This window comes from Cibotium barometz, chromosome 12, assembly GCF_041138505.1.
Source record: "Cibotium barometz isolate CiBa-2024 chromosome 12, ASM4113850v1, whole genome shotgun sequence".
NCBI lineage: Eukaryota > Viridiplantae > Streptophyta > Polypodiopsida > Cyatheales > Cibotiaceae > Cibotium > Cibotium barometz.
Window position 1 is genome coordinate 60864933 of NC_141057.1, and position 144179 is coordinate 61009111.

The window sequence follows — 144179 nt, forward strand, 5'->3', positions numbered from 1 at the left end:
GGTGAACACTTGGAATGAATAAATGAGGGGTTAACAACTCTAAAGTGAATTAGGACTCACAAAAGTAAAGGAGGTTAAGAGGCAGCTTAAGAAGATGTAGAATCTTAAATGGCTTTTTCATGAAGGATCTTATAATCTTCAATGAGAATGAGGTCTTAGCCATCTAACTTTAGGGATAAGGAATGGATCTTTGCTAAATCATCTATGGGTCCACATGTTTCCTCAAAGGTATAACCCGTAAATCTTTATATCAACCTTGCTTTATGATTTAGCTTCATTTGTGTTGGCCTTGGTGCATGTGATGTCCTAGCCTCCTCCCTTCATATTTGAGTAGCCACCATTCTCAATAGATAGGATGGGGCCATTGGCAAGGTGGTTAGTACTGGAAGACAACTTGTATTAGGTGTTTGACTAGCTCTTAGTGTATTAAACACCCCCTTTCCTCATCCTCTATGCTCCTTCTTGGGTCAGGCATGTGTGTGCCAATAGGTTATTGATGTCTTCCTTTGTGTACATTTGGTCACAATTTGTCTCTATAATGTCATGTTGCGTGTTCTCCCAAACCTCCCTAGAGTCTTCTAAAATTGGCTCTACGGTGGAAAATTCCATAACACACTCTAGTTCAATCTTTCATCAACCTTCTGCTTTCCACATAAATAAGTTAGAAAACCTAGAATTTTTTAAATGGTGAAAAATCTATTTTGCAACTTTTGTTTTTTAGTGTAGAGAGTATGCAATGTGCTCCAATGTGTTTCTTCGAGAATCTCTTCTTATATAGACCTCAACCTTGCCCTCGGCCTGTTGCCTGCATTATATCTAGCTTATCATGTCAAGTTTAAGATATGTTTAAACTTCACTTGGGCTTCTGCGAGCTCTTTTTCCTATAGTTACCCTTGCATATATTGCTCAAATCTATGCTCTCTAAGTATCAACATCCTTTTTCCTAGAATCAAACTTGGCACTTGTTGTCCTCTTTCTCTCTCACTCTTTAATCTTACTTTTGAGGGCTTGGACCTCTTTTGCCCCTTCTCTAACTCTTTAATCTTACTTTTGAAGGCTTGGACCTCTTTTGCTTATGCTTGTGCTATAGTCTTTTTTTTAATCGCCTTTTGAAGCTCCAAATATTTCTCTTTCAAGGAGTCTATTAGTATTCTTATCATTTACTTGTGTAGAATTTAGTTTATGTCCATGAGATATAATACTGAAAAAATATTGTATTCTACTCTATCCAATTCTCATGGCACATATTGTGCATGATAGGCATCAATGTTCTCATAAGACAAAGCCAAGCCGTGCTCTATACCTTCGAGCATGGATGTCAACACTTCTTGTGTCATCTCAACATGTAGTTTGTCCACTTGATGCATTAAAGAGACCTTGGGCATCCTTAGGATTTCATGCTACATTTTATAAAGCTTTATATGCTCCTCCTTGCCCGAGCTAGCAACAATAGCTTAGTCTAGTAGTGTTCTCTAAGGTCAACAAAATAAATAAATGTGTAATCCATTACAAAGTAGAGAAAATAAATAAGTGATGGGTGTTTCACACTTGTCCTAGGTCCATGCCTCACTTATACCTTAGTCTATTTCTGTACTCTAAGGTCTACAAAATAAATAAATGTGTTGTCCATTAAAAGTAGAGAAATTAACTTATATAGGAATGGATAAGATAAGTGATGGTTGTTTCACACTTGTCCGAGTTCAATGACTCACTTATACCTCAATCTAGTTCTCTACTCTAAGGCCTACAAAAATAAGCCTACGGCCATTATCAAGCAATCCTAGTGCTTTCACTCGCTTCTATGAGCAGAATTATCTGTCATTTAATGGAGCAAGCCAAATAACTTTCTATCGAGTTTCGGACATTTGTTATTGGAAATCCATCCTTAGTTGATGTAGATACATGATCACCTTAGTTGTAGAATCTTTAATTTGTACCCACCTCAACCCCCAACCCTTTTGTGCCAAGATGCCCCTAAGCTGAAATTACACACATTTGACTTTAGGATCGACCCCAACTTTGCCCATGTACTACCCTTAAAATTCTGGACACTTGTGTAACCTCTCTTGGATCCACTTAATATTTGTGGAAACTTTTCTTTGCTAAGTGGTACAAATCTAATAAAATTTGGTGGGTGGATATATGCATCCTTGCTTTTCCATAAACCAATGTCCATCTCAAGCTATGTGCCAAAATCTTCAATTTTAAAGCAGCATGCACTTTGACCCCAAACTGTGTTATCGTTATGGGGTATTTGAGATCTCCTTTGGGTCCTCTAAGAATTTCTATGTATGATGCATTTTCTATTATACAAAGGTGCCCAAGCTACATAAGTGCATTATGATAAGTGTTATCATGCTTACTTTCTCACATTTATTTCTCTTATCTCAAGACCTCGAAACAAATTTTATAGTGAAGAATCTAGATCTTGAATTAAATTCTCTAAGATTACTTTATGAAACTTTTTTAAATTTATACTCAAGAATTAAGATCTTCTCGATGTGCCATATCTTCTCAAGAGTTAAGATCTTCTAGTAGCATCATATTTTGAAATTGAAATTCAGTTACACATATTTCGTAACATCTTCTGGTCCATTTTCTTTTTTACGTGTTAATAATAATAAATTTTTAAATGAACTAGATTACTATTTTGAACTTTCTTGAATCATCTTCTTCTAAAAGAAATCATCATCTTCACATCTCATTAGAGGAAGAGTATGCTGAAAAAATGTCAAGTGATGAATTGGGTGAAGAAGCTTAGACAAGTGGGAATACAAACTATGATCTTTGAATCAAGAGAAGCTTAAGGATTACGAGATTTGGAAGCAGGTGCATCATGCTTCCATAATGGGCAATATTTTTATTACATGTGATATTCTCAACATACAATTTTTAACATTTAATCTTTTTAAGCATTTGGATAATGTTTTAATGTTTTTAAATCTTTTGTAAACAAATTAATATATAGCCATGTACCCTAATTCCTGCCCAAAGAAGATAACTTTTCAATAACAAAAAAAAACCATAATAAAGAAAAATAAGTCTCTTAAGGAGAAAAAAGATCTATAATTCTAATGTTCTAAAAAAGTTTAAAAAGCACAATTATAACTCTAATGATAAAAAAGAAAGTAGGTTCAATTTTAGTGTAAGATTAAAAAAAATTTACAATTCACAGACCCTTTCTTTCTCGTCATCTTCAATCATGCACTTCCTCTTTTGTAAAACCTCTCATGTAGAGATTCTCATCTTTCTCCTACTCACTTCTTCTCACGTATGTGACCCAAAGCTTTCTTTGACTCAACAAAGCTACTAAAGTACATGTCTCTTCATATCATCATCATTACCATTTGTGAAGCTCCTCCTATATATCTTTAGCCTTTTCCAAGTTTTAAATGAGATATCTCCTCTCACACACATGAAAGACATCTATCTATTACATGACAACCAAGGCACAAGAAGAGAGAGAAGAAATCTTGGTATTTCTAAAAAATAAGAGAAGAAAATCCCTTAGATTAACCCTTTGTATTCCGGCTTTCCATTCCTGCGTTTCACTTCTTAATGTCTTTTACATACCGCAACAACGCGTGAGTTGAGTAGTAGTGCCATGAAAGAAGAATCCAAGATATTCCTTCTATATTAAAATAAAGTAAAACAGGCATAAATATTTCACTTTCATTAACCTTCTCAAGAGCAAAAGGAAGTAAACGATCAAGTTTATTACCCATAAGTTCCTCATCTTCTCTAGCAAATGGCTCTTTTTCACTTTTGTCTACTACTCAAATTTTGTTTCTTCATCTACCATCTCCTCTTAGTCTTCATTTTCCTTCGCTTCATGTGTTTCTTTCATAATGTACATAACGCACATGAAATGAGTATCCTCTTGAAGACATCTACATAGTCTAGAATGTAGACTTAGAGTTGTGCACAAAAAAAAATTGCTCAAATTAAGCTTTATTAGCACTTGACATCATACTAAAAGTTGTCTTTAGTGGATGATAGCTTTTCTCTAAGATATAGTATCCTCTTGAAAACGTCTACATACTCTAGAATGTATATGACTGAGTTATGCACAAAAAAGCATTTGCTCAAATGAAGCTTATTAGCACTTGACATCATACCAAAAGTTGTCTTTAGTGGGTGATAGCTTTTCTCTAAGATATTCTTGAAAATTGAAAATTGCTCGTATTGTGAGAATCAAAGTCCTTTTGTGTCTCCTCCAAAAAATTCCATAAGCTATCTTGAAACGTTGGAGACATTACGCAAAATTTAGATTTGAATAGTTATAAAATACAATAAAATAAAATAAAAAACCTGTGTGCCTTTGAATAAAAAGTTTTTGATATTAGTGTAAAGAACATATGTAGTGTGGTTAGTGCAAACTATATGAAAAGAGGGGAGGGGAGGAGGACTAGATGAATTTCTTGAGCTCCCATTTTTTTTAATGACACGCATGGGCACATGCATGGATGGATAAGTAGCACTCGCAGCATGTTTTGCCTCTTTTTCTTTGACAAAGTGTCTCATGTAAATCTAGCGGGAGCATGACTTGCCTTGGTATCCATGATTTTGAATTTTTTTTAATAAATGGTGAGCCAACGATTGCAGGCTTAGAAGGATAGCTTGCTAAGGTCTTCATGTGAAATAAAGCGCTTGTAAAAGAGCCCGTCCGTCCTCGTAAAGCATATTTATCACGGCTGGGATTACAAAAACCGGCTGTTTACGTGGGAGATTTTGACAGGGGCCAAGCGGTCACTACTCTACTCACTGCCGTGGAAGAATAAGAGCAAGTTTCACAATTCGTTCCTGGCAAAGCTTTGAAGGGTCGGGTAGCCACAGAAACCTGGCAGTACCTGACGATCCAACAAGGAAAACTCTGATAATGATAAACCTCTCACCTGCCTGACATGCCAGCTCCCACTCGTTATTGGTAATCTCAAACCAGTCCTTGTTCTCTGACCAAGTTGTTTTGACCTCCACAAGTTTCTGCTGCCCATCTATCCCCTCCACCACAATATCATAAGGCAAGCCACTTTCAGTTTCTGCATTTATCCATCTCACATGGTCTGGCCCATGCTTCTCTAACAAGTAGTTAAACACAACTGCCTCCCCTAAACGGCCAGTCAATACTTGTTGTTGCTCATTGGGCTGCCCGACAGAAAGCTGTTCCCTGTCTGAAAAGGAGACTTGATTACTAGGAAGGACATCTCTTGAAGAGAAGAGTGCCAAATTTTCATCTCCACCCACACTCGCGGTGCCGGTGCCATTATAAGCATCACCCCTACTATCTGCATTAGGATCCATAACCTGTTGGAAAATTTCATGCAGAGTTTCAGAATTAGATTCAGTGTCATGAGAGTGCAGGCTTCCATCCCCAACTCGTCTTCGGGAATTAATCTTTTTCTTTGCTTCAATCTCCTTCATGACTGTATCGAGGGATCTCTGACATGCTGCAAGTCTATCTACATGAGGTGATTTGTGGTTCACACTTCTGACTGTTTGCTGCAAAGATCGTGGAGGCCATGTATTAACTGCAAATCCTCTCCCCACTTTTCTAGGTAAAGAATCTACAACGAGGAAGGGTTCTATGAAGTCCCTTTCAGACACAGGCATTTCATCATCAGAGGAATTGAACACCCACTTTTTCTCATGTTCTGGAAAGGGATCGATTCCTTGTGAAGTAAGTATAGCTTCAAGTTCAGTCTCCTGAGAGCCAGACTGTACTGACAGAGTGATCAGGTGCAAGAAGTTTGCAAGCTGGAGGTCAGATATCCTATTGAAAAAAAGCTTTGAAAACTCCAGAAATAGATTGTTAAGGTTATCTAGCTGAGTAGCATAGAAAACATCACCCTGCAACCAAAATCCATGGAATAGTTAAGTCACCAAGATCATTTAAGCCCTTCGCACACAAATAGCATATTTGATAGAACATGCATAACAATGAAGGAGAGTCACTTACACAATGTTTTGTCTACATCAGTTCCTGAAATTCATTTCATGGGCAACCAAACAAGTAGAACAACCACAAAACAAAGAGAGTTCAAATAGTATTTCCATCTACAAACTGCCTGCGTATGCTTTTCCAAAAACAACTCTGATCATTGAGAAGCATGATAATTCTTTCCAGAAGTTTAATAGAACCTTTATACAACCACCATGCAAAAATACCCAAGTGTGCGCCATTGCAAGAAAATGCTATGGATCATCTTGTGTTGCAAATTGTCTTCTTTAATGCAATCAACGCAAAAAAAACCCAAAGGTTCCTTATAATTATCGCTGCTTAACAAAACAATATTAGCTCTGAGTTGACGTATTTCTCCCTTCCAAATATGCTCTCGTGTTGCCAACAGACTTGCTATCTGCAACTTTTTTTTTCCAAGTTGAGACCCCGCTAATCAGTCCAAGTTGTTGCCACTCTACACTCTCAACCCTTATTTTGGAGGGTTGAGTCCTACGCCTGCCCATAGGCGGAAAACAACCCTCATGTGAGGTGTCCATCAGCTGGGATCGAACCCGAGACCTCTTGCTTTAGAGTTTGCTTCTACTTGAATGAGGTTCGGAGCTGAACTGTTTCCTGCTTGTAAAATACTTCCAAAACAGCCCTTTTGAGATTAGCTATGAATGTCTAGAAAGAGCACTCTGGCACCTGAGTAGCAGCCAAGAACACATCCTAGGCATCACCTCGGCCATCCCTAAAGCGATTGATTCCACCTCTGTAGATAACGATTTCCTCCATCTGTGACATTCCTGTTGAAGTCATCTACCTATGAGATGACATTCTTGAAACGTTATGAGGGCCGCCTGCTCTTATCCTAGAGTGCCAATGAGGGAACCCCTACCATGTATTTGGGTGGTTGGCTTTCACGGTCGCACCTGGCGATACTAACCGCTATCAGCAGATGCTTCTAAGTGACTTTGTAATTGGGAGAACAGTTTGGACAGGACCCGATACTGGCTGGGTTTTAGACTACACTCAGGAATCCCATTGGGCGCTACAGACTGGGGCCTCTACGCCGCAAGATCATTGGGAAGACCCCTCCCTACCACAAAGCTCATCGGTGCAATCTGGACAGACCTTATTCATACTACAAGCACCTTTTTGTAGGCCTCCACAGCAGTTTTTATTTTTAAAAAACAGCTTAATCTACGTTTTGTGACAACACCAAAATTTCCATATCAAGAGTCGTGTGCGCGCTTCCTGAGCTCCCCTCCGTCATCTGTGTTTCCTGCACCCTTCCCCTTCGTGAGCTCCGCCTCCCCCTTCTCCGCATCTCTGCGCCCCCCTCCCACCCCCGCATTGCTGCTCTCTGTGTCGCCCTTCAGCCTCTGCCTGCCTGCCTTCCTCTGCTGTGAAGTCCCCCCTCGGGCCACCCTCTCCTTCGCCCCCCCCCCCTCACCTGCCCCACCAGTCCCTCTCCCGCCCTTTGCGCCCTTAAGTGACCTGCAAACAAATGGGTCACTTAGCTAGGGCTGGCCCTCGACGGCAGTTCAGGAGACCGCCTCCAGTGGTTCCTCCCTCCATTTCTCATGTTGAGTCGCCTCACTAGAGAGAGGGGAAGACCCTCAGTCAGCAGAGCACTAGGCCCCGACTTCACGTGACCCAGCAGATGGTGAGTTGCGGACGATAGGACGGCGCTCGGGCCGCCAGATGACCACCAGAGCCGAGCGCCGCCGCCGAGCCATAGTCACAGGGGACGGAAGGGAGGTCTGCTTGGAACGCGGGGACGCAGAATTGGGAACAGCGACGGGGACGGACGGACGTCCCCCACGACGTGTCACTCACAGGGGACGGGGACGCCGGTGGGGGGCGGCTCTGTGGGGTGACGGCAGAGAGCCGTGCATTTTTTTCTGGCTGTTTTTTTGCCGTTGCGCTCGCCGTTTTTGGCCGTTGCGCTTGCCGTTTATGGCTGTTGGCTTGGCCTTGGGCCTTGGCCCTTGAGCCTTTGAGGCTTGGCCCTCTCTCTCTCTCTTGCCCTTGAGGCTTTCCTCTCTCTCTCTCTTGCCTATCTATATAAGAACAAGCCTCTACAAGGCTACAAGCACACACAACTCTCAAGGCTCAAGCTTTCAAGCTTCTTCTAGCTTCCAACTTCCGAGTTCCAAGCCTCTAGGCTCTCACACAAGGCCCGCAGGGGCCGCCGCCCTACTATCTAGATTCTAGACTCTCTCTCTCTCTCCCTCTCTCTCTCTCTCTCTCACCTCTCCCTCAAGCCTCTAGGCTCTAGGCCTCTCTCTCTCTCTCTCTCTCTCTCTCTCTCTCTCAACTTTCAAGCCTCTTGAGTCTTCCAACTTCCAAGCCTCTAGGCTCTAGCCTCTTGGTACCAGCGAACGGGTGGCGCCGACAAAGTGCGAGCCCACCTCTTGCATGAGAGTGGGCATGAGGTGAGGTTTTGCACGAATGTCACGCCCGAGAAGAGACGGGAACTTCTTGACAAGCTTAGCGTCTACGAAGCGGTCGAAGCGACAAGGACACCACGAGTGGCCGTGGATCCCGCGACGATGGGGAGAGAAACTCAAGCCTCTACAATGGAGTCATGTGGTGGATCGGGATCATGCACACCATCACCTTCACCATCAAGTCAGAATGTTACTCCATCCACGACGCCGGTACCCTCCATCTCCACGGCCTCTCAACCATTACGTGACCCACGGCGACAATCTACACTTGGGGAGACTTGGAACCCCAAGTTGAAGGAGGAGGTGGATACGGCGGTGGCCCGCTTCTTCTTCCACGACCACATTACCTTTCAAGCGGCTAGGTAAGTGCAATCAATCATTGCCAATTCATCATTCATGTTTTCATCATCCTAGTCCCCTTCTCATTAGTAAATTACTTTCTTGAATAGGTCGGAATACTTCAAGGTCATGGTTAAGAAGATTGGGGAGTATGGCTCAACCTATACCCCTCCCTCATCCGAGAGCTTGCGCACTACATTGCTCGAGAAGGAGAAGCGCATTGTAGAGCAAGCGGCCGACAACACAAAAAGCGGCAATGGGAGAGGAACGGAGTCTCTCTCATTGTGGATGGATGGAGTGACAGCCGCAAGAGGAGTATTCACGGCATGGTTGCATATTCCCACGGAGAGATGTACTTCATCTCATCTCATGATGCATCCGGCACTGGGAAGAGCGCGGATGTGCTTGCGGCGGAGTGGGCTACCACCATGGAGATCGTTGGCCCTGAGCATGTAGTGGGCTTTGTTGCGGATGGGGAGCCTTCCAATAGGGCGGCGGGAGCTATTCTCCAAGGTATGTATGGACATGTCACGGTGTCCTTTTGTATGGCTCATTGCCTAAACAACCTCCTCAAGGACATCGGGGCATTACCATGGATCAGCCCGCTCATTGAGAAGGCCAACACCATGGTCAACTTTCTCATGTTGGGCCGGTTGAAGGATTGTAGCGGTGCTTTGAGGGGGCTTTTCCTTAGCGACAAGTTTGTCGCCATGCAAGAGTCCCATACAAACACTGGCCAAGAGTGTAGGCTACGGGTGGATGACGCCTCTTGGTGGGAGCGTGTGAAGACCACATATGCTATGGTGAGGCCCATAGTCCACCTACTGAGGATTGTAGACGCTATGCAACCATGCATAGGCAAGGTCTACGAGGCCATGGACCGCATGATAGAGAAGTTGAAAGACTTCGTGCCTGACGAAGATAGATACGCCTTGTGTCTAGGAAGGTGGAATTCCTACTACTCTCCATTGCATGCAGCAACTTATGTGGTGGACCCAGAATTTCAAGGCAACAAGCAGGAGAGCGACCGGGAGGTGAGCGCTGGATGGAGGATCATCTTGGATCGTCTTGTGCCTGATGCATCGGTTAGGCGCAAGATCAGTGACCAGCTTTCGATGTACAGGTCATTTCATGGCTCCTATGGCTGTCATGATGCACAGGTTGACCGCTCCAAAGTTGGTGCTGCTCTATGGTGGGAGGACTTTGGTTCAAATGGACCGGAGTTGCAGCAGCTTGCAATCCGCATACTTAGCCAGGCCGTCAGCTCCTCTTGCTTGGAGCAACTTTGGAGTACCTACAACCACATTGCCTCTAGGAAGAGGAACCGACTCGGGGTAGAGCGTGCCAATGACCTTGTCTTCGTTAGCGCGAACTTGCGAATGCTTTGCAAGAGCGTGACCAAGAAGGCAGATTCCTTCACCGAGTGGGAGATGAGTCAACAAGAAGAGCAACAAGACGATGAGATGCAGGAGCAGCATGCCAGTGAGGATGAGACTGAGGATGAGCTTGATGCTTCTTTGACACAAGCTACCCATGACCATGAGGCGAGCACTTCACGTGGATGATCATTCATGGATCATGATTCATGGGCCTTACTACTTAGCTCTAGCCTCTAGCCTAGCCTCTAGTCTCCAGCACTTTTTTGTCATTGACTCATTTGAGTCCATCCATGTATTCTGCCTCCTTAAGGCTTAGTCCTGACTCCTGACTCCTGACTCTTGAGTCATGACTCATTTTGTATCTACTTGATTATTAATATGACTCAAAAGCTTACCATTTTAGTGTAAATTTGTGCTCATTTTGATGTACTTCCAAAGTAGAATAAGTGTAGAGTAGAGAAATTTAATAAAAAAGTATTTTTTGAATGCTGTTCCCTCCTCCGTCCCCGTTCCCTACTTATGGCCATCCCCCGTCCCTTGTGACTATGCGCCGAGCGCACCAAGCTGGTAGATCTCAGGAGGATTCGGTTCTATCAGAGAACCGTTACGAGCATTTATCCTAGCATGTTCTTGTTGGTGACGCGCCCTCCCCTATCCCAGAGCGGGCCCCTCTGGCCCCACTAGTATGGTGGCCGATCCCTCATCAAGATCCCCCCCCCCCCCCCCCCCGGCGGGACCCTCAGTGTTCGGAGAGGCCGGCTGGCCTCTCTGAGCCCCCAGCAGGCCCCTCCCCTCCACCTTTCCTCTCCGATGGATCCCCTTCAACAACACCCCTCCCTGGCCTCTCCGCCCCTCCGCCCTCTCTCGCCGCCGCCTCACATCGACTTTACGCACTCTGCTCCGTCTTTATCATCTGAGGCCTCCCCACCCCCCCCATCCCCCTTTTCGGCCTCTCCAGAGCACTCTCGTTGCCCCCCAGCAACCCTTGACCTGGTGGGGAGGCCGCCAACGGGACTAGTCCGTCGCTTGATTCACAAATTCTCTGATCTGGTAGAGATGACAATCGCTGCCCCCCGGTGAGGGCTCTCCCGCCAGAGTCCCCAAGCGGGGCCCCCAGGATCCTGGGACAGTCTGTGGACTACAGTTTCTTCCGGTGTCTTCCCACGGAAGGGACTGACATGTTTGAGGAGATAGTAGCCCCTATTCAGGTATGTGTGGTTTTTCACCACTCCAGGCCCTCTACACCAGATAATGGCGCGATGATCTTCTCTTCTTCCTTTAGTGCCCTCCCGGGGACAGAGTGGGATCCTGAGTTAGTGGTAGCTGCCATTCAAGGTTAGGCAGTCGAGCTCTCCCACCATCTCCACGATCTTCGCATCAGCGACATTCTCACCCATTTTTTGTCTCTGGCTTGAATGGAGCTTGGTGGTTCAGCCCATTGAGACCAGGACAGAGAGATGGTAGTATCCAGTCTGCAGGTGCTGCTCTTTGTGTTTATGCATACCTGTGCTGCGGTACCGCTTCCCCCCTCTTACAGATACCTATATTGTGATCGATGGATTCCGGAGCATGCATATGCACGTGCTCGTACAGAGTGGCGTCACATGGAGAGTAGGATTATCGCCCACATGGCGCGCCTTACCCCCGCATGGATTGTGATTATTCCCCGTCTAAACCCTCGCCCAAGGCTCTTCGAGTGGAGGGCAGTTCTTCTAGTACCGCATCACATCGAGATTGATATGTGGATTGCTTCTTGGAACATTCACGGTTTAGGGGAGCCTCAGTGCTTTCAACGATGAGGCGTCCTACGAGGCGAGCTTCAGAGGGCCATAGTGGAGGGACCCATAGACATTCTTTTCCTCCAGGGGCATCATCTCTCAGCGGGGCGTGCCCGCCACAGATGCGGTAAGATTCTTCCAAGGAGGAGCCATACTTTCTGGTCCCCATCCTTCAGCCCCTCAGGGACACAAGAAGGGGGGTGTATTTCTGTCAGTGAGTAGCTGTTGCCAACCATGACTAGCTCTACAGTCATTGTCCCGGGGCAGGCACCGTGGATTACCATTACTATTGGTTTCCTCAACATCTATTGCTTAATAGATTGGGCATACCTCTTGCCTAATTGATTGAGCATACCTCTTGCCTAATAACTTGGGCATACTTTGGAGATTCTACATGAAGCAAGTGGAGTACATGACAACCTTGAAGAATCATTGAAACAAATATAAACAAGGAGGAATCAATAGAATTGTTCTTCACATCATTAGAGACAATTTATAATTACCCAACCAAGTAAGGTCATTGTGTTGCATCTTTTTCGCTTTATAAGAAATTTTCCATTTTGTTTATTGTTAGATTAAATGGTTTCTCAAGGTGGGAAGGATGAAAATGGGGAGAAGGGGAAAAACCCAATGTCCTCTTTCCACATGGAAGAAGATATTACAAAAACAAATGAAATAGATATGCAAGAATTAGATGTTAATGAGTATAAAGATACAGAGATGAAGAAAATGAAAGAAAAAATCCCTAATATAGAGAGTAAACATGAGAAAATGATGGGTCTTCTTAGCTCCTTGATGGGAGGAGGAAGAGTATTGAGAATAAAAAATCACGTATGTTTCATGTATAACATACTTATATTTTACTTATATGTTTCGTGTATAACATACTTATATTTAACATATGTTTGCTTGGGCAACTATAACTTGGTTAAACACAATGCTAATCAATACACTTAAATACGGTTTGATGGACACTTGCTCAAATACAAGAAGTAAATTGCTGAATTGACAAAAGACACACAATGAGTCGGAACGGCCGACCCCTCCAACAAATAAAGTATATTGATCTTGGGAGAATCAAGTACATAGTGTCATCGGCATTTCTGACCATATTTCCATACCAATGCATATGAATACAGTATTGCAAACAAGTGGTTGTCGATGTAGACTTGCAATCTACACTACCCTCTCAAGTGCCCATGTTTCCTACCATCTGCTCTCTATTGTTCCACCAACACATGGTAGCAACACGTAGGATAAGAGAACACTACACAGGGTATGTGATCTTGTAATCCAGTTCCTCCCTCCTGCTACTTGCTTCCATATTTAAGCATAAAAGCTTACCAATTGCAAGTAGAGTCGATAACAGCGGAAGTCTTCGCGATGGAAGTCCTTGGAGTGTTGAGATCTTCGATTTGTCGCATTTCTTCACGACAAAAGTCTTCAAGAGGATGAAGGGAGCCTTAGGAAAGCTTCCCCTACGGTTCAACTTGAGAAAAGATCGCTGAAATTAGGGTTTTCAGCAAAAAGACCAGAAATTACAGCAATAAAGAGAACTGTTTTGCTGAATTTCAATCTTTGGGAGTGTGTAGGAGAGCATCCGGAAACACTCTCGGAAGCTTGAAAACACCTTAGTAAGCTTGGTAATGGAGTTGGGAAGGAGAATGTGCAGAAAATGCAGCCCAACAGCCCTCATGAAGGAGGCGCTCATCTCTAGAGAGAGGAGGAAGAGTGAGGTGGTGAGTTGTCCAGTGTAGGTGGTAGGCAGGTGCTTTGTGGAGCAAGCTAGAGTGGACACGTGGCTAGTTACTCCCTTTGTACAAAGGGGATAAGGTCTAGGCGGTGGACATTGGGTTATGTCCACCTCGGGACATCAGTGTGTGTGAACGCCGGGCTAGTCATAATTTATAAGTGAGTTTTGGTCACCCAAAACTTAATGAAGTGTGTACACACTCACTTATAAATTAGTGCTAACTCCTAAGGCCAGGTTTATAACCAATACTTACCACCTGTCACATGCCACATAACCATGCCAACAAACAGTTTCACACGCACGGTTCGTGGGCGGGCGTCCCCTTAGACGGAACTACACATTGGTCAAGCAAGCATGAAAACAGCATGCAATTTCAATTGCAAGCAGGCACATAAAGATGCTATGCAATGCAGCATTGGTATGGACAATCCCCGTTCATGAGACTATACCAAAATAGACGTGCTCCAGGCAAGTACACGAGGTACCAGACCCAATGGAACACCAATCCACCAAGCATTTCTGGGCATGTGCACGGAGGCACAAGTCCCAACGGAAAGCCAAGTCCACAATATCACACGAGTGGCATCAATCCCCGGCATATACAACACAATGTACATACATGATAAGAAAGCATGTGTGGACCAATTGGGTGGCCAAATGGTGACATCCCCCCCGGCAACCAAATATGTCTGAAGCACATGCGGGCAATCTCTGAAGAACTCTTCATCTACCCATTTAGCATCAATGGGAAGATAGTTCTTAAACTTCACAAGGTAACGCCTCACAACTTTGCCTGCAGCAGCAAGCTTGTGTTCCTTGTGATACACAATATGCTCTGGCTGCAAGATCTCCTCAAGCTTATCCACTTCTCATGGATCCTCAATGACCGTCTCACTGGGCTCCGGCCTTTTATACTTGCGAAGGAGACTCACATGAAAAGCATTGTGTATGTGTCAACAATCTGAAAGCCACTTCATTGATCTTCTCAATCACTCGAAAAGGCCCATAGTACGGTTGCAAGCTTAGGATATGCACCCTCTTTGCCAAGCCTCTTTGCAAGTCTTGCTTTCTCAAATTTCAGCAATACCCAATCGTTCTCTTTAACATCCAATTGCCTTCTATGCTTGTCGGCAGCCTTTTTATGCTCGTCTTGTGACCTTGCAATGGCTGTCCGCACCTGAGCAAAAGCATTATCCAAGTCTCTTACATACTCATCAACTGCAAATATCTCATCCTTTGTGCAAAGGATGGGTGGCTAAACCACCTTATCATAAACAATCTCAAACGGGGCCTTTCCCGTAGATGCATGCACCGTGTTGTTGTATGCAAATTCCACAAGCGGTAAGTACTTCTCCCAAGAAGACTTCTGAACCGCCACATAACATTTCAAGAGATCCAACACAGCTGAATTTGCAGCCTCACTTTGCCCATCTGTTTGAGGGTGATAAGCTGATGAGAAGTCCAATTTGGTGCCCATATTATCAAATAAGGCCCGCCAAAAGAGACTTGTAGTCTTGGGATCTCTATCCCCCGCAATGGACTTCGGCATTCCATGATGCTTAAACACTTGTGCAAGATATATTTTAACCATATGCTCAGCTTTGATGGTCTTTTTGACCGGCAAGAAATGAGCTTGCTTGCTAAACCTGTCCACAATTGTCCAAATTGCATCATTATCCTGTTGGGTGCGTGGCAAGTCCATAATGAAATCCATTGTAATACTTCTATAAATTTCCTGTACCCACGGAATATACGATCCATCATTCTATTGAATCTAGCGGAGGCATTTGTAAGACCAAAAGGCATAACAAGATACTCATAAAGCCCAAATGCTATCCTGAAAGCAGTTTTGTGTACATCCTTAGGCACTACACGCTCTAGGAGCATGGTAACAAAAAACAATGTTTCTAGTTTTCGAAACCTCGAAACTTCGAAACGGTTTTTAAAAACCTCGAAACCTCTCCAGTACTGCAGTTTCACCCAAATTTCAGGTTTCCTTTTTTTTCCCCTCCTGATTTTTCTGGCATTTTTCTATTTTTGTTTTTCTTCCATATTCTCGTCATCACCTTCCTTCCCTCTTCGTCTCATGCGTCCCTCCTTCCCTTTTCCATCTTCTGCTACTTCTTTCACCTCTACTCCTTCATTCTCTTCTTCTCTCCTCTTCTTCTTTCTTTCTCTTCATCTCTTCTCTTCTTCTCCCTTTCTCTTCTTCTCCCTTCCTCTTCTTCTCCTTTTCTCTTTTTAGGTGGCTGTCCACCCTTTTGCTGATTTGGGACAGCCTTGTCCTTTCCCTTGGAACCTCCTTGATCCTGCTTAATCTTGAGCACCAATTGCTCCGTAGCAAGAGCGGAAGCTGTGAGCTGTTGCAACGTATGTTTCGGGTGCAATTCAATACCCGATCTATATGCTGGTTGCAGTCCAGAACGAAACTTCCTCTTTCTTTCATCTTCAGTGATTTGCATGAAGGGAGTCACTTCCAGCAACACTTTCCAAAATTTGTTAACATACTGTTGCACACTTTCATTGTCTCTTTGTTCCAGCCTGTCCCACTTTTGAGTGAGAGTTTGCTCTGCATTGGGTGGCAAGAACTGAGCATAAAATCTATCCTTGAATTCCTTCCAAGTAGAAATGGGATCCTTGGTGATCTTTTCAGTGATCCACCAATGAGCAGCAGTCCCTTTCAAAAACATGCTAGCATGGCGCACCTTTAACTTTTCTGTAAAGTTCTCATCGCTAAAAGCAATGTCGAACTGTGCCACAAATGCTAACACCTTAGAAGCATCATGTTCACCATGAAAGACATCAAATTTGACATATTTATCACCTGCTTTGAATTCCTTGAGCTTCCTGGCATGAGGCTCATGGTCTTCTCTTTTTCTTTTCCCCTTATCCAACGGGGTAGCCCTATCTGCATAGGCTCCATGGGCCGTCATAGAAGCTTCATGGAGCATGGTGGCATATGCTCCACGAACTCGAAACTCAGATGCATGTGACTTACCTGCATATGGCATTGTCTCTCCATGAGACAACTCAGAAGGCAAAATTTTTCTGGAAGTAGACCTGTCACCATGAGATACATGTCTGGCATGCATGTGACTTTCATGCCCTCCATGAGCACTGGCATACATATTTCTATCAGGCTTTGTGCCTTGTGGAGAGGATGCATGTCGAGAGGTGACAGTCACCTCTTCCTTTTGCATAAAAGATTTCAACCTTTGGGATGCGGGATCTCCATGCTTCAAACGAGGTGGATTTCTGAATTTCAGCTCTCCGTCATCCCCCTCTTTGATATCACCTTTGCGAAGGAGATAGGCAAGTGCCAACTCCCTTGGTTTCTTGCCCACTTCACGAGCCATTGATTCAAAAGTTACATCAACCATAGCATCAGCCTTCCTGGCTTCAATAGCACTTTGCAGATGTGGATCTTCATGCAAAAACTTTAACTCTTGCTCTTGAGACTCCAAAAGTTTTCTCATATGTTCCATTTCAGCCCTCATAGCATTAGGCTCTTGTTCAAGCATAACTGTCTTTCCTGGAGACAGTTGACCCTTTGATTCACTATCAAGAACCCTTTCAAGGGGCTTGTGTCTTCCTCGCAGGGCATCAGACCCACGAGAGGCACTAGATGGACCCCTCGAATTTGGCACTTCCAAAGGGTTGCCTTGGCTGTCCATTGTGTTTTAAGTTTGCTAAAAGCGGGATGTCCAGTACACAAGTTCGTTTCCCCACTAGGAAGAGGGAAACAACCGTGCTCTGATACCAATGAAACCGATCCCGTCAAGTGGGAAAGACTCCGTTGGACACCCACACGCTTAATAGCACAACTTTAAAACCACAAATTTGAAATGGACAACTTAAAACAACTTGAAATTTAAATGAAATGAAATGGAAAGATGGACACCAGCACTGGGGCCGGAACGGGCCAACCCCCCCCTCAATATATGATATATTTATTGGGAGTATTTAATAAATACAATGCTCCATGGGTTCCAAGAACCAGATAATGTCCATGTACATATGAAAACAGTACCAAACAAATATGCTCGAAGTCGAAACTTGATGTAGAAGCTCGAAGCGGAACGACCACTAGTGTGGTCCAATCTCTACGGGCCTGTGCTTTCACTGGACTCCGCGGAGAGCGCTCCACTGGTGTTCCGAGACCACGCACAAACAAGCGCTCTCGTACTAACGCCTGGCTCTCCCGATCTCAGCACCTTTGGACCGAGGTTCGCCAATATAGCTTGGACATCCCTTATCAGTTTTAAACATAAAATACTTTACTGGAATCTGAAATTCACTTACTTGTAGATGGTTGATAGAAAATCAATACTCGTGGTGTTTGTGTAGAATTTGAAGCCACCCAGGAGATATGAAGTCTTCTTGTAGCCGCCAATGGAAAAGAAGTACAACCTCGAGCAAATAGGCGATAGAAAAACTGCCTTGGGAGAAGTAAAGTCTCGCTGCAGGAACACAGCCACCCGTTGTATAGGAGAAGGTGGCTCAGCCTCAAGAGGTGTGGAAAAACAACCAGTATAAAGTTGCCTGGCTGCAGATGAACGCTCTGACTGCAAAGAGGAGATGGAGGTAGTGTAGGTGCCTGCAGTGGAAAAAGGTAACCTGCTGGAAGAGATGCGCAGGAGAGCACACAGGCGCCTACAAAGGCAGCTCCGTCTGCTGGCGGCAGTCTACTGGGGGCACCAAACGGCCTGCTGGTCCAGGAGGAATCGCCGGCTGCAGTACAGCCTGTAAGAACAAGAGGCGGTTGACTGCAGTTTGTATCGCCTGTAGCGCAGGGAGAAGAGCCGCCAATTCAAGGTGGGAGAGGCAGCCGCGTGAGCGAATACAACCGCCCGCCGTTTTCGTGAAGATGGCGCCGTCTGTAAAACAACAAAAATTACAAAGAGATGATCGCCGGCATACCTTTGATGGAGGTGATGGCTTTCTTTTATTAAGGTTGGAGGAGGAGTAAAACTAGAGATTTCCCACGCATGCATGTGGGGGGACTAGTGTGGGTAGGTGACCATGCCCACCTCCACACTCACTTAAAAGTGGGGCTCCCCACCTTGGCCCCTAAGTGGGTGCCCAAAGGGGGTGCCCACTTTTAAATAAATGTGAACACCTAACCTTATAAGATATGCCTGAAACAATTGCGGATAATCTGCAAAATAATCCTCATTTACCCATTTGGTATCAATAGGCAAATAATTCTTAAACTTCACAAGGTATCTCCTGGAAAGCTTTCCTGCAAGTAGCTTTCTCTCCTTGTGAAAAAACAATCTGTTATGGCTGGAGAATCTCCTCAAGCTCTTCAATTTCTGGGGGATCTTCTGTGTGACAGGCTCATCAGGATCTGGCCCCACATATTTACGAAATAGACTCACATGAAAAGCATTGTGAATCTTCCAATGACTAGGTTGTTGGGTGTTGGACTCACACACTCACACACACAAACCTGCACATTAGGGTTATGTGCAAGGTTGAGAAGCTCACACACAGAAATGAGAGAGAGAGAGAGAGAGAGAGAGCCAAAAGTGTGGTATCCACAAAATGCAAGTCAACCCTTGCATGTGTGCCACATCCATATAATATAGAAGTACAAAATATTATATGTTTGAGTGTCCTTTCACACTTGATGTCCAAGGGGAAAAACCACATGGGAAAAAGTGCCCTTGGTTAAGCCCTAATCACACATAGCACTACCATAAGTGAGCATATGCCTGCACATTAGGGTTATGTGCAAGGTTGAGAAGCTCACACACAGAAATGAGAGAGAGAGAGAGAGAGAGAGAGAGCCAAAAGTGTGGTATCCACAAAATGCAAGTCAACCCTTGCATGTGTGCCACATCCATATAATATAGAAGTACAAAATATTATATGTTTGAGTGTCCTTTCACACTTGATGTCCAAGGGGAAAAACCACATGGGAAAAAGTGCCCTTGGTTAAGCCCTGTTCACACATAGCACTACCATAAGTGAGCATATGCCTACAAATCCCCCCTGTAGTGGAAGTGTGAACCTGTACAAGGTAGCAGATCACTCTCTGTATGAGAGTAAGCCCAAAGCTTTGCGGAAAGCTTCAAACTTTTCTCGAGGTAAAGCCTTTGTGAATAGATCTGCAACATTATCCTGTGTAGGGCAATAAGATAAACTGATCTCCCCTGCATGTAGCCTCTCTCTGACATAGTAATAATGAATCTCTATGTGCTTGGTACGTGCATGAAATACTGGATTTCGTGCCACGGCCATAGCACTCTGGCTATCAGTGAGAATGGTGGTGGGTGTCTGCTGACACTCACGAAGATCAGCCAATAGTCTCCTCAACCATACACAATCTACTGTAGCTGTAAAGACTGCCCTGTACTCAGCCTCACAAGTAGATGTAGCAACAGTGGGTTGCTTTTTACTCAACCAAGATATGCATGAGCTGCCAAGAAAAAAACAATTCCCACTGGTGGATTGCCTGGTATCGTAATCACCAGCCCAATCTGAATCACTGTATGCATAAAGCTGCAAGCTGCCCCCCTTGGGATAGAACAAACCAAGATCCAGGGTACCCTTAAGATATCGAAAAATGCGTTTGACTGCTTGCCAATGCTTTGTGCCTGGGCTGTGCATGAATTTGCTCAACAAAGACACCCCAAAAGATATGTCTGGCCTCGTGTTACACAAGTAAATGAGGCATCCCACTGCCTGGCTATAAAGGCCGGCCTCAAAAGGCTCTCCAATATCATGCATAGTACGCCTTACACCTGGTTCTACCGGAGTAGAAATGGGCTTACATTCATCCATGTGAAACCTTTTTAGCAAACTTTTTATGTACTTAGTTTGCTGCATAACAATGCCATCATCTGTATGCATAAACTGTATGCCGAGATAGTAGTGTAAAGGCCCCAAATCTGACATATCAAATTCAGCTTTCAAATCAGCTTTGAAATCTGAAATTTGTGCTTTGCTTGTACCTGTAATGAGCATGTCATCTACATACAAGATGACTATGAGAATATCGGCATCGGTTTTCTTCACATACAATGTGCTTTCAGCTGAACTATTCTCAAAACCTTGGCTGGTTAGATGAGCATGTATCTTATCATACCAAGCTCTTGGAGCTTGTTTTAACCCATACAATGCTTTGTGCAACCTGCATACTTTATGTTCCTCACCAGGAACTACAAAACCAATGGGCTGATTTACATATACTTCCTCCTGTAAATCCCCATTCAAGAATGCAGTTTTGATATCCAACTGATGCACTTTCCATCCTTTATGGGCAGCCAATGCAATCACTGATCTTATTGTGGTCATTCTCGAAGTAGGAGCAAAAGTCTCTTCATAATCTACTCCCTTTTTCTGGGAGTAGCCTTTAGCCACAAGTCTTGCTTTGTACCTGTCAATAGTACCGTCAGACTTTCTTTTGACTTTGTACACCCACTTTGTGCCAATTACATGCTTGCCTTTAGGCAATTCCACAAGATCCCATGTATTATTCTTCATGATAGAAGAAATTTCAGCTTGCATAGCTTGCAACCAATGCTCATTCTCATGTGCTTCTTCATAAGAAGAAGGCTCTTCTGAATCAAAGAGACCACCCATTGCGAATGCAGACTCCCCACGATGTACATTCAAGGCATGGCTGGAACTAGCCCTTGTTCTACCTGTGAGTGGAGCTGCAAGTTTGCTTTCTTGCAAAGTTTTCAGCAACCATCTTGGCACTGACTTGGCTGTGTCTATGGCTGTTTGCTCTTCCCTGACAAGATCTTCCACTTCTTCCACAGAAGGGGGCTGAATGGCTGGCTGGTCCACATGTTCTGCATGTGGATTTTCTTGTGTAGGGGCTGGCTGATCTGAATCCCCCCTAATTGCAATGGGTAAAAGTCCATCAAACATGTCCTGTATGCCTGTATCATTGCTTTTATACAAGCTGGCCATGGGCTGTTCTGAATTTTCAGCAAATACCACATCTCTACTTACAAAAATCCTTCGTGTAGTTGGATTATAAAGACGTTATCCTTTTCTTTCATTGCTGTAGCCCACAAAAATGCATTTAATTGCTTTGTCATCAAGCTTTGTTCGGAGTTGTTCTGGCACATGTGCATATGCCAAACACCCAAATGTACGCATATAATCCACTGTTGGCTTTCTGCTATACCAAGCCTCAAATGGTGTTATGGTTTTCAAAGCTTTTGTTGGACACCTGTTCAACACATGAGTTGCACACATTATAGCTTCCATCCAAAATTTGTGAGGCAACTTTTGTGCTTTCACCATGCATCTTGCCATCTCCATGAGAGATCTATTTTTCCTCTCAGCTACACCATTCTGCTGCGGTGTATAAGGCACAGTACATTGGTGTTTGATGCCCTTTTGAAGCATATAGTCCTTGAATGCATTTGACATGTATTCTCCACCTCTATCTGAGCGAAGTGTTTGGACTTTACATGCACACATATTTTCAGCCATTGCTACAAAGTGTCGAAAGCATGTAAACACATCTTCTTTTGCTTTCAAAGGGTAAGCCCAAGCAAACCTGGAGTAGTCATCAATGAATGTGACGAAGTAAAGATGCCCCCCTATGGATGGTGTCCGCATTGGACCACATACATCACTATGTATGAGCTATAATTTACTTTCAGCTCTAACAGCTCCATCTTTGGGGAATGGTTTCCGATGCATCTTTCCCAAAATACACCCCTCACATACATGTCTCGGTGGAGACTCAAGAGGCGGCATATTATCAACCATATGATGCTTCTGCAAAAGCATTAAACTCTGAAAATTTACATGCCCAAAACGAGCATGCCATAGCTCTGCATCATGCATAGCAGGAGTGTGGGCAGCCACTGTATTTGCATCATAACTGCGCTTGTCATAGCTGTCCAGCTTATACAAGCCTTTGTATCGTGTTCCAGAAGTGACTATTTCATAACCCTTTGATGGGTCTTTTACCAAACACTTCCCATCTTCAAATTCAACCTTTAAACCTTGGTCGTTTATGGCTGAGACGGAGAGCAGATTTTTCTTTATCCCTGGAACATACAATACATTTTTCATACATATATTGGCACCATTGGCTGCAATAAGTATGACATTACCAATTCCCTTTACTGGATATGTGGTATGACCTGCACATGATACAATGCGGCCATTTGAATCATAAACCAAGTGCTGAAATACATCTTTGCATGAAGTGATGTGGCTCGAAGCACCACTATCAAAATACCATGATGCATTCTGTCTGTCAGATGCAATGCAAGACATATCAGTGTCTGAAGCACCTGGTGTGTCACTAGTGCATGTGACCAAAAAAGTGTACTCTTCCTGGATTACATTAGCTGATTGCTTTGCTTTGTCATCCGAAGAGTCTGCTACTGCATTGCCTGCTTCTTTCTTTTTCTCTTTTGCAATCCTTTTCCTACATTCACTAATGTAGTGTCCAGGCTTATGGCAGTAGTGACATTTGCCCTTCTTTTTGGGCTTGTTTGCATCCCCTTTGTCAGACTTTTCACCACTAGAAGAGGGCTGTCCATGACCAGCCTTGTTAGACTGTTGTCCCCCATGCTTAAAGCTCTTTGCTTTACCCTTTTCCTTGGCTGTAAATGCCTTTTCTCCACCACGGTTGCTGGATATGTTTGCTCTTGTTTGCTCTTCCTGCAAGAGTAAACCCACGAGCTCTTCAAAAGTGACGGGATCACCACCTCCTCTCATCGAGAGGTTGAGAGAGGTGTGAAAGCCCAAGTAGGAAGGCGGTAAAGAATGAAGAGTGTTGGTGACCATCTGTCTGTCTGGGATAACCTCATCAATGTTGAGCAATTGTTCCTGCAAATCTTTCACTTTGGTGAGATGATCTGCCATGGAGTCACCCTCATCCATAGAAAGAAGATCCAATTGCCTCTTCAAGTAGGCAACTCTTGCCTCGTTGCGTACCTGATACATTGCTTCCAATGTGTCCCATGCAAGCTTCGATGTCTTGCATGAACGAATGTGCGGAATAATAGTCCTTTTCACTGAAAGGGCTATCAATGACATGGCCTGTGCATCTCTAGAGTCCCATCTTTTCTGCTCTTGTGTGGGAGCAGGATCTACATCAGGAGCTCTTTGAGCACCTCCCCTTTGAGGCGTGGCTGGCTGAATGGTATGTGGGCGTGTGTCATCACCACACACGATGCCCCAAAGCCCTTTGGCTACCAGCAAATTACGGATCATAAAACTCCAGAGGGAGTAGTTAGATCCATCCAGTTTGTCCTCCTGGGTGAGCACACCAAATACATCTGTAGCATTCTGTGCCATGTCAACAAAGTATAACTGCAAGCAAACCAAGCACCAATGTGCACTGCCAGGCAACCAAATGTCCTGTGCAAATGTATGCCTGCAAACCAAAGCAAGTGTAAACCTGCACCAAATTGTCCAATTACACTCAATGTGTATACATACGCGACAAATCGCAGCTGTAATGCCCAATTACATGCTCCAATCAAAAAATCCCCAATTTTTATGCACTCCAATCGCTTCAATGTGCATCTAATTGGCCAATTTTCACAAAAGCCCCAAATTTCTGCAAATGTAAGAGCTCCAATTTGCCAATTTTGACCTCAATTTTGAAAACCCCCAAATTTTTGCAAATTAGAGAGGTTCAATTTGCTGATTTTGACCTCAATTTCAAAAACCCCCAAATTGCAGGCAAAGCAAAATGCCCAATTTTTTTTTCAATTTGTCCTGAAATTGATAAATTCCCCAAATTTCTTGAATCCTGCACCACCTGCAAATTCAAATCTTCCTGGCAAACCCTATTTTGTTTACTGAAACACAGGTACCTGGGCAGCAATGTTGCACAGCCGGGGAGACGTTGCAGGTGGAGATTCAAGGCTGCTGCGTGTATCTGTAGCCGGATGGAGACTGTGGAGTTGGGTGTTGATGGCAGGTAGACTATTCTGTCGACGGGCAGCAGCCAGGTGGAAGCGAGGCGAATGGCAGGTGAAGGAGTTGGAGTCGGACAAGAGGAGGCCAGCGCTGGAGTCAAGCGGGCGTTGAAGACGAGTCACTTGCGATGAGCTAGGCGAAGGCGGCGAACAAAGACCACGAGGCAGTCGCTGGGAGCGAACAGAGTTGATGATGCGCTGGCGTCGAACAAAGGCCACGGGGTAGCACGCACGGAGGCCGGAGCGGAACGGCAACGCGAACGGTAGTCGACGGCCGGAACTGGGCAGTCGAAACGGACGACGGTGACGGCAGGCGCGAACGGGCGTTGGGACGGCCAGCCTGCAGCCGTCGACGGAATGGGACGGCGATGCCTGTGCTGAGCGTCGACGGGCCTTGACTGGTGGCCCTGACGGGACCACGGCAGCCGTTGAGGGCTGTGACGGCGGTGGTGGACCGGATGACGCCGACGGTGCCCAGGTACGCTACGGAGCTGGGCGGCGCAGGTGGTGTGACGGAGCGGAGGGGGAGCCTGGGCGGCGGCGGGAGCAGGCGCCGGCTGGAGTTGGCGGAACCGCCCGCGAGCTGGGCGGAGGTGGTGGGCTCCCCACTAGTGCCGCCCGTATCTGGTGGCTGGACGGAGGAGCTCCGACGGAACTGGCGGACGGACGTCGACGGAAAAACACGGCGTCGACGGAAATTCGCAGTCGACGGAAAAACACAGCGTCAACGGAATTTTGCAGTTTTTTCTGCAGTTTCTGCACAGCCACCACTCCAGGGCCAGCTCCCAGCTCTGATACCAAATGTTGGGTGTTGGACTCACACACTCACACACACAAACCTGCACATTAGGGTTATGTGCAAGGTTGAGAAGCTCACACACAGAAATGAGAGAGAGAGAGAGAGAGAGAGAGCCAAAAGTGTTGTATCCACAAAATGCAAGTCAACCCTTGCATGTGTGCCACATCCATATAATATAGAAGTACAAAATATTATATGTTTGAGTGTCCTTTCACACTTGATGTCCAAGGGGAAAAACCACATGGGAAAAAGTGCCCTTGGTTAAGCCCTGTTCACACATAGCACTACCATAAGTGAGCATATGCCTACATAGGTAAAGCAAGCCTGTAGGACACTTCATTGATCTTCTGAATCACCTTGAAGGGTCCATAATAGCGAGGGGAAAGCTTAGAATATGATCCTTCTCGTCCTGGCCTCTTCCGAAGCCTAGCCTTCTCAAATTTCAGCAATACCCAATCACCTTCTTTGACTTCCATGTCCCTTCTATGCTTGTCAGCAACCATTTTATGCTTATCCTGAGATCTTGCAATGGCTGTCCGCACCTGACCAAAGGCAACATCCAAGTCACGAACATATTCATCAGCTGCAAATATCTCATCCTTTGTACGAAGGATGGGTGGCAATACCACTCTGCCATAAATAATCTCAAACGGAGCCTTTCCTGTGGAAGCATGGATCGTATTGTTGTAGGCAAACTCAACAAGTGGAAGATACTTCTCCCATGCACTCTTTTGATCTGCCACATAACATTTCAATAAATCCAACACGGCTGAATTTGCAACTTCACTTTGGCCATCCGTTTGGGGATGATAAGCTGATGAAAACTCAAGTTTAGTTCCCATATTATCAAACAAAGCCATCCAAAAGAGGCTTGTAGTCCTGGGATCTCTATCCCCAACAATGGATTTAGGCATACCATGATGCTTGAAAATATTAGCAAGAAAAAGCTTTACCATATGATCAGCTTTGATGGTTTTCTTGACGGGCAAGAAATGAGCTTGCTTGCTAAACCTGTCCACAATAGTCCAAATAGCATCATTCCCATGCTGGGATCTAGGCAAATCCATAATAAAATCCATCGTGATACTTTCCCAAGGTTGCGAGGGAATAGGCAAGGTTTTTGCCTGTCAAATTTCACCTTTTGGCAAGTAATACATGCACGCACATAAGCCTCAATGTCTTTACGCATGCTCGGCCAAAAGAAATACCTCTGAATCATGCGAGTAATAGGCATAATACCTCTATGACCAGCATATGGTGGAGCGTGACATTCGTCCATAACCTTTGGACGCAAATCCTTCACCACACATAGGCAATTATCCTTCATAAGATAACCCTCGTTGATAACATAAGAGGCATGTGAATGACCAGCCATCAAATCAATCCATATATGGCAAAAATCAGCATCCAAATGATACAAATCTCTCATAGCAGATAGATCTCCATGAGAGGCCACTGAGACTGCAGCAACATAAGGCCTCCTAGATAGTGCATCGGCCACCACATTTTTCTTTCCTGGAGTATGCACAATCTGAAAATGAAACATGGAAAGAAAGTTTGCCATTCTCATCTGCTTCTCTGAAAGCTTGGTTTGAGATAGAAAGTATCTCAAGCTTTGATGATCTGTCTTGACTACAAATTCAGCCCCAAGAAGGTAGTGTTTCCAAATCTTTAAGGCGTGAATTACAGCCAAGAGCTCTTTCTCATAGATATCCATATGAAGCTCAGCATCATGCAAACGACGGCTCTCGTATGCAACTGCATGCCCTTCTTGATTTAGGACAGCTCCTATGCAATCACCACAAGCATCACATTCAACCACGAATGACTTGTGCAAGTCAGGAACAATCAATACTGGACCACATATGATCGCATGCTTGAGCTGCAAGAAAGCATCCTGCTCCTTTGAAGTCCATTTGAAAGCAATTTTCTTCTTCGTGAGATCATGTAGAGGAGTGGCAATCATAGCAAAATGCCTTATGAAACGCCTGTAGTACGAACATAATCCGAGAAAACTACGTACTTGATGTACGTTTTGCAATTCGGGCCAATTCCGAATAGTCTCTATCTTTGCAGGATCCATTGTAACTCCATCCTTGAATACAATATGTCCCAGATAATGAATCTCTGAAAGGAAAAACTCACTTTTCTTGGCATTTACGAAAAGTTTATGCTTCCGCAACTCTTCGAACACTATGACCAAATGAGTTCTGTGTTCCTGCTCATTCTTGGAGAAAACCAAGATATCATCAAAGAAGACTCCTGTAAACTTGCGATGGGGTCGGAATATCCTATCCATCATACGATTAAAAGTAGCAGGAGCATTGGTGAGACCAAAAGGCATTACCAAGAATTCATATAATCCGAAGGCTATCCTATATGCAGTCTTATGGACATCTTGTGGCACCACGCGTATCTGGTGATAACCACTCTTCAAATCAAGTCTGCTAAAGCAAGCTGAGCCATCAAGCTTATCCAAGATATCATCAATACGTGGAATTGGGAATCTATTCTTGATGGTAAGCTTGTTCAAAGCTCTATAGTCTACACACATACGGAATGATCCGTCCTTCTTTTGAACCAGAAGCACAGGAGAGCAGTAAGGTGAGGAACTAGGCTGAACCAAACCTTTCTCTAAAAGCTCGTTTACCTGCTTCATAATTTCTTCTTGTTGTGCAACACTCACTCGGTATGCGGGTTTGTTAGGTGGAGAACTACCTGGCACAAGATCTATACGGTGATCTTCGGGCCTTTGGGGAGGTAATTCACCTGGCAACGAGTCAGCAAAACAGTCGTTGAATGCATTAAGAAAATTCAACCTATCATTAGACATAGCATCCACATTTTGATGATTTGGCACAAGACTATCACGAACAAAACCAAGTACGCTGAAAGACTCTTTTTCATTGCTTTATTAATTTGGATGTGTGATACAACTGGGATGGAATCCCCTTCTTTGCCAGCATCAATAAAATGCATGCGGCCTTTATGCATAAAAGAAATCATATTGGACTTGTAATCTTTGCGGAGCTCAAGCCTATGGTGCCACGGCTTGCCCAACAATACATCACATCCATTCAGTGGAGCAACTAAGAAATGCTCATTATCAAGGTAGCCCTGGATATGGATACGCAACTTCCCTATCAAAGGGGTAACCTGCACCTCTTTACCAATAAATGCAGCTTCGGCTTCAATCTAAGGTCCCATGTTTTCAACCTCAATACCCAATGCAGCTGCCATTTGCATAGAGATGAAATTGTCAGTTGCACAGTCATCAAACATGAAGAGTGCGGGCTGATCCTTGATTTGCCCCCAAGCCTTGCAAACCATTCGCTCTTTTGCATCATGACCTGTATTTCCTTGCACATCAGGAACTGCATGTACATTAGCTTTGGTGAGCTTATCCTCGTGCTTTGATTTGCGATCTGGGCATTGTCGGAACATGTGGTCTTTGCTACCACAAGAAAAGCATTTCCCATCCTTGGCATATTGCTCTCTTTGCTCCGGGGTTAATCCGAATTTGTTCTTTCTTGGGCCCTGTTCTTTAGATGTGTTATTTTCAGCTTTACCACCCTTGTAAGACTCCCGGAAGTTCTTTTTAGGTGGCTGTCCATCCTTTTGCTGATTTGGGACAGCCTTGTCCTTCCCCTTGGAACCTCCTTGATCCTGCTTAATCTTGAGCACCAATTGCTCCGTAGCAAGAGCGGAAGCTGTGAGCTGTTGCAACGTATGTTTCGGGTGCAATTCAATACCCGATCTATATGCTGGTTGCAATCTAGAACGAAACTTCCTCTTTCTTTCATCTTCAGTGATTTGCATGAAGGGAGTCACTTCCAGCAACACTTTCCAAAATTTGTTAACATACTGTTGCACACTTTCATTGTCTCTTTGTTCCAGCCTGTCCCACTTTTGAGTGAGAGTTTGCTCTGCATTGGGTGGCAAGAACTGAGCACAAAATCTATCCTTGAATTCCTTCCAAGTAGAAATGAGATCCTTGGTGATCTTTTCAGTGATCCACCAATGAGCAGCAGTCCCTTTCAAAAACATGCTAGCATAGTTGTTTCTCGTACGCGTACGAACCTATTCGTACGTACGAGTCGTACGGTACGATACCGTACGAATTCGTACGATATCGTACGGTACGAGTTAGGTTTTTTTTTTTCCCCCAAAAAAAATTTTTCCCTTGAAAAAAAATTTCCAAATGCTTAAAAAAAATAGAAACCCTGCTTTACGAAGATCCCAAATGCTCGCAATACTTCGCAACTTTCGTGTCCACTCAGTATTCCATATGGGGTTGTGGAGAGACCTAAAAAATCTGGCGAGGTAGACTGGTAGTGTACACTTGATTGGTAGGATGAGAGAATCTTGCTACATCACTTGGGGATCCCTGGTATAGGTAGGCTAGACAATTAGATTCTCAAGTTATGCACAAGGGAGAACATTTGGACATGGCCATTTTGATCTAGAGAGGAGTCCCTAAACTTATCACCCTAGATGCACTCCTCGTATTTGTGCAAGGACGGTCCCTTAGTCATAAACGCTACACTGGGAGACCTTTGGTATTGCATTACCCATCCAGGTTCTTTTTTGGAGACAATCGGGAGATCCAACCGGGAGAGACACATATCCATGTACTGGTTTCTTAAGCACTGTAGACTCCTCCCCTCCCAACCTTCCCTCACATTCAAGCTTGAAGCTCCATAGCTTGTAAGTGTAAAAAATAAAAACCGTATTTTATCGTACCGTATCCCAAAATTTCATATCGTACCGAATATTCCCGTACGGTATCGTACCGTACCGTATCGTATTTTCGTACCGTGACAACTATGCATGCTAGCATGGCGCACCTTTGACTTTTCTGTAAAGTCCTCATCGCTAAAAGCAATGTCGAACTGTGCCACAAATGCTAACACCTTAGAAGCATCATGTTCACCATGAAAGACATCAAATTTGACAGATTTATCACCTGCTTTGAATTCCTTGAGCTTCCTGGCATGAGGCTCATGGTCTTCTCTTTTTCTTTTCCCCTTATCCAACGGGGTAGCCCTATCTACATGGGCTCCATGGGCCATCATAGAAGCTTCATGGGGCACGGTGGCATGTGCTCCACGAACTCGAAACTCAGATGCATGTGACTTACCTGCATATGGCATTGTCTCTCCATGAGACAACTCAGAAGGCAAAATTTTTCTGGAAGTAGACCTGTCACCATGAGATACATGTCTGGCATGCATGTGACTTTCATGCCCTCCATGAGCACTGGCATACATATATCTATCAAGCTTTGTGCCTTGTGGAGAGGATGCATGTCGAGAGGTGACAGTCACCTCTTCCTTTTGCATAAAAGATTTCAGCCTTTGGGATGCGAGATCTCCATGCTTCAAACGAGGTGGATTTCTGAATTTCAGCTCTCCGTCATCCCCCTCTTTGATATCACCTTTGCGAAGGAGATAGGCAAGTGCCAACTCCCTTGGTTTCTTGCCCACTTCACGAGCCATTGATTCAAAAGTTACATCAACCATAGCATCAGCCTTCCTGGCTTCAATAGCACTTTGCAGATGTGGATCTTCATGCAAAAACTTTAACTCTTGCTCTTGAGCCTCCAAAAGTTTTCTCATATGTTCCATTTCAGCCCTCATAGCATTAGGCTCTTGTTCAAGCATAACTGTCTTTCCTGGAGACAGTTGACCCTTTGATTCACTATCAAGAACCCTTTCAAGGGGCTTGTGTCTTCCTCGCAGGGCATCAGACCCATGAGAGGCACTAGATGGACCCCTCGAATTTGGCACTTCCAAAGGGTTGCCTTGGCTGTCCATTGTGTTTTAAGTTTGCTAAAAGCGGGATGTTCAGTACACAAGTTCGTTTCCCCACTAGGAAGAGGGAAACAACCGTGCTCTGATACCAATGAAACCGATCCCGTCAAGTGGGAAAGACTCCGTTGGACACCCACACGCTTAATAGCACAACTTTAAAACCACAAATTTGAAATGGACAACTTAAAACAACTTGAAATTTAAATGAAATGAAATGGAAAGATGGACACCAGCACTGGGGCCGGAACGGGCCGACCCCCCCCTCAAAATATGATATATTTATTGGGAGTATTTAATAAATACAATGCTCCATGGGTTCCAAGAACCAGATAATGTCCATGTACATATGAAAACAGTACCAAACAAATATGCTCGAAGTCGAAACTTGATGTAGAAGCTCGAAGCGGAACGACCACTAGTGTGGTCCAATCTCTACGGTCCTGTGCTTTCACTGGACTCCGCGGAGAGCGCTCCACTGGTGTTCCGAGACCACGCACAAACAGGCGCTCTCGTACCAACGCCTGGCTCTCCCGATCTCAGCACCTTTGGACCGAGGTTCGCCAATATAGCTTGGACAACCCAGCACCGAACGGGTGTTGGCCGTAGAGGGATGAATCCCTTATCAGTTTTAAACATAAAATACTTTACTGGAATCTGAAATTCACTTACTTGTAGATGGTTGATAGAAAATCAATACTCGTGGTGTTTGTGTAGAATTTGAAGCCACCCAGGAGATATGAAGTCTTCTTGTAGCCGCCAATGGAAAAGAAGTACAACCTCGAGCAAATAGGCGATAGAAAAACTGCCTTGGGAGAAGTAAAGTCTCGCTGCAGGAACACAGCCACCCGTTGTATAGGAGAAGGTGGCTCAGCCTCAAGAGGTGTGGAAAAACAACCAGTATAAAGTTGCCTGGCTGCAAATGAACGCTCTGACTGCAAAGAGGAGATGGAGGTAGTGTAGGTGCCTGCAGTGGAAAAAGGTAACCTGCTGGAAGAGATGCGCAGGAGAGCACACAGGCGCCTACAAAGGCAGCTCCGTCTGCTGGCGGCAGTCTACTGGGGGCACCAAACGGCCTGCTGGTCCAGGAGGAATCGCCGGCTGCAGTACAGCCTGTAAGAACAAGAGGCGGTTGACTGCAGTTTGTATCGCCTATAGCGCAGGGAGAAGAGCCGCCAGTTCAAGGTGGGAGAGGCAACCGCCTGAGTGAATACAACCGCCCGCCGTTTTCGTGAAGATGGCGCCGTTTGTAAAACAACAAAAATTACAAAGAGATGATCGCCGGCATACCTTTGATGGAGGTGATGGCTTTCTTTTATTAAGGTTGGAGGAGGAGTAAAACTAGAGATTTCCCACATATGCATGTGGGGAGACTAGTGTGGGTAGGTGACCATGCCCACCCCCACACTCACTTAAAAGTGGGGCTCCCCACCTTGGCCCCTAAGTGGGTGCCCAAAGGGGGTGCCCACTTTTAAATAAATGTGAACACCTAACCTCATAAAATAAGAGGTTAGAGATAAAATAATAAAAACAACATGTGCAACATACTTACCACCTGTTCACATGCACCAAAACTCGTCAGAATACAGAGCAGACTTCACGACTCACTGGCAGGCGTCCCCACTCAATAAGTAACACGTCAAGCAGGCAAACACACAAATACATGTCATGCGAAAACAGTTTCAAACATGCAAAATATGTGTGCACGTGCAAATAGTAACATGGACATATCTCCCGTTCATGGAACAAGTACAAAATATCTGTCGGCACAAAACTGGCACGACATAAAATATAAAAACCTGGTCTTCCTATGGAGTGACAGTCCCATAGGTAAGACACAGTTCCAGGCACGAGTTTCCCTATGGTGTGAAAGTCCCATAGGCAAAACACGGCACGAATACTGGATCTTCCATGACGTGACAATCCCATGGGTCGAACACAGTCCAAGTCATACACGGGTGGCACTGGTCTGGCTCCCGTCCATACGACACCATCCTGCTAACACACGGGTGGCACCAGTCTGGCTCCCGTCCATGTCAGCAAAATACTGGCCTCTTCACACGAGACACTGGCCTGGCCTCAAGTGAACGAGACGCAAAAACTGGAGATGGACCAAATGGTCGGCCAATTGGTGACATCCATAAACCCATTTGGCTACATCATATGCCCATAAAGCTATCCATAAACCGATTTGGCTACATCATATGCCCATAAAGCTGTCTATAAGCCAATATGGCTGAGATACAACACCCCATGGCAATAGCAAGTGCGCAATGGCTTGGATACATACCCAAATTTTGTAGCAAGTGCCCATGGGCATAGTCACATAGAAACGTGTTTCTGGGCTGAGAAACTCTGAAACCCCCAAAACGGCCGAAACGCCAAAAACACATTTCAAAAACGGGGATTTTTTTCGTTTCTAAAAAAATTTTGGCCAAGCGTTTTTTTTTTTTATGTTGGGCCCTCTCTCTCTCTCAAACATCTTCTCTCTCTCTCTCTCTCTCTCTCTCTCTCTCTTACACGATTTGCAGTCACCTCTTCTTCTTCTTCTTCTTCTCTCTCCCCCAATTTCTCACAAATTCCCCAATATTCCCAATTCCCTAAATTCTCAATTGCCAAATTTCTCATAAATCCCCAATTTCTCACAATTGCCCAATTTCTCACGAGTCAATTCCACAACTCCCAATCACCCAATTGTGACCACAATTGCCTAAGCTTTTACCATATATTAAGTGCCTAGCTAGCACTAGGAAGGCCTACAAATAATTCTACAAACTACAAGTTCTAAACCATTTTATTGTATTTATATAGAAAAATTTACGAAACCTCCACGTTTCTTAGCCGAAAGATAAAATGTTTTGTCTCGAAACCTCAAAAACCCCGAAATGTTTCTCGTAACTATACCCATGAATTTCATATATAACCAATTAAAAGAACAAATGCCCAATGGCTGAAAATCATGATATAATGATCAAATACCCTTGCCTTCAAGTTTATTTCGCGATGGAAGTGTACCAAACAGCCCTCAACAGCCGGAACAGTTCATGGGAAGCCTTGCAAAGAGATACAAAGACAGCAGCCAACATTAGGACAGCTTGTAGTGGTGGTAGAGCACCATAACCTTACAATAGAGAACCACCAATAATTTGTGGAGGTGCTGCAAAATATCCTCTCTCTTCTACAGGCCGAGCAGAGATACAGCCGTGCTGCAGCCGCCGTCAGAATCTGTCCGTACAGCCATACAAAGACTGTACCATCTCACACCTGTGAAGCCCAATCCGGCCAATTTTGAAGGCAACTTTGAGGGCTGTTTTTGGACTGTCTTTGGACAATTTTTGGGAGCTCTTTGCCGGTCTTGGACTTGAGTTATCTTGCCAAAGTACAGTGGGAAATATCCCGTGTTTTTCAAAAGCTTTTATCTAAATAAAGAATATTCCTACAAGCGGCCGGCTGGTCCAGCTCAGTGCAGTGTTTTTGTATTGTATATGGTTTCTTCCGCTGTGTCTTCATGCTCTGTGTTTGGTATCTAAAATAAAGAAGAGTTTCCAAGATGGTAGAGACTAGTTTTGCAACAATAGAGCATGCTCAAATGAAGAGAGAGGGATCCAATGTATAGATTTGGGGCTCTCATTAGCCAGAATGGCAAGTAAAAGCTATAATGACAGTGGAGAGTTGAGGTGACAAGTGTGAGGCCACTTGTCTCTGTTTGATCCACTATCGTGCCACATGTAAGTGATGGTCCCCACCCAATGCCCATAAACTTCATCTCTAAAAATATCTCAGTCCATATAGCTTCTGTCAAACGTGCTTCGGCAAGTCCTCCCCTTTGCTTAGCTTATGGACGTAATGACACATACAGAAATTCCCATTGGGGGTTGTCCAAAAACAGTAACCCTTGTATTATAGCATAGCAGATTTGGAGAGCTAGATGCAGAGAGGCTATTAAGGGTGTCCAGATTTTTGAGTCTCAGTGCATTAGCACTATATGGGCTGATATCATCCATACTCTCATGGCTACTTGGGCTCGTATTCAGGGGTCCTCTCGTTCCACGCAGGCAAAGCGCATTGTATTTATGCGGGAGTAGGACCATGGCATTTTATTTTCCTCTAGTCCCAGAGGTCTTTCATGGCACCATGATGCTCCTCAATGGTTGAGATCACCTTAGATATTGGGGTGATTCTATTCTATTCCGGCTTATAGCCATGATGTTGTATGCTTTTTTTATACTTAATAAAAAATTAAGTATAAAAAAAGAATTATTACAACAAAAAGGTAGTTGATAGGGTATATGCACCACTAAAGATGGAAAGAATTAACACAATATCAACTGGCTGCAACTTGGACGAAAACTTCACAATGTGAAATTCGCATGTCTGCTAATATAGCATAAAGATATACCTAGATGAATCCAGGAACATGCCCAACTTCACATTATAAGAATGTGCAATTTATAACCTCATGGTAGTCATCCACAAGACAATAAACCATCAACTCCATCATGCATAGTATGGACTGGATACTATGACATCCCCACTAACGTCATCAGTGCCCAATAGTGGGTGTAGAACTTGGTATCAATATATGCTCCCACACACACACCCCACACGCGCGCGCACACAGAGGTACCATGCTTTACGTACCCGTACATCAAAAAAGTTATTTGATACCGACTCTTCAAACCCCTATTCATGTTTCTCGCACCCTTGTTCCTACCCCTCAACTTCTCCCAATTGCCTTGCTCCCTCAATTTTCCTTTTCAATGGACTCATAACGCACAAGGATCTATTTATATTTCAGCTTGTACTTGATTTCGACATTGATAGCTTCCTTATCTTCATACTTATTGTGTGTGATATTGATGATTTCAAATTTACACTAATGTCTCTGATCTATTTGTGCGCCTTAGGCATTTAACATTTCATGTCTATGAGTGTACAATCGATTGATATTTCAATTCTACCTATCCATTTCATGTTAGTTGTGACTGATTCGTGAATATGTTTTTAGCCAAATTTGTTAACCACATTCATACTTTTTTAACTCTCTACATAACTAAAGTACGTATCCTCATGTGCATCATACCATAGTCATACCATACACGTATCATCTCATACTGCATCTAGATATACCTGACCACCTTGTAGGTGCATTATAAACTCGTAAGTCATTTATAATATATATAGAATTATTTATATATGCAAATTGAAAAAGTGAACGTACTCAAAGTACTTATCCCGATGCATGCTTTGCGTACTTGTATGATACATGTACCACACCGCTCTGTACCTAAAGTACTCAACCACTATGCTTACAAATCTTCGGGAGCTCGACATACATGCTTTCCACTTGACACTTGAGCTCCAATGCCCATTTTTGTGTCCAAGAAACCATCTCGGGTGCCTAGAGCAAGCTTCAAGCCTTTGATCTTTTATACTAGATTATCCCCCATTCCCAAAGCTTGTACTTTCCAAATATTTAAACGCCCCGGAGTCCACCAGACTCCTTTCATACTAGGAAATGTCCGAGCTAGTGACACGCATGGGCCACTCTCTCTTCCAAGAGGTGTCCTAAGTGCACACGCCTCCTCCATCCTATGTGCCATATTCGCATCATCCTAGAGGAGTCCTAAGTGAGCAGGCCTACTCCATTCTACGTGCCAAGTGCCCCCAACCCAAAGCACGGAGAATCTCCACCACACAAAGACAGATCCATGAGATTCTCTGACAACATGACATGCCCTCACAATAGCCAATCTGCCATCAGAAGGCTTATAGAGTCATGTTTCAGTTTTCAGCTTTCACGTTCTTTTTTAGTTTTTCTATGGCACTATAAACCCATGGTATCATTGTACTATTCATGGTCTCATAGGCCCTTTGGGTCTTTTGTAGACATTAATAGATCTTTGTTTCTCTCGTACATACCAGCACCTTGTATTAGCAAAAAAATGAGAACATACGCTACATTCAAAATTTGTCAGATATTTTTTTTTCCTAGTAGGAAAGCAGCCAAACAAGTTGTTCCTTCACTAACATACAGCAAAACTATTAACCAGCATATAAAAAGTTTATGGCATGAAGGTTTGACAGAATTAGAATACATAAAAGCTCTCAACATAAGCATGTGTGCATGCGCGTGCATGCGTGCATGAGAGAGAGAGAGAGAGAGAGAGAGAGAGAAATGAAATGAAATGATATATTAACATCCTCAAAAAGCCAAAATGACCTATGAGAGAGAGAGAGAGAGAGAGAGAGAGAGAGAACCTCAAGCAGGTAACTGCACTCCAATCTTTCAGTTCCGGTCCCGAATTCCCCAGGTAGCTTATAGCGGAAAAACAATTGTTCACTAACAACACACCGAAATGTTTTCAGTCTATTATCAAATCCCGACTGTTGCAGATTCTCGTAAATGTTTGGATGCCACTTCTGTAGATAGCGCTGCACATATGGTAGTGCCCAATTCATAAGGTCCAAAAGTTGCTTGCTGCTTTGCGCACCATATACAATGGGCTCACGCTCTACTACCTTCAAGATTTACAGCAAACAAACCTTAAACAAGGAGAACGTAATACAGAAAAATGACATGATTCCAAGTTCATACACAGCTATATTAAATAGACTTTTCCCAGGTGGTCTCTGTCCATTGCCTTCAAGAACTTAGAAAACAACCAGGTGAGATGACTAGTTCTACGACAAGACTTGCTGCTTTGTGCGATTGGACATTTCTTTTATTCATATGATTAAAAACGTTGGAGCTCTTGGGGAGCTTGATGCATTATAAACGTGTAAAGGGTTGAAAAACTATTCAAAGATAGAAAGAAAGCAGGACACATCAAGCACTAGAGGCTTGGTAGAATTGAAAAATGCTGTACATTTTATCTAGCATTGGGATTGCAAGGATTCAAGATGAACAAACCCTAAAGGCTTGATAGGGTTGTGAAATGAGGGAAAGAGACAGTTTACTGAATACTAATTCAGCTCTGAGCTTATCTCATCTTACTCATGATGGTTCTATGCATGCTCTGCCTTGTAGACAGAAAGCAAGCCATTTCAAAAACAACTCAGTTTATGCCTCACAACGATATGGATATGCCCTGTAATCAGCTTCAAGAAGCTCAGTATTTTTGAACAATAGATCTTGAATTAGGATACCATATGCAATGTGCTAGGTAAAGTCATGGTAGTGTCCTTGGGCCAAATCCATGGAAACACATCGGAGTATTTGAATTCAGCCCAACTAGTCGCAGCCTACCTCAAAAGCTTTTTGGCAAGCCACCAAATGCTAGCCGTCCCTTTCATGTGCATTACAACATGACGCAACTTGGGCTTTTCTGTAAAGTCCCTGTCGGAAAATGCAATTTCAAAAAATAAATGAGCGCGCTTCGTTGGCATCAAACTCACCTGAATTTGATGTCCTTCTCACCGGATTTGAACGTCCTTTGTCGCTTCTTGTGATGAGTGTTACGTACCTCTACACTTATGGTAGCCTCGTGATTATGGGAAGAAATAAGAGGGAATGTCATATAGGGCAGGTTGATGTGATGAGGTAAAATCTTATGTCTGAAGGGGATCTTGTATGGAGAGTATCTGAGTGGTATGGGATGCTAGGATCTACTACATGCAAGGTTTCTAGATACATCTATATTTCTATTTGATGGATTTTTGGACTAAGAGGAAGCGCCAATTGATTTGAGGATTCAATAATAGGAAGGAATGAAGAAAGAGATTGTGGATTGCACATGATCGGAGAGAGTGTTATGTAGTTGCTTGGCATTTGCAACTATGATTGGGTCTGTGTTTGTGGGTAAAGTGGTTATGCCTTCTCAGATGCTGGGTGAAGCTTCTGTGCTTTGCAAAGATGGTTCAGAGTGATTTTGACGCGCGCGCATATATTTTGTAGAGATCCAAATTCACAGCAGGTTCGGCTACCATCGAAAATAGTAAGTTTCTCATATACACTTGTTCTCCCAAGAAGATTCAGTTCGTATGCCGAAAGAGATTGCTAGCAACCTTTGGGAATCTTTCGGAAGACTTGCAAGTTGAGGAGTGATGGATTGTACGGCACATATGGGCTATGTTCTAGTGGTATAGGATGCTAGGATGTATCATATGTGCGGGTTTGCAGGATTCCGTCGAGGAGCTTCTGATCGGATAGTTGTCTAGAACTCAAGATTCTTGGATGCGTAGTTCATGGGGTGAGTGCACTAGCGTCTGAGATGGCAGATGTCCAATTCATTAGCCACACCTTTGATGTAGTAGATGTATGGTTTATGGACCATGCCTCTGACATGGCAAATATCGAGATTATCAATTTTTATTATGGTTGTTATTCAGGGCTGTGTGGCAGCCTGCAGGCTATTGATTGATGGGGTTATTCTAGATCAACCTGGTTCCAGTAGAGTGTTGATGTTAGCAAATTTCGCTTGCATCTTGATCACCTTGACCTTCACATAGTCACACACTCCGACCGAGGTAGGTTCCTATTTATGATAATTGTTCTCAATCTGTCAGGCAATAGGGAGGATAAATTAGTTCTCATGGAACATTGCACATGTTAAGCACACCACTCAGAGATCAATTGATTGGTCAAGATTTGCCTATGATAATACTGACAAGGCTATGTTTAGTATGGGTGTCATTCCAAGTTTTCCTTGAGAACTAGGACTTGAAGATGTAGTTCTAGAAGCAAATAACCTTGGAAGAATTGACCTACTATAACCAATTCCACAGTTGGGCATTTGGCAAAGTATATGGTACAGGAGAAGAGTTATATCACGGGTGTTCTAGTTTGAGCACAGTCTTGATAGGAACACTTTCACAAGTCAATTATGATGAGAGTTTCAAATATCTGATAGTTCTATGGTTCTCACGGATGAAAGGTTTCTTTTTAAAAAATATTACTTGGGTAACGAGAAATTACCCAATCCTGATAGCATAGGTAATTTGATTGTCATGACAATTGTCTCTATGTCAGATTATCCGATTCCTCGGGAGTTGGATTGAGGGATTTTTGTGTTCCTCATGAATCTCATTCAAGTTGATCAGTCTTTAGTTCCACTTAGATAGTTGTTGGAACAGTAACCGCAAATTTAGTCAATTCCTATCGTAAAGTTATGAGTGGAAAGAGCAGACATGGTGAACCAAATTATGGAGTCAGTTGTAAGACATAGTTTAAGTTATGAGTGGAAAGAGCAGACATGGTGAACCAAATTATGGAGTCAGTTGTAAGACATAGTTTAAGTTACCAAGAGTGGAAATGTTTGAGAAGGGGAAGTATGTTACATATCTAGCGCTAATCCTCGAGATTAGTGGCCTAATCGGGGAGCCCTAGGATTGGGAGAAAGCAAGCTAATACGGGTGACTAATGTTATGTTAATAAATACGTGTGCTGGCTATTTATAACAAGATGGTTATTTATAGCAACAGTGAATACTATATAACTGGTAGAGCATATATCGGCATACCGAAGGCCTCTATGGGGCAGACTAGCATGGATTTATGGGAGTCTGACCTTAGCCCCTAGCTAGGGGGTGGTTCGAAGCATAGAACCTACGGTTGGGAGGTGAGCTAGCCTCCACCCCTCTGAGAGGAATTTTACTAATCACTATTGTTTTATGTTTAGGAGATCCGTGGGGTTGTAACAATGAGACTCCTCAAGCTTCTTATCTGGGACTTCATGACAAAGGGATTGTTCTCCCGCCTCTTCTCTCAATCTTGAGTCAAGCTCTCAACTCCTTGAGTCTTTAAAAAGGTCCGGATCTCCAATGGAAAGTGGAAAGGTGGAAAATAGCATTAAGCTGAAAATTATTCGGCCAAGTAGTAGGTCTTGGCCACTCCATGAATCACCATGCAGGGTGCATTCTGGAAAGCTGCTAACATACCGGTTGCATCTCTTACTACATGCCCATTGTGCATCAAATATGACATTGCTAATTCCTTGGGTTCGGTATCTAGATATTCAATATGCTCTTCAAATATTGCATTTCTATGCCAGCCTTTATCTTGGTAGCCAATATCTCCTTCACATTCGGACCTTGTTGCATCTTGGTAGCCCATATTTCCTTTTAGTAAGGCCACACTTGATGCCTCGATGTCTCCAAATAAGAGAGTTGCTCTTCCAAGGCTGCTTCTTGGTCTCCTTATCACGTTGGTGTGGCCTTCACATGGCTGGTTGAGTGGCTGGCCATTATGCTGTAGCCAAGCTAATAATCAAGGCTCTTGAGATAGGACCATCTTCCACCAAAAGAAAGGAAGCCTAGGCTCTAACACCAATGTAAATGGGAACGCGAATCTCAAAGCACGTAAGTATTAACTCAATGAAAAACACAATTGTTCACAATTGAAAATACCACAACACCAACACCATATTGCACGTTCCACATGGGTCGACCTCTCTCTTAGGTATTTTATTAACATCCACTTCACCCCTATGAGACATACTACGGATAGCATTGCATCACTTTGTTCTCATAGACACATTGGGTCTTTAGGAGACGTTCAATATAACTTTCTTTCTTTCTTTCTTTGCTTTCACTCCTAAAACTCACCATAGGTTAATTTATCTATTGGATAATGTGCTCCCAACTAAGGAATAGATGATCTTACAACTAAGTGTTACGTACCTAGCACTAGCCCTTGGGATTAGGGACTAATCCAACAAGGTTAGGGAAGCCTTGGGATTAAGGAAAGCAGGTAGATTCAAGTGGCTAAAGTTATTGGCTATTCATGACTAGACTATTATTTATAGCGGCAATAAGCACTATATAAGTGAGCCTTGGGTTATGATTAATTCATTGTGTGGCCTCGATCTGGACCAAGAGACTTACTCTTGCCATGGATGTGGCGGATCACGGGTGGTCTTGCTAAGGGCCCCTGTGGGCAAGCATTGGTGGTATGGGATGCCACGGCTGACTGGCACGGACTCGTAGGAGAGTGGAACCTTAGCCCCTGGCTCGCGGAAGGTTTGCATACACGAACCTACGGTTGGGTGGTGAGCTTGCATGCACCCCTTTTATTTGGTTTCTCTAATCTTGTTTATGCCTGTGTATTAAGTGATCCTTGGGAGGAGTCCCACAGTTGGTATCAAGCTTGCATGGAATGTCTTTTCAGCATGGCAGTCTTCGGTCCTAACAACTTGATACGTATGTATGGGTCGATGTTGGGGGAGATTCTGTACATCCTTTTTTTACCCTCGTACCACTCACGACTTCATTAATGCCAAACTTGCGCAAAAGCTCGGAGCGAAGACGCAACCAAGTGATCACGTGTATTGTCCATACATAGAGCGAGACGTGGAGAGATTTAGGACATGCTTGTGTCTCAGTTGGTTTTATAACCATGACGTCCATGTAGATTGGAAGGGTCATACTTTGTCTTTTGTTATGGACAACGCTCCAGTATGTTGAAGGGTGTTTTTGCGGTCCCAAAGGTTTTAGAGAGCATCAGGCAGACTTCATAGATGTTTCTTTCCTAAATAGCCCTAGGGTTCCAGCCTATGAGTATTGTTACTTGTACCTTACGGGATAAACCAATTGAGGGAGAACGAGATTGGGACAGATCAAATGCATATTTATCCTTTGGGAGTTCCTGTAGGTTTGACCATGACTCACCTTGACCCAACAGCTATCCAAGGACAGACCTGGAGAGCGATAAGTTGCAGGAAGCACTGCAGACCACGAAAGATTGGGTGGAGGTGGTGAAGAATCACAAACCCCCATAGAGCATCATACATGAGACTCTCAAAGAGGAGGAACGCAGGAAGGATAGGACCCTCCACGTGCAAGTGCAGGGGCAACAGGTGGGTGCAAGATGAATGTTTGGGAGGAGCTTTAACGTGGCCTCGTAGGGGGTGACCTTGATGTCCTTATGGTATAAGAGCACAATTTGCCACCTGAACCACGGACCTTCAAGAAAACTATCCGCATGGCTAGGGCGGGCAAGAGACCACAGACTCTCGGCGGCCTCTACTCTGCACAGGAGGATTTGGGGGCAGGGGAGCGGTGGCAGTCCATTCAAGGCCTAAAGCGCTCAAGGTGGGCACCGATGTACGTCACCAAATATATCCACTTGGTGGGTGCCCATATGGATGTGCAAACACTCCCAAATTATGGTGTCCATCCTATATTACAAAAAGGGCACCCAATTTAATAACTTATCTGTCCACATTATCAATTGTCTGCCCTTCTTTTAATGTAGTGTGTACCTACCATATACACATTAGCCATGAAAAATCTTTATAATAACAATATGGGCCTTGGTTATTCTTACCACCTACAAAACCCGTAAAATACACTTGTTAGGCCTCAAACAAGTTCATGCACACGTGTCCACGGGGTTCCTAGGGATATCCTGATTCCCCGGCCTCATGGATATTCACAGGCATTGAAAACCAGCGTATGTCCACGTTGGAAAAGAATTCAGGCATGCAAGTCATTCCCAAACAAACATGCTTAATGCAAATGCACCCTTGACTGAAGCAAGGGGTCTTGCTTGGTGACAGAGCAAATCACAAGATCTCTGTTGACAATTAATTGACCAAAAAATAATTGGATGACTGGGATGTTGGGAAAATAGTGTGTTACATCCTATAATGATAGAACTCCCTCGGGGACCGTATGTTATTAGAAAGTACAGGGTTTGACCAATGTGAAGAGGCGGCCAATGTGAAGAGGAAAGTCCTAGTCCCAAGTTCAAATCCCCAAAGGCCCCCATTGATATAGTGGCCTCTTTGCGACCACAAGATGTGGTGCTTCGGGCGGGCGGAAAGACCAAGCCGCCTCCAAACAGATACAAAACCTTGCAACTACAGAAAAGGCCCAAAGGGATTTAAGCCTTAGAGAAATGTGGCAAGGAAGGATCAAGTAGACCATGTTTAAGAAGCCTCAAAACGAGCAGATACAAATTGAAAGAGGGAGGGGTTGTGCCGCGGGGGGGGGGGGGGGGGGGGCGAGTTTGGGGGCGTGCGCGGGGGGTTGGGGATAAAGGCATTGTTCTGTGAAGTACGTCATGATTGGGTGGTGATGAAGTGAAGAAGCCTTCTGTGTTACAATTAGGGCTTTGTGCAGTTGATGCTAATCTTCTATTGACGGTTAATAAGGGTTGCATACTTTATCTGTATGATAGATTGAGAATTTGATGTAGATGCTACAGTGTAGATACATGTATTCACAGTTTTGACAAACTGCTACAAAAATAAAAGTTTTATTAATGCAACTGCTCTAAGAGAGATGCCTGTATTTGCAGCATGCTCACAATGACAAGGAAAATGACCACACACAGAATGGTAGGGGTTGTTTAGGGTTTTTGCCTTATCCATTGCAATTTCAGTAGCTCCCATGGTATGAGAGTTAAGACACATACTGATCCATGAAAGGTTAACAGACCTCTTATCCGTCATTATTGGAATGTGACAGCATCCTGCATGAGAATGTCCCAATGCTACAGTCTCTTGAACTATGGGAGCAATCCACAATAGCTTTTCTGCAACTAGAGAATAAAATACAGCCTTGCAAGAAGTGCAGCATCACATGATTCCATGCGGATGTCAGCAGATAGTATAACCAGGTTGGGTTCATTCAAGCTATAACTGCAATGACTGCTCCAAATAGCCCACTTGTTTGTAAATTAGTGGATAATGTAACTGATCATGACTGCAAGTTCACTCATCACTTTTGGCAAGATGTGTTTTAACATTGAGCTAAGTTTGGTTTCCCTGATCATCCTATATAATCTATTGTTCAAAGGGCATGTGAATTGAAGTATGGAGGATATGCTTTGTGCAAAATGCTTCAAGGAATCTAATTGGGACATGTCAAGTGTATGATAGCGTCTTGATACCAAGCCTAGATTACTTTGGACTCTAGGACAGCTGCACTAGAAAAGGCTATTTTCTATCACCATGTGTCCATTTGGTCTCCATCAAATGTTCCAGGGGACAATATTGCCTATTTCATGCTTTAACCACAAAAAAGGAACAGAAAAACCACAGTTAGTTTTGATGGCTGCAGAATCGTGCATTTGTGCAAGTGCTTACCCGTACCAAGAAAAAACTTTCTTATTTTTTGGGTTTACTTATGTAAAAACTCTTATGTTTTGCATCAAGACTGATCATTATCAGCTTTTTCCCAACTGAAAACCCCAAATACCTTTGAAAGAGGAGAAATGTCCATAGCTTGCAAAAAGGAGCTCAAGTTCTCAATTTTGATATCATCAACATCCCTTGCATGATGTGTTTTTAAAGCAGTAGAGTTCACACAGACATAGAAAATGCCTCTTGAGTCTAAAAACTGCTGTCCAAGGGCCTCATCGTCACACCAGCAAACAATGCCCTCACTACTATGAAGTGATACCCACTTGTCCTGAACAGTGGGAAGCACTCGGCTTTCTATCTTCTGCAAAAGCTCCTTCCATTCAGAAAGATCTGTAGAGCTCACTTGGCCCACTTTGATGGCATCAGACCACATTGCAAAAACTGCCAATACCTGAAAAAAGGACTCATTTTACCATCTTTTGTAAGCAACAGCACAAAAATGCATTGAAACATAAAAGTGAATTTTGACACGAGAGGAATACCTGATCAAGTACTTCGCATGGAGAGTGGGTATCAGCAAGGATCTTCAACATGTTATAATACTCCTTGAAACTTAATGTATCCTGAACATGACATTCGTCCACAAAAAAAGCATGCAATGTTGGATAGAAGGTATTTAATGCTCTGAGACCGAGCCTTTTTCCAGAAACATCATCAGCAGAGCACTTTTGAAGCATCAAGGAAAGACACCCTGTTTCATCCCTCCAAAACACATCCTTTGGAAACCGAAATCTTCCCAACACAGGTGCATTAGCTTTGAAATTTTGTGTCTCCGGTATAAATATCGATGCCTGAGTTTGAAAGAACTCCAATATGTCCTCCTTGTGCCCAGTCATCTCGTTCCACAAGAAATTATACAATCTTGTCATCTGTCCCACACTGCAAGTCCAAATTTCAATAAGCACTTACAGTGGCATTCATAAGTTTAGCTGATGCACTTTGAATTGTGTCAAGCAACCTTTAACCACAATCACATCCAATATAAAGATAAACCCTAGTACACCAACTTAAGAAAGAGCTCCATAGTTTTCTGCATGGGAAATGTCAGACATCATGTCCATTATCCCAGGAGAGATCGCTGCCCCTACTAATGTAACTTCATTATACTCGTATTAAGCATGCGGGCATACCTTATTTGAATGGGCTGTTGGTTCCAAACCTTCAACACATCCAGCACGACTGGAGCTGAAACAACGGTTTGGAGGCCAAGTGCGGCAGCCAACATTGCAGAGTGTATCTGCGTGTCACAACACATTGCGGGGTAAGTTCTTGTACTGTATACCAGAATTTTATGTATGATTTTATTGATACTACATATAAAAATTGGTGAAGGGGGGCGGGGAGGGGGGGGGATGGGTTTTGGTAAGATGATGATGCAACTCATCGGCAAAGTAGTGTAGTCAAACAAGATCCGATAGACTAATATTCAGTCAGATAGCAGTCACCGCAAAAAGGTAGTTTTATATTCCATACAGTCCGCTGACATCAAAATACCAATTTAAAAAACATGAAGAAATCACCACCTTGTCTACCATCGACTTCCCACCCTCACAACCCAGCTTACCGCTAGTTTGCAGGAATCAGCCCAAGTTTCTTACCCTTATAGGGTTCGCTCCTTAGCCAAACCACCATGTGGAGCCTTGCGTCCACATAGTTGGTACAATGACAAGTAAAAAGCCACCTGCCTACAAAATCTCACACAAGAAAGCAACCAAACAATTCACTGAGCTCCTAGTGCAAAGGATGTTCCAACCCATAACTCATTGTAAGAAGAGGGCCTTTTGGCTGAGCGTGACAATAGTTTTTACCAAATATCCTTAAGTGTAGATAACACTGAAGCATGGCCTAAAATACTTGAACAGCGCCCACCCACACCCACACCCACACACTGCAATTTGGCAGTGTGCAGAAATACGACATAGCCAATCAAGCCCTTCCCAACTTGTTACACACCTCTAGACCCATTTCCGGCACTCCCTTCACCACATCCAATGTTACTAAGGCCATAAATAAACTACGGAATGGCAGGGCGAGAGACCATGAGACCCACAAGCTAAGCATTTTGCTCATGCGTGTGATACTCCAGTCTCCTTGCTTGTCGATATGTTTAACATGGCTCTTTGTCAATCTCCACCTCCCCCCTTCATGCAACACAATTGTCCCAATCCACAAGGCCAGGGACCAGCTGGATCTTAATAACTATTGCACCATCATGATTGACCATATCTTGGCCAAGATATACAGATCCATGCTGGAATCTGAAATTGATTCTCTAGGAGAGAGGTAGGATTACATGGCCACATAACAAGTAGGCTTCTGGAGGACCTACTCTAGACAAGATCATATCTTCACATTGAAAGCAACCATTAGGCATGCTACTGGCACCTAAATTGCAGCCTCACTGTTCAGCTTTAGCTTAATTAAACATGATTAAAGATCTTAATACTAAAATACTTAAGTAAACATGAGGCAAAGAGCGGAGAGCTGTGTTGTTTGCATTGAGATACAAGGCCTTCTTAAATAGGGCCTAAAGACCCACATACTCAACCACCTCACTCCATATCTCACATAGCACAGGAGCATTTTTTTGTCTCACCCCAGCTTGCTTCTGTAGACTTTATGTAGAGTGGATTCCCTCTACATGCTGCAAGAACGCCTTCCAATGATTAATGGCTGCGTATATCACTCCACCCATCAACCATTAAAGAGACCCCATTCGTTCTTCATTTCTCCTTCACAGGTGCAATGACTTCATATATGGATGTTATCTCATTCTCAAGCAATCCCTCCCTCGAGGCATCAAAAGAGGGTGGAGTGTATGTACTATGCACCACCAAATGCGGCAATTTCAGCCACCATCTCTTTGAAGAATGGTGAGCGAGCAACATTAAAAGACATCCCACAAGAGTAGAAAAAGCATGCTACAGCGGCATCAACCTATGCCTTTCTTTGTGGATGCCATGTTGTGTGAAGAGTGGGCTGCCTAGCCTTTCCTTTGGGAGGAGCATGTGTAGGCATATCAAATGAGCTTCCACTCCCAAGAGACGATGCAGCATAAAAAGAAGTGGCTGGATGGCCAGATGTATCACTTACAGGAGTGCCATGACAAGCTGAATGCTGAGTTGGAGCACTTATGTATGCTCCTTGCGCCGAGTATTTTGTGGAGCAAGAAGAAGTGAAGCTTCCCGTTCCATTCTTAGTGCATCTGCTAGAGCAATCTTCTTGGATTTACCTATGCCAAACCTTGGCAAGGTAAGCAAATGGGCTTAAACCCGCTTTCGACAGCCACCTCTTTCCAGACCACAATGTCGGCAATGAAATCTTTTTGCTCCACCTCTCTTGGAGTCAGAGAGGCTATGGAAATAATTTATATTTTTTTAAGCAAATAATTTGTTTTTTCTTAATAATTGAAATACTTTTCTATGGTTGAGAAACGATACTATCCCGAGTAAAGGTGGCATTCCTTGAGACTATCATCCTAAGTTTTGAACTCAATTCATAGGGTTTACATCATGTGGTAGCATAATCCCTGATTTGGTCAACCTTGTGTAGGTATGATTTGGGTCAATGAGTTGCTCTGCAGACAGTTTTACTTAGGCAGGATTGTCATGGATGAGTGCTCTACACTTATGACACCCTCATGATCTCTATTTGGGGCAAGATTGCCACTGTTCTATATTTATAGTAGCCCCAAAATTATGGGAGGAAGTAAAGAGGGTATATCATATAGGACAGAATAATATGGTGGGCTAACCTGAAAGTCAGTGTCCTTCAAGTGAGAGTCTAGTTGTGTCAAGTCAGGATTGGGAAGGAATTGATCACTTTTGGGGTCTTGTATGGAGTGTATCCTGGATTGTAAGACTGTAACAAAAAGGGGAACCTGGAGCAATAGACCAACACTTCAAGTACCAAACACACAGTATGAAAACACAGCGGAATAACCATTAACAATATAAAAACACCACACTAAGCTGGGAAGGCCGGCCCCCCATAGGAACTTCTTTATTGAGCGAGAAGTCTTTACAATAAACCAAGGTGCACGTGCATACAGCACCAGATTTTCCACAACGCATTAGCAAATCTCTTGCCCAGATATCTATCCAGTGCCAAAATAAAAATACAGCACCAAAAGCCATCTGAAAACTGTCTCCAAAACAGTCCCATGAATCAGCTCATAAACAATCCATAAAACAGCTCGGTACCAAGCCAAAATCAGCCCTGAACTCCACGCCAAAACAGCCCCAAGACAGAGCCCCAAATCAGCCCCAGAAGCTCTCAAAACTGTCCCAGATTCCTCCAAAACAGCCCAAGAAAACAGTCCCAAATCTGGCCGTGACAAGGCTAGGATTCTGGGAGTGAAGAACACCGGAACATAAACCACACGTGTGGCTGTTGTGTACAGCCAGCGCACAAAGGAGAGATGAAAGCATCTGCCTGCTATACGGCCAGCGCAAGAAGTACCACCAGATGATCTGATGTACAGCCAGCGCTTAGGGAAGAGAGAAAATTGCAATCGGCCAACAGAAAAGAGAGAGAGTGGTTTTTCCTGCAGCCGGTCCTGTGCCCTCATGCGCATGCACTTGATGATCCAAAAGAGAAGCACCTCCTAGCTTTTTATAAAGTCAAGTAGCTCTACTTTTTGTCCTTTTGCTTTTTCCTTCTCGCCAAAAGTGGCTGAGTTGCCCAAAATATCAACTTTTATGCTTTTTCCAACTTGATGCCCAAGTTTTAGCCCAAAATATCAACTTTTGTGCTTTTCCCTTGCTTGTAGCCCAAAAATATCAACTTTATGCTTTTCCTAGGCTTGTAGCCCAAGTTTGCTCTAGGCGCCTCCTTTTGTCCACCTATCAACGCCCAAAATAATAATATGTCCAGCCAGATTTTAATAATGTGTGAACACACTAACTTATAAACCTTATAAGTCACTTTATTGATAAAAATCCCATGGTGCTCATGTTGCATAGCAATCTTTCAAGACAAACTTTGCCAGTAAATGCCTCAACTTTCTTCTATGGAAAATCCCCGTTCACACCTTGGTTCCTCTCAGTGTGTGAAACACTGGTCAAGATTGGTGATGGGACCAAATGGTGACAGTATGTTCTCGTGGTATGGGACGCTAGGATGTATCACATCAACATGTGCGGGTTTATAGGGTTCCATCGAGGCAGATGTTTTAGCTTTTAATGGGATAGTTATCTAGAACTCGAGATTGCTAGATGCTTAGTTCATTAGGTGAGTGTACTAGCTTTTGATATGATAGATGTTTAGTTCCTTAGCCACACCTTGACGTGGCAGATGTATGGTTTAGGGGCCATGCTTCTGACAAGCCGGATGTCCAGGTTATCAGCTTTTATGGCTCTTATCCAGAGCTATGTAGCGAGGTATTGACTGGTGGGATTATATTAGTTTGACCCAATTCCAGTAAAGAGTGTGGATGTTGACATATTTCACTTGCATCTTGATTACCTAAACACAATAAAGTTGGGACTTGAAGTTTCTAGATACTTCCGCCAGTAACTGGATTCCAGGTCGAGGCAGGTGATCACTCAACCCAGAATCCACACGACTTGAGCTAGTTGATCTACGCTCCAGATGCACGGTAGAAGATCTCTATTGCCTCAGCGAATCTCAGGAAGGTTTCCTTCATCTCCGGAAAGGTATGTTGATGTGTCATTACATGGGTACTTTCATTAGGCTAGACTAAGGCCAGATATCTTGATGTGTACACAGTGGGCCAGTTGCGCAATGTACCAAGTCACCGTGGCTTGATATCTCCATGTCTCCTTTCACTTATTCTCTCTTAGCTCGAACCATGTTAGCCTAAAAACTCATGTGGGATAACTTCCTATGTGCGGTGTCTAACATGAGGCAAAAGATTATGAATAAGTGCCATGCCCCTCCTAACATTGGTTATCGAGGTATATTGCCTACTATGCGCATGATTGAGTGGTATTTCTTTTGGTCAGCCACGCTCAAACGACATAAAAGCATATGTACGTGCATGTATTACGTGTCAAAAGGTAAAATCTACTAGGCAAAAAGCTCCAGGTTCGCTTCAGCCATTGCCTATTTCCTCGCATCCATGAGAGAGTATAGCTATGAATTTCATAATGGCTCTACCAAAGACCACGCAAGATAATGATGCTTTATGAACAATTGTGAATAGATTTAGCAAGCAAGCACACTTCTTGCATGTCAAGAAGACCATTAAACCTGAACATATGGCGATGGTCTTTCTTGCACAATTGTTCAAGCATCATGGTATGTGGAAGTCCATTGTGGAAGATAGAGATCCCAAGACTACGAGCCTCTTTAAGTGACTTATGGGTTATTGAGATTCATTTAGTCATACTTGCCTGATGGTCTGTGCCTCAACCGGACTCCTGCCATTGTCATGGCGGTTCACAGGCGGTCGAGCCGAGGGTCCCTAAAGGATAGGCTCTGGTGGTATGGGATGCTAGGGTTGACTGGCTTTGCCTGTGGGGAGTGGAACCTTAGCCCCTAGCTCACAAGAGATTCCAAATGGAATCTACGGTTGGGAGGTGGGCATGCTTGCACCCTTCTATGCTCTACTAATCTTGCATGTTTAGCTTGTGTATCAGGTGATCCTATAGGAGGGACTTTACAGTTGGTATCAGAGCAAGCCTGATCATGGGAGCGGAATAACCACAAGGTTTGCATGTCTCTCTGATGTTCTTTGGTGTTACCTCAACACGTATCTCTCGGTCACCCTTATCCATGTTTCATCTGTAAGAAGAGGTAAGTGTTTATGATTGCTTGCCTAGAGGTTGACTTTGTGTGTGTGTGTGTGTGAGAGAGAGAGAGAGAGAGAGAGGAAGATACCATGATGCTAGTAGAAAAGCAGTGAAACCCTCCTCATGGATGGCAACCATAATCTCTGTCCAAGGCTGATCCCATAGGTGCCTTAGGTGACTGAGTGTAGTGTTGTTTTGCTTATGTGCAAGAGGTTCAGCACACAACAGCTGCAGTCCCAGGTCTATGGGGACAAGCTTACACACAGTTGTGTGGAGCTTAGAGCGACTTGAGCAGCTGGCCTGGTTCCATGTGGGGAGCTGAGTGCAGGTCGGCCAAGGTAGGCTTGGTCTAACAACAGTCAACCAGCACCAGGTTCAATCAGCCTTTTAGGGAGAAGGTAGGGGCTGTGCAGAGAAGGCACACGCAAGGGTGCACAGGTCAGGGGCGGAAGCAAGAAGCTGGCGGACAGAGGCTGGGCAGCCAGCAGCTTGCCTTTTTTTAATTAAAAGAAAGGCTAGCGTAAGCTTTCGTTCGAGTTTAAAAACAAAAACGCAAGCTGCTATCTTTATTAAAAGAAAACAATAGCAAGGTTGCGTTCAATAAAGACACATTGCTATGGTTGTTACAATAAAAGCAAGTTTGTGTTTTGAAGGCTTCTTTTAGGAAAAAAGTGCAGTGGGGGGCAGATTTTTCCCTAGCACAAATCAAAAAACAGGAAAAAGCTTCTCCAAGTTTTTACTTTTTTTACAAGGGGAAAAGCATGTTTCCCTTATGAAAACAGTGTAGAGAAGGCCTCATCATCTTCTTCTCCAGGCGTGACAAGTAAAACTTGGGGCTTGGTCTGCTGTGTTTTTTCACATCAGGATTCCCAATTTTGTGCATTGATGTCCGGTAGATGACAATTCTTTTTCCATGTTTTTACAGTATTTCTCTCATGTATATGCCTTGTTTCTCTCTGTTTTTCTGAACCGGTCACCAGGTTCTCTTGCAGGCATACCTTTCTTTTCTCTTCTTTCTTCTTTTCTCCATACCCATGGCTGAAGCAATGCGCTTGGATAATGTTCTCTCGGACCCTAAGGATTATCGTCACCCTAGGGGAACCCATGGTACAGGAGGACGTTGTTGAGGGAGTTGAGAAAACTTGCTTCGAGGAGCAGATGGCTCTTATGCGGGCTGAGATTCAGAATATACCGGACCGACACTTTTGCAAAGAACAGTTGTGGGGATAACCCCTACTATCCCAGGTACAGTGGCCACGGCCCCTTCATTCACACCAGATGCTTTTGCGGCTGGGGAGGAGGAGGGGGGCTTGGGAAGTTGTAGACTCTTGGCTCAACCGTTGGAACGTTCGCTTCGAGTTTCGCCCTTTCCCGAATGCTCGCAAGATTCACATGGTTAGGGATCTCCTGAAGGGGAAGGCTCTTACGTGGTGGAGAGAATTGAGGGACAAACCCACTGCAGTAGCAGATTTCGAGACAGTTTCAAAATGAGTTTCTTTAGCCAAAGGATGAGATTGACGTGGTGTCCAAGTTTATAGACTTGGATATGAAGAACATGCCTTTTGACACATATCTGCAATGGTTTAGAAAGTTGCAGTCTCGGGCCACGCATATGGATCCAATGACTTTGTGTGGATTCTTTGTTCTTGGGCTGACCCGAGAGCATAAGCTCCATGTAAGGAATAATCAAATCAAAACAACAAAGGATGCCATCAAGTATGCAAGGATTTATGAGGAGACAACGGCTAGCCAAACTCGAAAACAGTCTCCTAGAAACCTCACACTTCAAGTGCTTCCGAACATGATTCCCAACATAAATGAAATATATACCTAGATGAATCCAGGAACATACCCAAATTCACCTTATAAGAAAGTGCAATTTATAACCTCATGGTAGTCATCCACAAGACAATAAACCATCAACTCCATCATGCATAGTATGGACTAGATACTACGACATCCCCACCAACGCCATCAGTGCCCAATAGTGGGTGTAGAACTTGGTATCAATATATGCTCCCACACACACACACCCCACCTACACACAGCATACATTCATACGTACTGAGTTTCTATCAGAGCTCTAGAGATATAGGGCAGACTCTCAGCCATAATGAAGCCTAGCACCAAGGATCATTACAAATAGAAAGAATTATTACAACAAAAAGATAGTTGATAGGGCATATGCACCACTAAAGATAGAAAGAATTAACACAATATCAACTGGCTGCAAACTCAAGTTTAAGTTTGGGAAGGCTTCACAAAATCAAAATCAAAACCAGGCTTTGGGTGATCCCCATCTGAAGAAAGACAAGAAAACCATGGGCCTCCGTACTTTCCGTGATAATGGGTGTTTCATTTGTGGCCAGAAGGACCATATGAAGTCGAGTTGCCCGTTGGCAAAGAAAACGCCCAAGGCAACTCGTGTATCTAAAGCCAAAAGGTGACCCTAAAATTTCTTTCGTACTACAATTCTAGATCATAGTTCCTTAATGCTCTATAACTTCAACTTGTCAGTCTTCCGCCCCAATGATCTTATACGGATGTATGGATCGGTATTGGGGAAGATTGTACACATCCTTTTTGACCCTAGTAGTACTCACAATTTCGTAAATACAAAACTTGTGCAGAAGTTGGGAGTGGAGATGCAACCAAGTGATCATGTATATCGTGTCAACATAGCGGCAGGGCATGGACAGATTTGAGACCGGAGGATTTCACAATTGCCGAACTCTATCCAAGATTATACAAAGCCCCTAGATTTTCTTACTAGATAGGGTAGATGTTATTCTAGAAAAGGAATGGTTTTTCAACCGTGATGTCCATATTGATTGAAAAGGATCGTACTTTGTCCTTTGTAATGGAGGGTCTTCCAGTTTGTCTTAAGGGTGATTTTGCGGTCCCACACTCTACTCTTGTACATTCAGCAGAACTTCATAATATAATTCAAAATTCAAATTATGAGGTGTTTCAATGTAGATGCAAGGCAGACTCAGCCATAATGAAGCCTAGCAATTGCCACTAAGGGAAGTAGCAAATAGAAAGAATTAGTACAACAAATAAGTAGTTAATAGAGCAAATGCACCGCTAAAGATAGAAAGAATAAGCACAATATCAACTGGCCGCAACTTGGACGAAAACTTCACAATGTGAAATCTGCATGTCCGCTAATACGGGTGAATTATATACCTAGATGAATCCAGGAACATGCCCAAATTCACCTTTTAGGAACATGCATGTTATATACTCATGGTAGTCAACCCATAAAACTATATAACTATCAACTCCATTATGCATAGTATGGAATAGATACTACGACATTCCCACTAACGTCATCAGTGCCCAGTAGTGGGTGTAGAACTATGTATCAAGATATGCTCTCACACACACACTCCAGTGCTTTTGAAGCACAAGAAGGACTATACTTAGCAGATGTGTGTGAATTATAAAAAGTTGAATAACGTTCCAATTAAGAATAGGTTTCCTCTTCGCAGAGATGATAATTTGATAGATAGGCTAAAGGGGAGTATCTATTTTACGAAGATTGACCTTCGTACTCGTTATCACCAGATATCGATATCCAAGGAAGATGTCTTTAAGATAGGTTTTTGTACACGATATGGCCATTATGAGTTTCTCGTATTACCTTTCAGGCTCACAAATGCTCATACTATTTTTCTGTAGATGATGAAACGCGATAAGGCCATTACGAGTTTCTTGTATTACCTTTCAGGCTCACAAATACTCTTGGTATATTCAGGAGATGATGAATTATCTCTTTCGAGATTATTTAGGAAACTTGGTTGTAATGTTCTTAGATGATATTTTGGTGTTAAGTCGTACCCTGAAGCAGCATATTGAGCATCTCAAGGTAGTCTTGGGGATTTTGAGATGGGAACAACTATAGCTAAAATCTCTAAGTGTGAGTTCTTTTGTAAAGATCTCACTTATCGAGCCGGCCTATGGCATTTGAAAGCAAGAAGCTTGACCTGGTCAAGTGGCATACTCATGAAAAAGACTTGGTCTTCAGAGGTCTTGCATTTGGCTTATCGTGAGTCACACCGTCAATCTCTTTAAAGATAATAAAGCAAATACTATCTCGGTAACGAGATAGGGGACCCTTCAGTGGGTAATGTGGGACCCCATAGGTGTTCAGTTCTCATCTCTCTCTCTCATATCTCTCTAAAGTTTGAAGTGTTAAAGTGGATTGCTAAACTCGTGAAACTCAGGATACAGAAGACGGTGTGAGCATTTGTGTGACAAGATCCTCCAATACGAAGACTTAAGCTGCAAGTTTTGGTATCAGATTCAGCTTGTCCACACACACCGTATCCTAGCATGAGGGCATCCTTGGATTGTCAAATTGCGTTCCGGCACGACCACCGACTTCAGCATCATGTCTACAGAAGAGCGTACTCATCAGCCGGAAGGCGTCTCCCCCGAAGGAGACCTTGCTCTTCCGTCTACCGCAGACGCTATAGCTCTTCTTAGAGCTTAGAACCAACTGCTCATGGAGCGTCTCCAACTCTTGGAGGCAGCAGCAGCACCCGACTACATCTCCCTCTTCTTTCAGATGGAACAACAAAGGAGAGAGGATGAGGCCCGAAGGAGAGAAGAAAAAGCAGAAGGAGAAGCTAGAAAGCAACAAGAAAAAGCAGAAAGACGGGACTATGAGGAAGCCCAACGCAAGATTCACGAAGACTGGCGTCAGGCTGAACTCGCCGCTCGAGAGCACCAACGAGAGCTTGATCGAGAGCGTATGTTACTCGAGCACCAAAGGGAAAAGGAGGCCATCCATCTTAGATACCAACACCTCTCTTCAACATCCCCAACCAGGTGCCGCCAGCCAACAGTCCACAACATCAACTACCGTCATTCGAAAAGTCAACCAAATTTCAGTAAGTATGATGGTAAGTGTGATCATTTAGCAGTTAATCAGTTTATTCATCAATTTACTGCTCATTTTCCATTAGCTAGGATCACAGATCCTCAGGATAGAGTCCACGTAGTGGCTCCCCATCTCACTGGTGAGGATGCCACTTGGTGGCAGCATTGGTCTAATCTTTATACAGACCAGACCACAAGTGTCACAGCTTTTAACTGGGATACCTTTGTCCATGACCTGAAGACCAGATTCCTCCTGCCCCAGTACATGACCGATCTGGTAGATGAGTTCTATGGACTCACACAGAACGGATCCCCAGTGCTTCAGTTTTCCAGAAAGGTTATTACTTTAGCACAGCAATTAGGGTTATCTGCTGCGCAGGCCAAGATGAAGCAATTCATTCGTGGATTGGATCCTAATATTCAGTTCACAGTTTGTAACTTTGAACCCAGTACATATGACCGGGCTTTGACTCTCACTCAGAATGAAGAAATGAAGATGAACGGAGGCAAGCCCAAGCAGTCATCATAGTCCAGTACCAAACCCCAAGAGGGAAAGGGTAATTCGTCTTCTAAAGACACTAAGACAAACAACAGTCCTAGCTCTAGTTCAGGGGGTAAGGAATCCAAGCCTAAGAAGACCCCTGAGGAAAAGGCTCCAGCAGGCATCACTGTGGCTATCTTCCTCTAGAGGAGCAAAGACAGTATCAGTCAGAAAACCGATGTTTTCTTTGTCATATCATTGGGCATGGTAAGAAGGATTGTCCAAAAAGGCAAACGGAGCAAGCCTCCAAAGAGCCTTCTGTCATAGTTGCTGCAGTATCCCCCACTCCTCAGACCCGCCTGCTACCACCAATGCAGTTCAGATCTTACCTTCTATGAATCCCATGCCATCCGTGGTACTTGAAAGTTGATGCTAAGCAGGAGGGTGAGGCAACAACCACACAGAAAAGCCTGATCCGAGCTTATGGCTCTACCAAGGGCCGACAGTTCATAATTCTTTTTGACATGGATAGTTCTGAGGACGCTATCTCTCCCCAGTTGGCTACCAACATGAGCTGCACCTTAGTGCCGTATCATTTGGAGGTAGGTGGGTTTACACCTGGTCTCCGCACCCACATATCTCAAAGGGCACATCAGTTTTCTTTTCAAGTTCAAAAGGCCTCATTCCAGCGAGATTTCATTGTCTCTCCTCTTTTGGGATGTGATATAATTTTAGGAATCCAGTGGTTTTGTCACTATGAACCTATTCCCAGTTGGGGATAGGACACCTTTATTATTTCTAAAGGTTTTCCTGAGCCTATCATGATTCGGGGAGACAGGAGCATTCTTGGCATTCCTATGATTTCTCATCTCCAGGCCAAACGAGCTATCCGCAAGGGAGCGGAAGGAGCATTGATTTATGCTCAGATAGCTTCTATCTCATCAATAACCGGTCTCACCTTCTTCAGTCCCTCAGTTGGCAGATCTCCTTTCTCATTCAGACATTTTTAAGGATGATCTCCCACCCAGCATCCCACAGGTAGTAGAACCTCCTAGCAAGTTTCCCTCTTGTCTTTCCAAGACTTTCAAGGGCAAGCTAGAACAGCAGTCAATTCTCACACATTTGAAACCTGTTCCTTATGCACGCATTTTCACAGTCATCACATACCACCAAACAGTGAGCACTTAAGTGGCTCCTAACGATGCCAAGTGCCCAGTGGAGTGATCCGCACACTAGACAGTGTCAACTCTTCCACTAGGTTGGAGGAATGATCAAGTACATCCAGGCTTAGTTCCGTACGTCGTACGACTGAAATCGTACGTACTTGTTGTACGGTACGGTACCGTACGGATTCGTACGATACCGTACGATTTTTTTTTTTATTTTTTTTATTTTTTTTTTGTCGTCGTCGTTGTTGTTGTTGTTGTTGTTGTTGCTGTTGCGTGGAGCAATTTCAGTCTTCTAGAGAGCCATTCATCGCCATTTGCAGCCTATAGGGAGCTGTTTGTCAGCGTGTGCACTTGCCATTGCCATATTAGGCAAGCGATCATATTGCCTGATGAGGAGAACGAGGCAATCTTCATGGAGCTCTATAGTGAGCTTGTGGCAGCAGATACTCGCAGCACCAGGAGTCAGCATGGACGGGGGCCCGAGCAGTTGGAGTTCATAGGCCTCCGCCTTCGGCATCGGCAAAGGGTGGCCTTCGCACATATGTGAGGCGGGGATCCTCGAGCTCCAATCCCCGCCTTCATGATGATATTCCATTGCCCCCTCATGATGATACCCCACTGCCTAGAGAGCCCTTGTTTGATGATGATGGCAACCTACTTAGCGAGAATGATCCCCAGAGTGTCTCGTCCACCTTCGAAGAGTCCTCTTCAGAGAACTCTCTTGATGGACACTCTAGTAGTGATCATGTTGATGATCATGCAGATGTTGGTGATGATGTAGACTTTTGATATGTTATAGCTCTCTAGGCATTGGGCATCTATCTCCTTCTAGCCCATCGATGATGTATTGTAGTATGTAGTATCATGTATGTACGCATGTTGGAACTTGGCGGTCGCCCATGCCATGAGTTTTTGGCCTATCCTTTTGTAGCAATTTTGTACTCTAATGGCATGATGACATTATGTTCATGGTTCTACTATTTTGTAACTTCTTGTCTACAATTTTTAAGTTTAGGAAGTATTTTTAAAAAAAAAACGTACTAATATCGTACCGTACCTCAAAAAATTTTAAGGTACCAATTAGTACCGTATTTTATCGTACCGTACCGTATCGTACCTTTCGTACTAACTAACCATGAGTACATCCCTGGTTAGCATAACCCAGTAGCAATTGTTCTTAGTAGAAAGACCAACATCCAGACCAATCAGGAGTCTACCATTCTCAACATCCCTGAAAAAGACTTAAATAGCATAGAAGATCAAATATGTCAATTCCACAGAGTTTGGTACTCAACCCAATTTGGCCCTCAATTTTGACCCTAGCCATTATTCAGTTCATAGACAGGCAAGCAAGTTTAGACCAAATATCCACTTCAAGAAAGGGGATAGGGTCTATCTGCGTATCATGAAACAAAGATTGAAACAAGTGGGCAAACGTTGTCCCAAGCTTTCATTCCGTAGTTTTCGCCCTTTTCCAACAGTTAAGAAATTAAGTGACGTCTCCATGAAGTTAAAGTTGCCTACCAGTTGAGCAATGCATGATGTTTTCCATGTTTCTTGGCTAAAACCATATGTTGGTCCAGAAGTGTTTGATGTTTCAGATGAACAGCAGCCAGACGTGGTAGACGAAGCAGAAGACATTGAGCCCGAGCAGATCCTTCTTCATCGTTGAAAGCATGGTTCCGGTCGACGGATACGTCAGTTCTATACGAAATTCCGAAATCGAGGTACCCACGAAGCCATATGGCTAGACCAGGAGTTCTTTCAAGAGTACCCCCAGTTGTTGGCAGACTACTTGGAAGCCATGAATGTGCCGCCAAGCTGAGCAGGAGAGAGTGTCACATGCACTCTCCACTGTAGTGCGTGGTGACAAGCTGGCTCATCATCAGCAGTGCAACATTTGTACAGTATTAGTTCCATTCAAAATGATATTTGTCATACGCCGTGACCCCATTGTATATCCTCAGTCCGGGATAAGTCAGGCACGAGCTACGTAGGTCATCCTCAGCCATAGTCAATCAGTCAGTCAGTCAGTCTAAGTCCCTTAACCCGCTTAAAGAGACGCATTCATGCATATACAGTCAGTAGAAACCTTAGGGTTTGCATCTAAAAGCATCCTGCATACTGCACATCATTCATGCATTGCATCTAGACCATTGCAAGAACCTCAAATAGCATCTAGGAATTATCCAAGATTTATCTAGAATTTTTTTGGTATTTTTTCATCATTTTCAGCATTTATACATCATCATTAAGCATTTAATGTTTATGGAGCAGTCGGCCAGCATCTAGTGCCAACCGACTAGCAACATCACTAGTATAAATAGAGACTTTGCATAATCATCTATTCATTTCATCATATTCAGCAAGACAGCAATCAAGCGCTTGTCATCCACAGCCTCAGGAGCATAAGTGATTCCAGTTTCAGTCAGCTCTCTTCAGCGTTTGTCTCCTACAGCCCTAGGTGCCTCAAACGCATGAGCATTCAGCCATCTACATCAGTAAAACGCATCAGTTCAGCATTCAGCCTTGCGTTTTCTGCATCCACACAGTTTTCAGCATTCATCATATCATCGTTTTTCTCCAGCCTCTTGCTGAAGGTAAAACACAGCATTTACATTCATTTACAGCATTCATATACAGTCTAGAACAGTCCCAAACAGCCCCTCTCTCAACCCTAGCTTTGCATCCCTCCCTCATACCATTGGGAAGAGTGCATAGGCTCGAGATTGGACATCTTTGGTGCTTCTACAGCAGTGCACAGTTCAGCCTAACACTTGGTCTTTAGAGGTCTTGCGTTTGGCTTATCGTCAGTCTCTTTAAAGATAATAAAGCAAATACTATCTCGGTAATGGGATAGGGGGCCCTTCAGTGGGTAATTCGGGACCCCATACAATGTACAGTTTTCAACATAAATCTCTACCGTCAGCAGCTATGAGCATGATCTCACCAATGTCCTTCACAAGGTAAAACGTTATTTGCACATGACACTTTCTTGCCTTTTAAGCAACCCCTAGATTAGTGACCAAATCCCTCCTAGAGGTGATATGTCTAGAAGCTCCGCTATCAAGTACCATATAAACTGTTTCTCATCAACACTAAGAGACATGTGCTCCTATGTAGCATCATAACTGCATACAAGAAAAGCCCAATCATCATGCACAAAGTTTGTTGATGCGTCATCTTTGCGTGCACCTGCAGCAGTGGAAGAGTCACCAATAGCCATACCAAATTCTTCCTTGTTTTCTTTGGCTATCCTCTTCTTGCACTCACTGATGTAGTCTCCTAGCTTTTTACAGCAGTGATATTTAGCCTTCTTTTTTGGGCTTGTCAGCATCATTGTTGCCCTTATTTGATGGCTGTCCAGAATCAACTTTTGCCAAATAACCACCACTGGCTTTGCCTTTGCGCTTGTCATGAGCAACGAAGGCCTGATCACTACCACGCATAACGGAAGACTTGTTCTTTGTGTAACAATAAACCCATTAGTCTTTGAACTAAAGTGTTTCCGAGTTGCCCCCGCATGGACAGGATGAGAGACGTATGAAAATTCAAGTCAGTCTCTAGCAATGAAGACAATGTTCTAGAAACCAGTTCCTTTTCCGGAATCACCTCATCTACATTAAGCAATTGCTCCTGAAGATCCTTGATCTTTGTGAGATGATCTGCCATGATGTCACCTTCACTCATATTAAGATTCTCAAGCTGCTTCTGAAGATATGAAACCTATCCTCGTTCTTAGCTTGATACATGGTTTCCAAAACATCCCAAGCCCGTTGAGATATCTTACAAGACCTGATGCGCGGTATAATTGCTCTTTTTGCAGACAATGAGATCAAAGCCATTGCCTGGGCATCTATGGTCTGAACAGTCAGGTACAGCATTGAAGTGGATGCAGAGAGGAAGGTACAGACAACTACACTCACACGTGTGAAGCAGGGTTGTTGAAACAAGTGCCTGCAAGTACAGATTGGTACCGTTACTTCCTCCGGTGCAGATCCACGAGCTGATTTTGGTAAGCTCCGCATCTGTTCAGCTATCTCTCTTTCTATTGCCTTATGTCTGTTGCAGATTTGAGCTATCTGGCCCCTTGTGAGAGGAGGGGTATGGCAGATTGAAAAGGGTGGAGACAGAGGTTGAACAGTGAATGTATGCATGAGCTGAGATGTTGAACCATGTGCTTGAGATATGCCAGATGTATGCTCATGGCTGCCCTGCTTAATGGTCTTGGCTGATCAGACGGAGGCACAGAGTGTTGCTTTGAGACACAGATCTGTGTGTGTGAATCCTCTGTGCTAAGAGGTATTGTGGGCTGTCAGATTGGACATACAGGTGTAATCTCTTGGCTGATTTTGTTGTACTCAGCCCTTCATACTTTTGAAATTGAATAAAGAAATACCACAAGGGGCGCCAAGCTTTGGGGCCCAACAGGTGTCGCTTTGTTTTCAGATTTGGGCACTCTAGCTCCAATCTATTCTGTTTTCATATCTAGACTACAAGTGGACGGGTGACTGCTAGTCCACCGCACTTTGGTTCATACCAGAGGCCGGTTTCACCTCTCTTTCTTTTAACCTTTGACTCAGTGCCGAGATCACCGCTTCTCTCTTGCTTACAGGAGCTCCATTTTCCACCAGAAACGATGTTGAGGGTGTTGGCACTCTATCAGTCGCTGACTGCCTTTGTTCGGGCTCTAGGTGGTATGCTGATGAGATTTGTACCACCGGTGGGGTCAAACCGGGCTGCCCAGGCTATACATTGATGAGATTTCAGATTTCATGAACAAACTGGGAGGTATAATAAGTTTTCAAATGGAATACTGAAATCAGATTCAAAAGGACCCCTGATGTAGTTCCAACTTCCTTTTACTCCAGTAAGATCCTAACATGTTCCAAACCATGTAGCTACTTGAAGGGCTTACATGCTACAGCAGAAACATTCCTCTCCACTCTCAATTATAATTTATACTAGCACAAACTGATATACATGCAATACTACTATACCTATGCATTTGTTGCATTTTAAAAAATGCCTTACAAAAATTTATATCGCTTTGTATTTCAAGGGACAGTATTGTAAAAGAGTACCTGAGGAGTAGCATACGGTGCATTGTTTCCAAGAATAGATTCAACTGCAGAACATCGATAGAATAATTCCGTCGGATAATGCAGCTTCTGATCAAAGCTTGATTGGACCCATGCAAATGACCTCAAGCACAAAATAAACGAAGGTATTGTGTTGTGTTTTGATTCTGGTACCAGTGAATCACTCCAGTATGTGGTTTTGCATTCCGAATAGCACTCTTCCCACAGGAGATCGAAAGCCGAAAGAAGATGCGAGGATTGAAGAAGCCTTTCAGGCAAATCAAGACTTGAATTGCACAATTTTTCAAGAATTTGAACCAGTTCTAGACACTCCCAGTCTCTAATATTTAGAGCATCTCTATCATTATAGCCTTCCCAAGAGGTATCTTTCCAAATACTTGCAGCTTTGTCTTGCAGCTTCTTTTCAACAAGTTCCAACTTTACAAAATCAGTTGCCCCTAGCTCCTTAAAGAAAGATCGCCACTTGGAGCACTGCACATCTTCTGGCCAGCCTGGAAATGATCGAAAATATGCAGGATCAATCTCAGTCCATGATATTTGCAACCCCTTCAGGATTTTCTTGACATCAAAAGGGCAGCCAAATTCAACACCGAAATGCAAAGACTCTTCGCTAACCCTTTTGTAACCATTGTTAGTCACTAGAATAGCATTCTTTTGCAGTGTTCCCATTATATTCAACCCATCTGTTATGCATTGCTTGCAATTGGACTGGAGGTGCACCATGACAAAAGCCAAGCACTGCATAACAAGTGATTTTGGCTTTTCCCAAATATCATCAGAAATCATGCTCGGCAATATGTGTGTTGTTACTACCTCGTGTCCCAATATTTGGCCCACTCCAAGTCGATCGAGCATTAAGCATACAAGACTTCTATTTTCTGTCTTTGTCATCAAGGAGTCGTTTGCTTCAAAATCATCACTATCTTTACATGGAGGATCCAATAGCAAAGCATGCACTGTTCTCAACTCAGAATAAAGCAGAGGAAAATATTCTAACAGAGTAGTTATTTCGGTGACAGCAGTTGCATCAACACACGGTAGCCACACAGGACCATCTTCTATTGATGTATAACTCCCATTTGACAAAGGGATAAAATGCAAACTTCTCAGTCTTTTTAACTCTTCTACTTCAGCTTTTGTATGAGAAAAGCGCGAAAATTGTTGTGATTCACTCATAAAACATTTGTGAAGAGCAACCAGCCAGGAGCTTATCCATCTTGGGCCCAGTTCTTCCAATGCCTCTTTCCTTGTACATAAACATTCCATAAAGTCTATCAACACTCCCAATCCATACATGTGAATGCCAAGTTCAGATGCTAGTACAGGGGTAATAGCCACATCCCTGTGCAGATAATAAAGGCCCAGGAGATCCTGCAAGAGTTGATCAGGTAACAATGTCCTGGAAGACTCATTCCACCCTCCAAGGAGGACACAAGGCAGTGCCCATTTACCTTCACTACATTCAACCGGCAGGCACTGGCTAGCTCGAAGACTGGTAAGAATCATGCGTGGCAACGAGCAGAAAAAGCCTTGCACTTCACCTTCTAACGGAATAAAGCTCATAAATACAGATGCAGCTTTCCCTGGGTTTTGTTTGAAACAAGATACTTCCTTTAAAGCTTGGACTGCCTTTAAACAGACATTAGGTATCTCTGAAAGTAGCCACTGATTCCACGCATTATCTGTGTCTAAATCTTCACGAGAAGAGGGCAAAACAAAATCCCCCTGAACAATAAACCTCAGGCCATACGAGCGAAGAGGGAGAAATGAAAATACTTGTTGATGCTCATGACAGGCCTCGAAAACTCCAGGAGAAACCTCTCGTAAAGGAAAGGCCAAAGCAATCTCAGTTGTTTCAACTCCTGGGCGCTCCACAACAGCATTGAGCTGCTGCTTGACAACTAGCCAATAGGCAGAACTTCCATTATCTGATACTTCTACAAAACCATCATCTAGATCGAATCGTTGCATGATGCGTATTGAACCCCTCAGGTTATCTTTGACAGTAATGCTACACAAACGGTGTAAAAACAGAAGTAGAGATGGCTGAATATCACTAAGTTTTGAAGACAACATCTCAGCATCAGGCCCATTCATAACTGAAGATTTTAAAGGTAAAACCATGCATGTATTCCATGTTTGCTTTTCATGCTTTGTCACATTTTCAGTTGTGGACAACACTTCCTCAATGGAGTGCCAATCATTGACAGGTGGTATCACCGTCGGCAAGACGAAGCCGATATTTCCCTCAGAAATATCAAATTTGACGTGAAAACCTCTTGAATGTATCTCTGGAGAGTCTGTGATCTGAATATACACAGTATTTCAAGGTATTAGAATACTTTCTCCCAAAAAAAAAAACAAGATCACACTTTCTAAATTTTCTTAGAAGAAAGTAGGAAGAAGTATTGGAAATGTAGATTCCATTAGATTAAAAGCATAAGGAAGAAAATTCTTCATTGGAGTTCTAGGAGATTGCATCTAGCCTACAGAGCCTTGGTGGTTAACCAAGTACTGCTTGCCTCAACTTGGTTCATTGCCTCATGTTGATGCTTCTCTCGTGGATGCATTGACCAGCTGCAGAGATTGGTTTGCAACTTTAACTTGTCACGTGTGGATGGTACACTTGACACTCATGCCAAAGTTGCTTGGGAGATTGTTATACGCCCCAAACACAAAGGGGGGCTAAATATTATAGATCCGGATATACAGTGCAGAGCATTGCTTTGCAAGTTAGCAGTTAGGGCTTCCTTCCAAGCACAAAGCCTTGGAAGAAGTTCTGTATGTTTCACATCTGCGGATGTACACCTCATGGTGGTGGAGATTGGATGTTGAGTTCACGTTTCATCTTTACGTATAGGGCACCTTCCTCTCCACTTATGGTGGCCATTATAAGAGCCTGGGGTAACATGAGACATTTTTTGAGACAGAGGCTTCATAGATGAGAGGCTAAGGCTGATAGACAGCCCATTATGTGGAATGACCTCATTAGACATGAGGTTGGGTGACCTTTGGGTGCGTCTTGATATATACAATGGCCTGGATGGGAGACATGTGCATCAATCGTTAATGCTTGGAAGACTTTTAAAAGTCTTCTTATGGATTAGAGTTGCATCCACCTAGCACCTCAGAAGGAATCTTAGACGGATCAATCTCATTGATGCAGCTATACCTCATGACTGGATTACTAGCACATTTCACCGTCAGCATCATCCTCAGTGGCTGGGTGTTTTCTCCAGGACAAGAGTGCCATTGCAGGTGTTAGCCTTGCTGGATAGAGATATCGCGTTTTTTATTCTATCCGGGCAGGCTGGAGATTGATGAGATGTGACACGTAGGAGAGATTATTCCAGGCACTGCCCTTCATCTACTGAGAGTAGTTAGTTGCTCAAGGAAGCACTGGCATGTTGACCCTCCCCCTGACATTGTGACCCATGGGTCTTGATGATTATGGTTGTATGGTGGATGTCCTATTAAATATCTTCATTGGGATCCTGGTGGGTGGGAGTGGATTGATGCAGCCAATCCAATGAAGAGTCGGCCTTTTTTCAGCTTCATTGTCCGTAATGCGACGCTCCTTTTACTTGGACAGATTCATAGGACTCCTCCACTCAAGCCGTGCTGGGAGAGTCATGACATTACACCACTAATTCAAAAGAGATTTTGGCACAGACTTTGGTAGTCATACAGGAGGAGCCAAATCTTCCACTTCTTTTTGTTGTTCTTACATGGTGGCCTTCCATTAATCGACGGAGGGCTATTTTTGGTGTAGACCCTCCTGCCCAGATGCCCTGCCGGTAACTTTTGAGACAATACAACATTGCATATGGGCGTGTAGAGCTGCTCAGAGGATTTGGGGCTCTATAGGTCATCTTATGAGCAGATTGAGTAGAGAACCATCTATGATACTTGGGGTGCTATTGCTTGGCTCACTCAGTCTGGTCCACATATATTTCCACATATATTTTTTGAGGACATAGATTTGGACACCGCCATAATGATATGGAAAGGTGTGGCCCAATGTTGCATGCTAATGTGGATATTCCTCATACACAGTATAGACCACCTCTGCAAAAAGGATTGATACTACTTAGGAGATCATCACCGGTATCGCAGCTTGGCAGATTTGGAGGGCGTGATGTAAGGAGGCTATAGAGGGCATTCAGATATACAACATTCAGTGCATTTGTAGTATGTACTATATGGGGAGATATTATTCACATGCTTAAGACCACATGGGCTTGTATACTAGCACCATCCAGATCTCCGCAAGCAAAGCACATTGTTTTCATGAGGGACAAGGATCAAGGGATCTTTTTCTCATTGACCCCCACACAACTCTCTAGGCATCTTTGTGCCCCAGACTGGATGAGATCACCATACATTCTAGGATGAAGATTTTTTGCTCAAGCTTCTAGCTCTGATTTTTGTATGGTCTATCCATACTTAATAGAAGTCTCTTTTCTAGAAAAGAAAAAAAGAGCGACATGCACAAATTATAAAAGATAATGCAACTCTGCTTTGAAGTAAACTTACACTTTCCAAGGTCTATTCAAGCAGCGTAGCTTCTACAACATGTAATATCTTTTGAGCAGGCAAGAGTAAAATATTGAAAACAGTGAGCTCTACATTGACCAAAAAAAAAAAAAACTGTGGTACATACTCGGAAAACTGACTTGAATCCAATGCCTTTATGCCCAATATAACCAGCTGCCGACCCAGATTTTGTAGAGCTTCCTACATCACACAATGCCTTCATATTTGCAGGGGTAAAACCCAGCTCATTATTCACCACCACCACCCTTTTATCTTGTAATACAAATACTAGCATGGGATCCACCTCAGGTGCATATTGGTTATCATCCGCATTTTGCACCTGAAACAATATCACACAACCTATATTTATAAAAATACAACTTAAAGAGATGCAACTGAAAATAATCAATCTAAGTTTTACACTTTCCTTACCAGCTCAAGGAAAAAGTGCGAGTCTTGTGAGTACAATTCTCGAGAAAGACAGTTTAATGCTCTGCCAATACGAGCATGCTGCTTGGTAAGAAGCTTCAGCTCATTGCTTGGCAAATCCAAATCCATTCCAAACTCTTCCTTTCGAATCATGGCAATCACCTCACTTGCTTCAATTTCGTGTCTTCTTTGGTTCCATGCAACTACAACACCATCCGGAGTGGCACTATTCTCGCTAGGTTCTACATCACCACAGTTGATACCAAAGGCACTTGTATCCCTCTGTTCCCCTGATTCAATCCCCAAAGTTGATCGCAGAGATACCTCACCCTCAGCAAAAACCTCATCCTTTCCTGCCTTGTTATTACCAAAAGCATCTAAAGGCACAGTTTCAGGAAAATGTAAACGGGAAGCTTCTGGCAAGACAGTTTCATTTCTATTTTGTGGAGGCACTTGTAAGACTCTTTTGGCAACTGGACAGTGGGGCTCAAGAAACAAAGAATGGAAGTCCCTCACCCATTCGGTGATGCCTAAAGCTATACCAATTTCATGCAGTTTCATCTGATGCTCAGCAGTGATGCAGGAATCAAGCATTGCTGCTGAAGCACCAGGGATAATTCCAGTTAGTGCTGGGATGACTATAGAGGCAACAAATACAACAAATTCAGACGGCACACAAGATAGCAAGTCCAACACAAACTGAAATGCTCCAGAAAAGGACTTGCCCCCACTCCAATTTTCAACTGGCCCATACCTCAACCTTGAGAGAGAACCAGCATCTTCCAACACATGATGCTTGGCCCTTTTCGTAAGCTGACCTCTTTCATGGGCCAGAAAAGTCTTCCTCTTGTTTTTATCATCCATGTGAGGTCTTCCTACTAGTATCTCAATTGCTTGTGAGGAGTAAGACCTCAAAAGAGCTTGAGGAACCCGATCTACTCCACCATATACTGCCAAAAGTGAGACAAGTTGCAATGCCGCCTGTTTTCCTAAACCCTTGACAGCAGCAGTCAAAAAACTGTCAACAGTTGCTGATCCATCAATCCGTAGAATAAGCCCTTCACATGTTACCAAGCATACTAAGCCCCTGACAGAACCTTCTCTTTCCAACCAATCTAAAAGTGGGCCCAAGGTGGGTAAAAAGATGGCATCCCACTGCGACCATTCTAGGAGATTACATAGCATGGGTGCTTTCAGGAGACAATTTCTTGCATCTGTACTTGTCACACTTCCAAGCAAGCCAACTTTATGTAATTTTCGTGCTTCAAAGCCCTCTTTGTTCTTAACACTCCAAACGCCACCCTCTTCAGATGTTGGCAGCCTCCCTGCCTTGCCTGCCAGCAGAGCATATGAGTAAAAGAAGGAGAAATTTGAAATTCTTTCACTTCTAGAAAATTTGGTATGTTTTTCCACCAAACGAAGGCACCCCTCACCAATGTTGTTCAAATGGAACTGTCTAACTAATAGCTGCAAGACATAATTCTCAGGTAACTCATCAGCATCACCAATGGCCATAAGTACCTGAGATATGAAAGTTTGCAATCTTGCTTCAGGTAGATTAAAATCCCAATTTCTTTCCACTTTGCTCATGCGAATCCCGGTAAAAAATTTTGAAAGTTTATCCAAGTACTGTTCTACATATTCAGAAGAGTCTTTAAGCATGGACTCTTTTAGAAGAAGTTGCTCCAATAGAGTCCTCTCACACTTGATGATTCTATTCACCATCAGGTCAAACTTTTTCTCATCAGCAGCTAGTGCTGTGCAGTCTCCTAGACTGTTGTTGACATCCTTGCAAATTTCACCCAAAACCCCAAGAATTTCTTCCAGGACATTTTCTAAAGATGATTCCATTTGGCCTGCACTCAATTCTGCAGTAACACATTAAACGTTGAAAAACAGGAATTCATACTGAGAACATAGCTTTACAATTGACCTGCATTCAGAACAAAAACTTCAATGGATATCTCTATTTCAAATTAAAAATCAAAAGCTTAGTTACAATGCACGATCACAAGTAAGAATTGACCTATATACCATCATAAGACCGCAACATTTGTGCATACAAGCATAGCATGTGCATACACTTATGCGCAAAAAACATGTTGACTAATGGAATCATATCTCGTAGCCATAAGTTAGAAGTACGAAGCCTCAGTATCCACATTTAGGATTGATTATTCTATGGATCGCTGAAGTATGTCTCTAATCTGGAGCGGATGAGAAAAGGGAACTCAAGGGGCAGAACCACCTGAGTCTCTGTAGATTTTGTGCCTCTCTCTCTCTCTCTCTCTCTCTCTCTCTCTCTATATATATATATATATATATGTATATTTATATGTGTATAGATATATACATATATATACATACATACATACATATATATATATATATATATATATATATATATATATATATATATATATATATATGTATGTATGTATGTATGTATGTATGTATATATATAGATATATACATATATATATGTATGTATATTTATATATGTATAATACATACATATATATATGTATGTATACATATATATATATGTATATATACATATATGTATGTATGTATAGATATATACATATATATATGTATATATACATATATATATCTATACATACATATATATATGTATATATCTATACATATATAAATATACATATATATACATATATATATGTATATATCTATACATATATAAATATACATATATATGTATATATCTATACATATATATATAAATATACATACATATATAAATATACATACATATATAAATATACATACATATATATATATATATATATATATATATATATATATATATATATATATATACATATACATACATATATAAATATACATACATATATATATATATATATACATACATACATACACACACACACACACACACACACACACACATATACACACACACACACACACACACACATACATACATACATACATACATACATACATACATATATATATATATATATATATATATATATATATATATATATATATATATATATATATATGTATGTATGTATATCTATATATATATATATATACTTGTGAGCTCTTCTCTTCTCTACTCTTGCTTGCTTGTGCTCTATTGGATACTTGAACACTAGATAGATGCTTGGTTGATATGTATATACCTAGATGAATCCACGAACATGCCCAAATTCACCTTTTAGGAACGTGCAAGTTATATACTCATGGTAGTCAACCCACAAGACTATATAACTATCAACTCCATTATGCATAGTATAGACTAGATACTACGACATCCCCACTAACGTCATCGGTGTCCAATAGTGGGTGTAGAACTTTGTATCAAGATATGCTCTCACACACGCACTCCACACACACACACACACACACACAAGCATGTATTCACACAAAGCCCTTCGTACTGAGTTTCTCCCAAACCTCCAGAGATGCAGGGCAAACTCAAGCATAATGAAGCCTATCACTAAGCGAAGTAGCAAATAGAAAGAATTAGTACAACAAATAAGTAGTTGATAGGGCAAATGCACCGCTAAAGATAGAAAAAATAAGCACAATATCAATTGGCCGCAACACGGACGAAAACTTCACAATGTGAAATCTGCATGTCCGCTAATACGACTGAATTATATACCTAGATGAATCCAGGAACATGCCCAAATTCACCTTTTAGGAACGTGCAAGTTATATACTCACGGTAGTCAACCCACAAGACTAAATAACTATCAACTAGATAGGCTCTCACACACACACACACACACACACGAGCATATATTCACACAAAGCCCTTCGTACTGAGTTTCTGTCAAAACCCCGGAGATGCAGGTAAGACTCAACCATAATGATGCTTGGTTGATATGGTTTGAAAGTAGCTTTCCCTCTTCCATTAGCTTCTAAGAGAGAACCACCGCGAAGGACATTCTCTTTTTTCCTCCATCTGGGCATCGAGAGCTCTACCTTCACCCCATTGCCAAAGAAGCATTCTGTCTGTGCCAACAAAGTGAAGACACGGTACATCACTATGTATAATCTGTAATTTCTAGACAGCCCTAACAGATCCATCTTCCAGGAATGATGTGCCTAAAATGCACCCCTCACATACATGTTTGGCAAGGGCCTCAAGCTTTGGCAACTCTGACACCATGATCCATCTCTTGCCTTTTACGGCGTAACAAAATGCCAAAATTCAAGTGACTCATAGCCAAGCTTGCATCCGTACGTACGTACCTTATTATAAGGTACGTTTTAGCATACAGTACGGTATTGTACCATAATGTAGGGATCCGTACGTTGCAGTCCCCCCCCCTTCCCCCGACAGACCTTTGGTCCAAGATCCTCCCATAGTTAACGATTTCTCACCGCCCGTAGGCACCTGCCTATAGCCGCTTATTTATCCACCTGTAGGCGATGCCACCAAGGAAGCACCAAGGGGGGTTTTGAGCCCAAGACCTCTTGGTCCTAGGCAAACACCCTTACCACTTGAGCTATCACCTCATTGGCAAGTACATGGCAATTTTTAAAAACATTTTGGGCCAAAAACAAACCCTAGGCTGGCTGTCATCCCGATTTTAGCTAACTTATGCAAAGTGCGAACATAGCCATTCCTCTCATTGATACAGACATTGCAGCGAGAGATGATGATGATGATGCGGTGCCAACCTCTACGGTCACCACCATAGTAGAGCCACAGCAGCTGAGAGTATGATAGCGAAAGAAACATGTTGACAGATGGAGCTCTCATTTTGGTAATTGTGTTGTTGAATGTTCAAAAATGAATTGTTTTTTCATTCATTTTTCTGTATATATATATATGTACATTGTACAGTATATTTTTTATGTTTTTACGGACCTTACGTATTTAATGTACCTCAAAAACTCAACCCGTACCTGAATGCGTACCTTATTGTACCGTACCTTATCGTACATTTCTACCTTTCTCATAACACATGTGGCAATAACTGAACAAGTATTATGTGCCAATCTGTCATACCTGTCCAAGCTGTAAAGCCCATAGAGTACCCGATACCATAGTGATACCTCCATCACTCTTGTCATGAATTGTACACCTGTCATAGCACGTGTGGCAGTATTGAACAGGCAAGCATCAGGTGCCAATCTCTCATACCTGTCCAACCTATAAAGCCCATGACTTAAGAGTACCATATTGAAAGAATGTGCACAAGCGGAAGCAAATAAACATGAGAGAGAGAGAGAAAGGTTGCAAGCAAGAACTAGAGCTTTATTAGCTTGAGGTTACAGAGTACAACAGCCAGCAAACAGGGCAGTTGAAGATGAATGAATGAATAAAAGAGAGCAACTCTTATATACTTGTGCATGAAGCAGTCGGCTGTAGGAAACAGGCCGACAGGACTCCACGACAGCATGAATAGAGATGCAATATTTTAACACCTCCTCTGCATCTTGAAGTGTGCAAAAAAGTCAGAAGAAAACTGATGACAAAGGTGCGACCATGGACACCTCAGCATGGCCAGTACTGAGTACACCTCGGAAAATGCACATGTCAGCTTGTTGTCTTCATAAAACATAATGCCACTATAAAGAGCAAAAGAAAATCTGCTTGGCTCCAAACTCAAAGTAGAACTGTGAACACATCACATCCAATAACCTCGAACAAATGAACATGGAACACATCCTGTCCATAGTCTCTGCTGGCCAATAGTTCTGGAACTCATCCGAACCATGAAGGAAACTTGGTTGATCCTAGAACTCATCCGGACCATCAAGAGAACTTGCCTGTCTTCATACTTAGAACTCCGACACACGGGTCCCATGCTCCAGATTTAATATAAGCGAGCTTTTTGAAAGCCCCCTCTCCCGCCCACAAGCCGTTTCTGGAAGACAACACGCAGGGGGATGCCCTTAGGATCAGAGCAAGACACCAGTCATGTTCTCTCCAGACTGTAAGGCCTTGGGAGAGCTGGGGTTATCACTAGACGAGTCTGTGTCAGTGTCATGTGACTTGTCTTTGCCCTTCTTTGAAGACTTGCCCTTGTCCCTGGCTTTGCCTTTGTCCTTGGACTGACAATCCTTTGACAAATGGCCTTTCTTCCCACACTTGTAACACCGACTCCAAACTTTCTTCTACACTGTCGCGAGTGCCTGATCAGGTCCAATAGACGATGAAACTTTCAATTTCCCCTGTGAAACTAGGATGGATTCCTCTTCCAAGAGGAGAGTACACAGATAATCAAACTCGAGGGAACGTGTTGTGATCTGAACCCGCAAAGCTCGGGAAACCATGTCATAATCTGTAGGAAACCTAATGAGGAGGAGAGCAGCTAACTGAGAAGAGGTTAGGGCAGTACCCATTGCCACTAATTGGTCATGAATTACCTTAACCTTCATCACAAATGACTGCATGGAAGTCCCTGTTGTAAACTCCAGGGAAAAGAGCTGACCCAATAGGTTGACAAACCGCATTGTAGAGTCTCGTGCATATAGATCTGTCAGCTTTCTCCAAAAACAGAGGCAGCACAATCCAATGTTTGCACGGTGGGGGAGACCTCTGGTGAGATGGCTCGTACAAGTGCAGAGTGAGCTTTTGAGTCTTGATTCTTCCAAGCCGAAAGTTCTGCGAGAAAGACATCCTCCTGGTCCTGAGTCCACTTCCTAGAGCTGGTAGGGCGTTCGGGCTTTCGTTCATGGCCCTGAACAATCTCCCAGAGTCCCTTGTGTGTGAACCAGACCTTCATCTGTAGCTTCCAGTGATCATAGTTTGAACCACTGAGCTTGTCCTCCTTGTTCGTGCAAGGGGGGACCCATGTCTGCCTCAAAGAAGCTATGTCTCAAACAACCTCTGTAACTAAGCAAACCACGTGCTCTCTCAAGCACCTTTCCACAGGATCCAGCTAGGGACTAATAGCCCCCTTTGAAGATGCAGGCTGGACAACAGCAAAAGAAACCCAAAAAACACACCACCGGGAACCTCCTACCGGAAGAGGGAGGGGATCTAGGAGGGGGAAGAGCTGATGTGCCACTTGTTTGATGCACTTACTGAATCTGCAGCTAGACCTCCTCCACTTGCCTTTGTAGAAGAAAACGCAGCCGGGGGGCTGGCCGACTGCAGTTGGAGAGCTTGTACAGCAAAAAACGCAACTAAGAAAGAAGAAACGCAGCCACTGTTTGAAGGATCTACAGCCTGGAGAATCTAGGGAAGCAGAAAATGGAGAGAAGCAGATTGTGCAGCAGCCAGAGCCTAGGCGTATGATACCATGAAAGAATGTGCACAAGCGGAAGCAAATAAACATGAGAGAGAGAGAGATTGCAAGCAAGAACTAGAGCTTTATTAGCTTGAGGTTACAGAGTACAAGAGCCAGCAAATAGGGCAGTTGAAGATGAATGAATGAATAAAAGGAAACAGACCGACAGGACTCCAGGACAGTATAAATAGAGATGCAATATTTTAACACATACCACCGTGATGTCTCCATCACTCCAGTCATGAACTTTACACCTGTCATCAACAAATCTGACCCCTAGGCATGCCCTAGCAATGGCAAAGAGTGAAAACAAGTTCTTTTTGATGCCTGGCACAAACAAGACTTCTAAGAGAGTGATTGTCCCACCATTTGCAGCAGTGAGAACAACCTTACCAACTCCTTTTACTCAAAACGAGGAGTTATTTGCACATCCTTTTTTTTATTCAAAATATTTTTTATAGGTCCCATACCATCCTCGCGTAGCTTAGGCCTTTCCCTCCCTATCTGCTCCCTGCACGAGGGGAAGACCCTCCTGAGATACGACAGCTCATCCTTTTCAGGAGGAGGTGGGACACCCTGTACAAGCAAGTAAAAGGCAACAGATACCTAGACGAAGAGGCCTTGCAGTTCCAAATGTGACTATTCCTCCTTGAGGAGCATACATCATGGACAGAAGGATCATACCCACAGTGCACAATGAACGCCTAATCATCATGTGCATAGTTTGTTGACTCCTTTTTACCACTTGGTGCTGATACATTAGCCAGAGCCATGCCTAGTCGTCAGATTTTTTGGCATTCATTGATGTAATGGCCTGGCTTTCAACAATAGTTGCATTTGCCTTTCTTGTTAGGCTTATCATCCCCCCTTCTCGGGATCCTTTCCAGAATACTAGACTGATTCTGCCTCTGGCTTATAGCCACCTTCAAAAAAGGCTTTGCCTTTACCTTTTTGACTGGCAACAAATGCCTTATCTCCCACATACATACTAGTTCAGTTTTGCCGAGATTGCTCTTCTTGCAAGAGCACTACAACCAACTCATCAAAAGCAAGGACATTGGGTTTACCCTTCATTATGAGCCGAAGCGTAGATGCAAACCCCTGGTATGAATCCAATAGAGCTGTGAGAACAGTAGACACCAAAGAACTATCCCGATAGGCCTCATCGATACATACCAACTATGCTCTCAGATCTTTAATCCTTGTGAGGAACTCATTCATTAAATCTCCCTCATTCATATGATCGGACTAACTCCTTGCGCAAGTAGACTACTTGTGCCCCATTATGCACTTGGTGAAGCACAATAAGCGAATCCCAAGCATGCTTTGTAGATTTACATGAGCAAATATAAGGAATAATGCTCCTTTTCGCTGAAAGTGCCACTACTGCATGTGTCGGTGAATCAGTGCCATCCCACCTGTCTTGTTCCGTTGTGGGAGGTGCGGAGGCGGATGCCACAATTACATCAGAACTCATATCACCATCCAAAGTACCTGTACTATGTTGTTGTGCTAGCCAAACATGGTGTACCTCAATGCCAATAACAACATTCCAAAGCCCTTTGGCGACCAACAACCGATAGTTAGTCCCGTCAAGCTTATCCTCAACGGAAAGTATACCAAATACATCACTGCTTGCCATTTAGCCTGCAAATAACTAATCTCTAACACAAAATGTAAAATATCCCAACTACCTACAGCAACAAGTATTGTCAGTGCCCATTGAATGCAACTGATATAGTTGCCAGTAGATCACTGCTTTAAGATGGAAACCTACAAAATGTATGAAAAATTAGAGTGTAGAGTGTGGAAATGATACTTGGTAGAAATGCAAAAATCGATGATAATGTTGACAATGTTGTTGAAGCTAAGCTTAAAGATGCGATGGCGAAGATGACGACAGCTCTGTCTGCACACCAAATGCTGCTTCTATTGTGAAGAATATCCACAATCGAACAAAAACAGTTCGAACTGACACTCCCTCCAAATGCTTACAGAAACCTTAAAGCATGCAAATGAGCCCCAAACACTCCAAAACTCACAAAAAACTTTGTTAGCTTTAACAATACACTATAAGATATACCAAGGATGTCTCTTTCCCCACAGCTCGCTGAAGCTCCCACCTCCCCTCTCCCTGCTCGCGATTCTGCATAGCGCCTGTCGCCCCCCCTGCCTGCTCGCCCCCCGCCTTCCCCTCGCTCCTTCCCCCCTCCGCCTTCCCTGCATTGCCCGCCGCCTGTTTTTTTAGGGCCCCCCCCCCCCCCCCCCCGGGCCTGCTTCCGCTGCTGCGCCCCCCCCCCCCTTTTTTGTTCCGCCTCGCTTCCTCTCCTCGCGCCTTCCCCCTTGTCTTCGCGCCCCCCTCCCCTCTGCTGCGCCTCATCCCCCCCCCTCCGCCTGCTCGCTTCCTCCCTTCCCACTTGCGCGCAGCCCCCGCCTTCCCCCCTTTTTAGGGTTTCTTTTTTCTTTTTTCTCCTTCGCCTTCTCCCACCCCCCCCCCTCCTTCTTGCTTCCACCCCCCCCCTGGGATTTTGTTTTCCTTTTTCGCTCCGTATCCCGCCTCTCTGTGTGCAGTTCGGTTCCAACAGGATCCCGCCTTCGCCGCAGCTTCAGACTCTGATGGAGGCTCCTCCCGCCCCGCCTCAGAGGGACTCATCCGCAGCCCCCTCGCCCGCCCCTGAGGTCACCCCCATCAGGCTTTCTCTTTCGCCGGAAGAGGAAGCGAGCCCCACCGCAGAGGTGGAACGCCTCCAGGCTCATTCCACCATCTGCCGTATAGTCGGCACTCGCCCCAGCAGAGGGGAGATCAGGGATCTTCTTCAGGCCCGCCTTCTTGCAGATGTGGGCAAGATCCTGGATGTACAGCTTCTGGGCCGGGGACATTATCAGATCGAGCTCGAGGCCGCCCAGAGCGTTGCCAAGGTCCTTGCCATGAGTCCCCTTGACATCAGGGGTGCTCGGGCTTTCTTCAGACCTTGGCAGCATGGATTTGACCCAGCAGCGGCGGAGCAGGGAGAGCGCCTCTTCCATGTTACAGTTTGTTTCCCTGGTCTCCGCCGGGAGTATCTTCCGCTCCTCTCCAGGCTCGGAGCATTGGTGGGCTCGGTACTAGAGACGGGCCCCTCAGCAGCTTCAGTGGTGGCCACAGCAGCTGGGCTACCTTCGGTCAGAGTGTTGGTGTCTGACATCTCCTCCCTTCCTAAGGTCATTCAGCTACCTAGGATAGGGGGGGTGGATAGATCAGAGATTGGAGTTCTCGGGGCTCCCGAACCAGTGCTTCATTTGCAGGCAGGTCGGTCATCTGGCCAAGGCCTGCCCTCGCAGGAGACCTCGACCCTCACCACAGCAGCAGGCTACTGATGGCCCGCCCACAGATTCGGCTCGGCAGGCTGCCTCCGGGACACCTGCTCAGGCCACAGAGACCTCGGAGTGGCAGCCTGGACAGGGGCGCCGCCGAGGGAGACAGCCACAGCAGCACGCCCAGAGACCGCTGCAGCAGCAGCCACAGTCTCAGCCTCACTGGGTTCCCGTGAGGAACAGCTTTGCTCCCCTTCAGGAGGAGACCCCTGCAGCGACTGAGGACCAGGAGATGCCAGCACCCCCTCCTTCACCCCCCCACCCCCGTCCCCTCCCACCGCCTCGCTTCCACCTTCGCCTCCTCCCGTCTCCGCTCCGGTTTCGGCAGCGGCTCCCTCTCCACCTCCCTCGCCTCCCCCTCCTCCCCCTCCGCCCGCCTCACCTTCCCGGGAGGCCCTGGCAGTTCCCTGGCGCTCACCTGCAGTCCGGAGAGCGCTGAGCACTGACCTCGCTCGAGCATCACAGAGGAGACCTATGCCGATTAGGGCCTCACGGATTTCATCTATCCGCAGTCGGCTGAGTCGCCTTGGCATTAGACAGCGCTCGGAGGCTTTTGATTATACCTTCACACGGCTTTTTGGAGCAGAGGGCCCCCATGAGCCAGCACCCATCCGAGTTCATGTAGTGATACCTCCGGCCCGCGGGGAGGAGGCACTAGACTCAGCGGTGGCCTTCTCGTTCCCTCTATGTGGACCTTGTGACCGGGAGTGGACTCTAGAGCTCGCTCTCAGCACTTTGAAGACTCAGGCAGTTGAGTTTTCTCATCACATGAGCGATCTGGAGGTGACAGATGTGATAGGCCGACTTTGGGAGTTGGCTCATTTTTTCTTGGATCCCGGGAGTGTGGATACCTCAGGGATTCGGCATTTGGTCGTGCGCATAGTGGCAGACTTGGCACGCGACCCTGGATATGTGAGTATACACGAGGTTGCTCTGTCAGAGCAGGAGGCAGTCGCCATGGGCCACAGCCACTGGCGCCTGATCCGGGATTCTTGCAGTACACCGGGTGGGCAGATTCGCAGCCGTTCGGATGGGGACTACTCTCCATCCAAGCCGCTTGCGAAGGCCCGCCGTACGGCTGAGACAGCATCCACCTCAGCAGGGCATCCATGAGGATCATCTCATGGAATGTACAGGGCCTTGGCGGAGCACACTTTATACGCTATCGAGGTTGCTTGAGGCAGGAGCTTCAGAGATGCCTGGTTGGTGGCAGCATTGATATTTTGATGATGCAGGAGCACCACTTGGGTGAGAGCAGGATCCGGAGATATGGTTCGGTGATGCCTGGTAGATGGGACACTTTTTGGTCTGCAGGGTTTGGTCCTTTGGGTGGACAGGGAGGAGTATGCATGGTTATTGCAGATGTATGGCGGCAGGCCATTGTGGATCGAGGGATCATTGTGCCTGGTAGAGCACAGTATGTCATTCTGAGGATGCATGATGAGCTATTGGGTGTGCTCAACATCTATGCGCCCAATCATGCTAGTGCCAGAGCAGAGTTCTGGACTCAGGTTACAGATGCATTGCTAGAGGCCGCACATTGGTGTGTTGGGGGAGACTTCAACATGCTTGAGGACCCGGCAGATAGGGTGGGAGGCAGTCATGTTACAATGCACGGCACGGAGCTTGCAGCTTGGGACCTTTTTGCATGTCACTGAGGATCACTGATGCATGGCAGCATGGGGCTTTCTCCCGGTCTCAGGACAGTCTTAGTTTCTCTCGGTCGGATCGCCGACAGGGAGGGACTAATCTATCACGGATTGATCGCTTTTATGTGGGCGACTGGTTAGGGGAGCGAGGGGGCTCCGTCGGCATTCTCGCTGGCACCTCATTTTCAGATCATGCGCCAGTTATATTGACATTGGAGGAGGGGACACGGGAGCCCAGCTTGCAGTTGAGGATCCCAGAGGGGGTACTTACAGATCCCAGTCTCGCTGAGGACATTGAGAGGATCTGGCATGATAGTCAGTGCTCTGACCAGGATGCAGCGGGCCAGTGTGCCCAGGGACTCATTGATCTTAGCTCTTTTCTACACGCTGCAGCTTTGACACGACTGGGAGAGATTCGCGAGCGGGAGCAACGGCTGAGACGCAGCCTTGCTTCGCTACAGCGCCTTCAAGAGCAGCAGCCTGCATGTGAGTGGGTGGCGTCCCAGCTGAGCCAGGCACGCCAGGAGGTTAGAGAGGTAGAGGAGCAGAGACATGAGTTTTTTACTATCGTCGTCAGGCCTCTCAGTGGACGCAGCTTGGTGATAGAGTGACTGGAGAGTTTTTTGAGATCACTGGACCCCGTCATGCGCGAGCAGGAGTCCGCCAGCTTGGTAGACCGGATGGATCGGTAGCTACTGAGCTCGGGGAGATCAGACCCATTGCTACTGCATTTTATAGTGACCTGCTTTCAGCGGAGCCAGCCACTGAGGATCGAGATGTTTGCAGACAGACTGTGTGGGCCCATGTGCAGAGGAGGGTCACAGACCATATGCGTACAGTTCTAGGTGCGCCTCTGTCAGAGATTGAGCTTGCCGAGGCCTTGAGGGTCCTGCCGCGACATAGTTGCCCAGGGGAGGACGGACTGACGCCGGCCTTTTTTATGCGCTATTGGGACCTTTTGGGGCCAGGCCTCCGCAGGGGCTTTCAGCATGTTTTGGACACTGGGGTGATGCCGCATAGCTTTTCAGAGGGCTTGATCTATCTTATCCCCAAGGGGGAGGGAGTATCAGATGACATTCGGCATTGGAGGCCTATTACGATCCTCAATACTGTCTACAAGGTCTTAGCAAAGGCCTTGAGTTTGAGGATCCAACCCTTCCTGGGGGAGTTGATTCATGCTACTCAGACAGGATTTATCAAGGAGCGCAGTATCCTTGACAACATCTTTACTTTTTGGGAGGCGACGGCCCGAGCTAGATTTCTTGGCGAGGACTTGGTCGTGATGCTTCTCGATTTTGAGAAGGCATACGATAGAGTTGATTGGGGTTTCTTAGAGGGCACTATGCTTCCCCTAGGCTTTGAGCCAGGATGGATCAGAGGGGTGGCAGCTCTGTATTCCACAGCTCGCAGCCAGGTGCTGATTGCAGGAGGACGGGGGCCGAGTTTTGAGCTGACCAGATCAGTCCGTCAGGGGTGTCCTCTCGCCCCTTTCCTTTTTCTCTTCTTTGCGGAGGCTATGAGTATGTATTTGACGGCAGAAGAGGTTGGTTTGAGAGGACTGCAGCTCCCAGTCCGGGGGGAGGACCTGCTTGATGCTGAGTTTGCAGACGACACGGGCTTATTTTTGCATGGCCATGAGGCCAATCTTATTCGGGCTGAGCAGTCGCTCCAGGTTTTTAGTGCAGCTTCGGGAGCATTGATCAATTGGCGCAAGACAGTGGCCTTTTGGATCAGTAGTGCTCCCACTCCGGCATGGAGCCCGGACCCCGGTTTTAGATGGATTCCTCCAAGCACAGCAGTGCGGTATTTGGGATGCCAGATTGGCCTAGATTTGTCACCTGAGCAGCAGATTGCCCCGCTTCTTCTGAGCATTCGGAAGAAGCTATTGTATTGGAGTACAACTCGACTATCCTTGGCTGGGAGGGTGGTGGTGGCAAATCAGGTGCTATTAGCGACCATGTGGTACATTACGTCTTGCTGGATTTTCTTGAGCTCTTGCATCAGCCAGGTACAGAGGCTGATCAGGAACTTTCTGTGGTCTGGGAGGGACGGTCAGCCAGCTCGGGCAAAGGTTGCATGTGCAGTTATTACACTTCCGCTGGCTCAGGGCGGTTTGGGCATTACAGATCCAGTCGATCAGAGTAGAGCCTTATTGGGGAAGCTTATTGTTCGGGGGTTGCTTCCAGGCGCTGAGCCTTGGAAAGAGCTCCTCTTGCAGCGACTGCAAGCTCGGGCGCCCCCAGCAGGGGGTACTTGGGCACCAGAGATTCACTGGATCTTCATAGAGATGAGGAGGACAGGCCTCAGTAGAGGATGGGAGGACAGATTTGCTTTGAGTATCCTGAGAGCTTGGGAGCTGCTGAGACCGGGGCTCTCTCAGCGGCCTCCTTCTTGTGTTGAGGAGCGGGCCAGACAGCCGCTCATCTGGAGCCCAGCGGTTCGCACGGAGCAGGGTCATATGCTGGGTTCTCGGCCTCGTCTAGCCTGGGGACCTTTAGCGACAGGCCCAGCTCGTAGTTTTGGAGACTGGCAGGCTTTCTGCAGTCTACCAGAGGAGATCCAGGTGGAGAGGCTGAGTCACTTCAGAGGGGGGTTGATTATGAGGGATGATATACAGGAGGCACTCACAGAGGAGTGGTTCACGCCTCTCGAGCCAGTGGCCCCACGGTGGATGGGAGCCTTTACACAGTTGGAGATCCTGATTGCTGTCAAAGCTAGCACTGAGGATGGCAGATGCCTCTACTATGAGATTCAGGATGAGGGCAGACTCCAGAGAGTGGAGGTGGAGTCGCCTTTGGTTGCAGAGTGCACCTTTCAGAGGATTCGGGTAGTGGCCGCCGCTTCTCGGAAGTGGCATATTGACCCCGACCCTGCTGATGTGCTCCCGGATTGGCGCATATGGGCATATGCAGCGCGCCCCTTGGCCCGGCTACAGTGGGACCCCGGGGAGTACGAGTGGCATGATCCTTATGCATCCCTTGAGGCCACAGAGATCACCTTTTTCCAGTATACTGTTCGGCTGGGGCGGCATATTTTGACGGCGAGGACGGTTTCTCCAGCGGCAGCGGGGCATTGGCGACTACAGGGACTCTCACAGGAGTTCCTGGAGGATTTCTGGGCTCGGCTCTGGGCTAGTCGGCAGGCCCGCAGGATCTCGGCTTTTCAGTGGCTGGTCGCCCACACAGGGGCTCAGCAGTTGGCACTTGGCTTGTTTACAGCGGTCTTCCGGCGGCCTGCGTCCATGCGGCCACCCTATGGAGACACAGAGACATTGCCTTTGGGACTGCCCTCAGGCACAGCAGATTTGGCTGCGGATGCTGCGTATTCTGGCCCCCCTCTCTCCAGAGGGTATGTTTAAGTGGGGTGCCGCTGCTTGGTTGACTTCGTCAGGGCCTGCTATGGGCTATGAGATGGAGCAGGGCAGTCAGGCCATCAGATTTATTAGGGGCCAGCCTCGCCTGGTTCCGGCACCGGATTTCTCGTCCGCCAGCTGGACACAAGAGAGGGATTTACGATGGGAGCTCCTCAGCAGCCTCACCATCTGGTTCACCTGGAGGGCCCGGTCTTTACGGCCTTTGAGGGGAGATTGGAGCCACCAGCAGAGACTGTACGGGGGATTTGGCAGGAGTTGATCCACACCCTGCGAGGACAGTACGACCGCATCCGGGGAGACTCGGATGAGGCGATCTTACGGCACCAGGCCTTTCACACCACTTGGCGTTGTGGCCCTTTCTACACCTTACACACGGGATCCCCCCGTTGGCACTACAGGCCACCTGTTTGGCTCTTCCCCCCCCCCCCCCTATTGTATGATTTAGCCGCTCAGTTCTTTGTACGGATGCTTGTATTTTGCAGCACCTAGGGAGAGTCTCCTGGGCTGCCATGATGTATTCGCTGCTCTATCTCTCTTAGGAGCAAGAGAGATCTTTTGTAGCCCTACGGGCGTTTTTATATAACTAATGAAAGGATCTTTTCTCGGAAAAAAAAAATACACTATAAGATATACCTTCTCCACCTAAGAGGATAGCTCAATCTGAGACAATCAAAAGAGCCACTCGATGTCACCAATTGGCCGACCATTTGGTCCATCTCCAGTTTTTGTGTCTCGTTCACTCGAGGCCAAGCCAGTGTCTCATGTGAAGAGGCCAGTATTTTGCTGACATGGACGGGAGCCAGACTGGTGCCACCCGTGTGTTAGCAGGAAGGTGTCGTATGGACGGGAGCCAGCAGACTGGTGCCACCCATGTATGACCTGGATTGTGTTCTATCCATGGGATTGTCATGCCATGGAAGAGCCAGTATTCGTGCCGTGTCTTGCCTATGGGACTGTCACTCCATAGGGAGGCTCGTGCCTAGAACTGTCTTACCTATGGGACTGTCACTCCATAGGAAGACCAGGATTTATGTTTTACGTCGTGCCATTTTTGTGCCGACAGATATTTTGTACTTGTTCCATGAACGGGAGATATGTCCATGATACTATTTGCACTCATGTTCTGCATGTTTGAAACTGTTTTTGCATGACTTGTATTTCTGTGTTTGCCTGTTTGACGTGTCACTTACTGAGCGGGGACGCCTGCCAGTGAGTCGTGAAGTCTGCTCTGTCTTCTGACGAGTTTTGGTGCATGTGAACAGGTGGTAAGTATATTGCACATGTCAGTTTAATATTTTATATTCTAACCTTTTGTTTTATAAGGTTATATGTTCACTCACTTAAAAGTGGGCACCCCCTTTGGGCACCCACTTAGGGGCCAAGGTGGGGAGCCTCACTTAGCTTGTGTGTGTGGGAGTGGGTGCATGGTCACCTACCCACACCACCATAGAACTGGCCGCCCACATGCATACGTGGGGAGCCAGCCAACACTATTTGTTTACTTCACTCCAATATCTACAAAAAGAAGTACCACAACCATCCTTCCAGGCAGATGATCGAGCGAACATCTCCTTCGCTTCAGGGGTACGCTTCATCCTTCACGCTGCTCCTCCTCATGGCAACCTAGGCGACTGCTGAGCAGACTGCCCATCTGCCTCCCCTGCACAGCGGCTATACTTCCTCCCATACAGGTGGCTGCACCTGTTTTCCTGCAGGCTGCTCTGCCTATTCAGCAGGCAGCTGCCACCACCTGAAGGCTACGCCTGTGCTCCTATCAAACCGCAGCCAAGCGCTTCCTGTCCATTCAGGCTGAGTTACAGCCGGCAATTCAGTTCCTCCACGCCTCTTCAGGCTGCAGCCAGACGTCTCTTCCCTTGCAAGCGGGTGCTCCTCCTCTCACAGCAGGCGGCTGTGCTCTCTATCAAGCGGCTGCGCATACTCACCCAGGCGACTACTGTACTGCTGCGCAAGCTCTCTCTCAGGCGACTGCATCTCCACAGGCAGGCTGCGCATACTCACCCAAGCTGCAGCCAGGTGTCTGTGTACAGCAACCAGGCACCCCTTTCTTCTCACAGGCGGTCCTCAATAGGTGGCTGCGCCTGTCCAAAGCTGGCGACTGCACAAGCCTCTCCTTCCATACAGGCTGTTGTATCCTTCACTAGGCGGCTGCATCACTAAGCGGCTGTAGCAAGACAAGCTACGCCTCCTCCTCCACAAGAAGGCAGGCTGTGTCCTGCACAGCAAGTGGTTATACCTCCTTTCCATAGGCGGTGTTTTCTTTCTTCAAGTAGCTACATCTTGGTGTCCCACTCAAGTAGCTACACACACAAATACCTCGGGTATTGGTCTTCAATCTGCAACCTACAAGTAAGTGAATTTTCATATTTAAGTAAAGTACTTTGTGATAAATCTGATAAGGGACTCTCTCCACGGCAACACCCGTTCGGTGCGGGGTAGCCCAAGCTCTTGGAGAACTACGGTCCAAAGGTGCTGAGATCGGGAGAGCCAGGCGTTAGTACGAGAGCGCCTGTTTGTGCGTGGTCTTGGAACACCAGTGGGGCGCTCTCCGCGGAGTCCAGTGAAAGCACAGGACCGTAGAGACTGGACCATGCTAGTGGTCGTTCTACTTCGAATATCTACTTCGAGCCTTTTGTTTGGTACTGTATTCATTTGTACATGGACATCATCTAGTTCTTGGAACCCATGGAGCATTGTATTTGTTAAATACTCCCAATAAATATATCATATAACTAACAGGTGGTATGACCCTTGAGTCCTGGTCAAATTGTGAAGCTCTCTACCTTGACCTAGTACCAATACCAATGATAGCCCTCTCAAGGAATCATAAAATCAGCCTAATCTTGATGAAACATAAGAGATTCGCCTTCCCGATCCAACTCAAAGTATCTACAAACTGATTCTCAATCTACCCTTCCTATACTAAATCTCCATATCAAAGTCTTGCATAAGCTCTACCCATTGTGCCTTCCTCCCTCTCGGCTCATGTTTAGTACAGATGTACTTGATCGATTCATGGTCAGTCAAGACGACAAATTTGGATCCATACGAATAATGTCTCCATTGTCCAAATTTTCAATGTATTTATAACCGCATACAACCCTTTCTCCTAAGTATGCCACTTGACCTAGCTATCATCAAGCCACTTTTTTTCAAATGCCACAAGTCGGCTCCCCTAGAACAAGGCAGCCCCTGAGCACAAAAGGTAATACAAGAAACTCGTAATGGCGATGTTGTGTACCGAAACCTGTCTTAAAGATATTTTCCTCGAATATATATATCTAGGATAATCGATAGTACGAAGGTCAATCTTCATAAAATAGGCAGCTCCTTGCCGCCTGCCTATCAAAACATCTGCTCTAGGAAGAAGATACCAATTCTTAACCGTAACTTTTTTCAACTTTTTGTAATTCACATACTTCCGTTGTTACATATTTGTGGTCTAATCCAGCAAGGTTAGGGGAGCCCTGGGATTAGAGGAAGCAAGCTGATACAAGGCAGCTCCTTGCCGCCTGCCTATCAAAACATCTGCTCTAGGAAAAAGATACCTATTCTTAACCGTAACTTTTTTCAACTTTTTGTAATTCACATACTTCCGTTGTAACATATTAGTGGTCTAATCCAGCAAGGTTAGGGGAGCCCTAGGATTAGAGCAAGCTGATACAGGCAGCTAAGGCTGATGGTTAATAATACCAAGTATACTAGCTATTCATGACCGAACAGTTATTTATACCAACAGTAGCTACTATATAAGTGAGATTGTTCACAATGAGTTATTAACTCTGTGGTCTGTGATGGACCACGATTATCGTCGAGAACATGATTGGATTTGACAAATCACAGACGGTCATGTCGAAGGCCTCTGCAGGCAGGCATTGGTGAGATACCTATGCTAACTTGCATGGTTCGTGGGATTGGAGCCTTAGCCTCTGACTCGGGGGAGGTTTGAGGACATGAACCTGCTGTTGGGTGTTGAGCTAGCCTACGCCCCTCTTAAGGGGAGGGGTTTGTAGTGGTATTTTGCGTTTAGGAGTTCTGTGGGGTTCCAACACTCTTAGGGGGTTTGCATTAATCACTCGTGTTTTCGGTTTAGGAGATCTGTGGGGTTGTAACATCCGCCAAGTACCGTCCTTGTGCTTCAAAAGCACTAGAGCTCCCCACGGAGATTTACTCCCATGTATTTGTCCCATCTATCTCATCCTCCTCAAACCAGCTCATCTTGTAAGGTGCGATTGTCACCGAAATCACGGACCCGGAGCAATAGACCAACACTTCAAATACCAAACAGAGCTTTGAAACATAGCAAGAGAACCATAAACAATATAAAAACACCACACTGAGCCGGAACGGCCGGTCCCCCCCTAGGAAGAACTTTAATCAAACAAAAGCTTTTACAATAAACCAAGGTGCGGGTGCATACAGCACCGGATTTTCCAACAAAGCATCAACAAATCTCTTGCCCACATATCTATCCAATGCCAAGATAAAACACAGCACCAATTAGCCATCCAAAGACTGTCTCAAAACAGCCCCATGAATCAGCTCATAAACAGTCCATGAAACAGCCCTGTACGAAGCCAAAAACAGCCCCGAACTCCACGCCAAAACAACCCCAAAACAAAAGCCTCAAATCAGTCCCAGAAGAGCTCTCAATGTGGCTGCTGTGTACAGCCAGCACTGACTATTGTACGGCCAGCGCACAGAGGGGCGAAAGAACTGTACGGCCAGCGCTAAGAGAGGGATGTTGTACGGCCAGCACTGAAAGAGAGGGAGAAGAGCTGCAGTCCGCCAGATGAGCTGCAAGCGCATGATGATAAAAACAACCCCTTGCCTTGCTTTAATAGAGTCGACCAGCTCTATAATAGCTGTGCTTTTCCTTTCTGTCCAAAATAGTTGAACTTGCCCAAAAATATCAACTTTATGGCTTTTCCCAGGCTTGCAGCCCAAGTTTGCTCTAGGCACCTCCTTCTGTCCACATACACATGTCCAAAATAATAATAAGTCCAGCCCAGTTTTAATGATGTATGAACACACTAACTTATAAACCTTATTAGTCACTTTGATGAATAAAATCCCATGCTGCTCATGCTCTGTAGCCATCTTTCAAGACAAACTTTGCCAGTAAATGCTTCAGCTTTCTTCTATGGAAAATCCCCGTTCACATCTTGGTTTCGCTCAGTGTGTGAAACACTCGTCAAGACTAGTGAAGAGACCAAATGGTGATAGCAATACTTACAAGCTGAGACCCAGGAAAAGCAAATCAAACTTAATGATCAACTGACCTACTAGGTGGTGAACCATAAGGCGATTCAACACGGAAGACATCTACAAAATCCCCCTTGATGCCTTCTTAAGCCTGTGTCTCCCAAGCATCCACCTTAACCGTACTCAAACTACCATTCGCATTAGATAAAACGAGATCAAGAACACACTGAAACACCTCATAATCTGAATTTCTAATTATATTATGAAGTTCTTCTAAATTTATAAGAGTAAAGGGTGGGACCCCAAAATTACACTTGAGACACATCGGAAGACTCTCCATAACAAAGGACAAAGTATTGTTGGGAATGCAACCATTACCCATCACTAGGAGGAGCCATTTAGCCAAAGGTGTTAGTCTAAAGAACCTTAGAGTCACTCAAGCTTTGTAAAGGTGGAGCCATTTAGCCAAAGGTGTATTAGTCCAAAGAACTTGAGCTTTGTAAGAGACAGTAACCAAGTAAAAGCCTTCATTTCTACCTAGGAATCTCTACAAAATCAAGTGAGAAGAAAGAACAAATGGATCCACCTTGAATCTAGATGAAGGCCTACAATCTGGGAGAGAAAAATGGGTCAAAGTGAGAGAATAGTGGAGAAATCATAGATGGCACCTTATGCTTGTAATGCACCTATAAAAGAGGCTCCTTTTTATGAATAAAAAGATGAATTTTATGCCTAATCTCCCACAAGTTTGATTAGTGCTCCATTAGTCTTAATCAACACCATTAACTCCTAATCATATTGTTAGTTATGTTATCTTTTCATTACGATCTACCACAACTATTCATAATGCTACACGTTGTTTCACAAGTATGACCCTTCCAATCAACATGGACATCATGGCTAAAAACCCATTCCTTTCCTAGAATAGCATCTACCCTGTCTAGATTGATAATCCAAAAATCTAGGGACTCGGTATAAACTTGGAAACTGATAAACCCACCAGTTCCAAATCCCTCCCTGTCCCGCCACCAGGTTCACGCGATACAAATGATTACTTGGCCGCATCTCCACTCCCAACTTCTATACAAGTTTTGCATTAACGAAGTTGTGAGTACTATCATGGTCAAAAATGATGTGCATAGTCTTCCCTAATACCAATCCATACATCTATATTAGATCATTGGAACCGAAGAGCGACATGTTGAAGTTACATATCATGCACACACCATGATCAAGAACTCTAGCATCAATGGAAGCTTCGATCACATGAGTTATCCACAAGCACTTTCTTCGCTTGCAAATAGCTCGCCTTCGTATGGCCATTCTAGCCACAAATGAAACACCCACCATCTCGAAAACCCTGGAGGGTTTTCTTCTCTTTCTTTGGATTGAGATCACGTGAAGCCGGGGTTCAGTTTTGATTCTGTGAAGACTTCCCAGACTTAAACTTTCGTTCACACTAGGAACTTTGTTCAAAACTACCTAGAGTGTGAGATTTCTGGGAGACATGTTCTTTGTCTGGCTATAGCCATCGTCTCCTCATAAATCGTAGCATACTCGATGGCATCCTTAAGCGTTTTGTTGTTGATTGTTCCTCACTTGAAGTTTGTGATCTGGTGACAATCCACGGATAAAGAACCCACACAAAGTCATGACATCCATGTACCCTGCCCGAGATTGCAAAACTCTATATTACTGTAAGTATGTGTCAAAAGACATCTTTTGCATATTGAAGTCTACAAACTTGGACATCATGTCAAACTCATCTTGTGCCTCAAGGAACACATCTCAAACCGAGTCTCAAAATCTGCCTAGGTAGAGGGTTTATCCCTTAGCTCTCTCCACCAAGGGCTTTCCTCTCGAGGATACCCCTCACCATTTATATCTTTTGGGCGCTCGAGGAAGGGTAAAACTCAAAGTACACATTCCAACAGCTGTTGAGCCAAGAAACTACAACAACCTGCTTCTTTTCGCCCCCAAAAGCGTCCAGTGTGAACGAAGAAGAAACCCCAACTGTGCCAGTGATAAGAGGTTGTACCAAGAACGGCGCTCTGCAAAAGCACCGCTTGTTCCTGTAACTATTGAATATCAGCCTATAAATCAGCACAAAGTTTTGCCATCTTCTCCTCAAAGTAAGTTCTCTCTTCTCCCTCGTCCTATTCCTCTTGGAACTCCATGTGATCCCCCTCAAGATAAGATTCTTCCTCGAGCGCGGATAGGGTGTCATCAAACTAGAGATCTTCCGCCATGGGTGCGCAGTGAAAGAAGTAAAGCATCTGCTGCTGCAAGAAAAGCTATGTGCTGATTCTGAATTTCTGAATTTCAAGAGAGAAAGTTACGCTTGCACACGAGAAAATACAAGAAAAATACGCCGCCTACCTACACACAAGAGATGGAAAGCGTGTTGTGAATCCATGCAACAGACTGCATCCAAGAACTTTTGTCACGCACCGAGCATAACAAATCAGGGATGCCCCTTGTTTTATAAGCTAAAAAAGCTACTATACTTTTTACTTGAAAAAAATACTAATCCCTCTTTTTAGATATGCGCAAGGAGAAAAACAGCCTCCCAGTCCATGTTTTACAAAACAAACATCCCTCTATGCTTTTTCATATCAAAAAATAGCAAGATGTTTTTTTCTTTAAAAAATGTGCCCCTAATTTCTGCATACAGTTATGCCTGCTCTTTCTCTCTGCCGGTTGCCTTGCATGCGCTCCCTCCTCTCCACCTCCTGCCCTGTTGCCACCATCTACTGCTGTGTCTCCATGTTGTACGGCCTCTCTGCTGTGCAGGCAGCAGACCAGGCCCCCTGTACAGCTTGTGTAGGCTGTTGTCCAGCCTGCTGCCGTACAGCCTGGCTCTATAGCCTCGCCAGCCTGTGCGCCCATGTACCCGCCATGTTATTCGCCTAGGATTACCTCCTATGGATGCACAGCATACATACACAACCCTCTGCAGCCCAGCAAAGAAACAATGAAATATGGCATGGCTTCAGGCAACCAAAAGGAAAGGGCTTTTAGGGTTTCGCAAAAAGCACCTACTTCTTTGCAAGATCAAAACACAGATTCGATGACCGAGAGATACCTCAATAGGGCGATCTTGACAACAAATGCAAGACATGCAAACCTTGTAGTTTTCCTGCCTCCGTGATCGGGAAGGCTCTGATACCCTTCCAAAGGATCAAAGTCACCTCCCCAGAATCTCCCCCGAGCCAAGGACTAAGGTTCCACTCCCCACAAGCCAAGCAAGTCAGCCTTGGCATCCCGTACCACCAGAGCCTGTCCTAAGGGACACTTGACAAGACCGCCAAGGACTAAGGTTCCACTTCCCACAGGCCAAGCCAACCAGCCCTGGCGTCCCATACCACCAGAGCTTGTCCCACTGCTGTCAAGTATAACAGAATGACCTCAATAACTCTTAAATCACTTATATAGTGACTGCTGCTACTATAAATAACCATCAAGTCATAAATAGCCAGTAACCATGGAACTCTAGCCACCTCCTGTAACCTGTCTGCAGCCTTCCCCCTAATCTTAGGGCTCCCCAACCCTACCCACATTAGGACCAAATTTGAGGATTAGCATTCGGTACATAAGGAGGGTCTGCCCATTCTGGCACCAGTGTGGTGTCACATGTGCAAGCTCTGTTTTTCAGCTTTTATGTCAATGTTTCTAGTATTATATGTTTTTATGAAAAATGATTATGGATGTGTTAAGGATGTGGCCATGTATAATGTTTAATACGCGTTGATGGTACTAAAAGTTGTCAAAGACCCCAGTGCCCTAGGCAGTTCGGTTTCACAAGCCACACAACAGCACTGAAACTGGTAGTGGAGTTGTGTATCTCATCATTAGCTGCACAAAAGAGTTCTGGCTGTATGGCAGATTCCAAAGCTGTCCTCACAGCTGCACAGACTTTGTGCGCTAAGAAAGAAAGAAAGACATTATTAATGTATACTAAAGACAGAATGGGTCTATGAGACCAAAAGTGTCACCTATGTTCCATGTGTAAGCTGAAGATCGTAAACATAAACACAGAAAAACTAAGAGAGGCTGATCTCTGATGTGGAAAGGGCTGATCACTGATGGTGCTTTTCTTAAAGGGCACGTGTGTGAATTATGGGAGGGTTGGCCACTCTTTAATACCTGAAAAATAGACGGAAAGCATAAAACGCATGGTAGCTTATAATTACAATCTTAGTTACCTCATCCTGCAACTTGTTTGCTTTTGTGCGCATTTATTTATAAATTTGGGGTGCCCAAAATGGCGAGTCCTTTCATTCCAAAACTATAAATAATTCATCACACACAATTCATCCATGCATAGAAATCAATTCAACCGTTAAACACATGACACACTATCTATCATGCATGACTCAACCACAGTGAAGAGCCCTTTGCACATGCACAAACATCCATTCGCAAGTGTCCCCCACACAAGCATCTCCATCAACAAGACTCGCCGGATGACACATCATCCAATCTGAACACACCAGATTAGACATCCATCACCATAGTCTCTCCTGCTAGTGAGATCAAATGAGAGGCAATGTCAGTGTGTGCCTAATCATGACAACTATGGTAATGCAAGGCATGAAAAAAGAAAACTCAAGATTAATAACAGAGCCGTTCATGGATTCACGTAAGCAGTTTGCCTCTACCTTACCCATGCAAATCATTCCATGGTGGTCCTGGCACTCATTCCACCACTCACAAGACGCCCATGCAAACACGTGACTCCTGCTAACTAGACTGACCTTCAATTCTTGTGCAAAAACTTTGCAATTGCAAAGCTTATAGCCCTGCCTCTTTGTTAAGAAAGGGACAATGCCTGTTACCTGTGGAATTCAGCGCCTTGGATGTTGACGGTGGGTAAGGTTCACTAGCCATCACCTCTATCCTATCAACAGCTTCTACAGCATTGGCTCCTTTAATCTCATGAACATCATTATTGACAGCCTCTTCAAAGGCATCATAAAGGCTATTCCAATGTCCAGCCTTCATAGATAGTACCTGTAAGAATTCCAGAAACCACATGCAACTCACCTTTAGAGAAATACCTCCAATGTTGAAAAAAAAAATTGTGTCAAGACTTGCTAAGACAACATAAAAAGGCGCACAAGTTTTGTCAAGTACAAAAATGAGCTCTGTGATCCATGCGGAAGTGGGATCAAACCCTGACACATAATGCTATAGCCCACAGCAAAAGAAAGAATGAAATGCAACCAGGTGCATAAAGAGCACACATCTCGTTCCAACTTTGATTGAACAGGGATGGGAAAGAAGATTCTTTCAAGTTTATTGTATGCAAGATTTTCTGGATTTATTTCATGTGGTCATTCTTTTTAATTCAAAATTTTTTCCCCAAAAAATCCAAATTTATCTGTTTCAAGAATTCGAATGAAATTGCAATTTCAGCAACAACAGGTCATTCCTTCAAAAATGAAAAATTCTTGAAAGCAAGCTAAGCCTCTCACACCTGTCTGATGATCAAACAGAACAAACAATGACGGCTAGATAAGTCTCAAGTTCAAGCTCATATCACATAGTAAGCAGTAATACTCTGGTCAAAACAGTATAAGAGTCTTTGAACCACAAACTAACCACACCACTGAAGTGCAGTGGAAGCCAAACCTCTTGGTTCTTGTATAAGATAGTAGCTTCTGCATGGCATGCATGCATTGTCATCAGATGGCAGTTTTACACACTCAATTTGCAAAGGAAAGTTCTGGTGATTCATTGTGCTTGAGATAACAAATATACCCATGGTATTGTCACATGCAGAAGCTCTAGTAGTCTTCTTTCAGCCCTAAGCACTACATAGGAACATTTTGATGCAAGAACAATCACCATTGACAGACAATAGAGAGATAAATGGCTGTATTTTCAGTATATTCTTAAGAGTACAAAAGGTTACAATATCTTGGCCTTAGGCCCTCCCAAAAGGGTAAACAAAATCCTAATATAGAACACCACTCCAAAGGGGAGTGTGATACCCACAATGACTTATGGGCTAGCCTTCTATAGGCCCAAGCATGCCTAAGCAACTGGCCGACTGCTGCTAGCAGAAAATCCCCATAAATGCTATATGTTGGTGACACACTACAGATCTAGCCGACAGAGTCCTTGTCCTGCTTGTCTAGCCCTGGCATGAGCCCCCTAAATTGTTGCTGCAAATCAAGGATTTAGCTTGGGATTAGCATGTCCATTTGCATCCACATGACATCCCCTTTTGCTAAACTTGATGATGGGATTCCAACTTCTGCCCCTAGATGACTGTCATCATCCCTTGTCTCCATATGTGGTCTCCCATGCATGTCATCCTTCCCTTCTTGGCAACCTTTTCATTGAAAACCTTGCCTCAGGTCTCTGAATCCTTCCAAATCTGATGTAGAGATCTATGCAGCTATTCCCTTGCCTTCTTGCCCTATCCCTGAACACAAACATGAATCCTTCTTCTTGAAAACTGGTCCAGGTGCCCTGGTTAGCCTGACACCAAGCAGCTTTTGGGGATCTTGACACATGTTGCATCTCTCTCCTTGGACCTGTGCACTTCTCCTGGGACGCCAACAGCACTTAGCCTTGCTGAGTCTGATGCTCATATAATGTTGCCTGCTCACCACACCACACCACCATAAGATCAAGACACAGGTGACGGGCGATGGTTTCATCCATGCACGATGCACTAAGAGTGGGTGGGACATGAGCAGCAACAATATCTCAAAATCAGCCTCAAGCTCTCATATCAATGTCACATGCAGAAGCTCTGAAGTCTTCTTTCAGCAGTTGGGGCTGCCCGATAAGCTTCTATGGAGCCCTCCAAGGGATGAAGTTCATCCAAGGGGTGGAGCCCAAGGGGAGAGTTTCATAAGAGCTGGTAGCCCCTAAGCACTGCATAGGAACATCTTGATGCAAGAACAATCAGCATAGACAGGGAATAGAGAGAGAGAGATGGCTGTATTTTCAGTATATTCATAAGAGTACAAAAGGTTACAATATATTGGCTTTAGGCCTTCCCAAAGGGTAAACAAAATCCTAATCTAGGACCCCACTACAAAGGGGAGTGTGATACCCACAAATGACTTATGGGCTAGCCTTTTATAGGCCCAAGCATGCCTGAGCAACTGGCCGACTGCTGGTCAGCCAGCAAAACATCCCTATAAATGCTATATGCTGCCAACCTGCTCCCTACACACTTCAGATCTGGCCGACAGAATCCTTGTCCACAGGATTGTCTTATGTGCTTGTCTGGCCCTGGCATGAGCCCCTAAACCATCTGTTTATATGCTGCAGATCAGGGATTTAGCCTGGGAATAGCATGTCCATGTGCATGCACATGACAAGTATCAAGAGGTAACATTACAAGATTAGCCAAACAGCATGCGCAGGTATTCATGGTGTATGTTCCCAACAAACCACACTAAGAAGACGAGGATACTAAAAAAGATGCCTTGATTTCACAGTTTTTAATAACTATATCAAAGAATGACTCTGAGTTTGCCTATATCCAAATCAGAAGACCATACGTTTCCATGCACATTGAGTAACTGAATTGGATCAAGAACTAGAGGAGTTATTGCAAAGCATAGTTGCAATCATATGTGTATGATTGATGAACTAGGCGTTTACAAACGTATGAAAAAACCACGCATGATAACCACTAAGTTATGTGCTCTGGGTTACGTATTATTCCAGAAGTTTAGCTTACAAAAACTTTAGTAATTTTTGAGGTCCCCTTTCAAGGGTCAAAGCACAAGATCAGCCCACATCACACTGCACACACCAACAAGTCAGATCAGCACAGATTGCATTGCTCCTTATGCCCGCATGTCAACACAAAGCCAGCCCAAGAAGCACATGCGACATCCATTCACCTCAACATAAAGCTCACCAATGCTGCATGGTTAGTCCCTGGATTTATGCACTCAACATGCACGGATCACCTTATATTTTCTCCTGCAAATAAGTCTCACTCCGCTATCAAAATTGAGGAATTGCACTTTTGGGGCTTTCTTATGATTGGAAATTTGGGAACTTTTCTAGCATTTGGGACTTTCTTATGGTTGGAAATTTGAGAACTTTTCTACCATTTGGGACTTTCTTATGGTCGAAAAATTGGGCAATTAGGCCTTTCATAAGCTTTTGCAATTAAGAAACTGGGCTTTAGAAAAATTATGCCCATTCTGAAAATTATCAATTTTAGGGCTTTTTCAATTGAGGATTCTTGTTGAAATTTTGGGCAGTTCAGCTTCTTTTCTTGGCTTTTACAAACAAAAATTTGTTCTCTGTATGCTTATGAGTGGCATATATGAAAATATAGGAGAAGAGGGGATCTACATGCACTAAAATATTGGCCATATTATGATCTGAGTGTGATAAGCCAGGATATCATATGTTTTCATACTTCCAAACGTTATGATGAGAATGATTGCAACTATGTTGCAAAGTGAAGTTACTCAGTCGAGTCACTCTTTACTTGTACATCAAATCTCTTTGTCACCAAGAAAGACTGATCTGCCAGTTTAAGTGTAGATAATTGGGCCCTCAACAAGTTGATTGTGAAAGTAAGATGCCTCATATTCAGTCAATCTTAAAGCCAGAATGGGCAAAGATTTTTTCAAGATCAACCTCAAGAGTGCTTTTATCAGATCTGTACTACAGAACAAGACATCTACAAGACATCATTTCATGCATCCTTCAACAAAATGACAATGAGAGGGTTCTAACCCCTGATCAGGACGTGTGTATTTGTGCTTTTGATGACATTCTGGTTTTTCAAAACCCACAGGAGCATGAAATCCATGAGGCCAGAAAGGGGAGAACCTCTTTTTTTTTCTTTGTTCTTTTTTTCTGGGGGGGCGGGCGGGGGGGGGGGGGGGGGGGGGGGGGGGGGGTAGTAAACAAATAGTCATCATTGATTCATCTATCCATAGTCAGATCAAGAATCCAGATCCTTGAATTCACACCAACCACACTGATCATATAACATTCACCGTTGAAATGTTAGAACCTAGATCTTCAAAAACAAAAGATGAGGGTAAAAGGAACTCTGTCCAGGTGATAAACACTCAAGTTTTGGGCCCATACTTCGTATGAAAAGAACTGCCGTGGAAAAAAAGTTTCAAGCAACCAACACAAGTGTGATAGAGTTTCATTCAGTACAAAACATGGTTTGATGCAAGATTCAAAAGTGAAGCTAAAGGTTCTACATCCATTTTACCGCAATATTGAGAATCCCGATGGCAGGGTAAATCTTGAAAAGTCTTGCTAGCTTTCTCTTCTTCTTTAAACCTTTCTTCGACTCAGTCTCATGTGCAAACAGCATTTGCATAAGCACCTGTACCTCCAAAATTGAAACAATCAAAAGTGGAGAAAGGAAGATAGAAAGATGCAGCTTTTATTGACATGATCTTAAGCCCAAAATCAGGCTCAGAAACATGACAATGTGCATACAATACTCTCTCTTCATTCAAGCATACATCTTATCAAGAACCATCAACATTTTGAAGTTATCCAAAGCACACCTCTGAAATAGAGTTGTTATGGCAGATGCCCCTCCAAGCAGCAATAAAATCTCCAAGCTCTTGCTTTGACATTGCATATTCAGATTTTGATGACTCATCGTTCATATCTGCGGGAATCTTTGTGAGAAGTCTGACGCGCTCCTCTGCTGCTGAGGGATATGGACAGCCATTTGATTGAAGCTGACCAGACGCAACAGCACCTATCCTAGTACCAGCCATAGCACTTGAAGCCATTTTCTTACCATTTTCATCATCTGAACTTAAAGAAACATTTTGTGCATGATCAGCGGCTGCTGAAGCAAGAAACACATCAATGCGTCTTGTGATACTAGGCTCCTGAACTTCTAGTTGAACTGCAGATTCCTTGACTGCAGCCAAATATGCTCTGTGGCTGGCAATTGCCTTCTCTGCCTTTTTCTCACGCCGAATAAATGACACATACATCCTAGCACAAATCACCAAATGATATCCATCAGCAGTATGAAAACAAGCATCTTGTGAACACAATTTGCACCAGCACAAAGGACAAGAAACAGAGGAGTATAGATGCTTGGAGTGTAAACCCTCAGACTATTTATTTTACTTGAATCTTAGGACTGGAATGAGCTCCTAAGTTCACAAAATTATGTTGAAAAAAACGAAGAGCCAACGAGGTAAAGAGCGCTGCAGAGTCTTGCTTGCTGAGAGCACCCCACCCCGCCCCCCCCCCCAAAAAAAAAAAAAGAAAAGCTTAGCCCCACCATGTTTTTATTAGCCTCTCGCCCCTTTCGTCCCTGTTCTTCTCTGCAGTTTCTGGGCTGCGCCCCAGCCCCTTCTACAGTCTCAAGTTCACATTAACAAAACAATGAGAACCTTTCATCAAATGCAAGAAGTACTCAAGAAGAAATTAATTTGTAATGTTTATTCTGTAATGATTGGCCACACATTGGCCAAGCTCTATGGATCAGTGCTAGAGCTCAGTTCATTTGCAGAGAGCCAGGGATGCAGAGCCTCAAGACAAGCTGGCTTTCGCAGGAGCTACTCTACCCTTGACCACATCTTCACCCTCCGTGCCATCATCGAGAAGGGTAGAGCACGACACCAGAGGATTTACTGCTGCTTTGTGGATTTTCGCAAAGCTTTTGATACTGTACCCCGAGACCGCCTCTTACACCATCTATAGGAGATCGGAGTCCCATCTGACATGGTTTGGAGCATCATCGCCCTCTATGAGTCCGTCACCATACGACCTCTCAGTCATACTCATTAGCCCCATGCTTGATATTTTGGAGAGTGGTATACCATCTACTTGGAGCTGATGTTTCTCTCATGTTTCTATGTTCTTAGTATTTCCATGATGAGTTTCCATGGATAGTTTTGTATCACCCAAGTGAGATAGTTATGTTTATGTTTTCTTTCTGTTTTATTTTCCATTCCGTGATGAGATATACTATGGACATTATTGTATCACTTTGGTCTCATAGGCCCATTGGGTCTTTAGTAGACGCTTAATATATCTTTCTTTCTCTCTCTCTCTCTCTCTCTCTCTCTCTTTTCGTAATAGAAGATATATTACCAAAATTACTTCACAAATGGCCACATGGCCGCCATGTGATGTACTAGCTTTCCCTCACTAATTACTCCGAACCACAGGTGTAGCTCGGAGTACCCTCATCCAATATATAGCCATGTCATTCTCCACCAAATGAGCTGACCACAAGAAAGAGACTTGCCACAATAGTAGCCCTTTTATACAACCTATGTGAGCTATAATACCAACTTTTGCATCAAATATGAAAGCATTCCTAGTTAACCAGATATGCCACAAACCTCTCTCTCTCTCTCTCTCTCTCTCTCTCTCTCTCTCTCTCTCTCTATATATATATATATATATATATATACATATACATATACATATACATATACATATATATATGTATATGTATATGTATGTATGTTGATGGTTCTTGCATCAAGAGTACCTATGCATTGCTTAGGACTGAAAGAAGACTCTCAGAGCTTATGCATGTGGTAAAGCTTTGGGAATTGGGGATTATCCCCATTACAAAAGATTAAGAACCTGAAGCTTGCTCTAGGCACCTGAGATGGTTTCTTGGCCACAGAAATGGGCATTACAGCTCAAGTGTCAAGTGGAAAGCAAATATGGCCAGCTCCCAAGGATTTGGGAGAGATCTACTATTGAAACATCTTTCTACATGGTGCTCACATGCATTTCTAATAAGGTGGAATACAAAGAAACAGACTCCTAAAAGGTAGGAGGGTTATTATTTTTGGACAACCCCCAATGGGAATTCCACTCGCATCATTACGTTTGTTCGCTAAGCACATGGGGGGACTTACTGAGGCACATTTGATAGAATGTCTACGAGTTGAGATATATTTAGAGATGAAGTTTATGGGGAGAGACCATCTCTTAAATTAGAACATGTGGTAGGATAGTGGATCAAAGTGAGACAAGTGGCCTCACACTTGTCACCTCTACTCTCTACTTGTCATTATAGCTTTATCTTGCCATTCTAGCTCATGAGAGCTCCAAATCTATAAACTAGAGCTCTCTCTCTCTTCATTTGAGCAGTTCTTCTTATTTGTACCTCTTGCAAGTTCACCACTTCCCTTTTTGACAACAAGGATGTCACCAAAGTTCTTGGCATAAGGATAGATGTCATTCAATGAAGTAATCCGGCTCCTAAGAGCTTCATTGTGGCATTCCAGAGGAAAACTACATGTATACCAACACCTCAGGATCCTCCATAGCTTTGCATAGGTTTCACCAACTCCTTGAATTCCTAGGAGTAGGTGTCAAGGCTCCTCTTGCCCATCTCCACTTCAAACTCTTCCGAAAAAGTTATCAATCTTGTTTTAGAAACAAAAGCTGACTTGAACACAAGCTGACTTGAACACAAGCTGAAATCAGCCCAATTCATAGGCTTCTCCCAAAGATCTTTCCACTAGGCGAATGCTTTATTATGCAACATGGTCTGTGCCTCACTAATATGTTGCTATCAAATTACTTATAAAAATTTTAAAAAAAAATCCACTTCCCAAGCCAGCTATCTATGTAAAGCTCCTCACACTCTTTCTACTCAAGAAGGGATCCAGGTGGAAAGACACTTGCATGGGGAGTTTACCAGCTGTAGCTACCTGGCCTTGGGATCGAATCCCATGAAACTGTTTCTGTAAATCAAGCACAGTTGAATATAGCCGATTGACAAGAGACGGAGGAGACTTCGGAGGATTTGGAATAGGTGATGGGTGCCCAGAAGGTATGGGTGGCCGGAGATTCATTTCCCGGCACCGATACATGCATGGGATGCCCTATGAGTTGATTAAGAACCTAATGTTGCACTTGTCGTTGGGCTTGCCGTAGATTTTGAGATGAAACAATCGCTTGGAACTGATGTAGATGCTCACTCCCTTGCAATTGGAAGGCCAAAAGCTGAGGTTGTTGGGATTCCCCCAACACCTCTTGCTCCAAGGGTTGCATATGCTGACTTCCTTGAGCATCCATGCCAAAAAGCAATGCGGGAAACCTTGAAATCAGCCCAAAACAGTATACACAACCCTTGAACTTTTGCCTCCTGCTAACCTCAAAGCTTGAGTGAATATCTTGAGCTTGAGGGAGAGTTTTGTGTGAAGAAAAAATCTGTAGTAAGGTGGATTCTCAAATCAGCAACTCGTGTGTGTGTGTACACGTGATTTTCACTGTCTCAAATCAGCAACTCGTGTATGTGTGCACGCGTGATTTTCACCATCAAAAATCCCTTCCTATTGTCAACCTTTTACCTCTTCTACAACTCGTGTAGTAGGCTATAGGAGGCAGCTTTTTAGAAAAGCATGGCTTGTACACACTTCACACAGTGTTTTTTTGCAAACCAGTTACTCTTTTGGGCACCAAATGAAAGAACGGCTGTAAAACAGAAAAACAGCAAATAGATCTTGCAAAGAAGCACATGTGCAAAAGAACTGAAGTAGAAAACTTGTTATCTGCTGAAGTAGAGCACGAGGGCTGCCCGTAGGTGCATACAACCAACAGCAATGGCTGAATAATGATGTGCTAATGATGCTAACCCAAGCCACCTATTTATAGGTTGGACAAGAGCTGGTCGGCCAGCATAAAAACAGTGGGCTGGCCGACTATGCAAAAAATACTAGAATAATGTCTAAAAAATAGACATAAATGGTAGAAAAATATCTAAAATAAGATGAATGCATGGCCTCATAAATCTAGCCAAATACAGCATGAAATATGCACATATATGCCCAATCTGGAGATGATAATGCCAACACCTCCTCTTCAACGCGCCAGATGGACAGACCAACTCCAGCACGCTGAAGAAAGACCTCCAAAGAGTCTGAAGAAACGACCTCCTCATAAAAGGCACAAAGCTTGCGAAGATATGGTACATCTGAATACCGAGACGGTCTTCGGAAGAAGCCACGAGAAGATCGAGAAGATATCGAAGATGAAACAATAGGATCAATCTGAAGAGAGAAGCCCTCAGGAGATGGAACCATAGATGGTACCTCCTCTGCATCTCCAACAAGTGTCGGGACCGAAGCAGACTTCTCTGAAGAAGAAGAAGGAAATGAAACAACCATTGGAACAAACTGATCATCAGTGATAGTAGAAGTTGTCAGGTTCAAAGTAGGGACAGGCTCCAAGATAGTGGAAGATAGGCGCCTCCTTTGAAACATAAGAAGGAGAAGCAACTGCCAAAGTAGGAAGCTCCAGAATATGTGAGGATATCTCGGCAAAATCATCCACTTGCCCAGTAGAAGAACCACTATCCTCCTCTGAAAGAGACGAGAGAAAATCTTCAATAATAGCATCAGCATGAATCAACACAAGGGAAGGGAGAGACTCATCCAAAGAAATTAGAGGAACTGATAAGATCTCTATCAGAAACTCCTGTAAATAATCCTCTGTTGCGAATAGGGCACTGACTTCTGAATCAGAAGTCTCCTCTGTGACCACCAGGATGGACTCATCCTGCTCCTGTGAAGATGAAAGAACAGGGGGATCATAGACACTAAGAAAAGCCATCTTAGCATGAGACTTTGTACCCTCCTCTGTCGTTGGCGAAGTATCTGAACCATCTGTCGTGGGTGAAGTGTCTGAGCCATCAGAGAAGGACTCCTGTTTTGCTTTAGCTTTGGCTTTAGCTTTGCGGGAAGCAACCTGTCTAGCAAAACATTTGGCCTCAGAATGACCAAGTCGGCCACAAAACTCACAAGATTCCTTCATCTTGGAACCCTTGTTGCTGTCAGAATCGTTGTCGTCAGAAGATGACTTTGTGGTGACTTTCTGCTTCTTGTTGTTGGAGTTCCCTTTTTCGCCTTTGCCTTTGTCCTTGCCCTTGTTAGGGGCAACAAAAGCAGACTCTGACTTGCCTTTTCCGCGAAGCATGCACTTGTCGTGGAGATAACTCACGACTTCCTCAAAAGGGGGGAGAGGATCACGGAAATAGATGTGATCTTTGAAAGAGTCAAACGATGATGGCAGCTTACCAAGCAGTTTATGGATCGGGTTGTTGATTGAACTCCCATACTCCTCAAACTGCCTCTTGATCCTTGTAAATCCCCCAATCTTATCAATGATATTATATGAGTCACTGATGGTAATCTTCTCAAGATCTGCCTCCAACTTAGCAATCTTCACAGAAGATACTCTCCCGAACCTCCTCTGAATCTCATTCCACATTTGACTGGCATCACTCCGGGAAGATATGAATTGTGCCTGGATAGATGGTGTCATACAATGGATGATGATGAGACGGGCCCGTGCATCCAGAACTCCACGAAACGCAGGATCCACCAAGTGAGGAGTGGTGACAGAGGGCCACACACCTGCTTCTTCAAGAAGCAATTGCGTATAAAACGACCAAGTATGGTAGTTGGTAGCAATCAGCTTCATGGAACCACTCACTTGAGGGGGTGAATAGGATGGCACATGGGAAGGGGTTGGGATGAGGGTTTGTGGGAGGGGAGAAACAAGAGAAGTGGTGGTGGTGGGGAATATGGAAGGAAAAGAAGCAGGAATCTGGGAATAAGGTAGAGAAACAGGAAGCTAGGAAGAAGATCCCTGTGAATTTGGGGCTTGGGATCGGGGAGAAGAAAAGAGAATCCCCGAGTGAGAAGAATGACTATGACCAGAAGCCATATCTCTGATAACACAGTAGAAACCTCCTCTCCAACAGAGCTAATCAGAAAATCAACAAACTCCTTCTCGAAAGCTGAGTACAGCAAAGAGAAAGGAAGGAGAAGAAGGGATGGGAGGGTGGGAAACCAAAAGGAGAGGTAAGAAATGACTCCCCTGGGTTAAAACCCTGTTGTAGCACCAAAATACGGGGCTGAGATCTGAAAATGCAGATCTCAGGCTGAAAACGCAGCACCTCTATGGAAAACACAGCTCCTCAACAGAAAACGCAGCTCCTCAGTGGAAAACGCAGCTCCTCAATGGAAAACGCAGGTCCACAGCAGAAAACACAGCTCCTTTGAAGATGTAGATGCGGTGGATCTTTGCCTGCGGCAATAGATGTAGAAAACGCAAGTCCCTTTGCAACACTGGGCTCTGATACCATGAAAGAATGGCTGTAAAACAGAAAAACAGCAAATAGATCTTGCAAAGAAGCACATGTGCAAAAGAACTGAAGTAGAAAACTTGTTATCTGCTGAAGTAGAGCACGAGGGCTGCCCGTAGGTGCATACAACCAACAGCAATGGCTGAATAATGATGTGCTAATGATGCTAACCCAAGCCACCTATTTATAGGTTGGACAAGAGCTGGTCGGCCAGCATAAAAACAGTGGGCTGGCCAACTATGCAAAAAATACTAGAATAATGTCTAAAAAATAGACTGGTCGGCCAGCATAAAAACAGTGGGCTGGCCAACTATGCAAAAAATACTAGAATAATGTCTAAAAAATAGACAAAAATAGCAAAAAAATATCTAAAATAAGATTAATGCATGGCCTCATAAATCTGGCCAGATACAACATGAAATATGCACATATATGCCCAATCTGGAGATGATAATGCCAACACCAAAGGCCAGCCCCCATAAGCATGCTTTTTCGTTTTTAAGACACCCCAAAAAGCGGCCCCAGTAGTAGGTCAATAACAACACATGTGCCATTTCTCCCTCAATTTAGGGTCCCAAAATGCCAATGTTGCTTTTCCATTTTTAGAAACCCCAACAAGGCAATATTAACACATGTGCCTTTTTATCCCCAATTTAGGGTCCAAAAATGGCCCATTAGCACACGTGCTTTTTTATGAGCCCCTAAATATAGGGAAAAGCCATGTGTGCCCTCTTCTGCCCTTGCTTTTCACAAGCAGTTCAGTCACTCCTCTACTAACTGCCTTCTATGCACAAGTCTGCCCATACGGGACAGCCAGCCTCATGGGGGGCTCTCATGGCTTCGACTCCATGCCCATGGCATTCATGTACATGGCCCCTCACGAGGACCTGTACAGCCCCTCAGGCCACACATACACCCTGTACAGTCTGCTCACAGACCAGTCCATCTTTGGGACAGTATGCTAGGGTCTCTAAGCCAGAGCACATCTGTTTCTTGGACTCAAAAGCAGCCATAGATACCTGCAACTCGCAGAAAACAGCAACTGAACATGTCAAGAGCCTGCTTTTTCACAGAAACAGATGCAAAACAGTAGCATTTTCTCTACACGCTATGGCCAAGCCTTCCCCTTCCATCCACGGTGTCCCACACCACCCATGTAGATCTCCGAAGTTGTGGTAATCATCCCCTTATGTGCCAGAAACAGCCCAAGCCTCTTAAAACTCCTAACCTCCCTGTTTAGATGCCTAATCTCATCCCCCCAGTTACCCTAACCCTGAGTTGGTTGTGTTAACCCTGCTGGGGCCTCAGAATCTACAAGACACTCAAACCTTGTCCCTGGCCAAGCACTCAATAATGAATGGAATCTCATGAGGCCACACATGTGCACAACCCATTGATTCTTTCCTCTATCTTCCACTCGTGTGTGGCAAAAGGAGGCAGTTCTCATGTAAAAGCTAAAAAGGAAAATGAATAAGATTGACCCCCTTTTTATAATAATATATAAGACAAAAAGCTAGAAGGCCAAGTTATAATAAAACACTAATTATTATCTTGTCCTTGTCTTCCCAAAACAACCCATATAATCAAGCATTTTAGACCACAAATAAATAAACATGGTGGCCATGCATTTGTCTGTAAATCAATGGCCAACCGTGCATCATGGAAATGAAAAAAAAATACGGTGTCCATATGCCAGACAACAATCATTCAGACATTCACACTGGCTGCTTGGGCCACATGAAGAGCTCTTGTTAAACTGTCCATTGTCACAGATGTCAAACTCTACAAACATTGTATCTTGTCTCTTCAATACAAGCCTATCCTGCACTCAAAAGTCACAATCCTAGTAAGGATAAGCTTGTAGCTTGCACTCAATGGAGATACGAGCCTGCAACTTGTTCCCACTACCACAACAGGCATGTATCATATTCCCTCTACGGAAATAAGCCTCTATAGTACAGTGTACCCATTTGAGCACAAACCTCAAAAATTGTGGGGAGCCATGTCACCTGCTCTTGAAAGTTAGTTCAGCTATCAACTGGTCACAGAAAGGGCATTTCTCAACGGCTGAAACAAACCATGAAAAGTTCCACACCTATCACTTTTTCATTTCATAAAAAGAAAAAACCCCATGGTATCACTTTGGACATCATCGACTCCACCCCAAACGCTTGCCGAGATCATCTCCACCATAGCTCGACTTCAAAAGTTCAAACACACAACACACAAAGGCCACAAATTACAACTCACAAGGTATGTAAGCTTGTGCTTTCTTCATGTATGTATCTAATGAGCAAGCTTCTGATCCATCCCTTAGGTGAATGTTGTCGAATGAAACATACACTACATGGTTGCACATCTTCTCAGACTTCACTCTTATCACACACCTTAGTGCGCAAGCTTGTGCTTTCTTCATGTATGTATCTAATGAGCAAGCTTCTGATCCATCCATGTGGTGAATGTTGTCAAATGAAACATACACTACATGGTTGCACATCTTCTCAAACTTCACTCTTATCACACACTTTAGTGAGCAAGCATCTTCTGCTACTCTACAAACCTCCCCCTTAAGTGGTACATACAATGGACTGGAAACAAGCAATGCAACAAATGTTATCAATTATCACTATTTACCACATATACCTTCCTCTAGTATAACAATACATAACACTTTTTCCTTGATTTTAAAACAAAACAAATACAGGTTCCATACATCAAGGTACAGCTACTTATATTACATACCCAAAGCTTTGAATGCGCACACAAAGGTGCCGAGGGGAGCGAAGAGATTGTGCCTTCGTCATGAAAGAAAGAAAATCTTCCACCTGTATTTTGCCTTGATGCTTGTTCATGTAATCTGAGAGATAATTAAGAACATCCTCTGTAGTTATTTTGCAAACTTCGGAACCACCAGGAGGAGAAAAATATTGACCCACCAGAGGATGGACTGAGATAGGACCAAGCTCCAGGTCATCAAAATCTTTCACACCCTCATTTTGAGAAATCTCCAGACTGAGATCATGCAATGTTGTAATTCTTTTCACTGCAACATGGCAGTGAATGTATGTATTTACCTGAGTCAATCCCATCCCACACGAAGGTTTGCCATTTAAACTCAACTATCTTGAAAAATCAAGCCATGAACCACCTGAGAAATATAGGACAAACCAAATGTATTAGGAGTTCCCAAAAAACTGAAATGTGTACCTTTGCTTCAAGAAGGAAGAGTTTTCGAAGAGAGGGGACATTGTGGAGGTGAAGACCCAACGACTCAAGAGATTCTGCCTTCAGGACCAAGAGCACCGACTGTACGACCTTCCACAATGTCACCCCTTGCTTTTCGTTCAAGAGTTTTTCATATGATAGTTTTGCTGCTCTCTCTGCTTTTGCTCTCATGTTGTCCATATCCATGGGGGGTAGTTCAGTAGAGATGGATGCAACTTCAGCATACAATCCAGATGGCAATCTCCTGGTGTCCTCATCTCTAATCAAGGCTGTTTCTCTGTCCATGCATGGCACGTTGCTTGACCCTGCCTTCTTACCCCTCCAATTAAGTCTATCGTCATCATCCTCTTCTTCATCTGCCTCCTTTCTTCTGGCTCGGTCTTCTGAATGTCGATAGTTGTGAATTCTAGCCGAATTCATGTCATCAAAGCCATGAGGAGGGCATCTGAGTCCTTGGAGTGATCTTACCTGCGGTTGAACGTCATTGTCGTACCGCCCCGTTTCGAGCCTAGAAAGAGGTGACCAGTTGTTTGCAGAACCCCATGGAGAGTAGCCTTGCGCGTAAAAACTCGAAGGATACCCGCTGAAAGAATTACCCCAGCCCCCTCCTCTTCCTCCATAGTAGTAGTAGTTGCTCTGCGAGCTGTTGTTTGCCTCAGAAAATGCCCCACTACTGTAGCAATCAGCATCCTGCTGCCCTTCACTATTAAACCCGCGCTTATTGATCATGGCGATTCGTTTGAGCCGGTGCTGGTACTCCCTAGCTTTTGAAGACGCCGCGAGAGAGAAGCGTACGGGGTCAAAGAAGAAGTTTGGCCTGCCCTTAGGTAATGCGTCGCGAGCCCAGGCACACGTCACCGACTAGGAGACGCTCATCTTTGCCCCATTCCTGCCTTACCAAACCATAGACTCAGAGTTGCCCACTAAACCATACTATTCTCCACTAAGCCTTTAATGGTGCAGAAGTGGGGTATGAAAAGAGGCGGCCTAGGTTTACGTTTTCTATAAACTCGGGTATGGTGAGCTTACTGGAAAAAGCGGGATGACATCGGAAAGTGAGGCTGGCCCCACCGTGCTAATGGCGGTGGGTCACAGCACGCGTGCGTAATTTGAAATAGAATCTATATTCATGGGCACTAATTTGAAAGCTCATGCCAGGGTGGGAGAATTAATGTCTCTCTTCTTAGAGGTTGTAGATGTTGCCAACCCCAAACCAAAAACGCATTTTTGCTTGCGTATAGGTGCCCCAAACGTAAACCCGGGCACCTCGGGTATCCCCACCTCGGTCAAGGGCTAACGACTGCACAAGGATTCGCGCATCCTAGCAGGGTCACTTGGCAAGTTCGTATGACAAGGGGGAGAGAGAAAGAAGGGCAGATGCTCACCTATGTGTAAGCATACCAATCAATCAAGCGGGTGGATAAGCTTGCTCATGAGCAACCAAGACAAGGCATAAAATGTAACAGGCTACTATGACTGGGATTTGAATGAGATTCCAGGAGAAGAATCCATAGAAGATAATTTGTTATTGGGAAGTATTTGGGATTCAATAGATGTTGATTTTCGTCTCCTTAATCAACGCCCAACAGTTGATAATAGGTTTTTCTCTTTACACAACTCCTTTAGTGAGTCTAGTGAGGACAAAGATGCCTCTAGTGACAACATGGAGATGGAGGATCTTTTTAATGGCAATGGATTTTTGTTGGAATTGTAGTCCATTTAGGAAATTGACCCATTCGCCTTTATGTCTCCAAGGTTCTTTTCATTTAACAGGGCAACCTACACCTTGATGATAGCATGCATTGAGGACGGGTTCTGGGTGACTTTGGACATGCTCAAAAACCATGACACACAGGGCCTCTTGGATTTGAAGAGGAGGGCAAGAATGAAAGATTATCTATGCATTATAATTAGTGAAGGTGATCTGAGGTATCTTGCATTAAGGGATAGTTTGAGGATTGCATGCGTAGAAGACTGAAGGGAATTATCATGGCATGTCACTCGAGTGCACATCTTGGACTTAAAGAAACGATTATCAAGATCAAGTAAACATGGTGCACTAATGTGAAGAAACATAGCATCCCTCTGCCATATGTCACAAAGTTTGATCGATGCATGTGGGTGTGTAGCCTTCCTTAGATTTACAGAAGAGGCATTGCCCGTTAGAGCTGTTACCCTGCTCTGCAACAAGACCATTGCCCTGGTTTCCATCTTAGCGAAGTCGAGAGTGACAAGAGTGTAAATGCTATTGAGTAATATTTCGTGAACATGGCTAATGTTGATGGGGAGTTGGAGAATATAATTATCCAGCACAAGGTCAGGCTTGTTACACAAAGATCAAGCAAGTGTTCCTTGATGTCCGGATCAAAGATGGTTGTGGAATATATATGCCATCATGGAGGTGGGGTGGGGAGAAAGGGAGGTGACCATCAAAGATTGCCCACATAAAAGAAGTGTGGATGCCCTTTTAAGGTTGTGGTCCACTATCCAACACTTGGCATGGAGGATGCTACCATCATAGTGCAGGGAGGCCATGAGGGACATGTGCCAAGATCATGCAATGACTTGTACCACTTGCCGGTGCACTCGCAAGTTATCAAGTGTTGCATGGAGAACTTGTTTGATATGGGGACATGCCGTCGTGTCCCACAGATGAGTGTGTCAAAGGAGGCATTTCACATTGAGAGGTCATCCCCAATAGATCGAGTGGCATATAGATTCTTCATGATTCTAAAAGCTGGGCATCTACAGGTAAACTCGGGCATAGAATACTTATGGTGGGGGATGTGCCCTCTATTGTTGTAGCCCCCGCCGTTTATTTTCTCTTTCCACAATCACCATTTAATTTTTTAAACTTCTTCACTTGTAGCCTAAGCAGAATCCAACATCAAATCCAAACATACAGGTAAACCCGCAATCGTATGAAAAAATAGGTAAACCCAGGCATATATAGGTAAACCCGAGCATCGAATATTTACCCTGGGGGGTGTGCCCCCTGTCGTTTGTTTTCTCTTTCCACCACCATCGTCTAATTTTTAAATTTCTCCACTTGAAGCCCAAGCAAAGCCCAACATCAATAGTCATATTTACCATGGTAATGGTTGTTGCTACGGATGGTGCAAGGGTGGGTGACCTAATGAAGTCCACGTCTCCTAAGATAACACATTGTAGCTAGCCCCAGTGTCAACCAAAGTGGGCCATGTAACTAGGTGGCCTTTTTGGGAGAACTCTAACTCAAGGCGATTTGGTTCCACCATCGTTGGTTTACATCGACAAGCATGAACATGGATGTGATTTCAACACCGTCGAATCATGCAAGCCTTGTCGATAAGCTTCTGTGGAAGAGTGTCCATGGTTGTTGCAAGAACATGAAACCACGAGTCCTCAAAGTAGATAGGCTCTAGGAGGGGCTCATATTCTTGGTTCTCATTTCACCATCTAATATCTTGTTAACAAGCTCGATTGGACCTCCATGTACATGGAGGATCTACAATTGAGAGCACAAAACAAGGTGTTGTACTGCCAACCATACAACCCGTAAGGTTCGGATGAGAGGGATAGATCCTTCATGCTTGTTATCCAAGATGATTAGATGTTGAACATGTCCCTGCGCTTCTCAAGGAACAATTCTTGGGCCATAGACTCCACATTCAAGACAAATGTGTTTGGGATGCCTTTATATGTCACAGCTCTACCAAATCAACATGGGATTGGCATGCCTATATGGTTCATGCTTTGCACCCATGATGTAGGTACAAGCCAAGAGAGCGTTGCCTTACAGACCGCACTAATGGTGGTGTTTAAGAGAATGAATGAAGTTCGCCTTGCAACACTGGTCATTCACAAGTGTCGCATAGAGTTACTAGCAATCATGCATGTTGTCAAGAATGATCCTCATTGTTGGGCCGCAAATGGGAATGGAATTAGTTTTTAGATTGCATGCAAGGTGCTTGTTTGCTAGTTTCACACCAAAAAGGCATGGGTGGTCTAGCTAGGTTTATCTGAGTACCCAAGTTTACTATAGTTGATTATGGGACGATACAACATTTATGGTGACAAGTCACAAACAACTAGGCTAGCAGGTGGAGAGTGTATACTTTGGAGGTATGAAGGTGACTCATCGACTCTTCAGATCATTGATGAGTCAACAATGCTCTTTAAGATCTTAAGTACCTAAAGTTCACACCTTTGGTACCATGTGAGCATCCAATTGGCATACTTTGAGATTACCCAGATTGGTCAACAATGCTCTTTAAGATCTTAAGTACCTAAAGTTCACACCTTTGGTACCATGTGAGCATCCAATTGGCATACTTTGAGATTACCCAGATTGGTCAAGCGACTGCAAAGCATCTCTATGAAGTACAACTCATCTTGAAAAATTGTTTACAACACCTTCATGTCATTCTCCCCATCATTGACATGGCACATTGGGGGTGAAGTGTGAGCCAACACGTGACATGGACCCTACATGTGATTTGGATGGGCCCTCCACTTTTAAGTTATTGCATCATAGCATTGAAGAATTAAAAGATCTCCTGGACAAGATTGTGCAAAGGATACCTTCATATGATGAATCACAAATACAAGTATTGATGAATCAAATACAGATCTCTCATGATGGACTTTACAGTACAAGGGCCTCGAAGGAGATCAAGTTACCAATGAAAGGCGGCATTTGGCAAGTACAATCCCGTGTAACAGCCACACGACTTGATCATGGCAAGCCCATGACCAAAGGAGAGGTGATTGAAAAGACAAGTGTAGCACCCATTCAACCTACCTGCCAGATAGGTGTGTTGAGAAGGAAGCATTAAAGGGGACAGAATTGGGTGCGCTTTGAAAAATGGCCGCGAGTGTATTATCATTATTGTTGTACAAAGACTTTCCTGGTGGATCCACCATTGTGTATCGACTCATGCCAAACTTGTCATGCATTGTTGCCTTTGACATAGAGACCTGCTCCACAAGATGCACTAGGGGCATCGATGGGTCGGTACGTGACAGTATATGATGACTCATATGCCTATGTGGCAAACATGTCATCTAATGAGGATGATGAGCGATGCTTTATGTTAACTCTAGCCAATGGTCAAATGATGTTTGATGTTTATGCATCAAAGCTCAGGATGATTAATGTAATTTTTGATAGTTTGTATTTGCTATTATCAAAAGATTACTTATGTTTTCTCGTATATAATTTGCTATTGTGGGGTTGAGCACATATTTTGTAAATGCAACAACATTTTTGCTATTCTCCCAAGGTTACTTGTGCCTAGTCCTATCTAATGAACAAAGGATTACTTACTTTGTTATTACGAGTCATATATGTATGCATGAGACATGAAGTGATAGTGTAACAATCGTTGACATGTTATCACAAAGGTAAATATATTATTAAAAAATATTTATGCATGCTCATCTCACAAAGGTAAGTATATAAGCATTACATGAATTGAAAACATCATATTATCTTACATTTTTAATTAAAAGTATGTAGCTTTTACAATCACTTGATTTAAAATGTACATTCGTTAAAAAGAAAATTAGATAAGGTAGAACAAATTAGTATTAAGAAAACTAAAATATTGTAACATAATATTTGACAATGACTGAGCTTTGATTACTGTTATGGCTCACCCAAACCCCCTTGAAACACATCAAAACAAGAGATTATGTGGTGAACCGCAACTATCGTGAGGATCTTTCCAAATGGCCGAGCTCGTAGCCCTTGAGGTCTCCAAGCTCCACAACTTCTTGAGAAGAAATTCCACCATGCCTCCCGCGGAGCGTTGTCACACCGCCGCGTTGCACTACATGTACTCGTCATCCCTACTCTCACCTCACTTTACTCACACACACTCACTAGCATGGATTAGAGAGAGATTAGCAAGAGTAAGAATCTATCCCACAATGGGAGAGTTCTTTGTATTATGAGAGATATTCACTTATATACCTGGCCATAAGTGTTCACGCTCACTTAAACCATGGTTGGTCGGGCACTTTAGGCTCATAAGAGACCCAATACTATTACAATAACTACTCTCATAATATATCCATGAAGTACATCACTTGGGACTCCATCTTAACTTGCTACCACATGCTCTTGAAGTGGGAATCACCACCATAAGTATTTCATTAGACCATTATTTACGGGTGCCCATCCAAGTTGTAGATATGGACACCATTGCTTCATATCTTGAATGTACGACCTGTTTACTGTATCTACCTTCAGTCCTTAATATAAGATAATGGTAGTAGCTCTTGTTAACCCTAGGAATGAGTTAACAATTACTTATATATAGTTTTACATCCCTTTTGCATACTATTAACAATAAGTACATTCATAAATCAGTACATTACTATGAAGATGTTGGAATGTGTATATTTGATTTTTAACTCATGATTTTGTTGGATTGCTTATAAGTGGATGAGCTTAGATTCTCCAATTTTAAAGCTGTTATCACATGCTTAAGTACTAATATACTTTTCTCATAATATAAATTTCATATAATTACAATCAAGTCACATAACACATCATGTGCCAAATGTAAATAGCCTAGGTGCAAAAAATTTAAGTCAAAGTACGATGTGAACACACAGCTAAAGTACGCGTTCACATCTACAATACTTCATGTGAAATTGTAAACCCAGGCAACCGGTTTCTAGAGCTTAATAGGCAAGGCTCATTGCTCTAGCGTTTTCAAACACCAAACCCAGATATTTACATGTAGTCTCACCGCATCATCATTTGTAAACCAATCATGAGCCAGCTACAAAGCAAGGCAAGGGCAAGTGAAGATTTAGGGACATAGAAGCCACCATAAAAGGATTTGTAATACGAATGCTTACCCAATCCCTAGGCATATTATGAGCGAAGACGTCCTCCACCAAGTTCATTGCCATCATGGTGTAGAAGCCACAGTCAATGGCATTGGGTTGTTGGGGCCCCTCAATGGTCATACACTCGAAGCCTGCCCATCGTCGACAAGGACACCAAGAAAGCTGCAATGGCTCCAAATACATCTTGGCCAGGTTTTCCATCACCCTGTACCATAACAAAACTAGGCATGTGTTATGGCTCACTCAGCTCCCCGTCTAAACACATCAAACAGAGGCATACCTAGCAAGCAACAACCGTCATAGGGATCTTTGTGTTGGCCAAGCTCGTAACCCTTGAGGTCTCCAAGCTCCACAACTCCTTGAGAAGTAATTCCACCATGCCTCCTTGCGAGCATTGTCACACTACCACGTTACACTGAGTGTACTTGTCTCTCCTCTCACCTCACTTCACTCACACACACTCACTAGCATGGATTAGAGAGAGATTAGCAAGAGCAAGACTCTATTGCACAATGGGAGAGTGCCCGGCTCGCGGGATCTATTATAGGCAAGCCTTCTCGGCGTGCCTGGAAAGATTGCTGACATTCATCCCTTGGGATGGGGCTACTATGAGGTTGCGTTCGATTTGCCTGGAGGTTCGAACAGAGTCATGTAGTTGAGCCCCGTCACATTGTGTATGTCCTAGGCCTTCTTTGTGAGGTGGACGGCTTCAACCTACCGATCCTTTGGTTGGCGTCTCAGGCTTTCTTGTGAGACAGAGTTCTTTGTATTATGAGATATTTTCACTTATATACATGGCTATAAGTGTTCACACTCACTTAAACTGTGGGGTCGGCTGAGCACTTTAGGCTCATAAGAGGCCTAATGCTATTACAATGACTACTCTCATAATATGTCCATGAAGTACATCACTTGGGATTTCATCCTAACTTGCTACCACATGCTCTTGAAGTAAAAATCACCATAAGTCTTCCGTCGGACCATTACGGGCACCTATCTAAGCTGTGGATTTGGACACCATTGCTTCATATCTTGAATGTGTGACCTTTTGGTGTATCTACCTTGACTCCTTGATGATGTAAGATAATGGAAGTAACTCTTGTTAACCCTAGAAATGGGTTAACAACATGCTAAATGTTAGCTCGGGCAGATATGTAAACTTGGGCACTGTTACATAACGAACGAGGACACTTATCGATAAACCTTTGGAAGGTCATCTTTTGGATCAATAAGGCTAAGAGAATCAAAGAAGAGTATCCCATGGTTAACCTTGGGAAGCCATGACACCCTCTTATGTGAGTTGTTATACAATGCAAATAAACACCAATGTCCTTTACATAGAAGCACAAACCAAGAACAAGTGACACAAAGTACAAAAAGAGAGTACAAGTTTGAAGAAAGGGACCCTTCCCAGATCAAAACTAGCAAGAATACAAACATGTAGAACATGAAATCGAGTCCCTCCCAGCATGCTGACATTACGCGATGTTGTCTTGTTTCTTGGGTGTGACCAAATCGGCACACCAAACCACAGTGAGTTGAGGAAACAAACTTTTTAAAAGGAGGTCGTCCGCAACGTATTCATCATGCATAGAGAAAACAAGTTCATTCCCTTAGTGCTAGCCTCAACCCCCAACAAGCTATTTACTAGGGCCTTGTTAATCTCCACTACAACAGGAGGCATGCTTGTGCCCTCAAACAATATGGAGCGAGAGCCACGTCCAGCCTACAGCAAACAAAACCCCACGGTCATTGACAGGTAAACCCGAGCACATAAATCCAAGCGGAACAATGTGTCTTACTTGTACATTAAGAAGCGAGGCCCATATAATCACCTCCAATCGGCCAAGTGCTTCGTTGGTTGGACCCCCTTATGCCCTGTCTCCATGGCCAGCTTGCCCTATGGGGAATAACAAGTTGAACCTAACCTCAGGCTTGAGGGGACTCGTTATTGTTATCACTGACAAAGAAATAGTCAAGGGGCATAACATTCAAGGCCTTAAGTTCCTTGTGGCGATATGAGCACCCAAATTGTTTGCCTCCTCCTCCTCATCATCAACCTCCTTAATCCCCTCCTCATTGCCCTCATCTCGTCAACATCCCCACGAGCCTCCTCATCAACACCATTGTCCTCATCATCACCCTCCTTGACGTAGTTATCATCACCCTCCTCAATGTAGTCATCATCACCCTCCTCAATGTATTCATCATTGCCCTCATCACCCTCCTCATTGCCCTCATCACTGTCATCACCCTCCTCATTGTCCTCATCACCCCCATCATTGGTTTCCCCATGCACCTCCTCAATCCCCTCCTCTCCATCATCACCCTCCTCTAGGTCCTTGTTCTCCTCCTCCTCCACACTATCCTCAATCCCCTCCTCACTCACACGCTTGACCCCACTGTCACTCTCCTCCATGGCACCCTCAAAACTTTCCTGACCCTCAGTGTCTCCGTCATCATCCTCTAAGCTTATGTGAACATTTTTGTTCCATATTATACGCCTTTACCAACCAAGAAACAAACAAAGCTCATAAGCAAAAGTGTAGACCAACAACAATTAAAAGAATTCCCCACATACTCACATTGGTGTCATACCCCTCCCGTATACGCTTCCATATGGCCTCCTTCTTCTCGTCTTGCCTCTCCTCATACCTTTGGACATGCCTCCACAAATTCGTTAATTTTCACCGCGGCATAACACGTTGCTCCTTGGGATTGCATCCCATGCCTTGATTTCCCTAATACGAGCCCTAGCCTCCACCTTTTGCGTATTCAGCAAATATTTACAATCCACATCCTTAAATCGATCGATTTCCTGTGCTTGGTCCCTCATTAACCACCTTGGGGAACCCCCAAGGTGAGAGCCCATGGGTCTAACCCTTAATCTTGCATGGGATGTCAACATCTAAGCCATGTGCACTCTTCAAATGTTCAACCATCCTCGTGTGCTTCTTCATGCATGTGTTTCTTTGTGGACACATCGGGGTGGCATGACATTGCCTACTAACACTTTTCCCCCCAACAAGAAATAGCTCTATATAGGGCTGTAAAGTAAACATGGTAATTAATACACAAACTAGTGGTGGTACAAGAAAGATAACCCTAAACCTAATCACAGAGTACCTTCTCTTCATGCGGGAGGAGCTTCTGCAAAATAGTCCTCTTTGTCGGGCATGCCATCGGCTTGCCTTTCTGAGTCCCAGTGTGTGTTCACAAGCTCCCTCCCCTTCCCTTCAGCCACCTGCAATAAAAGGGATAATCATCTCAGCCCCATTGAAATGCATGTTCCCTAATCCCTTAACTTATACAGGTAAACCTGGGCAGGTGAAGAGAGAGAGAGAGAGAGAGAGAGAGAGAGAGAGAGAGAGAGAGAGAGAGAGAGAGAGAGAGAACCAATTACGTACATGTAACATCCATAGATGGAGATAGAGAGGGAAGGAAAGATCGAGAGAGAGAGAGAGAGGGGAGGGGAGAGAGATCGAGGGGGGGTATCGAACCTTGTTGACCTATTTTTTGCCTCGTTTTTGAAGGCCCTTCTTCATCGGGCGGGGATTCTTTTCTAGGAGCCTCTTTTACTGATTTCCCCCTCCTTTGAGTTGTTGTAGCCTTCTTCACCTACATCCCAATGAGAATGGGCATAGTACTTACTGTGGGGGAGGGTGCTCTCCATTGTTGTAACCCCCATTCCTTTTCTCTTTTTTTCCACCATCACCATTCTTCTCCTTTTAAGATTCATCCACCTACAGCATAAGCAGAACCCAACATCAAATCCAATGTGTATAGGTAAACCCACGCAAGATCATACAAAAAAACATGGGCAAATAGAGGTAAACCCTTGCACCGAATACTTACCATGGGGCGTGTGCCCTCCCTCATTGCTACCCCCATTCCTTTTGTGTTTTCGCCATCAGTTGTCTCCTTTTTAGACTTCTCCACTTGTAGCACAAGTAGAACCCAACATCAAATCCAAACATAAAGATAAACCCGAGCAAAGTTATACAAAAAGACCAGGCATATATAGGTAAACCTGAGCACCGATGTAGGGCGTTGCAGCCCCCGCCGTTCGTTTTCTCTTTCTACCATCACCGTCTAATTTTTTAAACTTATCCACCTACAGCCCAAGCAGAACCCAACATCAAATCCAAACATACAGGTAAACCATAGGTTATACAGAAAAACCCATTGCAGAAGGCAATCACTCTCTCTCACTCTCCCACACAAGCATGAAACATACAAGCATAGAAGAGGCATAAGTGCTAGAATGCTCTCTCTTAAGACACAAAGAAGAGCTCTTAATAGCACAAAGGGTGATTGTGTCTATTCATTATGAGAAAATGCCTTATATACATTTGGCCCTTATTCACACTTGGGTGCCCAAAACTTACTTAACTAAGGCCTTGAGTGGCCAATATCTCATAATGTACAACTTTTATAGTGCCTTTACATGACACTTATTAATGTCCTCAATTGGAGGAGCATACTTGTTAATCCAAAATGTAACTGATGTAGGTTCTTTCCTCCTCCATAACCTGTTACCAAGGTTGAAAGACCTAGTCACCAAACTCATAAATGGCAAAAGTTTTTGCGTGATTGAAGCTTTTTGAGGGTTCTTCTAAATGCTGAGTGTGATCTCCAGAACCTTGTGTCCACCATGTCCTCAAATGTGACATGCATGTAGACAGGAAGACACCTTAGGCGATGATAGTACAGCATCATGTCTCTGTCAGATGGACCTTGATTCATGTCAAATTGCAGTTGCTCAACTTCATACCCATCATATGGTTCCTTGGGTTAATCGATCTGGACCACGAGAAATTTTAAGAATCTAACACTGGCCACTATTGCTGGGTCCGGGATACAGCGCCATGCATGTATCCAATTCAGCATGTGTTTTCTTTGTTCCCTTATGTATGTAAATGTAGCTGGCATGAAGATTGGGAAGTTATAACAGACATGCGAATCTCATTGCTTGGCCTCTTGAAATTCCTAAGGTGTCCATCTCCTCTTTACTGACATGTACAAGGGATCAACTCGTTGAGTTGGTGGCGCACACATATATACATGGCTGTATTCTAGAATTGTTAAGAATTTCTTTCTCTAGTCTGGCTGTATTCCAAAATCTTCCAACTTGGGGTGTGTATCATCTGTAATAATTGTTGCATAGCCCTCTTGTGTGGACTGGGTGAGCTTTCCTCCACTTGTTTGCAGAAGCAATAACTGATCATAAATGTTACTACTCTGATTTCTAGTAGGTGAGCCAATTGTGGATTGGCTAATTTGGTATGCTGTGCCACGTTAGACCACAAGGTGCCCTCTCTAGCCAAAGGTAGTAGTTCCTCTAAATCTGGGTGAGGTGCTCGGAGAGGGTATGGTACATAATGTTGCTTTGTTGGTGTGATATCAGAGTAGGCCTTTGGTAGAATCCTTTGAGTTGGCTCAAATGGTGTTATTTGCATTAACACTTTGAACATTAGCTTTGGCTTTAGTAATGGATTGCTAGCTTGTATGAAGCCTTCATACTTTGCACCAGACAATGACTTCAAAATAGTATCATCAGTAAAAGCTTCAATATTGTCTTGGGGGAAAGTATTTCGTACCTCCTGAGTTTGCCGTGGGGGAGACAGGTCAGGTGTCGGTACCTCCTCAAGGGTTAGTGGGAAATTCTATATGTTGAGAAGAGAGAGTAGGAAAGATGTAGTTAGCTTGAGACTTGTCAAGAGGCGGAGCATTAGGATACAGATTGAGTAATTTGCTAGCTACATTAGAATACACGAGGTAAGTAGGGTGAGATGATGTATTGGATGTCTCTTCTTGACCATGACCTGAGCTGGGGGGTGGGTGGCTAGGCTTGTGGAGTTTCATAAAATCTTGGAGCTTAGTGATGTCCTCAGAACTTATGTTGGGATATTCGATATGTGATTTATAAAAAATGTAAAGAACATTGGTTAACATGGATTCTAAATGTTTGTGGTGGCTATTATGGTATAGTTTTAGAATACCAAAAGGGTGATATAAGGAAGACTCACATAAGTTTAAGTGCTGGTGAGTATTGTAGACTTCTAGCCACCCTTGGCTTATAATCCATTGATAACTTTGTGCTACCACCTCGTAGTTTGCCGGTGTTTCGGGAATATTATCTAGAACAAACAGGTCTATTTTTTTGATACTGTTGTCTAGGATTTCAGAGTTTTGGAGCACCCGACACCAACTACAAAGGTTTAGCACAATAGGGTGCATCGGATAAAAGTAAATATCATCATGTGGATTAGTTAATACTACATCCCTCCGTAAAATTCCCATAATGATAGTGCGATCAGCATCATGCGCTCAATATTTTGCTTTAATGAGGGTTAGTTCACCTAGGCTTAGGTCCTCAGACAGATTTCTATCATATTGAAGCAATGAGAGGGTTAGTGTAGAAAAAAAAGAGTAAGAGTTTGAGGATTGGCCCGAGGAGTTACTGGCAAAACAACTGACCTATCTCTGGGGCTGGCGCATTTCATCTGTAGGCTCTTATCTTTGACTTCTTCGGTCCTGTATAGCAAGTTGTTGTTCTTCTAGTTCTTGTATATGGGAGTCATTGGTGCTGAGGAGGTTTGATATGGCTGTTTCTTTGACCATCCTTGCAACATCCAACTCCTCAAAGCACCTCGTTGCTTCCTCTTGTGCACGTCTGGCGGAAGCCTCCCTTCCTTGAGCTTCTGTGATTCTTTGAAGTCTTTTTGACTATCTTGTAACTGTTGGGTGACTTGCGCCATTGCCTCTTAGTGTGCAATCACCATTCTTTACATCTCAGCTTGATTGGTGCTAATGGTATCATTAAGGGCTCTCACCTTCTCTGCATGTGCTTTGTTTGTCTGTTCGCTTTCTTGTTTTGCAAGTGGGTAGCTCTGCTTTCTGCTTCCTTCAAACTTAAGGATAGGGTCTGGATCTTGCTTTGTAGCTCCTCTTCTTTGGCTAGGGACGTAAGCTGGAGCTCTTGTACCTGCTCTGCTGGGCATGAATGACTGCTAGCTCGTGGTTATGGGTAACTTCTTTCTGAAGTTGCTCTTTAGCCTGCTCCAGCTGCACTTTCAGATCCGTATTCTCTTTAATTCTTTGGACAATAGTTTGGCTGAGAACCAAATTATTGTTTTCCAGCGATTGGTACCTAGCCTCTTGCTCCTCGGTGGCCTTTAAACTCTTCATAATTACATCCCTATGTGTGGCCTTCGCCACTGTCGATCTAGACTTGGTTGTTAGACTTGTGAATTTGCTTCCAAAATGTGGCATTACGATCATGAAGCATATGTGTTATGAGGAGATGGCACCTCCATACTCGATGCTCCTACTCCCACAGTGATGCACTTGTGGATTGCTGCCCCTTCCAGTCTTACATGTGGCAGATTTAGTAGCTCATCTAGCCCTTTCATTGTTTCCTAAAAGATTTTTTCATAGTCTAGATTCTGTAGGAATGATGGCTCTGGGATCCTCTCTTCATCCTCCAGACGCCTTCTTTTGCTTGGGCTGGGTGTATCTTCAACTCTTGGCCTTTTACCTGTATCCAATGGCGCTGCTGGGACTTGCACCGGGAGCATTGTTGCTTCTTCAAGCTCTTAGGGTTCGTCTGCTGGTAGTGCTTTTGCTCCAGTCTCTGGTTGCATGCTCGTAGGTGTGTCTAACATAGTAGAATTTTTGAGTGGAGACATGTTTTTGAATATTAGTTGAGCTGGGCTTTGACGAGGAGTCATCTTATGTGTTTTCTCTTGTGTGGCCTCGTTGGACAGTGGCTTCTTGCTACTCAAGAACTTCTTGGTACGACTTGATCTCTTGTGCAAGCTCCACTTTAATCCTTTGTGTTTCATCCTCACAGCCACATTTGGAATGACGCCTCTCATCTTCCTTTCCGTCTTCTTTTTTCTTCCTCTCTTGATCTCCTTCATTATTGCCTTTGTTTAAGCTTGCCCTTCTTGCATCTCTGCAATAGTTAGCACTGGTTGCTCTGGGAGGAGTGCCAATTGCATTTGATCTGTTGGTTCTAGTTCTGGAAGGGTCCTTTGAGCCACATGGTTAAGGACTTGTGTCATGAGGTATGGGTTGCATATCTTTGATTTTGATGGGCTTTGAGGTAGTTTTCCATCTCCCTGTGGATATAGTATGCACAATCCTCCTCCTTTTCTTCATAGACCTTTGCGATTCTGTTTTAGTAGTGGTACCCTATTATATCGATCCAGTAGCTTAACCTGCATGATTAAAGACATCGCCTTGCATGCCTTCTCTATGGCTTCATCCTTGATGTTCTCATATTCAGCTCCATTAAAGTTGTAGGAGCTCTTCTTCAACATATCATCCAGAGGCATCTTGTCAAAGGCATGTGCATGTATCTTGACTGGTGGTGAAAGATCCCTGCCCCCTTCGCGCAACGAATTCGGGGGTGCTAGCAGTGGAAGTAGCACTTCTTGTGCAGGGTAGAGCATCTCACTCGGGCCTCGCCCATGGATATCCGGAGGACAAGAGACTAATCCCTCGGTTCTTCCAAAACCGAACCCGGAAAAACTTCCCTTGCCCAGAAAGCACGGGCGATTCCTCCAGGATATTTTTATTCCCACGTAGTTAAGAGCCTTAGCTAACCAAACTGATCTGACCAAACCCGTAAGTCACATGGTCAAATCAAGGAAAAGACTTGCACTTGGATCATAGAGACCAACGCTTTTTTCCTCATCGAGAGGCACAGTCGTTGATTCTTTTCCATAGAACAAACTATCCGAGATTTAATTCATCTATTGTACCATAACAGAATTGAGTCTCATTTTAGGGGTCCATCAGTCCAGCCTAGTCCCATGGGTTAGCCAACCGCCCAACCAATGTAGTGATGGGATCCATTTAGGAATTTGGTTAGGTTTTATCCCAGGTGTACCAGGGAAAAGAGTTCCCAGGCCCCCTAGTCAGATCTTCAATGAAATTGCATGTTTCATAGATTCAGCTATCTTTAAAACAATCTTTTAATGAAACTGTAGAATCACTGATCATAATCCTCCAAAATATCGAGTTGAATTCTAACTTCCAATCATTCCTTCATCGGTGTACCTATGGCATCATTTGGCAACTAGAACGCTCACCACCTGTCCACTCAGGGGCCTTTTCAATAGTTCCTAGCTCATAGTACCCGGAAATATATTCACTTATAAAAATCCAGATGGACTCTCCGTTGAAGATCAGCAAGATCAACCAATAGATCCATATAAAAGAGCCATGGACTCGTCCGTTGTTGAGGACTAGCAAGGTCAATCAACCAGATCCATCCCCGAGTTCAGAAAACAACTCTAACTCCTTGTTCCATTATCTTCCTTGATGCACGCATGGGTATCTTCGGCGACCCAGAGCCCGTATGGTCAGCACCCTCTAGGATCCTTCGCAGGTCACCTAGCGCTTTACTCATAGGCCGCTTCCTTGGTCCCTCATCCACCGTACCAGAAGCTCACCATTTAAATCGAACTGAGGCTGGTCAAGTCCTTGGTCGAGACCGTGCTACGTGAGACGTCCTCCGTTGAATCTCCATTAGCTGTTTGCAACTTTATCACTTAGGTCTCCACGACCTCATTCACAAGACGATCAAAATGCTTCCCTAGCATTGTTGACATAAAACAATCATTTAAAAACAGGTCATAATAAATACAGTTTCTATACTGAACTCTCGTCTTTCCACATTGTTCCACATCAATCCACATTACTTAATCCAAGTCCAATCATATGTATTCCCATCGTCCTTCATCCATTCTCATCCAATCACATCATTTTCCATCTCGTTACATCTTTCCATATTGTTCCATATCAATCCACATTACTTAATCCAAGTCCAATCATATGTATTCCCATCATCCTTCATCCATTCTCATCCAATTATATCATTTTCCATCTCATCACATCTTTCCACATTTATACTCATCACATCTCATCCACTCATATCTATCCATGTCCACTCGCATCTACCCATATCCACATCTCATCACATCACATTCATTCACATCTCATCCATTCATATCTACCCCGATTCACATCACATCACATCCATTTCACCTCACATCTCATTCATTCACATCTATCCTGATTCACATCCCATCACATCTCATCCATTCATTCACATCACATCTCATCCATTCACATCACATCTCATTCATTCACATCTATCCCGATTCACATCACATCACATCACATCCATTCACATCACATATCATCCATTCACATCTATCCTAATTTACATCATATCACATCACATCTATTTCACATCACATCTCATTCATTCACATATATCCCGATTCACATCACATCTATTTCACATCATATCACATCACATCTATTTCACATCACATCTCATTCATTCACATCTATCCCGATTCACATCACATCACATCCATTCACATCACATATCATCCATTCACATCTATCCCAATTTACATCCATTTCACATCATATTTCACCCATTCACACTTATCCCGACTCACATCACATCACATCCATTCACATTCATCACATTCATTGTATCTCCATTCAATCACATACATTCTATCCACATTACATCATGTCCACATCTATCCACATCATATCTCATTCATTCCATCCACTTTACATCACATCCACATCATATCTCATTCCATACACATCCCATCTTATTCATCCACATCCTTCCAATCATTCACATGCACGACTATATACATCTATCCATACATTCATATCTATCACTTCACATCCACATATATTCACATCACATCACATTTCATCCACATCTCTTTACATCACATCACATCTCATCCACATCCACATCTCTTTACATCACATCACATGTACCTTTACATTACATTCTTTCACATACACATCCACATCCATTTACATCACATTCTTTCACATACATATCCAAATCCATTTACATCACATTCTTTCACATACACATCCAAATTCATTTACTTCCCATCTCACCCTTTCACATATCCTCTCATCTCATCATTCATATCCACATCCATTTACTTCACATCTCATCCACATTCATTTTCATCACACCACATCCTATCACATCCCATTCACATCCTATCACATCCCATTCACATCTTATCACATCTATTCACATCCTATCACATCCCATTCACATCTTATTCCCATTTAGTAGCTTTTCCTACTTCGATACCGATAATGGGGCATTTTCTAAATTTCTACCAATTGTTTGGTTTAGATAAAGGTTCTTTTTCTCGACGACTATTTCCATATTCTTTCTCAATTTCTCAAATGAATTATATTAAATATTCCTCTTTTGAATAAAAGAATTCATGGGATTTACAAAAATCAATTCTACCCATATTTTCACTTTTGATAAATATTCATAAATTGAATTATACTAAAAATTTCTCTTTTTCCCATTTAATTTCTTGGATCTCAAATATCATAAAAATTTCTCTTTTTACATTTAATTGCTTGAATTCTAAATGTCATGGGAATTCCTCTTTTATCATCAAATAAATTTATCTAAAATTTCTCTTTTCTTTAATAAAAATATTCATTAATTCAATATACTAAGAATTTCACTTTTACTATTTAAATGATTGAATTCCAAATGTCATGGGAATTCATCTTTTATCATTTAAATATTTCTCATAAAATAAATTTATCTAAAATAAAATATCTATTAATTTCAATATGCTAAGAATTTCACTTTTACTATTTAAATGATTGAATTTCAAATGTCATGGGAATTTCTCTTTTATCATTTAAATATTTCTCATGCATAAAAAAATTTCTCTTTAAATTTAAATAAAATATCCATTAATTCCAATATGCTAAGAATTCCACTCTTCCTATTTAAATGATTGAATTCCAAATGTCATGGGAATTCTTCTTTTATCATTTAAATAAAATTATCATAAATTTTTCTTTTCTTAATTATTTAATTATACATAAATCTTAAAAATTAGTTTTCCATTGAATGTGATAAAAATCATTCTTTTAGCTTAGGATATTCAATCCTAGAATATGGTAGGAAGTCATCTTTTCACGTTATGTATAAGAATGAATTATGTATCAATTTCTTAAAAATTTTACCATAGCTCCGCTGCTATTACTGATAATTTTTAATATTTTTAAAAAGAATAAGACTTAGTAATGTAATTATGATAGTATAACTATCTTTTAACCTTAAATCTAATTTATGGATTTAACTCATAAGATTACCGTAATTTACTAGCATATAAGTATAAAAAACCATTTTCTTAACATCTAGCTTCACAAGCCTAGAAATTGATTTGTGAATTGAGAATTTCTCCATGAGAAGCATCAATTGAATAGAGAATTGGTCATAGGAATGACCATTCTTTGGGGAAGAGAGAGATAAACATAAAAAGCATCCTAATTAAGCATAAATGTAAACTTTTCTTAATTATTCATTACAGCTCTTAAGAAAAGCTTGATTTGCATTATAAACACTTAATTTAGAAACTTCTCAAGCTTGAGAGGGGTTGAGAAGTAAAAACATGGAGAATAGTAGAGAAAAACCATAAAATTACACTTTACCTCTTGTTTTTGCTTGCTTCTCTATCTTAGAAGAAACCCCCAACCAATCAATTGGTTAGTGTGTTGAAAGGAAAGCTCCAAGGATGGTTGAAGAGAGAGAGAGACTCCACTCTCTCCAAAAGGAGAGGAATTTTAAGGGATAATAAAAAATATCATTATTTTAATGTAATACTGGCATGGTATTCACAGATTTTTTTACAAAAGACTAAGGATCTATTTATAGGTGAGAGAGACCTCTACCCAAGTCCAACTAGGTTCTAGAATTTTTCAGGTTCAGTTTGGCTGAATTTGGACAAGATTTGGACCTAGTTTGACTCCCTTTTGATTTGATTTTATCTAGGAGAGAGGAGAGATAAAAATATCATAATTTTTTTGAGTTAAAAACTCCACCACATGTGTGAAAATAGGTGCCTCCTTGAAGTCTCCCCGCAAGGTGTCAAAAATGTATCATTATACCAAAATATCTCATTTTTTTTAGTAATATCTCATAGTTTTTAACTAATAAACCTTGTACTCAGTCAACTCTTCACCTTATGTGGGCATTTACACATTTTTGGGTATTTTTTTATTCATTGGATTTATTTTCTCCCCACACTTAGATTGATCCTATTGGCCCATAGGAACCTTAATTGGACCAAAATCCAAAAATTTCTGAAAATTTAAACCCTTAGGCTAAGGTTATTTACACACATTTTCAATTAATTCCAATTGCACATTGCACGCTTGGTGAACTGCTCACTCGTCTTGCTACGAAATAGTAGTGTTGTACATGCTGCTATGCTAACGCAAACATTAATTGTTTATTATGGGGAGTGCTATAAGTAAAAGTACTTACTTGGGTCTTGCTTAATGAGCATGGTGGCGTCTTCGAAGTGGCAAGTGGCACCCTTCATTCTACCAGTAGTCATTGATAGCATAGGAGGCGTGGCCATAAAGGGTGTAAGGAGTGAAGCAGGGCCCACCAAGCAACACGACAGAGTAGTCGGATCCCTGCGAGCACGAGGAGTCGAACTGCTGGAGCACGTTGTCTGGCATTTCTACCTGCACCATACAGTATGCCAACCTGCCCACTGCATCATCCTACTTGCTGGGCACCACCCACTGCATCATCTACTTGTTGGACGTGGAGAACGAGGTGGCCCTTGCAGCTGGGCGTCGCACCTTTCCTCTGCCTCGCGGGCTTCATCAAGGAGCCTCCTTCCGTAGGAATTCCATAGCTCTTTATTGATGATCGGCCTCTAGATCTCGATGTAGTGGGGATATCTAGGCAGAAGGCTAGAGGGATGGCAAGAAGTAACTTCCACATATTCTGTCGTTGCTGTGGTTACAGCTGTATCAAGGAAAAAATGGAAGTCATGGAAGGTTCGGCTAGAGGGAGAGAGTTGTTTTGAAGAACAAGCGTGTGTCGCCTGCCCCTCCTCCCTCCGCAGCCTGCGGCATTCCGCTCTCGCCTCCTCCTTCAGCTTATCAATAGCGCCCCTCGGCTCCTAGCCTTCGTGTTCACGCAGCAGCTTGGGGTAAGGCAACACTCACATTAGTATGGGCCCTGTCGACTTTGACCATTATGGTCCATCTTGACAAGTGTGTGTGCTTGAGGTGTTTTCAGCTGCGATAGACAAGCTCATGGCCGAATGAGAGCCTGGGATCACTATTGACAAGCGGCCTTTCGAAGTTTGCGACCACCCAGTTCTATTGCACCGCCATTGATGCTGCACTTGGTCATTGTGATCACACATACACGCACATGACTGGAACCTCGTAGGCCGATTGCGCTGCGTGCCTATTGTTTCTTCCACTGGCGGTTTGAGTCCGGGATCTCAAAAAATGGGCAGCTTCGTGCGCATGCTCTGTCAGCATTCACGCAAGTACTCTCGAAAGCCCGATCTGATGGGATCATGGATGAGGCTACTCGCGACCATCGACGCGGACGACCCCGACTGCTTTATTCAAGCTGATCCTAAAGACCAAAAGAAAAAGATACGCAGACGACCAGACTTTTGTACCTGTGCCCTGCAACAAGAGTTGAAGGTTGCGAGACTAGGAAAGGAAGCTGTGTTTTTCATCGTTAGGAGCCACGTGCCCTTCGTCCAACACTGAGCCACGTGGCCTAACGCTCTTGTTGCTTTTGTGCAAGGGTGTTAGGCTACCCAAGTAAAAAATGCTCCAAAAAAAAATTGAGAGGATCGACCTAAAAATCTAAAAATATAAACAAATATGGTTTGTGTAGTGTTTGGGAAAGATATACATAAAAATTAGAAGTTGGATGTGACTAGGGTGATTATTAATGGATTAGGCTTAACATTTTGGCAAGTGGAGAAAAATAATTAGTACTAATGATAAGACAATGACAATGCAAGAGAGTTTCTCCAACACACACAATTCCTATAAGATGGGGGGGCTTTAAATAGGCCGAGGTACATTATCGTTAGTCTATGTCGTAGTTTAATCCTCACCTAAACATGCCCTGAATCATCTCCCTTGATTTGAGACTTATTCAATGCTGATTAAAGATTTTTGTGTTCTCCATGCCCCTTGTAATGTTTATTCAATGCTGGTTGAAGACTTTTGTGTTCTCCACTTGCCCACTTGAAGTAGGTGTTACCATAAGAAAGCATCCGATAGATACGACTACACACACCCAGGAACAAATAACCACCTAAAAGATACTCATTCAAAAACCTTAAAGGATTCACAAGCCATAACATATGGTGTCACGTGAATGTAAGGGAGGGGGTTTTTGGAAGGGTGGGCTTAAGCTTGTAAGTTAGGGGGTAAGGTGGATCTTATGGTAGGGGAGGTGGGGGGAGGATTGGAGTAGTGGAGACTGAAAGTAGGTATTGGTTCCTACTTGTAGTTCACAATATGTGATCTAGTGGTGTAGGTTAAAAAATTGATAAGTTTATCAGTCTTTTAAGTTGACCACCCCTGGAAACAATTTTAGGAGGGTACATATGCAGGCCTTTGCACTTCTAGCATTTACACCCATGCTAATTACATGGGCTGCATCTTGCCACATGTATTATAGTAATACCTAATATCTGATTTTTAAACCTTGAATAGGGGATACTTGAGTTTCATAATTAGGAATCATAAGCTTAGAAAGGGGTATAGTTTTTTTCAAAAGATAAACTTAAATAGGGGTAAAGATAAACTTAAATAGGGTTTTTTATAAGTTTCATGCACGTAGGTGACATCCCCTTTCTATGGGAAATGAATCCCCTGGGTCAAGAATCTAAGTGGTCATACTCATGATGGGGAATAACACGACATAAGTGATTATGACATGTCACCTTGGAATGGCTGTTAAAGGGCACCACTTCCCACCTTAAGATTTGGCTACAAAAGATTGGTCTTATGCCAGAGATGAATGATGGTCAAGTGGCTAGATGCACAACTAAATGGTTAATTACCTTGTATCACAAATTATAGACTATTAACCAAATCAACATGCTACCTTGCACAAGAGAGGGAGAGAAGAAGAGAAGGAAGACCATGCAAGGGTCGGTTTTGGAACTAGCAAATAGCCAACTCTAATGAGGGTTAACTCCCCTATGGGAGGCCGCTAGGGGCTCACTCCACCTTCATTTGTGTCACTCAAATGGAGCTTCCACAAGCTAGGTAAAGAGCAAAGAGGAAGGGAGATATGGAGAGCTCAACCTCTACTCCATGCCTTTGTGTGTGCAAGAGTGATCTCAAGTAGAAGACAAGAAGAGGGAGAAGAGGAAGCAAGACAAGGACCATCACCTACATGCACACAACCACAAACAAGCAAGCAAGCATCAACAAACACAAGCCCACCACCATAGCCACAAGAGAGAGAGAGAGAGAAGGAAAAACTCAATTATGATGATGGGGTTGTCCCTTTTGATATTTCATAAGTCACTTATATACATGAGCTCTCTTTTTACAATGGCTTCCTGCCCATTTAACAATTGGGGGCCCAAAACTGATTTCCTAGCTCTGTGTACACCTAGGCTTATTCTTATGGCCAGCATTACACATGTCTTACGCTCGATTATCCCATTCATCATTTACATGTAGTGCTTAGTGGCACAGTTACATAATAATGAGTTATAATAAGAAGCATAACCACGATTAAAAATAATGTTAACCAGTGTGGTTAACATACCCCCCTAATTCAGATCCGTCCTCAGAGCTAGCAAGGAGACTCAGTGGTAGTAGATGAAATAGGTTTGGATGAAGTTATATCACAACTTGGGATGCCAAAACGAGATCGATGGAAGACCTTACAGCTCGTCCAAAAGGTGGTCTCCATCATATCTTTGAAAGTCCGCAGGCGCCATGTGGGCATCCATTGGATACACTCATAGTAGCCAAACAACTGCTTCGAGTATTTTTATTAGCTTTCTATCAAAAATAGGCCATAGCCCCCAAAAATATACAAAGTGTGCTTTTAGAGAGCACGACACTCTTCTATAATAAAAATAGAGTGTCCTAAAAATTGGGGCTAGGGTAAAGCCTTTAGGCTTTAATAAATTCAACATTATAAATGTATTTTTCCCAATGTATCAAAATGAAAAAATCAACTACTAAGGTTACAAGCTACGCTTGTAAAAATAAATATGATGCGCATAAGAAACATTCTCCTCGACATTATTCATCAATCCTCGTAATCTTCATCACCTAAAAATATAAGCCCAATTAATAATTAAATTAATCCCACAAATATTAAACAGGCACAAACCATCACCAACTCATGACTACCAGGCGACGTAAGTACCCCAAGAATCACCCTGCCATATAAACCCAACTGAAATAATCATAGACGGCCCCAAGCATACGTCATATACCGCACGTATTAATATTTATAGTGGTGTCACCCACGATATTAACCTAGCCGGCATGATGCAAGAGTAACCTGGGAAAAATAATATTCTTAAAGAGGACTTAAAATATATTCTCATGACATTTTTTCTCTTGCTTGAGTTTGCAATTGCCCTCAATTGCTGGTTTGCTGGGTTTGAAAAGAACGAAGGATCTCAGGATAAGCTCGGAAAAATTTCTCGGGCATCTATTTTGCATCTTCTTGAGGATGGTTTTTGAATGTCAAAAGATATTTGATGTATTGGTTTCCAGTTCTTATTGTTGTCGTCTCTTGATCAATAATAGCATTAGGAACTAAGACTTCTTCCTCTCCTTCAACAAGAGGTGGTTCCTCATAAATTGGGTGAGAAGGAAGTGTTCCTCTCGAAAGGGTTTCAAGAGATGAATATGGAAAGAGTTGTGGATATTCCATTAGATGGTAACTCTAGTCTATAGGCCACATCGTTAATCTTTTCATCAATAATTTTAAATGGTCCATAGTATCTAGGTGCAAGTTTAACTGCTGCAGGGAATTTTTCCACACTCTTCAATCGTCTCTTCTCAATTCTCAAAAGTACATAATCACCTTCTTGGAATGAAAAATCTTTACGCTTCCTATTTTCTTGAATTGTATACTTCTCTTGAGCTCTTGCAATACAATCACGCACTTCAGATAAAATGCGATCAAAGTCTCGAGTATATTGGTCAGCAGCTTCAATCTTATGGGAGAGTCTAGTAGCCGGAATAGGCAAAGCTCTACCATAGATAATCTCAAATGGTGCTCGACCAGTAGAGCAGAATGAGGAGTATTATTATAAGCAAATTGGAGTAGATGTATGTACTTATCCCATGAACTAGGTTGCTGGGAAACATAGGCTCTAAGCGTATCCAAGATAGTGCTATTCGTGACTTCGGTTTGTCCATTTGATTTAGGATGAAAAGCTGTATAAAAATCTAACTTAGTGCCTAAGTTTGAGAAAAGAGCAATCCAAAAGTGACTAAAAAATTTGGAATCTCTATCAGAAACTATCACTTTGGGTAGACCATGATGAACAAAGATTTGCTTGACAAATATGGTCGCAGCTTGCTGAGAAGTCAATATCTTTTTACATGGAATGAGATAGGCTTGCTTACTAAACCTGTCCACTATTGTCCAAATCATATCATGATGACTGGAAGTAGTAGGAAAGCCTGTAATGAAGTCCATAGACACTTGTTCCCATGGTCGGCGGTCTGGAATTGGTAAACGCATAAGCAATCCCAAAGCTTTGCCTTTGTAGCTTTTAATTGCTTGACAAATGTTACACTTAGCTACAAATTTTGCTACATCATTTTTCAAATGAGGCCAAAAGAATTCTCGAGAAACTACTTGAAGTGTTGCGGAAACTCCTCTATGTCCCATGAATGGTGGTTGGTGCATCTCTTCCAAGACAAGTTGTCTATAGGGTTGAGTAATACATAATCTTTTCTCAAAGAAAAGAAGATAGCCATCATTATGAGAATAATTTCCTTAAGGTATCCAATTGTTTTCACGCAATTTGATCCATATCTCAGAAAAATCTGGATCTACTTCATAAGTTTCTTTCATAAGTACAAATGGTTCACTTTCAATAGTGGAAATGTTGTTGATATGTGGTCTTCTACTTAAAGCATCGGCAACAACATTTTCCTTTCCAGGTTGGTATTGAATCATGGTTTGGTGAAAGGTTTAACTTTAAGCATCAATTCCTTAACAGAAAAAAGGAATTTCTTAGTTGCACCTTTACAAGGCGTAGATGTAATATTGGGTATGCCTTGGAGACATATGTACAACCCTATTATAGACTATGATACACATAGCATTTGTGTAAGGAAGGACAATGAAAATATTTTCCTCCAATGTCTAGTCAAAGGAGAGACGAGCCCTTTATTGAGTCATACTCAAGCAAAACGAGCTCTTAGGAAAAGGGAGAAGACTTATATGGTTTGGGTTAACCAGCTTAGCGCTGAGTCTAACACATCCAAAAGTCCAAAACTTGATCCTTATATCTCCAAATTCAGGGACTATTTTATGGAAGATTTACCTCCAGGATTACCTAAGTCTAGGCCTGAAGACCATAGTATTGACTTATTGCCAGGCAACTCTCCACCTTGTAAAGCTCCTTATAGAGTCAACAATTTAGAGCAAAAAGAAATCCAAAAACAAATCGAGGATTTGTTAGAAAGAGGCCTTATTAGACCTAGTAGTTCACCCTTTGGAGCTCCAGTCCTTCTTGTTAAGAAGAAGAATGAAACTTTCTGAATGTGTGTTGACTACCAAGCATTGAACAAAATCACTGTCAAGAACAGATACCCTATCCCTAGGGTAGATGACTTACTTGATAAGCTTAGAGGTTCAAAGGTCTTTAGCAAGATTGACTTAAAGTCTGGTTATCATCAAGTACGCATGACTGAGTCAAACATATTCAAGACTGCATTTAGAACCCAGACTGGCAATTATGAGTTTTTAGTTATGCCATTTGGTTTGACCAATGCTCCAGCTACATTCAGTCGTATGATGAATCGCAGTTTCTTAAAGTGTCAAAGCTTTGTTGTGGTGTTCTGTGATGATATTCTTGTTTTTAGCGAGAATCGTCAAGAGCATGAGCAACACTTGGAGCAAGTGTTTAACCTTTTGAGAGAAAATGAATTGTATGTCAATCCTGAAAAGAGTTCTTTCTTTCAAAAAGAGATTGAATACTTAGGCCATATAGTGTCAGCTGAAGGAATCCGTGTGGATCCTAAGAAGATTGAGTGTATAGCCTCTTGGCCTACACCTCGAGACATTCATGACCTTAGATCTTTTCTAGATCTATGTAGTTACTATAGGAAGTTTGTCAAGAATTTCGCTTATATTGCACACCCTTTGACGGAACTTCTCAAGAAAACTACATTTTTCCATTGGACCGAAAGTCAAGTTAAATCTTTTCTAGTACTCAAGGATGCATTAACTCATGCACTAGTTCTTACACTACCTGACTTTCAAAGACCATTCTTTGTGGTAGTAACTGATGCTAGTGGCAAAGGTTTTGGTGCTGTGCTTATGTAAGACAACCATCCTATTGCCTATGAAAGTCGAAAGCTAAAACCTGCTGAAACAAATTATAGTACATATGACAAGGAATTAGCAGCAGTTGTGCATGCCTTGAAGATTTGGAAGCATTACCTAATGGGTTCAGAATTTCTTATCAAAGACTGATCAACAATTCATTAGGCATTTGCTTTCGCAACCCCTTATTTCAGATAGGCACATCAAATGGGCATCTTTCATACAAAGGCTAATTGCCTTTTCAGAAATAAAGTCATGAGTGCTACCATCGTCATGCAAAACAATGACTTCATGCTCATTAATTTTTCCTTTTATTTTGAGTAGCGAATGAGCTTGAGGCTTACCTTCTGGTTCAATAATCACGGTCAGAGTTACCCTCTTGCTTGAGCGATTCATCTTCATTGTCGTCCCCTTCAAGCATATTGACTCATGCCGCAAGTGTCGGATTCTTTGCACGTTCTGGGCAATTTGGTGCTATATGTCCTTCTTTATGACATCGAAAACATTTTATTGGAGGACCTTTGGGCTTGCCACCGTTGACTTTCTTTGAATTTGATTCGCCTTTGACCATCTTCTTGCCTTTGTCAAACCCTGGCTTATGAAAATTTCTTGAAGCATGAAAAGGTTTAGAAAAAGGTTTAGAGTGGTTACTCTCAAATGACTTAGCCTATCTAGGAAAACCATTTGTGCGTTTGGAATTTGTTGCCAAAGATATAGCTGTAGAAAGTGAATGAGGTTTAAACATATTCACATCGGCCCTAATTGTAGGCTTAAGGCCCGAAATGAATTTCCTCTTTTGGTCCTTCTCATTGACTTTCTCCACACAACCTGTACCTGTAGTAATGTATTCCAAAACTTCTCCACATACTGAGACATGCTTTCTTTTTCAAGTTGATGCAATGTATCCCATTGATGCCTAGCTTTAGATTTAAATTGTAAAGGTAAGAAATGCTTTTTCACTAGCCTTTGAAACCTTTTCCATGAATCCGGTTTGTCATGTCCTTGCTTGATGACGCTCCACCATAAAGCTGCGCTATCCACCATGTGATTAGCCGCACATTTGATCTTGTCCTTCTCGAAAAATTTCTCCCCCGAAAAGTAGTCATCCAATTGACTAAGCCACGCCAAAAGGACTTGAGCATTTTTCTTGCCATCATAAATCTGAAATGAAAAAGCTTTACGACTGATTTTAGAATCTTTCCGTGAATTTTGTGCTTGAAGTGTAGCATTGACAGCTCTTTGGATGGTGTCGTCTTCGTCATCATAAGATGGCAAAGAGTCACGCTTACGCCTTCGACTCGTGAGCTGTCGCTCCAATTCAATTCTCATCTCTCTCTCTTCTACAATTTGTTGTTGTAGAGATTGGAGTTGCTCTTGAATTGAAGGTAAAATAGGAAAATTTGCCATAGTGCTCATGCAAACAATGTAAATAAGTAAAATTGATATTATTTGATATATGTAAATAAAGCAAATGATTGTACTTATCTCAATTCTCCCGCAATTTGATTTGTGTTGAAACTGAACAAAGACTTTGGTTCAATGGTTGGGTCAAATTCCCTTCGTTTCGCACAAGTCCCGAGCCATTCCGAGTGATTTAGGAGACTTGGGCTAGTCGAAATGCTGAAGAAATAATTTTCTGCACCTTGAACACTACTCAAACAATTCTGAAAACTTGGCCAAACCTCTGTGATAATTTCTAAGAATTTTTAGAACTTTTCAAAAATTATTTTGGAATTTTCTGGCATTTATTTGGCCTTTTTAAGCCTCTTTGAACCGTGAAAAATCAATTTTTTGTACCCAAAAATCTAAAAATTGCAATTCTTTGGAATTTCCCTTGAAATAGGAAAATAGGTAGTGTGAAAGCTCCAAAAGTTGATGTGACATGCATTGGGTTTGGGAAAAGTAGAATTGGATTAAGATGAAGATTTGGGCTTAATTGAGATTAAGCAATTAGTGCTTAATTGATTTTTTTGTAATCTTCTTCTCATGTTTTTTGCCCGTGAGGCTGCAAATCGGTTCATCGCTTTTTGCTTGGTTTTCTTTATTTTTCATGGCTCAAAATTCACACAGCATGCAGTCCGTCCATTATAGATTGCTTCCACCTTGAACCTTTGCAAAAACTGAGCAAATCACATGAGGTTTTTGGCTATGGGGAATCCATCTATACGGTTGGATTTGAAATTCATGAAGCTTTGAGCAAAACCACTTTTTGATGAAGAAGAATGGTTTTGGAAAGAGGTAAGTGGGTTTGAGAAGTAGAGCTAGTTTGAGAATTTGAATTTTTGGTTAAAGACCACAAACCCTTCTTTTGCCCACCGGTTAAAAGCCTACAACTTTCTTGAGAGTTGTGTTGATGAAGATCTTTCCCACCTTTCCACAAATCTCCTAGCCCAAGCTCTGATACCACTGAAAACGGAATCGTTCTCTAGGATAGCTTGTGGAACACTTGAGAAATTCAACACATAAATTTAACCATGAAAACACATGCTTTGCAGGTTTCAACAAAATCAAATAAATTAAACAAAAACATAGCAAACATAATACTTAGCTCCAAGACAAACATGCTGGGTGCAATCTTCCCCCCCCCTTGTGCGTGGCCTTTCCCCCACACGAGTATTTTTATTAGCTTTCTATCAAAAATAGGCCATAGCTCCCAAAAATATACAAAGTGTGCTTTTAGAGAGCACGACACTCTTCCAGAACAAAAATAGAGTGTCCCAAAAATTGGGGCTAGGGTAAAGCCTTTAGGCTTTAATAAATTCAACATTATAAATGTATTTTTCCCAATATATCAAAATGGAAAAATCAACTACTAAGGTTACAAGATATGCTTGTAAAAATAAATATGATGCGCATAAGAAACATTCTCCTCGACATTATTCATCAATCCTCGTAATCTTCATCACCTGAAAATATAAGCCCAATTTTAATAATTAAATTAATCCCACAAATATTAAACAGGCACAAACCATCACCAACTCATGACTACCAGGCGTAAGTACCCCAGGAATCACCCTGCCATACAAACCCAACTGAAATAATCATAGACGGCCCCAAGCATACGTCATATACCGCACGTATTAATATTTATAGTGGTGTCACCCACGATATTAACCTAGTCGGCATGATGCAAGAGTAACCTAGGCGTCCCCAAATTACTCAAGAGGGAAAAATAATATTCTTAAAGAGGACTTAAAATATATTCTCATGACATCATTACAGCTTTAAAAGCTGACCTTGCCAGTCAATGGCCCTCACAAGATCATTCTCTATGTAGATGACATGCTAGTGATAGGCACTAACGAGGATTTCAGTACAAATTTCAAAGCTAACCTTGCTGATCGATGGCACCCCTCACAAGCCCTTTCTCACGTATTTCTATGAGATCAACAAAATATTTGGTACCAATGTGGGGTCGTAGGTCTCACCCCACATCAGGCATGACCTACTACCTATCTAATCCTTTATGGGCCCACTTTTAATACAAAAGCCTTGTCCAAGGGTTGCACACATAAGCTGCAAGAAACTAATTGTGTGTAGTAGAAACCTTCACCACCATTGAGCTCCAAAGCAAATAGATAAATTCATTACAAGGGAGATTAGATTTTAGCGACTTGAATAATTAATATTAGGGGTGAATTAGATTACTAATTATGCTAGAGTTTAGAGAGATAAAGCCACTTATTACCTCATAAAATATGGGCACAAAATAATACCCCAGAGATGTGCAAATCTAGACATTAATTTTTGAAAGGAAATGAGGAATCAAAGACCCATGTGAAACCAGTTTGTCATTAGTAAACATTATTCAATTTATCGAGTCAGATAAGTCACTCCAACATTGAGAATGTCCTTGCAAAAGAGAGCTTATGGGGGCTTGAGCTTCCAAGGATAAGAAGGCTATTTTCACTCACTTAGAGGTGGGCTAGGACCTGCAATCATATACACCCACTCTTCCCTTTAGGAGGCGATGCCTCTTAAGTGCAAAAAATGAAGTCATCACCAATCACCTCAGAGAAAATATTGTGTTAACCCATTGAAGGAAACTTCAGCTTTCAATGAGTCCTCATCGACGACTGCATAGGGTGTGCTTGAGCTAAAACTATAAAACTAGCTCTGTTAGGGCCCTTTTGAGGATGGTCACATGGGTTCACTAACACAACATGAGAGCATTGCTCAAGAAAATAGAAGAGAGAAGGAAGGAGAGAAGACTCAGTTTTGAATAGTGGGATTGTGTGATTCTCATTATTTAAAATGTATTAAATACAAGACCATCTTTCTACATGTGAAGGAAGGAGAGAAGACTCAATTTTGAATAATGGGATTGTGTGATTCTCATTATTTAAAATGTATTAAATACAAGACCATCTTTCTACATGTGGTCACCAAAAGACTAAGTGTCTAGGGTGCCTTTGGTAAAAAATCTATCAGTTATATAGAAGTGATCCTAGCTCATAGTAGATATGTGATTTGGAGCTTAGATGCCTATCATCCCTTTCCTTTGGTAAAAAATCTATCAGTTATATAGAAGTGATCCTAGCTCATAGATATGTGATTTGGAGCTTATATGCCTATTATCCCTTTCCATTTAAAAAAATACAACAATGTGTCACCACACTTACAAAAATAAACACATGTTACAATTTTCAGATGGTGTAAAATTTGACCTTACAAGCTATTAGAGAGTCTCACTAGTCACATATGTTTTCCTATATGGTTTAATCTATAATAGAATTTTTATCTTAGTCTATATGTTACAAGTGTCAAAGTTGACAGATGCAAGAAAGGAGGACAAGTAACCAAGTGTCTTTGGGCATGGCATGTATTCTCTCTCTCTCTCTCTCTCTCTCTCTCTCTCTCTCTCTCTCTCTCTCTCTCTCTCTCTCTCTCTCTCTCTCACACGCACGCACGCACGCACGCACGCATGCACGCACGCACGCGCGCACGCACGCATGCACGCACGCATGTTCCAAAGCACAATGTTTATTAACAATCTTAAAATCTAATTACGTGTATTAATAGCAAGATGAAATGGACATGGGCATGGTAGAGGAAGCTTATGTGTTGTAAACAATGTATCACCTTTAACAAGCTTCCAACTTAAAGTCTCATTACATGTATTGATGGCAAGATATAATGGACATGGGAATTGTGAGGAAGCTTATGTGTTGTAAACAATGTATCACCTTTGTTTCCAACTTAAAAGCTTATGGTAGTGTACGAACTATACATACAAGGGCCAACATATGTGTCCTAAGATTGGAAAAGCAAGATCATTTGAAGAAACCTCTATGGGTCTTGCTTGGCATAGCACAAAAAACTTCTTAACTAGCTTCCACTTCAAAAGGTTACTGTAAAATGCTAAAAAAGAGTGAGAAACTACTTTAGTGTCTTCATATATGCCTTTGACATTGTCTGATATTCTTAGGGTAATATTCATCATCAAGTTTTGATTTTTGATAGGTGTGCATATTTAATTAAGTGGTCCTAGAATTTTTGTTATTATCAATTCAATCATCATGCTCTCACCCTATACTAGAAAATGCAAAATGAATCTTTTGTGCATCCTAGTAGAATATGTTTGTGGCCTTACTTCGAAGGCATGTGCAAAGATGAAGATACAAAGAAAGAAGCAATGAAATACATATAGATGCTGCCAAGATGGTGAGACTCGTAACACCTTGGTTGAAATGCATGCCATTTTTTGGGTCACTCATATTGGAAAAGCTCTACTGTTAACAACCCTAGCATAGACCCATCTCACAAATCAACTATCGTACCAAAAGGCAAACGCTAGTCTACTAAATGCACAACCAGGTCCTAGTGCCATGTACTTCCAGTACAAGACCTTCCATAAGATCTCCCCTATCCAATCCTCATCTAAGATTGAAAAATGGAGATTAAGTTTTCACACATAACTAGTAGATACTCATGTCTACTTTTAGGGCAAGCATAAAACTCCCCATCAATTTCTGTGTATATTCTATGTCCTTAAACAACTCAAAGACAAAACATGGCTTAATCTACTTTTCACCCCACACCAAATTGGGATGAACCAAGGGTCCATGTAATCCCACTAACTAAGATCCTAAAGGACAATGGGTATAACATATTCCACCTCTAACATGTCCATAGGTTACACGCCCATGATGTGTTGAGGTGGAAATATGTTATAACATATTCCACCTCTAACATGTCCATGGGTTACATCCCATCAAACAGGTGGAAATTCACATGACTGTAAAGTCCCAGAATCAAAATAACCTCGCGCAGCTGTATCTGCCTTTTGAAGTATTAAATGGTCCAACCATCAATTATTCTAGAAAGTCAGTCTAAGACTGAGAAGTGAAACTTCTCATCCCTCTCGTGTACAATTTTGATGCATCAATTTTATTTGGCCAACATGAGAGAGCGTGTGAGGAATCACCCTATGGGTAACATGCTTAGACAACCAAGAAAGTTCCTTATCTTGTTGTCCCTCACAAACCTGCACTGCTCTTCATAGTTACCATTGGCTAATTGTGCCAAAGGATAGAGTGTCCTAGACAAGAAACCTGCAAAGCCTCGGAAGATCCTACATGAGAATACACTCTGGCGTCCCATACCAACACATCATACCCCACATAAAACCTATGTTAAGCATAATCATAGGTGGAATGGCCAACTTTCCTCCCTATAATCCAGCCTTGAAGTGATCAAATTTCCCTCTGAACACCAAGGTCAAACCTTAGGTCTATTTGAGGCTCAATCCAAGTCAAGGATGGAAGATAACACAATGTTCGCACCCCAATCCTTGTCCGTGGCTATTGCAATCAGCTCCACTGGCTATCTATAAGCTATACGAAAATCTTGCCCCCCAAGCATCCCATCCTGGGTTAAGTCAACTCTCAACAAGACTACCTGGGCTACGTGCCACCTAGTAGCTATCCTCGGATAACACCAAGGGTTTAAGGTAAAGCCTAGTGTGATCTCATCACCATATTAAAAAGAACTATCCACTTATGTGGAAAATTAAGAGCATGTAATAAATTAGATTCCATAACGGTTCAACAAAGACCACAAAATTTTTAATACTAATTAGGGGTTTTAGATAAGAGTACTTGAAAATAAGTGTCATGACTTAGGATCTTTGAATTTAAGACTATTGAGCTTTTGTTGGACCCAACAGTATGTGTGAATTCAAACTTAAATCCCACTGAGCCAAAGCCTCCTAACACCAGGTGACAATGCTACGTTCACATCGGTTAGGTGACAAGAGGAACAATAAACAATGACAACAAACTTGGAAACCACACTCAATAATGTGTAGTTTGTGAAATATATATTCACCAATGAAGCCATGATCCAATACAAGAACAAAATGAACAAACAAGAACAATAGGTTAATCTAAGTGCAAGCAACTTTAAAATAATAAAAGACATATACTAACATGCATTTGGTAGAGTATAATCATAAACATTACTTTGTGCTAGTTGCAATCCGGTAGAATTAGAAGGATAAGGATCAAATGAAGAGAGTCCATCTCGCTCCCTCCCTCTATATCTATGCAGCTGAGGTTCTTACTCTCTCACTTTCTCTCTTTCTCCCCCTACCCTCCTCTCCCTCCCTCTCGTGGGATACATGCAAGCAAAGAAAGAATCTCTCTCAAACCTTTATCGCTCGTCCCTATTCGATAAGAGATACTTTAGCCTTGTCTTTGTCTCTTGCAAAGTCCAAGTCTATAGGATTTTATCCCTGACTCTCTCTCTCTCTCTCTCTCTCTCTCTCTCTCTCTCTCTCTCTCTCTCTCTCTCTCTCTCTCGTCCCTATTCACTCACGGAAGAGATACTTTCTCCATGTCTTTGTCTCTTGAAAAGTCCTAAGTTCATAGGATTTTTCAACAAACTTTTTTGAGTAGAACGAGAGTGATTTCATCACTTGTATATGAGCCCGAATCCCTGTTACATGAGCCCCTAATCCCTTGAAACTTTTTTGAGTAGAACGAGAGTGATTTCATCACTTGTATATGAGCCCGAATCCCTGTTACATGAGCCCCTAATCCCTTGAAAGACACATTAGCAGCAAAAGTGGGAATTTATAACTTATTATTGTTTTGATTTGCAACTTATTATTGTTTTGTTATTT

At 43.4% G+C, this 144179-nt stretch overlaps 1 protein-coding gene across 3 annotated transcripts; it reads right to left on the reverse strand.

The window, feature by feature from the left end:
• Window positions 1-4251: 4251 nt before the first annotated feature.
• Window positions 4252-109738, reverse strand: LOC147633643 (protein NO VEIN-like). Of its 3 annotated transcripts, XM_086806796.1 has the most exons (14): window positions 108766-109738; window positions 108301-108632; window positions 99220-99422; window positions 98978-99084; window positions 98674-98790; window positions 94292-94466; window positions 68614-70478; window positions 68309-68521; window positions 63628-65952; window positions 46382-46488; window positions 45734-46130; window positions 45307-45642; window positions 37427-37687; window positions 4252-5847 (listed from the first exon to the last, which is right to left on the reverse strand). In XM_086806796.1, exons 1-14 carry the CDS (start codon window positions 109510-109512, stop codon window positions 4762-4764), a joined length of 8271 nt encoding a protein of 2756 aa, XP_086662922.1. In that variant the 5' UTR covers window positions 109513-109738; the 3' UTR covers window positions 4252-4761. The 3 variants fall into 3 exon arrangements, with proteins under 3 accessions (XP_086662922.1, XP_086662921.1, XP_086662919.1); XM_086806795.1 differs by having other exon boundaries at window positions 68614-70466; window positions 98978-99422; XM_086806793.1 differs by having other exon boundaries at window positions 98978-99422.
• Window positions 109739-144179: the final 34441 nt, after the last annotated feature.

Excerpts from the sequence above, each read along its gene's own strand:
- LOC147633643 (XM_086806793.1), bottom strand. The coding sequence starts at position 109,512 with ATGATCAATAAGCGCGGGTTTAATAGTGAAGGGCAGCAGGATGCTGAT. Across the intron at positions 108,633-108,765 it reads TCTTCCTTCTTGAAGCAAAG|GTAAATACATACATTCACTG; the intron begins GTACACATTTCA and ends GGATTGACTCAG. Across the intron at positions 94,467-98,673 it reads TCGGGATTCTCAATATTGCG|GTACTATCTATGAAGGCTGG; the intron begins GTAAAATGGATG and ends GAATTCTTACAG.